At 45.3% G+C, this 144,179-nt stretch overlaps 1 protein-coding gene across 2 annotated transcripts; it reads right to left on the minus strand.

The window, feature by feature from the left end:
- Positions 1–7,905: 7,905 nt before the first annotated feature.
- On the minus strand, positions 7,906–73,857 carry GABRQ (gamma-aminobutyric acid type A receptor subunit theta). Of its 2 annotated transcripts, XM_020975084.2 has the most exons (11): positions 73,705–73,857; positions 73,147–73,225; positions 69,656–69,744; positions 44,544–44,611; positions 38,872–38,988; positions 25,156–25,376; positions 17,164–17,246; positions 15,620–15,757; positions 12,662–12,814; positions 11,298–11,551; positions 7,906–10,852 (listed from the first exon to the last, which is right to left on the minus strand). In XM_020975084.2, exons 2-11 carry the CDS (start codon positions 73,215–73,217, stop codon positions 10,502–10,504), a joined length of 1,545 nt encoding a protein of 514 aa, XP_020830743.1. In that variant the 5' UTR covers positions 73,218–73,225; positions 73,705–73,857; the 3' UTR covers positions 7,906–10,501. The 2 variants fall into 2 exon arrangements, with proteins under 2 accessions (XP_020830743.1, XP_020830744.1); XM_020975085.2 differs by lacking the exon at positions 38,872–38,988 and having other exon boundaries at positions 73,147–73,857.
- Between the last annotated feature and the right edge of the window lie 70,322 nt (positions 73,858–144,179).

The following is a 144,179-nucleotide window of genomic DNA, read 5'->3' on the forward strand; positions in this document are numbered from 1 at the left end:
ATGACATCTGAGGTCCCCTCTAGCTCTAAATCTGTGATCTCTAACTCCAGCAGGACTGGGCTCTTGAGGCCATGGGTGGATGGTAGAAGTGACAGCCTGGATGTAGCTGCTGGGTAGTGCAGTAGATAGAGGGCTGGACTTGGAGTGAGGAAGAGCCGAGTTCAAATTGTGGCTTAGGCACTTGTTAGCTCTGTGACTCTGGGGAAGTGACCTCTGTGCGTCAGGTTCCCTCATCTATATTATAGCACCGAGTTAACAGAATTGGGAGGATCAAACAAGATAATATATAGAAAGAGGCACAACTTCACAAGCCTTGCCTCTTTTTTCAATCTATCTCTTTCTTTTCCTGAGAGGTAGCCTCACATAATGGCTGGGGGGCTGGCTTTAGAATCTGAAACACCTGGGTTTAAGTCCCATCTCTGATCCCTGTGAGTTGTGAACCATTCAAGCCTCCAGGCAACTCTATAAAACTGTAAGTACCACTCCCACATCTCAGAGGGAGTTTTGGTAATGCCGTGAATCCAACAGAAATCCTCCAAAATTATTTATTGTATTTTGGAGTCCAGGGAAAACTGGCACTCACATCTTTCTCCTTGCCATTCATGTATATTGAGGTTAAGCATTCCTTTCTTCTCTGGTGGGAGTTCTTTGCATTTCAGTTGGCCTGTATGTATATTATAAGAGTGTTGACCATCAAAGCTGATATAATCAAGGGTTTTCACCTATGGGTGCAGTAGGGGGAGCTGTGAGCAGAGGGAGCCCCAAGTCACCTCTCTCATGAGTGTCAGAGACTCCTGTGACAGGAAGGGAAAGATAGAGGGTTTCCAGACAAGACAAAGGAGGAAGGAAAGAGATGGTCAGGGAGATAAGGTACCATGAAGACCACACTGTCAGAGATAATACGGAAACTGCCATCTTAGCTAGGATTCAAAAAATTGGACCTAGATGTTAGAATCACTTGTAACTAGGAATTAGAAGATGCTGTGATTTTTTTTGATAATTCTTGTCGAATCACTCTATAATTTTCCTCTAGTAAAGGGTTCTAAAAAATCACCAGCTTTGGGGGATAAAGGTGGGAGGTCGCAGTAAGGTGAAAGGGAAAAAAAGGGACAGTAGTGGAAAGTGCTCTTTGAACTCTGGTTGGAAAGTGAGGGAAAGTCACCCTCTACTGGCTCATTTAAAGTTGTGGCAGTGCTGACAGCAAGGCAGAAACCAGGAGAGGATGGTCACAGTCAGTGTAGGGTCTTGGGTCACAGGAAGTGGGCCCATTGGACTTGTGAAGACTACTCATGGGACACAAGAGCCTACTTTGCCTATACAGGGGAGTGTGTGTATGTGTGTGTGTGTGTGTGTGTGTGTGTGTGTAATTGGGGGCAGTGTCCTATTGATCCAGTTTTCTGCAACCTAACAAACTGGAATCAATCACACAGTTCTTCTTTCAAGGACATTGTTTTTAAAGGCTAATTTTCTAATTTGGGTAAGAAAAAAAATACCACCAAAAACACACCAAAAAAGACACCTGACCAATGAATAATTTGCAACATTCACATACATTTATAGCCATATAACATACAAGTTGCTTAAAACAACGATAACAACATGATTTTTTTTTGTATTTTTATACCCCCATTTTTTTTCCAAAAAAGAAATAAACATATAGGTTACATTGTTTTGGTATTTTTTTTAATAAAAAAACCTTTCTGTTTTACTTCATATGGTTTGTACAAAACTGTAAACTTTTTTAAGTTTAATTTTGCTAGTCCCTCCTTCCCTAACTCAGGGTGGCTTTGACCTTGGCCCACTCCCCCCCCCACGCAGGGCGGTCAATTGAAAGGCAGCAAGGCAAGCGTGAGCGTGACGAGGGCTGGCCGTAGCAGCTGTATCCTTCCATGTGGAGGATTCTAAAGGCCAAGAGTGGCCTGGGCCAAGCTGGGGCCCGCTGCAATTTGGAAGCCTATCTCCTTTTCCCACCCTAAGCACCCACCCACTGAATACCCGCCCCCCCACCCCAACAGGAGATGGCATGGCTAGCCTGCTCACAGGAGAGTAAACAAAATGGCTCCAAAGGCCACTTGTGGGCTTTCTGAAATTTTTTTTGTCTTTTTTTGTCTTTTTTTTTTTTTTTACAAAATGGTGTATATATAAATATATATATGTGTATATATATATATATATAATATATATATATATATATACATATTATATATATATATAGGATGACTTTGCTAGAAATGTTAAGTATCCTGTCTTATCTTTCACACTTGTTAAGCTTGTGAAAAAGATAAGCAAGGTCTTATTTCATGCAAAGATGCAAACTAAGGATTTCTTTTGATGTCTTAAAAAAAGAAAAGAAAAGAAGAGAAAAGAAGGCTGTGTTGGTTCCTTGTTTCTGTAGTTGTCTTTTGGTAACGCTGTACACAATACAAGCAGCCTCTCCTGTCACTTGGCTGGGGGTAGACCAAGTGACGCCTTTCTCTGGTCTCCACACTTTTCTTGCTCTCGCAGGCTGCTTTGCTCCTTTGGGCACCAGAGTGGTTGATCTGGATCTGGACGATGGTGTCCAGTGCTGGCATTTGCCCAGATGTGATGGCGTGTTCTGGCGTTGCAACTTTTACTCACTTGTTCCCTCTTGCCAGTCTCTACAGTGTGCTTAGGCAATATACAACATATGGTACGTCCCTTCCAGGGTCACCTGAGGCCCAAACTGCCCCAGGGCAGGCAGTTTGGGCAGATGTTTCCAGTCAAACAGTTTCTCCGAGGATGAGTCGACCATAGTGACCGTGCCCATCTGTGTTGTGCACGTGGCCTTCTCAGGTTTGAACCCATCAGTGTGACATATCCCACAATCACCCACTGTCCTTTGGTGTAGAGATCCCACTGGATGATCCTGCTCTCAGAGGCATCCCAGACAAAGGCTCATTTGATAGCAGCCTATAGGACATGTCACCCATTTCCAAAAGGCAACTGCCAGGTTACCAGTGCAGGTGGGTAGCTGAGAGACAGCTTGTCTTGGCTAGCCCAGCACATCAGTTCTTTTTATGTACAGAACAAGGAAATGTCAATGGAGAAGGCCATTCTCTCAGCAACACTCACTTTAGAACATGCAGAGGCAACATTGCTTTGCGATTAGCAAGAGGATTGAATAGATTTTACAGATACATTTGACAAGTTCAATTCAAACCCAAAAGATCAGCTGCTCTGGCAGCTGGGGGTGGGGAGGAATGGGTAGGTGGGTGTGGATGTGTGTAGGGAAGATGATTGGAGCCCCAGCTACACTAGAGAAGAGTGGCCCTGGGAGAGAAACACAGGAAAAGGCAAGAAACACAGGAAAGGCAAGAGGAGGAGGAGGAGGAGGAGGAGGAAGTAAAGGTATTCCTCTTTGACTGCTTCTCAATCGCATGTACTATGTTTTTGAATGCCAGTTAGTCCAAGAGTTGTTAAGACCAGTTTCTTTTGCCAGAGATAGCCCAGATTTGCCCTGAACTCTGGCTGTCTGGCTGTGGTTACTAAGGAGGAAGGTCTAGCCCAGCTTTTGGACTGTGGAGGTCCAGAAGGCAGCCCCATAATGGCACAGAGTGGACAAGGGGGGCTGCTAGCCGGCTCAGTGGTGTATAGAGTCCATTTAGGGAAACATCAGTGGGAAGGGGAGATTTGGTCGCTCTTGGATTCCTTTGATCTAGTTGACTTAGATCTCGGGACCCAATCATCTGGGCCCTCCCTCCCCCGGGGGGAGGAGGGGTCTGTCTGTACAGTCAATGCCAAATTTCCCTTTCCTTTGGGTAGTCTGTCTTCAGTGGGTCTGTATGATACATTTAGGGCATGAAGTTCCTCGATCACCACATCATATCATAGTCCAGAGCTATCTGTCATCTCTCCATTCATTCTAAATCCTACCATTCAAGTAATTTTCCTAAAACATTGCTGATTACATTTCCCTTCCCCCATAAAACTCAACTTTCGATAGCTCCCCACTGCCTAAGGATTAAATCCCACTTCCTCTGCCTGGCAGTTGGGGCCCTCCACAATCTGGCTCCAATTTACTTCTCCTGCCTACTCTGATCCCCCTTTACTGTCTCTCTGTGCTCCTAATAGAAATGTTCCCTAAGGACGCTTGTTCTTTTTTCCTCTCTCAGACCCTACACAGCTAGGCTTTCTTTGACCACTCCATTCTGGAGTGATTTCTGTCTCTTTTGAAGTTCCTCAAAGCCCTGGTATCCGCTGGAGTCATGGGGCACTGACCTTGGTGTGCCCTAGGTTTGGAATGCTTTTTGCATGTGTCTGCCTTAGCTCACCTACTAGAGTGGGAACTTCTCTGATGGAGGGGTCTGAATCTTCTTTAGCTGTATTTTCTCCCTGGCACAGCATGAGTGCTCAAGAAAAGACAGCTTTGGATTAGGAATTTTTCCTGTCTTGATGAATTTCTTGCCTTTGAGGTCAAAGAATGCTTCATCTTGTTCATGTCACTAGACCCTACTTAGGGCCAGCATACTTGTCAATATGGGCTCAAAAATAAAGCTCACCACAATTAAATGGGCACCAGGTACGAGACCTGAACACTGAATCTCTTTCTAAAACAACCTGAGGCTCCTTCTTTCTTCCAACTTGAGCCCTGTTCCCCAACCTCAGGAAGGTGGGGGTGAGGGACTCAGCAACCAGGGTGTGCCACTCAAACAGATTTTCCTTTCATGCTTCTTGGTTGTTTTATAGAGGTCTCTTTAGCTGCCTTAGAATAGCTTATAGCTAGGTCTTGGAATGAATGGGGCATCTACTGTGCTATGCATGTATACAAGCCAGTGAGTGACCAAGCAAGAGACAGGGTGTGTGTGTGTGAGCAGATTTTTGGAGGTGTGTGCGTGTGATAGACAAAGAGAGTGACGGAGACAGAGACAGAGCGCTTCATGAGCCAGCCAGTTTCCTGGTGCACTTGAACCGCTTCTCACCTCTGTTTCTGCCCTTGACCCGTTAGCCACATCTTTCTCAATGTCTCTGCAGGTGTCAAGGTGTACACACAGCACAACACATAGTACAACGGCTAAAAAAAGAGCAGACCAAAAGGCCACCAGGCCCCAGAAATGCTATTCTGTGCTCCCAGGTCCTAATCTCCTGTTGGGGTCATCTATCCTCTAGGGCCCATGAGTCAGGGGCCCCAGGGCCCCTTTTCCCTTAGTACAGCACTGAGCTTGGGGCTGTTCCACCAACCTCAACACACAACAGCAAGCTCATTTGGCCTACAACAAGAAAACAGAAATAGGATATTAATTTAAGGGGACTATATACACACCCCCTTCTCTAGGGCTCTGCCCACCTCCTCCCCATGCTCTTTACTAGGCCTTTTCAATAGACCTTCAAGGTTCTCTCCCCTTCCTACTCTCTTTCTCTAAGTGTCTTCTGACCACCCAGCCTAGTCATTCTCTATCCCTGGCTTCCATGCCTTTTAGTCCTCTGAGCTTGCCATCTAGGGCTCAGCAAGACCCAAGTGATCGTCCTCGTTTAGAGAGGCCCTGGTCCTGTGTCTCCGTCTTCTAGACTGGTGGCTACCATTTGGGATACAGAAGAGCAGATCTGTCTCAATCCATTGGTGGCAGGGAGATCTGGCCCACACACCTCAGTAGAGGGGTCATTTTCTGACCCCCAAACCTATCCCATCCACTGACCATAGACTTCCTGTCCAGCACTGTGACTTGAGCCTTAGAAACTTCAGACAACAACATGTCCCTACTCTCCATGTTTCTCCAGTTCTACCTTCCAGTGGCTTCATTGGGCTATCAACCATCTCCACTCCCATTTCTGACATATCACGGATTCTAGCCTCTCTTCCCCCTCATCATTTTGACTTCCTGCCTCTCTCAGAGAGCCCAAACTCAGGCCTGAGAACCCTGGTCAATGCCCAAGGTGCAGACTACCTCTCCAGGGAGAGAGGCCTTGTTTATTGGGAATGGCCCCACTGTCGGCCCCAGGGATCCCTTCCGCGGGAACGAGATGGGAGTCACTCTAGGATGAATGGGGGGTCAAGCAGTGACAAGAGGTCCTGCTTTCTTGAAAGACTGGAGCTGTTGGTGCTGTCGTTTCTGCTGTCCGTATACATGCACACATCTCAAGGAAACTACATACCACCTACGGTCAGGCTCGGCTCATTTTCAGCCCAAGTCGAAATCCCCTATGAGCGTGAGACAATCTGAAAACAGTGCCTGCTTATCCTGGGCAGTCTGCTCAGCCAGAACTGGTGGTAACCCACCTGTCAGGCTGTCCAGAATACCAATGGCAGCTACACCTGTTCCTGGTTGGATGCCAGGAGACCAGAAGCTCACGGGCTTGAGTAAGTCCATACTGCTTCAATCGAGTCTCTTCCTCGAGTGCTTTCTCAGTCCCATCCTTACAAAGACCAATCACTTTCTAGCCCTGGCCAGCTTGGGGTTTCTACACTGGCTCCTCAAGCCAGAGGAGGACAAGGAGCAAGTGACCTGGGCTTGAATCCTGAGCTAGGCCTCTAATTAGCACATTCAGTGTGAGGAACTTCAGACACACCCTCTTAAAGAGACAGCTAGTGCACCAGAAGAGACTTTTGCAAAAAAGATGACAGAGATTTCTGTCGATTTCCGGGAGGATGTGTGTGGTTCCTACTTCGAGAACCATTGATTCAGGACATATGATCTCAGGCATGCTAGTTCTCATAACTATTCTAGCAAACACCCAGACAGCAGACAAGCAGACAAGCACATGGACTCAGTGATGCGATCCCACATTTATCACATCATTCCGAAGTGTATGCACACACTCTTTTTCACATGCCAGACCCAGAGAGGCACTCCAGCACTCTCTCTTCCACACACAGACACACACATCTTCTTTCTCACTTAAAGATGCAGGCACATAACAGAGAGCGTGTTTGATGATCTGGTATATGTCTCTATCTTTGAGTGAGATACACACACACACACACACATACTCTCTCACACACACACTCTTTCACACACACACACACACACTCTCTCACACACACTCTTTCACACACACACATACACTCACACACACACTCAGATTCTCACACACACTCTCACATTCACACAGACTCTCACACATACACACTTTCACACACATACATAAAGGTGCATGGCAGATAGACACACAATTTTTTCTCTTTTTCTCTCTCACACACAGAAACTCACATGCATAAATAAAAGTGCATGGTAGATAGACACATTTTCTCTTTTTCTCTGTCTCATACATGCACACACACAAAGATAAAGGTGCATGGCAGATATAGACACACGCACTATCACACACAAAGGTAAATGTGCGTGGCAAATAGACAGTCTCTCACATACACAGACACTCAAAAATCCTGACTCAAGGACATAGGTGCATACTGCACAGACACGCAAGTACATACAAACCTCACTAGTGACATACGCACATGGCAGAGGAATGGGGGTGATAAGCTCAAGTAAATCTTTACATACACCTGTACATGTAAGAAACTGACCTAAACATGGAGGGGGGGAAGAGGAAGATAAAGCAGGGGTAGCGGGGGAGGAAAGTAGCCCAGAAGATTGTTGGTTAGATAGCACAGCATGGTAAGGGGAAGCCTAGTGAGTGGTAAGCATACAGGGAACTAATGGTTTCTGGGCCAGAAGCGTGGGGAGCCAGTCGAGTTGAGAAGGCTCCCAAGCGCCATTTTGAGTAATGCATCCATTTTGGCTCCCAAAACCGAGAGTATAATTTTAGATGTAGCTTGAGTAGAAAAATCTTAGCAAATGCTCTCAAGTGGAGCTTTGTTTGTAGATCCTGTTATTTTGCTAGAATTGTGGCAAATCCAGGTCGAGGTTCCCTGCCATCGTCATTAGTCTGAATGGCTAGATGTTACTTGAACATTTGGTTTTTTGAACCTAGCCTATCCTGCCCTCGGGTTCCTGCTGGCTTTGAGCTCACCTGGCACCCCCGAGAGCTCACCTCTAACTCTGATAACAACCCACTCTACTCAGGGATTCTTGGAGACCAGCTCCCAGGTGAACTTTGGGTTTGCTGCTGCTGCTGCTGCTGCTGCTCTGTGGGGGCAGCAGAGATGATGGAATCAGCCCTAGGCTGGGAGTCACAAGGTCTAACTGGCTTCTGCTCTTGGCTCTGCTTCTTACTTCCTGTGTGACTTCAGGTGAGTCACTTTTCCACTCTGGCCTCAAAATTTTGTAATCTTTAAAATGTGGATTATAATCACAAGGTCGATTAAATACAATCAAGCATGTAAAAAAACACTTTGACAAATAGAAAGCACGATACACAGGGGGAAGGGATTATTCTCTCCTCTTAGGGGTTTGGTCCCTGCCTCAGGGGTAGAGGCCCACGCAGGGTTTATCACCTCTGCTTAAAAATAGAAATAAGGGGGCCACAGAGAAGAGCTAAAAGATGATCCACCCCCAAAGAGTGCTAGAATACAAAAAGAAACCCCTATATATAATGCACTCAAGTTGAGAATGGGGGTGGAAGGAGCACCTTGTTATAATGCCTTATGCCGAGATGCCCAAATGGCCGGGGGGGAGGGGAGGCCGTGGGTCTAATCTCAGCTCCTATAGGGCAGCAGAATCTCTGACAGCCCTTAGGATGCCCCTTAGCAAAAGCCCCGGTCTTTTATGCGGGGAAGGAGCTGGCATTTTTAAAATGTCTCTTCTTGTGTGGTGGAGGGACCATAGGGAGTCAAAAATTGATAGGAGAAGAGGAGAGAGAAAGAGGGAAAAGCAAAATGCAGAGGCCATCTCGAATTACGAGCAGTCACCACCTGGCTTCTGGCCTTTGCCAGGCAGGGTTTAGAACATAAGACAATGGTTACTCTCAAAAAGGTACTTGCTTAAGGAATTCTGTTCTCAGATATACTTCGGGAAAGTTCTCTTATGAGGAAGTTGACTAGAATTTGACAGGTGAAAGCCACATTAAGTAGTATGTATTAAACAGAGTTGCCCACCTCTGAATTATTTTTTTTCTAATTGCATTTGGGATGCTACTTAAGACACCTTTTTAGTTTTACCAGGGCACTGGGTTGAAACAGAATGTGCAGTAATGTTGAAAAATGGAAAGGGACAAAGATATAACTGATAAAATCCTGAGAAACCCTGAGAAATGGAGAAGGGATAGAGAGAAATAAGGAAAAGACAAGAAAGGAGATGGAAAGAGAGAAAAGTAGAAGGGAGAGTTTTTAGAATCTTTCACTTTTTTCTTTTTGCAAGTCAATATTCATGAAGTCTGTTTTGGGGTATGGGAGGTGGACTCTCTGATGCTGGGGAAAAGAAAACTGTCCCATTAAATGAGAGAGTCCAAACTTCCACAGCCGGCAGGAGGAGAACACAAAGCTAGCCTTATCCCAAGAAATAGATGAGCTTTTGTCTGCTTTTAACCCCCTTGGTCCTCTCATTTTGGTTTCTGCGAGGCTGAGTGAGGGTCAGCATAGATGGCTGTACTAGCTCCCCTCTTAACTCAAACCTCCTGTCAAGCTTGCTGCCTGCAGAGGAGGCCCATGCCACTCTGGGAGCTGACTGGGGCAGGCTAGGGGCCCCTGTCTACTCTCATTGTGACTTGGGTTGTGGGGCAGTAGGAGGAGGGGACAACATCTTTGGTCACTCCAGTAAATTCTTTTTTCTTAAATTAAAAAAAATTTTTTTCACTCCAGTGAATTCTAACATCTTTGTTACCCTCCCAAAGCACCAGACAAATCAGCCTTAGCACTACGGCTCCCTTCTCTGAACGTTTTCTTTCTCCCTACAAACCTTTAGGTCAAATCTTCAGCGAATTCTTATACTCTGTTCTTTACCAATGAGTGTTGTCCCCATCTCCTGACTGTTTAGGAGACAGATGCTCACCAAACTTCCCTGCCGAAAAATCAGGGAGTCCAGCGGGGCAACTAGATAGGTGTCCCACTTAGGAACTAGATGAAGAAGAGGTGGGAGAAGTGGAAAACGAACTCATTTTCAGGGCCAATGAATTTTTCTTAATCTGAATGTGCTGGAAAAGCCAGAGCTTCCCTCCCCCTGGTCCTCAGAGTTGATCTTTGAAACATTTCTTCATTTAACGAGTGCCTACTATATGTGAGTGAGGGTCAGCATAGATGGCTGTCATAGCTCCCCTCTTAACTCGAACCTCCAACCATAACAAGGATCAGCTCAGTGAAGGCCAGGAGAAGGCAAATCCTGACTAAAACAGCGGCCAACAAGAGGTGGCAGCATCCAGTTATTTTGTGCTTGTTGGCTCGGTTCTGACATTTTTTTAAAAGGTGAAAGACTTTCAGCACAAAGCAAAATAGAGGTGCTAGTCTCTTCCAACTGCAAACACTCTTTTTTCCTCCTCTCCTTCTTCCTCTCCCTCTCCTGACACACTCAATATTTGCAGTGTGCTGAAAAGAGTAGAAAAGTCTAGAACCAAACTAAGGAACCAAATAATGAAAGAAGGAACCAAAGTGAAAAGGACCACAGCGCCCGGGTCATAATGGCCTGATTATCTTTCCCGAGGTCATGGGGACTTAATTGACATAGTATAGCCAGTAAAAGAGGTTGAAGAAGGCAAAGGTGACAGGAAAGACAAGCCGAGACCACTTATCAACCACGCTGACATCATTCAGGGTGGGCATTCTGAGCTTCATCTTGGGGGTACGGCGGCGGAGGCGGCCACCACGCTGGCGGCACCCAGAGCTGCGGCGGCGGCGGCGACTCCCAAGAGGGCTGATGACTGGCTCCATTGGCTGGTTAAGGGCAGCCCGAGAAGCTGCCCCCCTGCGCAGCTGAAGCCCAGAGATGTTGACAGATGCTTCAGATTCCTCCATCTCATTGGTTATTTCCAGAACACTCAAGGCAATGTTTCCATGGGCATCCACCTGCGAGGGGGAGAAAAGCAGCAACAGAGTTGTTAGCCTCAGAGAGGCAACTTGAGCAGGCCGCTTGGGTGACTTCTTGGCAGGTGATCAATGAGTGACCATGTAGAAGATCAGACCAGGAGTTCTGCCCACAAGGTCTGGGAAAAGACCTGGAGCAGTGGCTCCTTCCACTTGCTGGCCTTTCGGGAGGACCCAGAGGTCCAGATCTCCTTTGTCTGTCTTAGAGCTTCCCTGGACCCAATTCAGAGGTGCCATCATCCCCAGATGATTTCTGGAGCTTGGGTAGACCCTGTAACCCTAATCCCAAAGGAAATCGTGGAGAGTTACTTCTCACCCCTAGGCTAGGACACCCTTTCAGGCTCAATCTGGGGAAGCTCTAGAACTGTGAAGACCCTGAGAGAAGGGTTCTGGACCTCATTAGTTAGTGCGGAAGAGGATGACCAACCTGAGGTCCTCTGCGGCCTTTGCCTCGCTTTCCCTGGGACTGGGAGCGTTTGCCAGCCTGGGCCTTCCTGCTCTGCTCACTGGGACCACGTCCAAAGAAGATGTAGTTAACAAAGGCATATTCCAGGAGAGCCAGGAACACAAAGACAAAGCAGCCCATGAGATAGATGTCGATTGCCTTGACGTATGGGATCTTGGGAAGGGTCTCCCGCAGGTGAGTGTTGATGGTGGTCATGGTAAGCACTGTAGTTACACCTGCAAACAATATAGTACCAAACCTGTCAGAGGGCTTGGAGCTGGAGAGGACTCAGGTGTTGGGGCCCCTCTACATCTGCAGCAAGGAGGCACTGAAGGAGAAGCAGGGGAGGCTTAGCAGTATATTGGGTTGGTGCCTTTGCTCAACTGTTTTTCTTAGTTAAAGGGAGAGGTCAATTTCAAGGTGAGGGAAATGTTGTCAGAAATGACCTTGACACGGGGGCAGCTAGGTGGCACAGTGACAGAGCCTTTGCCTCGGAGTCAGGAGGACCTGAGTTCAAATCTGACTGTAGACATTTACTAGCTGTGTGACCTAGGGCAAGTCACTTAACCCCGACTGCCTCTCCCGCAAATGACTTTGATGTCAAAATAAATGGCATTCATAAATCTTACTTCTACCTACATCCAATTTTTCAAAGTGCCTGGGCAGTAGGATACTGGAGTGAGGGTGGGGGGCTGTGTTCATGCATGTGGGTCTGGGAGGGCTAAGGACTCCGTCAGCTCACAGTTCTATTGCAAAGGAGACCAATTTTGTCTTCAGCATCCCTCCATGTCCGTTAAGCCTCTTCGTGTAGCATTACCTCCAGGCCTACCTTGGTCCAGGTTTCGGGCCTTTCAGAAGGGTTCAGGAATGATTCTTTCCAGGAGGTAGTTTTATTCTAACGAGAGCCTTTGGATGACAGCATCATAGGTTTAGAGCTGGAAGGGACCTTGGAAGGCATGTAGTCTAACCCCCTCATTTTATAAAAGAGGCAACTGAGGCCCAGAAGAGAGGGAAAGACTTGTCTAAAATAAGGAGCAGAGCTGGGATTTGACCCAAGATTCTTGACTCTCCACCCCTACTGAATAGCATGGGATGGATGGAGCCCGGGGTCTTTGTGAGCTCTGTTCACATTGCCCCCATTGGCCTGGGGATCCCAGTCCTGCCTTCATGTTCAGAATAGCTCCTCACAGGCTGTGCCAGGGCAAGTGTATAGAGATCTTTTCCTTGGAGGGGGTGTGTGTGGAGGGTGGCAAGAAGTGTAATCATCTCAAAAGCCATCTCTCCTTTTCTGTATCCTTGAAAAATGGCTGCAATCCAGGGTGATTACTCCAGAGGCAGAGACTTACCTAGTGCCACCCTGGCAGCAGAAGCATCGTAATTGATCCAGAAGGAGACCCAGGACAGGATGGTGATGAGGACAGAGGGCATGTAAGTCTGCAGGATGAAGTAGCCGATGTTTCTCTTGATCCGGAAACTCAGTGACAAACGCAGGTATGAACCTAAGGAGGAGACACCCCAGCCGGCCGTTCCTGTTATCTGGTGGTTGATGCCAGTTCTACTAAGATAACGGGAATGGGGAGCACTCCAGTCATGACCTACTACATCTAGGCTCAAATACAAATGCCTCTCTTTGGCATTTAAAGCTGATCACAATTGTGTTTCCAATTTATCTTCCCAGTCTTGTTAACTATATTACTCCCCTTCACACTCTGTGTTCCCAATGGGATTCCTTCTCCTGCCCTTGGGCTCTTTCATATGCTATCCTCTGTGGCATCCTGCCTTTACCTCTTGGAACCCCTCCCCCAGATTGCCTCAAGGGACAGCTTAAATGACCCTTATGTGAGACCTGCCCTGATCTCCCCAGTTGTGGCCTGCCAAATTCTGTGGTAATTGACTTATTTGTGTATATGCCACTCCTCGCGCCCCCCCCCCCCCCCAGTGGAATGTAAGCTCCTTGATGGCTGGAGCTGTTTCACTTTTGAATTTGTATACCTAGGGCCTAGCATAGTGCCTGGCACACAGTACACCCTTTAATAAATGCTTGTTAAATTGAATTGAATCTTTGTGGAGGAGTATAAAGAGGCAGGCATATAAGGGAATGACTCTGAGTGCTAATGCCTTAGAAGGATATTCTCTAGCCACCTGCCCATTTATCAGCAAACCAGGCCTTGCTTGGGGCATTGACAATGCCAGGCCACTACCACCTGGCCAATCTGCACTCAGTTTATTATAATCTGATGGCTGCTACTAGGACTATGCATTGGGGTCACCAAGCCAGGTCCCCAGCAGGCGGGAGCCCAACTGTCTCTGTCATATTGGTTAATAATAAACTGAACTGTTGCTACAGTGGTCTGTCCAATAGCCTGTTAGGCTCCTTCAAACAGAGGGGAGGGAAGGCCACCATGGGAGGCACATGACTGGCCTGTGGAACAGGAGATGTACCCATGGTAATAAAGGGCCCTTTTCAACAATAACCCATGTTTTTGGAGAATGTTAAAGTTTACAAAGTGATTTCTTCATGACAATTCTGGGAGGTAGGGTTATTTCCCCCTCCTTTACAGGAGGAGAAACTGAAGTTCTGGGGGGAATGAGTTGTCCAGGACCAAATAGCTAGGAAGTAACTGAGCTGGAATTTGAGGCCTGCTATCTTCTGTTGCTTTCTGTGCTGTAAAGGCTCTCTGAGTTTACCTCTAGGCCTCTCTACCCTGTTTGAGTTTCCCTAAATATTCCTAGAGATCAGAGTATGGACAGGAAAGAGATCATTTCACCAAGCTTGGTGAAGAGCTTGGTCATTTTCAAAGTCCTCTAAGTGAGAAATCATTCCTTAGCTTGGATTTGGTTCTGGCATGCAGCTGAACTTTGGGAAACTTTTGTCTTATTCCTTGGCTCATCAGCTTGAAGGCGAGAATGGGCCAGGACCCCCTGAAACTCAAATGGTAGCCAAATGGTAGCCACTAGCCCCTCTAAGTAGCTAGATTGCTTCTTAGGAGCAAATACAAACCAAGTTATAAAATGCTGTGATGAAAGGAAAAACTAGTAGCATATTTCTAGAAAAGTAGAGGAAAGCCCAGTGGAAGCCTAGGCTGTTGGACACAGAGGCAGCTGCTTCCAGGGCTGGGAGCTGGTGGGGAGGGAGATTCCATGTGACTAAAAATGAGATTCATAGGCAGGCACCAACTGAGGGAGCCCTGCATCCTGGGCCAACTAGAGGATTCTGGGCTGGAAGGGTCCCAGGGCCATCCCTCTTTATTTTATACGTGAGGAAACTGAGGCCTAGCATGGGGAGGTGACCTACCCAAGGATATCCAGGTATACTTCTTGGTGCTCTGAATTGGGCAGAATGAAGCTTTTCCGTGGTCTGTATGTCAACCTAGCTAGGGGCTGTGACCCAAGAAGAGAGGGGCTAAGGTAGAGCCAGTCTGGACTTGGAATCTGTCTCCCTGGGTGTGGAGCTGTCACTTCAGCACTAAGTTCCCTAACTCAGAAGGCTGTCTGGTTTGTCTTGTTTTTCTTGCTCGACTTCTGAGGACCATCTAAAGGCGGAGATCCTTCAGTCAGGACAGCAGTTCAGTTGCCCCATGAGCCCCTGTTATAGAACAGAGGATGCCAGGCAGATGGGTGAGGTGTGGTTCCTTGAGGAGCAGCTGACCTCTCTGGGCTGAGCTCCCTCTGAGGCCCTGGCACATATTGATTCTGTGAGGTAGGGGTGAGGGTGCAAAGAGAGGAGGGAGAAAAGGCTTCTCCCTGGGACCACCCTCCCAGGAGCACTTAGGCTGGGGCAGGAGGAAGAGAAAATCAAGAGACGCACAGACAAGGGAGACAGAGGAGAGGGGGCAGGAGAGAAATGGAGCCTGTACTGACTGAATGAAAATGCGTTTATTAAGCGCCCATGATGTATCAAGCGCTGTGCTAAGCACTAGGGATACAGAGGAAAAAAGCAAAGGCGGTCCAGAGCAGGCAAGGGCATGGGGAGAGGGGAATAGAGAGAGAGGAAGAAGGGGTGATAAAGAAGTAGAAAGAGAGCGGGATAGGGAGAGGTTGAGTTAGAGTCAGACACACACAGACAGAGAGGGACAGAGAGACAGAGAAAGAGAAAGAGAGAGAAAAGGAGATAGAGAGGATGAGAGAGAAAGAGATAGAAATAGTAGCACAGAGACAGATGTAGAGGCAGAGGGCAAGGCAGAAAGAGACAGGGAAAGAGATAGACATAGAGAGAGAGAGGCAGAGACAGAAACAGAGGCAGAGATAAGAAAGGGTCGGGGGAGGGTTGCTAGTGGTTTGGCATGTGGGTTTCCGGGGCCCACCTGTGGTAAACACCACTTCTCGGGTAACCAGTCTTTGCTCCATGATGGTAAACTGAGGCAGCTCCAGCGTATCCATCCCAGTCACAGCTGAGTCATTCCCTTGCCAATAGAACACAATGTCATCAACGGTATAGCCATCTGGAAGGAGGAGGTGGAAGAAGAGAAGCAGGGAGATGGGTCAGTTTCAGAATATACCTGCAAGAGTCAAGCCCACTCCTTTCTTAGCAAGTATCCCTGGGGGCAGGAGCCTGAGAATGGGGTCAGCTCTCCTCTAGGTCCTCAGCTACCAGCAGGGACACCACAGCTTAGGACATACAAAGGTGCTCAGCAGCCCTTTCAGAGGGCCACCAGGGAGTGCTCCCTATGGGCCATGTGGACAAAGGGCCAACTTGAGAGTTTCTGAGCTGGGAAAGAGCCAATGGGCACCCCATCCTGTCACACATATTTGTGGGTGCTTTGGGTTTAATTTCTCAACGGCTTCTCAGCTGACCATACAAGTCTTCCTTTTAACAGAGTTGGCAATGCAACCCTTGTCCCTAATTCGTCCCTTCAACCTAGGCCTTGCCGCTTTTCTAGTGAGGCAACCCCCCCGTTATGAACACACACACACACACACAAAGAGAGAAGCATTGCTGTACAGGCTAATATGTGGTCAGCTGTCTGCGCCAGAGTCTTTGGCTAATATTTGTACTCAGGATGAATGGAAATGCATGGAAAAGGATGAAGCCTGTGTTCTAAGGCTCCCAAAGGTCACTGGCCTCCCCTCCCTCAGGTGACTGCTGTCAACAGGGACCCTTTCAGGGTCAAAGAAGCCAGCCCAAAAGCCCAGAGTTAATTTCAAATTCTCGAAGTGGCAAAAGACAAAAATGTTAAGGATATAAATTTCGCTTCCCACATTCTGAGTAAGGCTTGCAAGTAATGGAGAACAAAAAGAAAAACTGGCATTAGCGGTAGGAAATTTCCCAAGAGTGTCTCATTATAAACAAAATCACAGTGTAGGGAATTGTGTATAATTCCCATTCCACTGTTTTCTTGGTCATAAACTATTCTCAAAATACCAAGAGGTACCAAGTATGACATCAGTCATTAGTGCCTTCAGGATCTCATTTACACTCCATTACCAATCATACTGAGCACGACAATTCACTGTTCACCCTAACCTTTCAAGAAAATAACTAGTACTTTGTCAGATGCATATATACAAATAGAGCATCAAGATTTTGGACAATGCCTGTGTTAGAATTCAATTGTTCTATGTTCATTTGAATGGAAGGCAAAAGGGTAATATATTTGGAGAATGGTTGGAATTTAAAAAAGGGTTCTGATTGCATTCCATCAGTCACCAAGAAGGAAGGATCGAGGATCTCTCTGGCAGCCGAAGACTCAAAATCACATGCCCTGGCATGCATCTAGAGGCAGGGGCTTTGGAAAAAAAGCAAAGAGGAACCACAGGTTGCCTCCAAGCCCCTCCATTGTTCCTTCCTTCTTCTGACCCACAGAAGCTGGAGCAGAGGGAAGAGAAGAGACCAAGGAGGAATACGTACAACTTTCAATTTCGAGGGTGCAATTCTGCTGGTCCAGGGGGTATCTTCGCAGATCCATCATGCAGGCAGCAGTAGTGGTGATTCTGGGCAGGGGAAAGAACATGAAAGAAGACATAAGAGCTAGGTGGCAGGAGGGGCTGCTGTTTCCATGGCAACTCGGGAGATTTGGGGAGGGGGCTGGCAGGAGGGGAAGGGAGGGCAATGCATCCTCCATGGCATGTGGTTCCAATACCATGAGGCATTTCAATCTGGCTGAGCCTATTCAAGGGGTTGTTGATTTCCCAGGATAGCAGAGGTGGAAGAAACCTTTTGGGATCATCTGGTCTACTCCTTTCATTTTAGAGAGGGGGAAACTGAGGCTGGCCTGGGAAGATGTCAAATGAAACACTCAAGGTTACACAGCTAGTAAATGGTAGACCAGAGAACCAGAACCCTTGTCCTTTTCCTTCAAGCCTGCCACTGCTTCCACTGCACCAGAGTTTTTCAAGGTAGAAGGGATCTTAGACATATTCTAGTCTCCATTTATTGTATTTTTTTGCTTAATGTGATTTTTTAAATGTTTTGTATGAATTCGTTGAGATAGTATATATAGTGATTTGGTTAAGAGTTTAGAGGATCATAGGCTTCAGAGCTGAAGAGACCAAGTGGTCCACTCCACTCACTTTAGATGGAGAAACTGAGGCTCATGGAGTGGAAATGATATGTCTAAGGTTTCAAATCTAGTGACAGCCAGGACTTGAACCCAAGTCTTCTGACTCTAAGTCCAGTGATCTTGCCACTAGGCTTCTGTCTCTCTCTCTCTTTGTGTATTTCCCTTTGTCTCTCATCTATCTCTCTCTGTCTCTCTTTCAATCGCCCTACCTATCTGGTAAGAAGATTAATGAGCTGAAGAGAGGAAGGAAAGAGTATTGTGTGGGCGACAAAGGAACCTAGAAATCTGCTGAGATTGAAAACAGGGAAACCAAGCCCCCGGCAAGGGCTGAGAGACATTTGTCTTTGGGAAGGTGGGCCCAAAGTCATCAAAACCAAGATACCTGCTACAAACTCCTACGCTCCTCGGCAGAGCTAATGGGAACCTGGGAGGTCATCTAGTCCAATGCCCTGATTTTACACACGGGGGAACTGAGGTGCAGAGAAGTTAGAGGACTCCCCCCAAAGTTACACAGCTCCCTGAAGCTCCCTCTTACACCATGCAGCTGGCAGTGTCTGAGGTCATAAGAATGGAGGTGACATGTGGTGTCCTGGTGTGTTTATGTATGTGTGTAGATAAGCCTATATTATTACATACAACTACCTGATAGGCTAGGGAACACCCCTGGAGCTATTGGCATGCATGTGCAGTGGAGAGAGAGGGTGAAGTGTTGTGCATAGGCGGACACGAAGGGCAGCCGGGCCAGGGTGGGTCATTGTAAATTTTAGGCTATGTCCTAAGTGTGGGTGTGTATGTGGCTGAGGTGGAGATCCTGGGAGGAAAAGAGAGAACATTGGGGGAGAGAGAAGGAGTGGGATAAAAAAAAAACCCATTCATGTCTTATGTAATCATTCCCATAAGCCCCCTGTGTCAGTCTGCACCGTCCTCTTCATCCCCATCCCCTTCAAAGCTCCATTTTCTCTTTCTAGCCTCACTGAATTCAATTTCCATATAGCATAGTGTATGCATGTGTGTGTGTCTGTTCACTTCCCCCCTTTAATTAGCCATCCCCAAAGCATTCATCAACTGGCGCGCTTGTTTGTGGAGCAAGGAAAAGCAGCAAACTGTTCACTGGGAGCTGAGCTGACCCCTGTGGTCTGAGGGGGCAGGGGAACAAACGGGCAAAGGGCCAATGCTTGAGAGAACCCCCAGAGAAAGGGTGGCCCAAGGTGGGGGGGGGGAAGAGAAAGCTGCAGTGGCTGCCTCACTATCTCTTTAAAAAATCCTGTGTGCTAAATTTATCTCTTGGCTGTCTGGGAACACTGTTTGTGGGGGATGAAGCCTTGAGAAGACTCTTTGCCATCGCCTGCTATGCTATAGATAGATCTGGACAGACTAAGGGAGTATATGGGGGCACACACATGCCTCACACACACACGTGCACATACATATTCCCTATATACATACACACACGCACACACACGAACACACACCTCCATCCTCCTTGCCTTTGGCTCCAACACACAAACCACTCTTTAAGGGGGAGGGGAAGGAGAAGGGCTTCCACTGGAGCATGGCTGATGAGAGGAGGCGCAGAGAGGGGAACCAAGTCACCCATGATAAAATTGGGATTAACGGAGCCCATGTAGCTTGTTTCCCAGGCAGGGCCAGGGAGAGAGAAGATCAGGCACTGTCTTGGTAATAATGCCAGACGGGGAGGATGGGGGACACATTCCACCATGGGATCCACTTTCTCTTCCACATTAGCCAGGGCAGAGGGTCCTCATGGCCTCCACCTGTCTAGTCATGTACCCCACCTGTGAGAAAGAGCATCTCTAGAAGGGGGTTCATTGCCTTTCTCTCAACATGTGAATTGAACAAAGGAAGGGAACAAACATTGTTCTAGGTAACTTGCTGGACCTTGTGGGCCGAAAGTGGCCACCAGCATTCTTCTCAGGGGAATGGTCTTGTTTTCCAGCTTCCCAGAATGTTTCAAGATCTTGTCTTCTTGTGTGTCTTATCTTCTTGTCTTGCTGGTACAGTGGTGCTATCATTCCAGGTGGTTACAGGAACTTGGAGGACATTAATGTTGACATTTGTCTATAACGTAGTAGTAGTTCAGTCATCTCAGTCATGTCTGACTCTTTGTGACCCCATTTGGGGTTTTCTTGGCAGAGATACTGGAGTGGTTTGCCATTTCCTTCTCCAGCTCAATTTATAGATGAGGAAACTGAGGCAAACAGGATGAAATGATTTGCCCAGGGTCCCACAGCTAGTACGTGTCTGAGGCTAAATCTGAACTTAGGAAAGCGAGTCTTCCTGATTCCAGGTCCAACACTTTATCCACTGTGCCACCTAGCTGCCCTGGCTATAATGTACTCAGCTCTTTACTTGAGGTCTCAGAGGTCTGGAAGAAGTGTGGCTGGTTGGGGCTCAAACCAGGTATGCTGGAAGTGAGCTGATGACAGAAAAAAGGACTTTGACTAATTAGTAAGGAATGCATTTCCACTCCTTGGTGGGGGCTGGGGCCCACAGGAAGAATTCGGACCACTGAATACAAGAGAGGGGTACCATTGCTCCTGTCTGCCCTCTCCTCCCCCAAGGCATTTGGTAGCCAAATGTCTTTACAGGGATCCCTGAATGGCATGGTGCTAGATGAGAAGGGCACAGATGGTGGAGAGGATGATGGTGGCAATCCATCTCTTCCAGATATGGGACAGTAGTACCCTGTCATCTTCAGGAGAATGAAGAGGAGCCACATGGCAGGAGGGGAGTTCCAGCACCTCCCAGGCCAAGGATCCTAGACTGGCTCTGGCATCACTCGAGAGGTGTGAACTTCATTGGTGTTCTCACCCAGATCTCAAAGGGTCCATTGCTCTCCAAACTTCATGACTATCACTGCAAGAAGGACTTTTTTTTTTTTTCCACAAAAGCCTCTTCTTTGTGGTAAAAGCTACCACTTGTTGACGAGAGATGTCGTTCCAGCAGCGCTTGGAAGGAAGGTTTCTCCTTGCTCTTCAGTCTTGGTGAACAGCAAGACAAAATGGCAGCCTGAATATTTACAGCACCTCTTTTCATTGTGGCAAATGACTGGAAACTGAGAGGTTGTCCAGCAGCTGAGGCATGGTTGAACAAGCTATGGTACACGAAGGTGGCGGAATACTATTATGCTATGAGAAATGATACAGGAGATGGTTTCAGAACAACCAGAGAATGCTCATATGAACTGATGCAAAGTGAAGTGAGCAGAACCAGGAGAACAATTTATATGATGGCAATGGCAGTGAGAAGAAAAACAACTTTGAGAGACATAGGAACTCTGATCAACACAATGACTAAGTCCAAAGGACTCCTGAAGAAACATGCTGCCCACCTCCAGATAGCGAGTGGATGGACTCCATGCAGACTGAAGCCTATTTTCATTTCTTTTTCTTTTGTTTGGTTGGGGGATGTGACTAATGTGCGAATTTGTTTTGCTTTCACGCTACATATTTGTAACAAGTTTTGTTTTTCTTGCCTTCTCGATGGGTGGGGGAGGAGGAAGTGTGAGGGAGACAATTCAGAACTGAAAACAAAATAGAACTGAATAAACCCCCCCCCCAAAATAGCAGCCTGAGGTTCCCATCCTTCCCTATTACCGCTGTGTACCCAGCTAGCTGGCTCAGGATACTACCTGAAGAGACACATCAGGCCAACCTGCTGGTTTGGCACCACAACACAGCAGCTTCCATCTTGGGATGTAGGGCCAGGCCAATCCATCTCAGTGAGGATTTCCTCACCACCTACAATACAGCTTCCATAACCCTTTTAAACAACATTTCTCATGGCAGCTCCAAGGGAGATGATCTCCATTTTCCTAATAGGAATTTGCCAAAGAGTTCAAGTTGCAAGACACCCAAAGGCTCTGGTGATCAGAGAAGGCTGCCAGATATCACCAGTGAAGAATTGCTCAGGAGAAGTTGCATCAAGGATCTCATCAGAGAGGTGTATGCCCAGAAAAGGAGGTGGGCAGGTCATACAGTATAAGCTGGGGATGCCAGATGAACAGCTTACTGTGGCTCCATTGGTATCCATGACATATTAAGAGGTCTAGAGGACCTCTGCTTGACTCCTAGAGGAAGGCCCCTATGGAGGATATGGATGAGAATCACACAGGATGAGAAGGGATGGACAGGTTGTGATTTGTAAGTATTTAGTAAGAGCCTAATGTCCCCAAAGGGAAGCTCACACTGAGTCCTCGCTCAGATAGCAAGGCTTTACCATGTACCATTTTGACTTTGAAAGCTTAATTAATGCCTTAGATGCAGCTCTGGTGGTAATGTTCCTTTTCCAGGATGTGGTTTGTTCTTTGCTGTCTCTGATGGTGACTGCGGTTGATGAAGGCTCAGAAGGAAGCTGGAGGCCAGAGCCTGGATCCTGGCCCCAATTCACCTTCTTGTGTCCCTAATGGCTGCTGCTGGTCTACAAGAGATTGAAGCCCCGCTGAAGGCCAGGCCTTGACTAAAAAGATGGAAACCAAAATCTCCTGGGAGTTCTCAAGGGTCTTTTACTAGAGGGCGCTTGGATCCTCATACCCATGGCAAGGAAGACATCTTGTTTCTAGTGGAGAGAGAGACTGACAGCCAGCCAGAGCCTGCAACAAGGCAGGGCAGTGGGGAAGCAGGGTGGGGGCGAAGGAAAGTCTGGCCAGTCCTTAGACACCTAGCTTTACAATGTCTGGAAAGGTGGGGAGGATTTCATCCCAGGTTGCAGATGGCCACAGCGAGGCTCACAGCAGCCTATATCCTGGTCCTCTGTGACAGGGGCTCCTCCTTCTTCCTCTTGGAAAAAGAGAAGGGGTTTGGCTGGCCTCGAGACTCTACTCTGTTCCAGCAGTCCCAATGCAGTAGATCCCAAAGCTTGCCTGTGATCTTGGGAAACCTCTGGGCTCATGGCTTGGTTGCTTTGTTACAGGGAAGAGTCTGCCTGGTAGATATCTCAAGGACTTCTACCTTTTTCCTTCAGGGCCATGTCTGGGTTCTTGGGAAGACACTAACCCTAGGCCAGCTGAATACACTGATCCTAGGTGACTGGCTTGGGCACCAAGCTCTTCTTTTCCTATGGCTTCTGGGGGTAACAAGCCCTTTGGCAGAAGAGCCAAATGACCTTAGGTCCTCCTTCCTTTAGGCCCTTCTGTACTCATTGGGATGGTTGAGGCTAAGGGCCAAATTGGGCTATAGGGGTAAGGAGGCTTGGAACTCAGGGTACGGCAAGAGGAAGTCAAGTTGCCTTTTCAGAGGCCCCCCTGCTACAGAACAAGGTTGTCTAGAAACAGAAGTAGCCTGAAGAATCACCTAGAGTCTGTGACTTGAGGGACATCAGGAAAGATTCACTTGTACAACTGATCTGAAGTTGGGAAGAGGCTCACATTGGCAAGGTCTGTTAGCTTGGAAAGGACCTTAGAGGTCAACTTCCCATCATAATACAGATGAAGAAAGTTGGGGCCTAGAGAGATTAAGCAACTTGTCCAAGGCCATAAACAGCAGAGGTGTGGGATTTGAACTCGGGTCCTCGGACTCCAAATCCACCATTCTTTCCACTGTACCACATGGCTACTAACCACATGGTGGCTTACAGTTTGCCAAGTGCTTTATGTCCATTTTCTCATTTGAGACTCACAGCTGTTTGGTGAGGTGGGTACTATTGTCTCTGTTTTACCCTTGGGGAAACTGAGGCTTGTAGAGGAAATAACTTGTCCATGGTCACACAGTTAGTAAGTGCCAGAGACAGGATTTGGGTGGCTTTTTTTTTTTGGCTTTTTGGTGAGGGAATCGGGGTTAAGTGACTTGCCCAGGGTCACACAGCTAGTAAGTGTCAATTATCTGAGGCCGGATTTAAATTCAGGTCCTCCTGACTCCTGAGCCAGAGCTCTCTCCACTGTGCCACCTACCTGCCCCTCAGGACAGGATGTGAACCTAGATTTTCTTGACCCCAAGTATAGCACGCTAGACTCAGCCTTTCTTCATTAGTTGGCCAGATTAGTTGGTTGTCCCCAGAAGAGAGCAGGGTTTAAAACAAAGGCCAGGCCAGGCAATTCTGCCTGGGAAGGGCTAAGGTCACAGTATGAGAGTGCTGCTGCTGGTGGGGGGGGGGGCAGGATCAGGGGAGCATGCAAGAAGCATTTCAAAGGTTCTGGGCCCCTGAAGTGGGAGCTGGCCACTGAGAGGGGCAGACGCCAAACTGCCCTTTGCAGACATCCTCCAGTGTGGCAGGAAGGACTCTGGGAGCAGGGGCAGGGAGGATCTGGAGCCCACAGAAGGGTCAAGGACTCCAGGCTCAGACAGGCAGAAGCCAAATCCCCCCCTGCTTCCTCAGCTCCCCTCTAAAGAATGCTTCTCCTTCCCTGAATGAAGCCTGGCTTTCTCACCTGCCAATTTCACAGCAAAGCCCTAATCCCAAGCTTGTGACAGTGTTGTGGGCATGGGAGAGATGTCACCAGGGAAGCAACTAGACAGGCTGGTCATATAGCAGGGGAGGGGGGAGCCCTGGAGGCAGAGGAGAGCTAGCTTTCCCCACCTCAGCCTGGAGAATTTGTGAGAAGGTTTAGACAGGAACTGCGGTGGAAACCTGATTTTTTAAAATGGAACGATTATATCCTGAGGATTTGGGCTGACTGAATGTTGTACTTTGGGGTCGGGGGAGGATCTGAGGAGCAGGAGCCAGAGGAAGGACCAGGCAACAGTGGAGGTCTATGGATTCCAAGAATCTTCCCTGTGTGGGTATGTGAATGTGTGTGTGTGTGCCCATAGATGCATGCATGCAGGCTGCAGGTCACCAATCCTTTGGGGGACAGAATTAGGAGCATAAGTAGTTGTAGCTGTGACTATGCTATGGACACAGCACTCGTTCCTAGAGGAAAGCAGCAGGGGTGACCTGCATCCCTGGTTCAGCAAAGAACTGCAAGTCTGATTGTGCTGACTGAGCCCACTGCCATCGCTGGGCACCAAGAGAGAATACACCTGCCCTCACCAGTCTCTCTCTGTCTCTGGATCTGTCTCTGTGTCTTTGTCTCTCTGTCTCTCTCTTTGTCTCTGTGTGTCTCTGTCTCTCTCACTTGCTCACTTGTGTTCTTCAGACATTTTATGGTTTTTTTTCTCTGACTAGATGAGAAGCTTCTTGAGGACAGCAACTCTACCTTATGTTTCTTTGACTTGCTCCTCTCCACCTGTCCCACCTAGATAATGGGACCTTGAAGAGTATACACCCAGTGTGTGTTGCTGAAGGCCAACACAAGTTCTTCTTGTAATGCCCAGTGAGTGGGATGTGGGTTTCCAGGCTCTCTGCCTAATTGATTGTGAGTTCTAGACTCCTAGGGGGCATACCTGAGGCCATACAGGACCGTTCCATCGGGATGGAGACGGATCATGCGGTTCTTCACAGTCACTCCGTGCAGGAAGGATTTTTTGTCGTTCAGAAAGTAGGTGTCAGGGAGCCACAGCTGATCAGCCACACGGTTGTCCAAAGTCAGGTTGAAATCAAAATCACTGTATGCCAGGCGCTTGTCCCTCCAGCTCTGCTGGAAATACATGGTGATGGTGTAGTCCTGTGGAGACATAAAGGAAAGCCAATATATTGAAGGAAATGCGCGCGCGCGCTACAAAGAATGGGAGCTAGGACTCTGTCTAGGGAGTGGTGGCTGAAGGCGTCCCTGTGGCATGGAGATGTAGAAGATGCTGTTGCTCCCCACCCTTCTGGGTGGTCCATCAAGTCCCCCTCCACTAGCAAGGCCAGAGAAGAGGAAGGAGATGGCCCAGGCTGGGGACTGAGGGATGACCCACTGCTCTAGTCCTCTAGGGAGGTAGGAGAGGGGGCATGCCCAATTTAACAGTGCTGCGGGGACAGCAAGGACCAATGTCAAACTCTTTTCTCCACCCAAGCCATTTGCCTTCCTCTGGCAGTGCTCAGAAAGACAAGTTCCTGCGAAGTGGAAGCAGGCCAGGTAGGAATTTCCCCAGTGCGATCCAATATTACAGCCCCCTGGGTGCCACATCTTAAAGCCAATACTCCGTTTGGAGAGGAGAGGCTGGGGAACACAGCATGGATGACAGGCAAGAGAGGGAGACTCAAAACCTTTCTTGGTTGTATTGAACTAGCTTGGTTCACTGGAAAGAATATGGGTCTGGGCAGCAAGAGGCCTGGGTTCTACTCCTGGCTTGGACAGGGATAGGGCCTGGGCCTGTGATTTGATTAGCATAGGGAATTCCCAGGTGTGGAAGCTGCCTCTGCCAATACAGGTAAGAACCATCTCTGCAACTCACAGTCTTAGACAGTTGCCTAGAGAACTGCAGAGTTAAGTGAATTGCCCAGCTGTAAACAGCTTTACAGTTACAGTGTCCAAAGTAGATTTTGAATTCAGGGTTTCCTAGTTGGGTACCAGCTGCATAACTTTCGGCAAGCCACTTTTAGCTCTCTGTGGGCTTCTCATCTGTAAAATGGGCATAATAATCCTTGTCTGGCCTCTCTTCTAGGCCTGCTGAGATGAAACTAATGTGCTGATGCTTCCACACCTACGTGCAGTATTGGGACCATGCCTGGTGTGCAGCATTTCAGGACAAGCTTCACACTTGGGTTCCATCCTAGGCTCTGTCTGAGGGGGAAATTCCCATAGGATGTGCACATTTCCCTGGTGGCTAAGCTAAATCAGCCTCTGCATAAGTGGCTCCCTTCTTTTCCCTCCCCAGCCCAAGTACAGGACACTCACTGGACGGGGGAATGAGTAAGATACAAGAATGGGGTCAGTCCACTTATGGTCTCTGTAGTACAAAGAGAGATCCCACCTGCAACTTCCATTCCCCTGTGGGTACAGCAATGAGGAAGGCACCGTCCTTTTTCACAAACTACTTCCATTGAGCTGCAACGGGTGTTTTTCACAGTTACACATCAGAAGTCACAATCCTCCTTGCCCATTTCAGCATTATCAGCAAGTGAGTTAGGAAAGGGACCCATCATTAGTGTAGCTCATGCCCTGAGCTTCGTAGTTGAGCTCTCCAAGGTCCTCACACCATGAGCTGCGTTTCCTTCCTTCTTTTCCAAAATGATAGAGTGTGAACCAGTAGCCTGGTGATTGCTGGACACTGAAGCCCTTCCCAACAGCCCAACTGACCCCCCTAGCCCCCAAACATGCATACACACAGTGCCGTGGCTCAGCCATCCAGCTATTTTTCAGCTTTGGGTCATGCAGAGTTAGGGGAGCAATGCAAGAGCATGGCTGAGCAGGCTGTGTTAGTCGCTTTGAAGCCAGGTAGCTGAGCAAGGACAAAGAGAGCTAGTTCTTAATAAAGAAGCTCAGATTACAGGGAAGTATGAAGCATAAGAGGCAAAGAATTATCTCCATACTGATCTCTGGAATATAGCAGGCAAGAGGAGTCAATGGCTGTAGTTGCTCCAATAGCTGCTCAAGGGCTTTTGCTGCCAAAGTTTTAGGTTGGGATTGATCTAGGGTCCCTGCTTACTGCCACCCTCCCCCACTATCTGGCCAGTTCTTAAGCCCTTTGAGCAGTCCGATTCCCCTCCAGTCTCCTTTGTCCATCCTATACTACAAGAAGATATTAACGTGAAGAGCATCATAGTCTCAGAGTTGGAAGGGACCTCATTAACCATCTAGTTCAACTCATCCATGAACAAGGATCCCCTCTATAATGTACTATGAAGTATTCGTCCAGTCTGTACTTGAAGACCTTCGATGAGTAGGACTGAGCACTTAGCAGGATCTGTTTCTCCTCAAGAGGACACAGGCTGCTGTGCCAGGGCACTGATCCTGGGCCTGGAGGTGCTGGAAAGAACCCTGCACATGCACCTAGGACACCTGGGTTTCTACTATGAGTCCTGTGGGCAAGTCACTCCATCTATCTGAGCCTTAGCTTCCTGACCCATGAAATGGGGACACTGCATGGTTGTTGGGAGGAAAGCACTTTATAATCCTTGAGGTGTTACAGATATTCAAGCTACTGTAATTATTCCCTGGCTTGGCCTGTGTTTGTGTCTATATGTGCCCATGGCTGCTTGGAACTCTCCAGAAGAAAAGGGCTATGCAGAGTGGTGACATCACAGTTAACTGCAGGATTAAAAAAAAAAATGAAGATTTTTTTTTTCCACTGAGGAGGAAACACAGGAGCCTAGACTGCTGCCCTCACTGCTGGCTACCAGCTGGCTAGAGAAAGTAACCTCCTCCCTCTCTCTGGTTCAGGAGAGATCTTAGGGAGTCCCCCTCCTACCTATCCACCCAGACAACTAGATGAGGTGGACGGTATGCCTACAAAGCCTGTGGGCCCATGCAGGTCCACTGAAGGCTCCTGCTGCTCTCCTCTCATCAGCACCCACAACCTTCTACCTTCCATTACTGGCCTAGGAAAAGACCCTCCAACTGTCTGCTTGCTAGCCACTGGGGTATTCTACCCACCTCTTGAACCCAACACATCCACAATGGAACTCTCAAGTCACAAGGGGTCTGAAGCCAAAGTCATTTTTGACTCTTCCCTCTCCTTCACTTGCCATCTCCCCCCTCCATCCAATTAGTTCCCAAGTCTTATTGATTCTACCTCTACTCTATCTCAGATCCTGGTCTTGTAACCACTCTGGATCATTATCTTGGGTTTAGACTATTGTAGTATCTACCTAAATGGTTTGCCAGCTTCCCCTCTCCAATCTGTATTTCCTATCACTGCTAGCATGCTCTTCTTAAATTAGAACTCTGATCACATCACTCCTATACTCAAAAGCCTGCAGTGGCTCCCTAGTATTTAGTTACTAACTCCTTATTTTGATGTTCAGGACCTTTCTGTCTGGCTCCAACCCACATTCCTAGCCTGACTTTACATACTCTCCCTTCACACATTTTATAAAGAAATCCATGAAGCCTCCCTTGATGTCACCAGCTAGACATGCCTTTGCTTTCCTCAATTTTCTCATGCTTCTCTCTTTGATCTCTCCTATGCAATGATTATATTCTAAATGGCACGGTACAGAATATTCCCCCTAATGTCATTCACTGGTTCTGTGGAGATACAACTCTAGGTGAAGCATACTTATGGGGGCCAGTTAGTTCTATAGCAACAGAGTTCTAAATGGAAGAGCTGTTCCTGGACAGCCTAAATCGAGACCAAAAACAAAGCTTCCAAAGTGTCTTTAGAGAGACCTGCAATTAAAGCAGGGCTAAGCTGGGCAGGGCTGCTGGGATATGCCAGAAGGCCCAAGGTGTGCAGATAAAATGCACTAAATCTTTGCATGGATCCTTGAGGGATGGGTAGGAAGGGGAGGGGGAGATGACTGGCTTAAGGATAAGCAGCCAAAAAGCCAGATATTAATCTAAGTGGAGGATGGGAATTCCCAGATCTGTAGTTTAAGATCTCATTAAAAATGACAATTCTCAGATGAGTCTGGGCATTGTTGCTTTAAAAACAATCCTTTGCTCACAGCTTGGCAGGGACAATATATCACCCTCAGATGCACAAGGCATTTGTAAAAGCATACTGAGCTTCAGCATAAACTGCAGAAAGCTGGGCTTGGGATGGGGGGAGGTGTCACTGATTTAATTTGGAAACTAAGACCTGAGGGGCTAAATCCTCCTGACCTGAGCCCAGCCTCTTCAAGTAACTAGAGGGAGCCCAGTTACCAGTGGGGCAGTGACTCTGACCTTGCAGGGACTGGGCTAAAGGTCTGAAAAAGCTCAGGTTTTATTTATCTTTTCCTGTCCTCTTTCCCTTTGTCTTCCAGAAGTAACTAGGTGGAACTATTAACTCAATGCCTCTTTGTCATGAATGGGGCTGCTACTCACTGCTAAGGATAAACTATATTTAGTGTTTAACACACTATTCAGTATCACACATTTCTATTTCTTTCAGATGCACAAAACACTTTCCTCCCAACAACCCTACTAGAAAGAAGGAGAGCAAGTGAATATATTAAGTGAGGAATAAGGAACTAGGGAGTCAACTTTCAAGTGGGGATTGGATACAGCGGATTATCAATCTAATTGTGAAATGACATTAAATGGGGAACTCTTTAAGTGATGTGTATATGTGTGTGTGGGGGTCACATCCACACTCTAAGTTCTTTGAGGGAGGGACTATGTCTAGCTTCATAGATTCACAGCATCTCAAGAGTTGGAAGGGTCTTAAGGGGATAGCTAGTCAATACCATGACAGATATCCCCTCAATAACCTATGTGCCAAATAATTGGTTATCCAGCCTTTGCTTGAAGACCTTAGAGATGGGGAACTTACTACCTCCCAAGGGAGTTCATTCCACTTTGGGTCAGCTCTAATTGTTACTAAGTTTTTCTTTCCATTGAGTCTAAATTGGTCTCTATATCATCTTTCTATGCCTGGTGCCCAGGATAAGGCCTTGCACACATCGTTAATATGTTAATAACATGGATGTGTCAAGAACATTATTAGTGAGGGGGACTCTTTCCACTCATATGGATAGCAACCTATTTAGATCATTCTCTTAGAGCAGCTGCCAGAAGCTCAGAGAAGTTAAGCAATGTGCTCAAGGTCTCATGGGTAGTAAGGGCAGAACCAGGATTTGACCTGAGGTTCCCCTGACTCCACACCTAGCTCTCTTTCCACTGCCCCATGCTGCCTAGAGGGCTTGGGGCTTGAGAGGATAGAGTCTAGATCTTGATTTTAGAGCCTATCAGCATGAAGTGGGCAGTTTCTTCAAAGCTGTCCATTGGCCACTCTACTTCTAATGGTGGGGGGCTGATTACATTGTGGTCAAACATCCAAAAACAGGTTTTTAAAAAATCACTTACCATTTTGGTAATCTACAACTCTTTAACTAAATTTCAATTAGGTTAGATTCCTGGTCCCAGGGAAGGTGATTGACATATTCAGTCCATCTCATTTGACTTGACTATGAATGGGGTGGAGAGAACAAAGGTCCTAGGGAAAGATCTTTCTGAGAACCATAGAATCCTAGAGCTGGACAGATCTCTGTGACCATCTGGTTGAAGTCCTTCATTTTCACACATGGGGAAACTGGGTTATCTCTCAATCCTCTCATCTGCTATTACTGTTATTGGCCAAACGAGGGATAATATGATATAGGCAAAATAATATAACATTTCACTCAGTTCTGAAATTTTGTGATTAGGAGAATACAACCTTTTTAATTATGTCTCCCTTCTCCTGTGTGTCCTTCCCCTCTCCCTTTGCAGTGAGTGAAGCCAATACCTTTGCCTTGTCAGGGAAGGAAGCTTTTGGAATGGAAACTGGTGAGAAAATGCCTCTGCTAATTTTGTCCAGCCAAACTCCATGTAGGAGGAAAAGCCTACCATGAGAAGCCAGGGGATGGCATCCCTGGACTTCCTGGTTTAGCTGCTGAGATTAGCAGGAGGAAGGCTACCTGTTTTCTCTGTTTCCTTCCTCTTATCCTATGACTAACAGATGCTTTTGTAAAAAAGACTGGGGCTTTTTAAGAGCCACTGAATGAAAGAACCAGGCCCTGTGGGACTGCTACAGAATGTAAGCCAGTCACTAGAGACTGATGAGCCTGGACCAGGGAGACGCCCACCAGAAGCCCTAAGCATAGTCGAGTGAGTGGAGGCTGGCATCTTTAGGACTCCCATTTCCAGGGAGAATGCCAGTAAGAACTCTGGGTGTGGGTGGTTGTGTCCTCCAGGTTAGAAAGTGTGAAGGGGAACTCCCCTCAATGTCTCCTGATAAGATATAGTTCAAGCCAAAATGGCAAGAGTGCCTACGTTGTTGATAAAGGCTAGGATGAGTATTTTTTCTCTCTAGGCACCAACATTTTCAGGCTGATGGAGAAGAGGGGGAGGCACGGGGTAGTTAATATTCTGAGTCAGTGACAAGTTGCTAGGCAACAGAGAAGGATAAATGTTTAAGGCAAATGATTAGGAAGAAGAAAGAAGTGATACTGGGATGTTGGAGGTCAGCCACATCCTTTGGATGGTTGGGAAGAGGTTCTGCAAAACCCAGTTGAGGGCTAAATGTTCACCCAGAACACATAGAGAGGCACTAGGCTGAAGAAGAACCCTGAACTTTAGGCTACTGCTATTTCATCAATAGTGAGATGGAAGAAGAAAGCACTTTGAAGTATTTAGACCCGATCTCAAGGTTGACTGTTTCCTCTCCAATTCAGGACCTGGTTTCTTGGGTAGATCTAGAACCCTGAACTAATCCAGAGCTTCTCAGGCTGTGGAGATACAGGTTCACACAACCAAAACCCACATGAGACTGATGTAGAATTTTAAGAGACAGTCTGCCCATTTGCAATGAGCTAGACAATAGTGACATTAAAGGATGAATGAGTGGACACAAGGAATAGTCACTAATGACTCAGTGTCAGTTTGGAAGGAGTTTGCCATTGGGTTGCCCAAGGGATTTGGGTTTGGCCTTGTGTTGTTTAATATTTTTTATCGATAACTTACATAAAGGCATAGATGATGTATTTATCGTATTTGTGGATGACACAAGGCTAGTAGGGTTAGCTTATGTTTTATATGATTGATTCAGGCTCCTAAAAGATCTGAGCAGGTTAGAATATTGGACTGAATTGAATAAAGTGATATTCAATGGGGAGAAATGAAACTTTATGGTCTTCTCCTTGGGTACAAGGAAACAACTTCACAAGTATAAAATGGGAGAGGTTTGACTAAATAGTCAGCCATTCATCTGAAAACTCTTTGGGGGTTTTAATCAATTGTAAGCTCAGTGTGAGTCAACAGTGTGATATGGCTGACAAAAACAAAACAAAACAAAAAAAACCAACTAATGAGAACTTAAGCTGCATAAAGATAGGTACAGTATGGGGGCAGCTAGGTGGTGCAGTGGATAGAGCACCGGTCCTGGAGTCAGGAGGACCTGAGTTCAAATCCGGTCTCAGACACATACCACTTACTAGCTGTGTGACCCTGGGGATGTCACTTAACCCCATTGCCTAGCCAAAAAACCAGATAGGTACAGTATCCAGGACTTGGGAGATGAGAGTCCCACTGTACTCACCCTAGTCAGATAGGATCTAGAGTGCTGAGTTCAGTTCTGGGACCGACCATTTAGGAAAGACAGTGGTAATCAAGAGGAAATCCAGAGGAGGGGGACCAGGTTGGTGAAGGGGAGTTTCTCAAGACAGTGAAATCACAGGGTGAGTCCTTTTACTGGGTGGGTAGATGAAGTCCAATTGCACCCAACAGTCATGCCTGATTACATCCATTGTAGCATACATCGTGCTTGGTGGGCTCGAGTCCCAGTTATCCTAAGTCAATGTGTTTCTCTCCAGTGCTATAGAGATCACATTTAGGGAGAATGACCACACTAGTCAATCTTCATCTTTATCTGTGGAGGTCACTCCCGCATTTCCTAACTCTTCTCCAGTGGGTTACCCTGGAGAGCCCTAAATCACTTTCTATACCCAGTTAGGCATAAAGTACTATTTCAGGCGCTTGCTGGCTGAAACAGGGTAACATCCAATTGAAAGCGGACATGTAAGATCCAAGGAGTTATCCTGGGTGTCTCATCATCATGACTGTCACATATATCAATAAATGACGAGTCAGAATTCACTCAAAGAGTCACTGACTCTGCCTCTTGCTGCCTGTGTGACTTTGGACAAGTCACATAACCACTCTGAGTCTTGGTTTTCTCATCTTTAAAATGGGGTTAATTACTATATTAACTCTCATTTAATCCTCATAATTGCCCTGGGAGGTAATGTTTATAAAGTTGTTGGCAAATATTAAAACACCATAGACACGATCATTCCTTTTCTTCTTTTTTAAACTATTATTAAATGCAGATGTTGGGTCAGATATGGAGCTGCCCTGAAGGCTTAAGGAGTTCTTAACCCGGTGTTCCTAGACTCCACCAATGGGAGTATGAACTTGGATGGAAAACTGCATATTTACTTTCATTCTCCTCTAACTGAAATTGAACATTGCCTTCAATCATTTAAAATATTATTTTTATAAGGGGTCTGTAAGCTTCATCAGACTACCCAAGGATACCCTAAAAAGGTTAAAAACTCATGGTCCAATGGGAGAACCAAGAGAGGTATATCTGTAGTCATCACAAACATATACATGTTAGTACATGTTAGTATCTACATGAAGAACCTAGCTATTTCTAGTTGGGGCTCTCTAATTGCTAAGAGGCCACTCACCTGGCTGAGAAACATTAAGAACCATTTTCAACCCGCTGGGATGTGGACAAATTTGGAAAAAATTCAATTGGGATGCAGAAGTGGAGTTGTCTTTCCTTGGGATAAGCATAGCAAACAAACAAACAAAAAAAAGTGAAATCTGCTAGAAGATATTTGTGAGCTACTCAGGCATTGATGAATTAGAAAGATTGAGAAAGCCAGCAGAACCAGATCTCATTTTGAAAGAATGTCCTTCATCCTTTATCTGTACTGTGCATGGTTGGCTGCCTAACAAATGTTTCTTGGAAGAATGAATGAAAGTCAAAGGTAAAAGTCCTACATGATTAGAATGGCCCAAGGCCAATTGGCTGCCTATCTGCATTTGGGCCAGTTTTCAGGTATGACTCATAACATCTATAAAGGATGAAACAGACATCAATGGAGGCATCATTGCTCGATGAGGGCGGTGGGGGTGGAAGGGAGAGGAAGGAAATTTATGAATTTGGCATGGCTGGTGAGGGTTTTCTGGGAGGATGTGAGATTTAAGTGGCATTCAGAAGGAAGGGAAAGATATGATACAAGGGATTTTTGATGGGAGGAGCAAGGTTGCATCTTTACAGATGGCCCTGAGTCCCTACACACAGCAAAGATGGAGAGACGTGGGCTAAACAATAATAAAATTAGGTGGATTTGCAATTGACTGAAAGGCAGGATCGGAAGAGTAGTTCTTAATGGTTCAATTTCAACTTGGAAGGAGGATTTCATTGGAGTTTTCCTGTGGTGCATGCTTGGCCTTGTGCTATTTAGCATTTTTATTAATGACTTGGATAAAGGCATAGATGACATGCTCATCGAATTTGCCGACGACGTGGAGATAGGAGGGTTGGCTAACATGATGTATGACAGAGTCAGGATTAAAAAAAAACTAGACAAGTGATGACATTGGCTGAGTCTAATAAAATGAAACTTAATGGAGACTTATAAATGTAAAGTCTTATACTTCGGGGTCAAAAAATCAAGTGCGAGATGAGGGGGAGTTGTGGCTAGACAGCAATTTATCTGAAAAATGATCAGGGGGTTCTCAGTCACTAGATGCTCAATACGAGTCATCCATGAAAGCTAAAGCAAATGTAGGCTTCATCAAGAGAAGTGGACTGTGTATGATCACATCTGGGATGTTCTATTTGGTCCTGGGTACCCCACTTTAGGAAGGACATTAACAAACTAGAGTGCATCCAGACAAGGGCAATGAGGTAGTGGTGAGGGGCCTGGAAATGATGTCCTACAAGAATCAATGGAAGGAGCTGAGTTATTTAGCCTGGAGAAGAGGAGACTCGGGGCAGAATATGAGCTATCTCTTCACATTTTTGAAGGGCTGTCTTGGCTCTAGGGGGAAGAACTAGAAGAAGTGGGTGGAAGATACACAGATTTCTGCTCAATATTGGAACAACTTCTTAACCACCAGAGCCGTCTAAAGATGGAATGAGCTTTCTTTCTTCCTTTCCTTCTTTTTGGAGTCAATCAGGGTTAAGTGACTTGCCCAGGGTCAAATAGCTAGTAAGTGTCTGAGGCCAGATTTGAACTCCGGTCTCCATGACCCCAGGCCCAGTGTGTCACTTAGTTGCCCTGGAACCATGAGCTGTTTTGGGAGAAAGTGAACTCCCTCTCACTGGAGGGCTTCAGACTGGATGACCACTTGTCAAGAACTTTGTACTGGTGATTCCTGTTTGGGAATGAGTTGCACTAGATGGCCTCTGAGGTCCCATCCATCTCTCAGATTACATAATGGGTTTTTAAAAATAAGAGTTGTCTCTTCCCTTTAGAGCCACACTTAGGCAGGAATGTATTGGGACTAGTTAGCTCCCGATTTTCCCGGCTCCCACCATCCAGCTAACAGGGCAGTACAAATGGCAGTTGCTGTGGGGCTGCAGCTCTGCCTCACCTTCTCAAGGAGACAAGACTGTTTCCACAGTAATCAGATTGGAAAAAACAAAACCAGTTATGATTATGGTCAGTAGCCAGCAGTCATGAAGGATGCAACCATAGGATGTTTAAGATGGAAAGGATCTTGGATGGAAAGGATGGAAAGAGTCATTTAGACTACCAACCTCCCCCACCCCCACCCTATTTTACAGAATGGGGAAGAGAATCCCTGAGGTCACATAGCCAGCAAATGGCAGGGCAAGACGAGAATCCAGGTCCCCTGACTCCCAGAGCTCACGGCTTGCTCTTTCTTTTTCAAACTTTTAGAAATAGTTTTAAATGAGTAGTGAAGGAGCTATATGACTATATTTGTGTATGTTGTGCAGGATGGGGCAGTTTGGAGGGGTCTTCCACGGGGAGCTGTCAGTGGGTTAAGGGGCATGTAGCCCGCTGGGAGGTGTAGTTGTCCATGACTTTTTTTGGGGGAAGGGGATATTTAGGGTGGGAGGTGGCTCTTTCTACTACATCACATTGCCTTGAGAAAATTGGCTTGAAATTGATGCCAGCTAAAACCAACAGAGAAGAGCAGGAATCATCACATTCTTCCTCTACCTCTGTTCCCTGGAGCAAGAGGCTGAGGTCTTCTTGGGGAGTGGCCTTCAAGGAATCAAGCCTTTCTCCTTACACAATGCCAAGCCCCCATAACCCCTCAGACTAGGGCTGTACTTCTGTGGAATTCGTGACTGGCCACATGGACAGGGTTCCTGGCAGTTTTTCTCTCCTACAAATAGTAGCAACCTCTCCTTCTCTAGTGGCAGGCAGCTGGCCTTTCTGCTTATTTCTGGACTGCTGGATGGAGTAAATCAACATCTACCCTTCGAAGTGAGATGCCAAAGGGCTGGGGCCAATCATAGGAGCTTTCTGTGACATGGAGTGTGCTAGAAGTCACTTGGGGACATCCACCCAAGGGAACTGTTATTTGGGAACACAGTTCTGCTGTGGCACGGCCCCCACCATTCCAACACCACAGAAAACCAAAGGTGGCCTAGGCCTTCAGGGAGCCCTCTCATTTTACAGGAAGAAACCAGAGCCTCCAGTTGGACTTGCTAGTTATTTTGTACTATAGCTATTTTGTATTTATTTATCTCTGCATGTAGTCCCCCTCATTAGAATGTAAGTTCCTTGAGGGCAAGGATGACTTCATTGTGGTTTTTTGTAACCCCAGTTCCAAGCATATCTGAAATACTTAGTACAATGCTTGTTGAATGAGTAAATGAGTGAAACTCCTTAATGAAAGCCTCACATGGAATTAGTGACAGAGCAGGCCCAGAGCTGAGGCTCCCCTGACTTTGGAATCATAGTTTTTTTTTGCCCTAGAACCTGGCTGCCTCTCTCTGACCTCCAGCACAGAGATTCACTTGCCTTCCTTACCATCAATCCATTACTCAGAACCAGAGAGTACTTACTTCTGGTCCTATATAGCCATTCTTTCTGAAGGCTGGGGCTGAGCTAGTGTCCTGGAGGTCAAAGGTGAAGAGCAGCTGGTCTCTTCTAGTCTCTAGCTAATCCTGTCTCTGGCCATCTCCTCCTGCGGGGGAGCAGACCAGCCAATCTCCCACCACTCCTGGCATCTACAGGGAGGAAATTGCAGCTCTGGACTTAAGAGAAAGTCTGAGAGCCATGCAGCATGGAGGATTATGGTTGTCTATCTCAGCTCATGCAGAATGAGGTTTGGTATTTTAAAACCATATAAAATGTGGGCAGTTTTGAGTCTGAATTCTCTCCAGCCATTGGCTCTGACATTTGAGCCCAGGGTCTTTCATTACTTGAGCACCCTATGTATTTGCCAGTATGCCATATGCTATGCTGGAGGGTTTACTTGTTACCAAAAAGTTGGGTTCCTTCATGTTTGTGGTATTCTTTGCAGAACTGTATTTCCAGTTGTCAAGGATTGCCTTATTATCTACCAAAATAAGCTATTAAAGTGCTCAGCTTTATTTTCTGAAAGCCCATCTAATTGGAGAAACCTGGGGCCACAGAGGTGTGGCCAGGAAAGCTGCCTGCCCATTCACCTGCAGTTACTGTCTTGGGTCACTGTCCCCACCATTCACCAAGGGAGGCGAGGCGAGGATAGAACAGGACAGGATAGGGGAGGAGAGGCCTCCACTTGTCACTAGAGTGCTGCCACTCCCTGCCCGCTTCTTACATAAGGCCTAGCCTAGTTCCCCCAGTCCCTAATGCCTCCCTTGCAAAATGAATGAGTATTTACTTGGTATATGCTTTATAATTACGTAGATGTGTAGGGTGGAAGCTTCTCGAGGTCAGGGATTGGTTCATTTTTGTCTTGGTAGCCCCTGCACCCAGCACAGGGCCTAGAACACTGTTCAATCAGTCATTCAACAAACATTTGTTAAGCATATACTGTCTAGATCAGAGATTCTTAACCTGGGATCTGTGAACCTGTTTTTAAAAAATATTGTGATAACTGTATTTCACTATAGCTGGTTTTCTTCATAATACTACGTGTTTCATTTTATGCACTTTAAAAAAACCCAATTACTCTTAGAAGGGATCCATAGGCATTTATGACTCCTTGCTCTAGAGGTTTCCCATGCCTCCAATGGCTCCCCAAGGTTCCTACCATTCTCCCTTTCTCCTTGGATCCCTATGTCCTATGGGAAATTGTACGGTGGGCTTGGAATCAGGAGACCTGGCTTCGAACCCTAACTCAGATACTTATTGATTGTTTAATCATAGGGTTAGTCCCCTCACCTCTTTGAGTCTCAGTTTCCTTAGCTGTAAGATGGGGACAGTCATGCTTCCATTTGTTTCACGGAGTTATTATGAGGGAAGCATTCTGCAAACCTTATAGTGCTATAGATATCTGAGTTAATATTGTTATTACTCTCTTCTTGCCCTCCAAGTCGAGAGAGAAGGTTGTCTTAGCTATGTGACCAAAGGACTTTGCTTTTCTGTGAGACAGACTACAACATCAGAACAGCCATTGCCCCTCCTACCTCTTGGAGGGGAAGGCCAATGGACATGAGCTTCATTGCCATGCAGGAACACAGGCTTTCTCTACTGGGGATAGACACCAAAGAGCTGGGCTTCCATTGGAACGAGCAGGACAGAAGCTAGGCAAAAGGAAGAAAGAGCTGAAATGGGCCACCAAAGAATGCATCGATGAAGCATTACAGTATCTCAGGGCTGGGCAAGACCTCCGAGACTCTCTCATTCAACCTATACTTGAACAGAAATCCCTTCTGTAACATCTTCAACAAGCCTTCACTTGAAGACTTTAGGAGAGAGAAAAACCGCTACCTTCCAAGGCAGCCCATTCCATTTTGGGAAAGCTTGAAGGGCCAGGAAGGTTTTCCAGACACTATTTGCTTCTCTGTAACTTTCACTGGTCTTCACTCTTTTCCTTGGGACATTCATTTATTCAATCAACAAAACTCTTCCAAGCACCTCTCCCTGAGGTAGACTGGGCTACAGGGGCCCAAGAGAATGAAGAAGGCAGAGTCTCTGTTCTGTCTTGGAAATCTTTGTCTCTTTGGAAGACATAACTATAACCCAAGACAGAATGTGAGAGGGCTTAATAAGTGAGGGCTAACGTGTTGTTCATCGCAGATTTCTGTGCAGTTGGCCTGGAGTCAGGGGGGTGGACTAGATCCCTAGTTCCTTCCAATCTATTGCTTTTGTGACTGAGAATGGTTGCCATCAACATCAGTAGGAGCTTACTTAACACCGGGATATGGAACAGCACACTTTCTAGCTCTCCCTTCTTGTTGGTGAGGACTTTGTTGCTTACTCAGGGAGGTGCTGGAGGCCATAAGTATCGGTCTTGATGCACTTCCTTCAAGACGGGGCTCCTTTTTGATGACACCCCACTTATCTTTCTAAGCATCTGGTTTTGCAGTTTTATCTGAGCATGTTTTCCCTTCCTCCTTCAATTCCAGCTCAGTGCCCTCTTGATCAGGTTAGTGGGTCTTCAGCCAAATACATTCATCCCACTTCCCATCAGTTGTGCTCTGTCCCTTGCTCATTATTCTGGTGCCTTGAGTCATGGTCCAGAAAATTAAATTCCATTCTTAGATAGCATCTACTTGGCTAGCTGTTCACTCTCTACATCCTCCCTTCTCTTTCAAAGTAATACATACCTTTCAAGTGGAGAAAAGTGATGAAAATCCCACGTGTGTGTGTATCCCCCTCACCTCCCCCAAGCCCTTCAGTTTCCTATTGTGAACTTTCCTAGAGATCCATCCCAGATTTCTTCTGGTGGCATCATTCTTACCCATGTGAATCAGCAGAAGTGGGCTGGAGACTTGGCAGCTTCTCTGTCTTGTCTTGGCCCGGCACCCCAGGAAGGCAGCACGCTTCCCACGTGGGCCACATGAGGTCCACATATGGCCTCCTTTTTGCCCTCAGCAGGGAGGATCTAGCCATCACTCCCCATATCTTCTTCCTGAGTCTGGGAACAGCATTCCTTGCACCTATGAATTCTCTTTATTGTTCTGTGAAGCACAGGGAGATCCTGCTTCCCCAGACAATTCACCTGTCCTCTGGTGGAAGAGCCACTATCTGTTGTCTAGTCCCTTCTTCTCTTTCTCCTCTCGGTCATGTTCTTCCACTTAGCAACCTCTTACCATCTCTTTGAAGATAACTCCTGAACCTATGTCCAGACCCAATCTGTCACTCAAGCTTGACATCCACATTGTCAATAGCCTACTGGGCAGCTCATGGGATTATAACAGGTCTAGAGCTGGAAGAAAACATCTCATTCTATAAATGTGGAAAGTGAGGCCAGGGAGGTTAGGTGACTTGCCCAGGGTCACAAAGGCAGCAGGTAATAAGTCTCCAAATTTTTGACTCCAAATTCAATGCTATACTACTTAGCATTCCTCATGTGCATGTCTGGCCTATTATAATAGGCTCCTAATTGATTTTCCTGCCTCAAGTCTCTCCTTCTTTATTTTATGCCAAACTGCTATTTCTGAAGCAAAGGTCTGATCATGTCTCTTGCCTGCTCAAGAACCTTCAGGGGCTCCCTTTTCTCTCTGTTTGGCATTTAAAGCCCTTCCAACCCTATTTTTCCTGACTGATCTATATTGGGGCTTTCTTGCTATTCCCTGCACACAAAATTCTCTCTCCTGCCTCCCCTGTCCTCTCCATCCTTTGCACAGGCAGGCCCCTATGCTTGGAATGCCCTCCTTGTTCACCTCTGTTCTGTGGAATCCATAACTTTATTCAAATCACAGCGTAGGTGCCCCTTGCTATGGAAGGCCTTTCCTAATCTCCCTGTACAAATTGCTTGGTATTTCCTCAGTAAGTATTTGGTGTCTATTTGATCCTTAAGTTTTCCTCGCCAGCCTCAGCTCATCCTGACACTATCCTTGCTCTTGGAGTCATCCTCTGTTATCTAGCCTTGCTGCCATCTTCTACATGGCTTTAAAACCAGAAGTTGTTTGGTGAGTTCCCTGGGCATCCAGTCTTTTCATATGATTCCTGTTCTTCCTTCCTTTTTAGGTCTGTGTCCCTTTGTGTCTTCAGAATTCTAAACTTAAGAGTTTCCCATTCTTTTTGTGCTTAGCTCTCCTGAAAAATTTTAGTTCATAGGATCCGCCTTATCCTTCCTCTGAACACCTTGGAATTTCCTCTCTGAAAATCTAGGGTGCATATCAGAATATACCTAGATTTCCTTTCCTTCTCCATTCAACCTCGGCAACCAGTTCTACCCTGTTAAGGACAATTTCAACCTTCAAGGTTGGAGGAATCAACAAAGGCGAATTCCATTTGGGATCTAATTCTCTCTAAGGTAAGTCAAGAAGTTATTAGCTGCTCTGCATTTCACAGATAACTGAAATGCTTCCATCACTACTCTATCATGCTTCTGTACTAGACTTGTGATCTGTTTCTTGAACTCATCTATTTCTTCTCTCTGTCCAGGTGGTCTACTGACTACTCTGATGACAAACTGCTTCTGCTTCTCCCTCTACTAATCTTCTCCTCCTTTCAAGCCATCACTTACCCTACTGCCAGACTAATTTTTAAAAAGTGTTTCTCTACTCACAAGTACTTGTAAATAGCTCCCCATCACCTTCAGTACTAGGTCTACACTTACCTTGACATTCAAGGTCCTCCACAATCCAATCCTGACATGCCTTATCTTTCACTGCTCATTCCTATGAACAAGAAATTCCTTCTGGACTGATCTCTTCACTGTTGTTCCAGTCACCCCAAAACGTTACACAATACTCATTTCTATCTCCATGCTTTAGTTTGCACTCTACTCTGGCTGCTTGAAATACTGACTCTCCTTCCTTTTTCCCTACTCCAATCCTCCCATCCTTCAAGATCCAACTTAGGTACTTCATCTGCTCCAGGATGCTTTCTCTGACAAGGACAGCCCCAAATGACCTGTAGTTCCTGGAATTCTCTGCACAAATTTATGCAATTTGCATCTTGTTACATCTACTGTCTTTTCTCTCTAATTGTATCTACTGCCCAATTTAGCACCAAAAATCCACCAGAGCCTAAAACAACAGATCTACCTCCATTATCCCCTACTTATGCAACACTTTTACCGTCTGCAAAGCATTTTGCAGACATCATCTAATTTGATCTTATAGCCACTCTGTGAGGGAGAGATTGTAGGTTATTATTATTCCCATTCTAGAGATCATGAAGTTGAGGCTCAGTACAGTGAAGTGTCCAAAGTGGGGTTTGAGCTTAGGTTTCTCTCGACTCCAAATTATGTGCCGTATCCATTACACTAACTCCTTCGTTTTATAGGTGAAACTGAGGCTCCTGAGAGAACTGGGAGGGAAGCAAAGGAGTGATAATATTTTATTAAGGCTATGTCACCCTATTGGGTGGCTCTGGACAACTCTAACCATCCCCACGATTTGTAGACCAGGCCAGCCTGGTTCAGCTGTGATCTGACAGGAGACGGTAAGGTTTTGCTGGGCACCAAGACATGCTAAACCATTTCCGGGGAAACCCAGCTCTGCTTAGGCACTTCTCATTTCTTTATTCTCTGGCTTCTTCCTATTCCACCCTCCTCCCCACCCCATTGAGAGTACCTTACTGTCCCTTGAGCTTGGATTGAGGGCAAGACTCAAGCTACCAGTGGCAATAATCACCATTGTTAGTATCATTGTCAATCACTAGTAGCATGCACTAATACTTCTACCTTGACAAACCTTTCTTCAAGGAGCACATGGAGGGCCGGTGTTTGCTTTCCATTCTCCTGGCATAGAGTTGCAGGCAAGGTCCAAAGGAAGCACCTACCTTTGTTTTTCCATCTTGCCTAGTTTTCTTTAATTGGTGCTCACAAAGATGGCACCAAGCAGACCTTTTCAATATTCCTCACCCCACGTAATAACATTAGATACATCCCCCCTACTCACCCCAAACTCCAAGCCTAGCCTGTTCCTCCTGTTGAGCGTCTCCCAGTGGAGACAGCCCTCTCTCTCCCTCCACCCCATCTGGCCATAGTGTGGCCATCAACCCACGGGCCAGACTGGTGAGTCTGGTGGGTGCCTGGCCAATTCACTTTGTTCTAGGAACGTCCAACCCCAAAAGGTAGCTGTGTAAAGAAATGGCTTCTCCCTGGTGGGGTTTTATAGGTTCACAGATTTAGAGCTGGAGAAGACATTAGAGGTCATTGAGTGTAGCCCCTTATTTTTTACAGATGAGGAGATTGAGGCTGAGAGGCAAAGTCACTTGCCCGGGGTCCCACATCTAGTAAATGTTGGAGGTAGGATTTATCCCAGATCTTCCTGACTCCAAGCCCAGTGTTCTATCCACTGTGCCATATTGCCTCTCACCATGTTTTCCTCCTGTTCTCTTGGTCCTCTCCCTCACCCCCAAAGGCTCACCTGAGGGTCTGCCTTTGACACAGCTTAAGGAGAAGAGGAGGCTTTTAAAAGAAGATCTTAAGTCCAACGTGGTCTTGGAGGTGACTCACTCTAGCCTCTCTTCTCCTCTTCCCTTCTCACTTTGGGAGGGGCCAGGGGCAGATTCAGAGAGGTTCGGTTGGGGTAGGGAATCAGACAGAGTCAGAGAGGTTTCTACTTGATCAAGTGAACTTTCACTTTGCTTTCCATTGGTGTTTCTTTCCCCTGGTCATTTCTTAGTAAAGCTGTGAACCCTGTTCCTCAGGTGGCTTATGGTGAGAGGACCTTGGGGTTCTTTGCCATGGCCAGGGACCCCAGAGGTCAGGAAGGAGCCAGTAGCTATGAAGATAAAGGTGATGCCACCACGGTTGATTCAGAGAAAAAGAAATGCATTACAGAGAGAGGTCTGGGGCTCAACAGTGAATGCTGTCCCTCTCCCCACCAGAGGAGTTTCTTGACACAGCCCCCTTTCCTCCACGGTGTTCTTGAACATGAAGGTGAATCTGCATTCTTTTTACAGGGATGAGATCTCCCAATGCATGGTGGGAGTTAGGAATCAGGCTTGCCCACTATTTCTCAGCCACCACCCTGACCCCCACACTCTCAAGATGGTCCCGGGCTTGTGGAAGCCCCAACCTCAGGAAAGCACCCAGCCAACAGCTTCACATGGCCGGATTTTGCTGGTCAGGAGCAGAGAGAAGTTCTGCTCTCCTGGTGAATTGGTTTTCAAACATAATCAGATTCCCATCCCCCCAGACAAATGGCCAAAGTGTCTTTTGTTATGGACTCACCATGTTGACTTCTGAAATCTGGTCAATGCTGGAGATGTGGATGCTCATTCCAACGGTGACAGGGTTTCCTGTGACATAGACAGATGGGTTAGAACGGCAAACACAGGTGGCTGGTGAGTCCCCGATATAGAGAGGAGGGCTTCCTGGCTAACACGGTGAGGTGGAAGAGGCATAGGCCAGGGGCAGAGGAGAGCTCTGTTCTAGTCTCACATGTGCTTGTAAATAAGGCACACAATCTATCTGGGTTCTGCTCTAGAAAATGGGTCGGGGGGGAAGGTGGCTAGACATGGATGGGTCCAAGTTCCAGCTGCGTCACTCACTCCTCTGAATGCACCATTCTGCTTCCCACCTCCGCGCGCCTTTGCCTGGAACGCTTTGTCTCCCACCTCTTGGAATCTGGAGCTCTCTTCAAGGTTCAACTCAAGCGCTACCATGTACGCAAGGCCTTTTGTCATCTCCCTAGCTCTTAGTGCTTACCCACCCCCTGAAATACATTCTGTGTCTACTTCCCTTCATACATGTTATAGAGGGAAAGAGAATCAGAGGACCTGGGTTCAAATCATGACTCTGTCACTACTATCTGTGTGATCCTGGACATAACGTTGAAGGTCTCTGGCCTCAGTTTCCTTATCTACAAAATGAGGGGATTTGGACTAGATGGCTTTCTAAGTCTTCTAGCTCTAAATCTGTGGTCACATGATCCTATGTTGTCCCTCCTTCCTGCAGAACAGCCATGGTCAATTTTCATTTTAGTCTCTGTATCTTTAGAAGTTAGCACATAGTAGGTGCTTCATAAATGTTTAAGGAATTGACCTCAAATCATTTCCCCTCTCAGGGTCTCTATTCCTTATCTCTAAAATGAAAGGATTGGTCTAGATGATCTCTAAAGTCCTTCCAGCTCTGACATTTTATGAATTTACTTTCCAACAGGATATTGTGATCAGGGAAGATAATGTATGAAAGTACCCTGACAACTGGGAAATTAAAAAGCCTGAGAGTTGGAAGGGAGGGCTAGATGCCAGACCTGAATTAAAAGATCAGAGAAAAAGATGTGTTGGCAGTGGCTTCATTTGGAGTATCATTCTCATCCCATCATAGGGGCTACTACCTCTTTCTATGGAGTCTTTCATTTACACTTGAGCCCAGCCACAGGAACGGGCCTCTATTGCCAGCAATGTATTAAATCCTAGAATTCCATAATGTGAGTTTAAAAGGTGCTTGAGAGACCAGCTATTCTAACTTCTCAATTTACAGGCCCAGAGAGGGGAAAGGACTTAGCAGTGGTCACACAGATAGCAAATGCGAGCCAAGATTTGAATCTAGGTCTCTTCTCTATAAAGAGTCTCTTGTTAATGGCCTTTCAGGCCTTTATGAAGAAGCTATCACTGCTAAAATGGCTAACAGGAAGATATAGTTCCCTCTTTCATAGTATGGAGCTGCTGGAGGTTGTTGCCTGTGGGCTTAGGGCCTCAAAAACCCCCAAATCTATCCTCATAGCTTCCTTCTCTGTTCTCAAATGTGCTCACACTCATTATTTCCCTGCTGGGACCTTCATATGTGGACATTTCACTTGTGGCCTGTAACCCTGAATGGGAGATTGCTCTGTCAACGGGGCCAGGGTCATGGGTTCAATCCTTCTCTTCTTCTCTTGGCAGCTGGCCATGCTCTATGCCTAGTCTCCCCCTAACCCTGTCTAGAAATCTCACAAAGGGGAGCACGACTTGTCACGGGAAGCAGAATGTGGGGCTTAGTGCCAACTCAGCTCTCCTGTGGAGACCCAACAGTATGCTGCAGCCTGTCCCTGGGCACCCAGCTCACGCCTTGATACTTCCTTAATGCAGCAAACAGAGCAATCATAATTGGAAGGTAATTAATACAATCAATAAATAAGGGAAGCACTTTAGCTCCTGTCTCCTTAGCTGTGCACAGCCTAGAACTGGGAAACTCTAGTCTTCTGGAAGCTACCTGGGGAAGTTGGGCTGGGGATGATTTTCAGGACCCTGGAGAGAACCTGGTTCTTCTCAGTGGCCTTTGTGTCGGGAAGTGAAAGGAACAAATAAAGATTCAAAGACCACCCCCCCTTCTCCTTTCCTCCCCACTCCCCCAGACATCCCCCTCCTTAAACCATTACCCTGCCCCACCCAGCAGAGCTAGCCAGTGCTCCAACTCACTCAGAGCCCCCAGGAGGACTGAGCAAAATGGGGTCCAAGCGGAGGGGAAATAAAAGCAAGCCAGAACCTGAAAATGAAATGGTGCCTTAATTATGCGTTAATGTGAGCAGGGAAGTGGTGTCATAAGTGCTTCTTGGGGATTGGGTGTGCTATGTTGTCACTGAGACAGACCCTTTGCCAGCCTGCCAGTCTGCCAGTCAGCCAACATTCCCCTTCAGTACCACAGGACTAACACTTAATATAGCTTCGCCAGGAGTGACCTTTGTACATCTTCTTAAAGAGACAGTGCCCTGCCTTAGAGACCTTTGGGACGTTTTGTTTCAGGGAGGGGGGCTCATCCTGAACACTGTACTCCCTTCCTGAAGCCTGGGAGATGAGCAAGGAGCTAGAGCCACTCCAGCCAGTTTCGAGGGCACTAAGGTGAGGCTAGGGAGACTCCAAAACCCTAACCACCCCCAAAGTGCTGCTGGGGTCCATTGGCCCATTGAGATCTCCCAGGGCTTGCAGGTGGTTGGGAATACTGCTCTGCCCCTAGCCGCTCCCCCCCCCCCATGGAGGTCTGATGCATTTGGACAAGGTTACATTAAGAAATAGTTCCTGTTGTGCCCTATCATGTATTGTATATCTGAGCTGGCTGTCTACCTTGCTTGTCCCGAATTCTGGTACTGTTTCCAAAATTATATAGATTAAGAGTGTAAATGAATAAATATAGAATGAACTGGGTCCAGGCAAGAAGCTGGAGTGCCTATTTAGAATATCTCCATCATTGGACATGGAGGCCCATTAGAGAGCTGGCTCAGTTTTCCAGTAACCTGATAAATAACAATAATACGAGCTTACATTTCTATAGAAACACTTGCCTCGTAACAACTCTTTGGAGGACACAGTGGAAACATCATCATTTCCATTGTTGTAGATGAGGAAACCTAGGCTCCAATTTGAAGGCAAACTCCAAAGCTTCCTAACTGTGTGACTTTGGGAAAGTCACTTAACTTCAAAATCTTGCTTCTCCATTTGGAAAAGGGAGATAACAACCCCTGGAGCAGATACCTCATATTGCTATTGTGAGGATGTAAAAAAATGCTTCGTGCACTCTGACAGGCTAGAGCAACCTCAGATCTTACAAGTGGGGTTATTTGTATGTGCTAGTCTTCTCCCCCCTCCTTCCACCAAGCTGGGCCTCTCCTCCGTTCTCTCAAGTTCAGCGCTTCTCCTCCCCCACTCCCTTGCATGACTGTGCGTGAGCCCAAGTCCCATGTGCTCTCAGGTTCTGTCACTGTTCTCATGCCTTTTCCTATACATTCCACACTTGATAGAATTTCTTCCCCATCCCGCTTGTCTTGTCACACACTAGGTAAGGTGAAAGAGAAAAATGGAAATTACAAGTGCCCAATGTTGTTCCAGATACTTGCAGTATTGATCTCAGAGCTCGTAGGAAGTGAGTGACTCATTTCCAAGGAGCATCTCTTGGGGATGGGTTGAGTTTTGGTTGGGGCCAAGGGAGGAATCATAATGGAAGCAACATGGGAGCAACAGTAGGGGAGTGGAAAGTGCCATGGGATGGCAGCAGGGGCTATTCCTATCCCTGTTAATAACTTGCTGTGTGATCTGGGCTCCAGTTGTCCTATGTGTGCTGGGTGGTGGTGGTGAAGCCAATGGTACCTGAAGGTCCTTCCAGCTCTGATGTTCTAGACTCTCCCTAGTTTTCCCGAACTCTGCATGGTAGCACAGCAAAGTGAAAGCAGACTGGACTTGGCAGTCGAAGGGCTCTGATTCTCATCTTAGCTCTGCAACTGACTAGCCTGTGAGGCCTAGAGTAAGTCTCATCATCCTTGGTTTCCTCATCAATAAAACAGAAATAACAAGAATACTTGTCCCAGACCTGGGTTTGATTCCTGAATAATCAATCAAGCATTTATTAAGAGCCTACTGTATGTACTATGCTAGACACTGGCAATACAAATACAAAGAATGAAACTATTCCAGTTTGCAAGGACCTCACATTCTAATGCTGGAAACAAAAACGACATATAGAAGTATATGTGCAGAGTAAATATAAAAAGAACAGATACAAATATTTACAAAATAGTCATTACTCTGGGCCTCTATTTCTTCTGCTGTAAAATGAAGGAATCGGTGAGTCAATTAACAAGCATTAGCTAAGCACTTACTATGTGTCCCTACCCTCAAGGAGCTTAAATTCTAAAGAGGCAGACAACTGGTAGATAACTAGGTATGTACAAGATCCACACAGCATGGATGGAATATTGCATTAGAATGAACTCAGGGGTTCCTTTCGGCTCTAAAATCATATTCCTTGGTTGTTGGGAAGAAAGTGCTTTATGAGCTGGGAGGTTTGGATAGCCTTTCCATCCCTTTAGGGACTTGGCTGCTTCCTCCTTTTACAATTCGGTCGGTGATTATAATCCATGTACTGGTCCAAAGCAAATAGCATTGGGTACCAGGAGACTTTGCTCCAGAGGGCCATGGAGAGAAATATGGTGGGTGGAAGCTGAGTAGTTCTGGTGAAGTGATGGAAAACACACCTGGTGAGACCATGTTCCGCCTCCTTTCCCCTCTTCCCACTCACTCCCCCTCTTCTAGTTATTTATACTTACCCTTAGGTGCTGCCAGGGCTGTCTGTCAGCCCTGAGCATCTTATCAAAGGAAACTATCCCAATATGATGGATAGACTGTGAGAAACAGGGAATTGAGGGGAAGTTGACATTGAGCTGACTGCCAATAGGCCAAGCCCTTTCTCACCACTACCACCATCTTTCTGGATGACCTTTGGCAGGCCACTTCAGCTTCTTGGTACCCAGTGCCACAATTGGTCACTACATTGATCAGAGTTCTTAAGTCTTTTCAGTATTTTCCTTTATGTTTTGGGGGTCATCATGTTATTCTGCTTATTTTATTCTGTATCAGTTCATACTAGTCTTCCTAAGTTTCTCCAAATTCTTCACAGTATCTCCTGATGACACAATCCCGCTTCTTCAATTATATGAGAAATTTAGGCAAAAGCAGGTTTGGGTGTCTGAATTATTTGGATAATTGTGTCTGGGTAGATCTTGCCTCAATAGCCCCATTTCTGAAATGAAGTAGCAAAGTCTGTCTTTTTCTAAAGCATTTTGAGAGCCAGTGATGAGAGGCATTCTGTCAATCGGAGCCTCATTATTTCATTACCAAACAATACAAGTATTTTCAGTCCAGGAAATCTGTGGCCGTTCCAAACTCATCAGCCACACAATGGAGAGATAGGTTTCATGCTCCCCCTCCCCAATTCAGAAAGAATAAATCACACTTCCCTACTCATCATTTCCCTAATAAACAAAAATGTTCAAGTGCTAATTTCTAAATGTGGTCTTGACACAAATCCAGCAAAAACTGAGCCCGAGAACAATGGTGCATGTGGAGACTCATGAAAGGGCCTCTTTTCCTCCAAATATGTAAACAGAGTCTGCCAATAATGCTCTTGTCTCAATGGGTCCCCATCCTGCATCTGTCCCGCTGTGTGCATGCCTGCCTGCATGTGTATCTAACACACCCATGCTTCCTTCGGCCTGTATCCATGTTCTTCTCCTGCTATGGAGATGCTCTGATAGTCACTCCAGCTTCCTGCCTGGACCCAATTCAGTCTAGATTTATTCATGTATACTTTCAATCTCTCCTGTTTTGGCAGCAGTACCAGAACTAGGGGCAGGCAAGGTAGGCAGCCACCTCGGGCAAGCAATACACTGTGGGGGTACAACACACACTGTTTCTTAACATAATTTTGTATAAATGCATATATTTGACAATGCCTCTCTGGCCAAAAGCGACTGATTTGATGATAAGTTGGGTGGGATGTGTGTCAGAGAAGGCTTAAAGCCTTTGATGGACACACAGGGGTACAGTTTTTAAAACCTGCCTGAGGCACAGGATTTGTTTACAAGGATTTGTTGTGCTATTCCTCTGTTTCCTCCAATAGGTAATGATTTTCTCAGTGGGCTTCAACAGGGGCTTGGGAGGAACCTTTGCCATTGCATATGGGATGTGACAGAAGGTTTGACTTTCTGAAGTCTTATAGCTATTTTATCTGGCTCTGTATCACTGTGACCCAGGGCTGAGCCCAGTGTACCTAGTGAGAAGAACTCTGCTCAGTCTGGCTAGCTCTAGAGAAATGTGCCCATCTTCACCCCACTGTCTCCTCAGGAAGGGAACCACAACATGGCAGTCAACCTATGATCCATCCAGTCTTTCCTTGGCACGATATCCTTTCTCTATTCCCCAGTATGAGAGCGAGAGAGTCACACAGAGCAGCCAACAGCACAGATTTGGAGCTAGTGGAGACCTCAGTGGCCATTGAGTCCACCACCTTAATTTTTACATATGGGGAAATTGAGGCTGAGAACTGAAGTGACTTACCCAGAGTCATATAGCTAGTAAGTATCTGAGGCAGGGTTGGAACCCAGGTCTTCCTGACTCCAGGTGCTGATAGAGCCCAAAAGGAATATTTTTATGATAATAGCATACATTTCTATAGTGCTTTAATGGTTACCCAGGAGGGAAGGAGTATAAGTGTTATTAGCATCTCCATTTTATGGCTGAGGAAGCAGACTTAGAAAGGTGAAATGATTTTTGGCTCCCAAATTCTGTGACTCCATGCTTCCTTCCTGTTCTAAGATTCTATGAGCTGGGGGTGCCTGAGGAGGGGTACCAGTGGGAGATATGGGCAAAGCTGACATCAACACCACAGCCCTAATTACAGCCTAGTAATTTTGGTAAAAACCTGTATTTGACACACCAAAATCTACCCCTCTGCCTCTATGCACATAGACATCTGGCATCATCTGTCTATCAGTACAGCCAGTGTCATGACTAATAGTGACAGCTGCCTGAAAGACAGGAGAGCATTGCATAATTCCCAATTCAATGAATCACCCCACAGGCCAAGAAAGGACTACTTCCTCTTCTCCACTGCTGCATCTCTAGGGAGGTTATCAGGAAGATTTGAGGTTCTTGGAAATGCCAGACCTTGACTCTTCTCTGCTCTCCTGACTGTTGTCAATTCCGTGGAAATGGTCTATGGGCCACAGACTCCAGCAGCAAAAACTCAGGTGTGTGACTCTGGGAGGGCCTCTTCACCAGCTAAATGTTGATTATATCCATTTCTGGAGTCGAGTCTTAATTCTCGGCTTATTTCATCACACAGCTGCTATGGAGATGTATATGATGCCATAAATTCAGGAGGCTTCCCTTCTACATCCAGTGTGAGGAACCAGACAGCATGGAGATGTGTTGTTTCAACACACATACCTTAGCTAGCAAAGCACAATTGAAAAGAAGTGCCCGGGAAGGAGAGGAAAAATATTTGGGTTTGTAGAATATATTAGTTGCAAGCGATTGTGAAGGTTCCTCTTCAAAGTGCTATATGGTACCAACGGACACCATAAAATGGCTCTTTTCTGCTGCCCCTCCAGACATCCTCTGTGCCTTCAGCTGAGAAAGGGACTCCAGGTTTGGTTCAAGGTATACAGGCAGGGAGCTGGAGGCAGAACAAGGACAGACGATTCTATGCCAGGGAAGGTGGAAGGACTGGGCATGTTGGCACAGGAATCAGCTGAGCATCTCAGCACTTGGTAGAATCTGGGGTCATCCAGGTAGCAGTAGCAGGGCAGGGTTAAGGTTAGGCAGGCTGGCATCATCATGGGTAGCAAGTGAGTTAGACTGACTCATGGTAATGGAGAAGCCAAGTGAGTTCAGGGTCAGGGAGATGGAGATCCAGCACTGGTAGACTGGGAGAGCATCAGTAGAATGGTGGTGAGGGACTTTCATCTTGGTCAGTTTGGCACTACTTGGCCAGTCTCAAATGCCAGGTCCATCCAGGCCCAGATAAAAGATCTTCTAGCCAGGAGCTCTCAGTTCCCATTGGGGAAGGACCTTCTCTGGCCAGATTTGGAGTTCTGTTGAGATGCCCATGATCTCCAGGGCTTATCTTGGGTCAGGAAGCAGAAAGGGAAGCCCTCCCCACTACGGCAAAGGTCCTGATACCAGAACCACTGGAAGACACTGATGCCCTGAGCCATTTTATTGCAAAAAGTATGTGAATGAATGAAAAGGCATTTATTAAGCATATGTGCCAAGCACTGCACATACAAATACAAAAGCAAAGAGTTTCTGCCCACAAAGGGCTTACATTCTAATAGAGGAAACAACCCATATAAGGGAGTGGGGGCCAGGGAGGGACACTTTGGACTGGAAAGTTTCAAGATGATGAGAGGGGCCATAGGGTAGTAATTTGACAAATCCAGCAACGATGGGAGAGTTGATAAAGTCCTGGTTCATGGTTCATGTTTCCAGAGCTGGAGGAGGCTGAAGAGGAGGGAGTGAAGTGGTAGTGTGGGAGAGGCAATCACCAATAAAAAAAGCACGGTCCCAGGGTAGAACTTATTCCAGAGCATGGCCTATTATTGCTACAGAAGATCACATTTCCTGGAGGTGGCCTCACAATAAATCTTTAGAAGCATAACCAATGGTTAGAACAGTGCCATCAATGTTCCCCACTGATCCCTGAATGTAGTTTTCACTTCGGGCTCCTTGGGGTTGAGTCTTTACAATCAGCAGTTCAGAAAGCCTTGTCTTGACTGATAAACTAATCAAGCTTATCCCATGAATCACTCAAGGTGATACTGTCACCTCAATCCAGGAGACAGGGCAATTGAGCCATGGGAGCAAGAAGGCGGAAGCTGCTGCCAAGAGCCTTATGGAGGGCCCCGACTTCTCTTCTGCTCTGAGCCTGACTGTAAGCAACCCATCAAAGCTGTCCTGGAGCTCTCACTCTGGGACCATAGCGCTGCCCACGTGGACAGGTGGGAGAGCCAGGTGAGACTTCTGTGCAGCACAAGAATGCAGGTATGGCTACCTGTGTGGTTATGCCTGTCTACGTTCTCTTGTGTTGTGTGCCTTCAGAAAGCTTTGTGTTGGGATGTGCTGCAAGCTGCTTGAGGTCTTAGGCGCAGAGAACATCAAAAGGAGTGATGACTCAGTTTCAAAAGATGAATGACAGCTGCACTCAATATCCTCTGAGTTTCTTCCATTGTCTTGGCTGGGCCTTGGTTAGAGGTCACAGGACCCTAGCAGTCAGTGATCATGGGACTATGACAGATACATGGATGGCAGCAAGCTGCCATTATGATCAAGGCAGCTTTCTAACCATACCACGGATCTGGTCACCTCCAGCCTGAATTCATGACCTCTGGAGAACAAATTTCAACCAGCTCCAAGTATAGAAGGTGAGAAATCAGCCATTTTCTAACAGTGAGTTCTCACATCTGGCCATAGCCAATGGAAAGAAGCATGGGCCAAAGTAAGGGAAGCAGTCTTGGCTGCAAAGAGAAACAGCCATGACAACTGCATTCAGAGGCCCTCAGGCTCCCTGTCCATGAAAACCCCACCAGGAAGCAACAGGACAGCCTTGGAGATTGCAAACAGGAAGTAACCTCTTTCCCCACAGAGCTCTAACCTTGAAACCAGGCTAATGGGGCCATGGGCCTGGCTGTGGCTGTGGGGGCTTGTCCCACCTGGATTTCAGAAGATGCACTTTGTGGGGCAGGGGTACTGGTTTCTAATTTCTATGGCAAATGGAACTGCCAGGTTTCCATTTTGGTTAAAAAGGTGACTGATTTGTCTTCTAATATCAATGAAGTCTGTGAATTCTAGAAAGTATCTTCCTATTTTCCGGGTAAGTTCAAAGTCAAGAAGGAAGTCACCCCCCTCCTCCACTGCAAGGTTAATTATTGCCTTTTGTACTTTTGAGCCAAAGACCTCAGAGTGTACACGAGTTAGACAAGCCCTACAACACTGATAGCAGGACACAATGAAGGTCCAGAAAGGTTATTTGTAGTATTTCTGTAGTTTCAGTTCTTTCCATCGCATCCCTGAGTAGATCAAAGTAAACACCACTCTACCCATTTTACAGACTGAAAAAGGGAAGTGAGCGGCAGTGGTTAAAGCTAGGATCAGAATTCTGATCGCTCACCTCCCAAGATTACTGTTCATTGTATTTTATGTTTTTTTAAAAGCTTTATTGATGCCATTTGTTTTTACAGCCTAGTAATTTACAGATACATTCCTGCTTCTATTGTCCAGTGAGTCTTCCCTTATAATAAAGAAAAAGTTAAACAAAACCACCACAGTGACTGTGTGTGCACACAATATTCTATACCTATATTTCCTTTGCTCCCTCCTCCCCCACCCCCAACCCCCAGGAAACCAGAAACCACCACCTGTACAATGAAAGAAGGGCAGGATGTTCTCTTAGGAGCTCGTTACTCATCAGGCCAGCTCCTGTATCTACCTGACTTGATGGTTTGCAAAGTGAAATTTGGTGCATTCTCTCATCTGAGCTTCACAACAACACTGGGAGGTAGGTAGGCGATATTGTCATGTGTATTTTACAGATGAGAAAATTGAGGCTGAGAGAGGTGAACTGACTTGCCTAGGGTCACACGGTCATACAACATACTTAGTGTTTGGGGCAGGATTTCAATCTAAGGCTTTTTGGTGAGGCAACTGGGGTTAAGTGACTTGCCCAGGGTCACACAGCTAGTAAGTGTTATGTGTCTGAGGCCAGATTTGAACTCAGGTCCTTCTGACTCCAGGTCCAGTGCTCTATTCACTGTGCCACCTAGCTGCCCCTCTCTCTTTTATTCTTAACCTGGGGTTTGTAAACTTAGTTTTTCAATATTTTGATAATTATATTTCATAATTAGTTTCCTTTTCCTAATTTTCTAATTAGTTTCCTGTGTAATTCTATATATTTTATGCATTTAAAGACATTGTTTTGATAAGGGGTTCATAGACTTCACTGAATTGACTGCCCATGGGGTCCATGACTTAAGAAAGATTAAGACTCCCTGCCCTATGCCATGCTGCTTCTGGAAAGGTAGTGAGCTCCCCATTACTGGTGGTATCCAATTGGATAGCACTACAAAAGGAAGGAATGGGATAAAAGGCATTCTACTGAACAGTATGAGCAAAGGTTGGGGGGGGGAGTGGAAATTGGTGGGGAGCATCTGGGAATGGTGAGTAATATGGGTCTTTTTTTGGGGGGCAATTGGGGTTAAGTGACTTGCCCAGGGTCACACAGCTAGTAAGTGTCAAGTGTTTAGTCTGAGGCCAGACTTGAACTCAGGTCCTCCTGACTCCAGGGCTGGTGCTCTATCTGCTGTGCCACCTAGCTGCCCCTACACAGGTCTTTTTAGAAGGTCCAACACAGTATTAACTCATAGAAACCTGTCAAGGCCTTAAGTTTCTGATTACATATGAAGAAATCAATCCTTTTATTTCTGCCTCTGTCTCTCCAGAGCCTAGCACATGGCCTGGCACATAGTAAGTGCCAAAAAAATGCTGATTCAGTTGAATTGACCTGAAAAGCCTCTTGACCTGTCTCCATGAACATGGACCCTCCGCCTAGCTTGAGCTGAGCCCCAGCCTGGGAAATGCTCCAAGTCTTCGGGAGAATCCAGGGGACAGAAGGCAGCTATAGAGTGGCTGCCCCTTTCTTGGTATAGACTTGTAGTCTTGGTACAAGTATAGACTTGGTAAGGACGTACAGTCCGTACTATACAGAGGGAATGGGGGACCCTGTGGTTGGAAGGAAAAGGATGGGAGGCTTCCCCTGGCATGTGGCTACTCTACTAGTACTAAGGCTCCTTCTTGGGAGCAAACAAATCCTAAATCCTATTTTCCCTTCTTCATCTTTTTTTTTTAAAGGAAAAACAGAGCAATGAGTTTGGATTCTGGGAGCCCAGTTGGAAGGTTTGGGGGGGGGGCGGCGATCTGAGGCAGCAGCCTGTGTGGCTTGCCCATGAAGGGCTGGGGTAGCCCTTGCATCCTGAAACCCATTCCAGCCTCCTACACCAGGCCCTTTGAGTGAGGATATCTCCTTTCCGAAGAGCAACTAACCCTGTATTCTAGGTGATCCCTTAAGGAGGGCAGACATGGAGCTTAGGGCCTTGCTTTCATGGGCTGGGAGAGCATAGAGCTTGGGGCCTTGCTGTCACGGGTGGTGGTGGGCATGGAGCTTAGGGCCTTGTTTTCATGGGTGGTGGTGGGGCATGGAGCTTGGGGCCTTGCTTTCATGGGTGGGGGGCAGTGGAATGGCTTGATCTCAGCATGGCTGAATCACTGATGGTTACTTTTGAATGATTTTAAGTGTGGTTTATGCAACAGTGAAGGGAAAAATGGAACATCTACCAATTGGCAGGGATCTGGGGGGCATTAATTGTTTTCCTGCCAAACCTGAAGGTTCCTTAATCCTCTGTGTATTTTACCCTGTCTTACCCTCTTATTTCTTGCCTTTTTGCTTTGCACCTTATTCTTCATCCTGTTTCCTCTTTCACCCTTTTCTTCTCTTTTCCACTTTCTTTCCTCTGCACTCTCCCTCCTTCCTCTTTCCCTCTTCCCTCCTTCCCTATTGCTAGCCTCCATCCTCACTTTTCCCTCTCCCTGCTTCCAATCCCTGCATTAAATGTTCTGAGGTCTAGATGATCTCCCAGGTACGTCTCTTGACAACAGCCAGCGGGGCTGCAGAGCAGCACAACGCTTGGCCTCCTCTGGCTTAACAAGCCCTCCCTTGATACTCTGACTCCCTCTAGCTATTACCCTAGGACAATAGGTGGTGCTGCAGTGGATAGAGTGCTGGGATTGGAGTTAGGAAGACTTGAGTTCAAATTTGGTCTCAGACACTTACTAGCTCTGTGACCCTGGGCAAGTCACTTCACCCTGTTTGCCTCAGTTTCCTTATCTGTAAAATGAGCTGGAGAAGGAAATGGCAAATCACTCTAGGATCTTTGCCAAGAAAACCCCAACAAGGGTCACATAGAGTCAGACATGACTGAAAAACCACTGAAGAACAACAAAAGTTATTACCTTCCTTCCCTCTCTCTCCTTTTTATCATCAGTGTCTTCCAAAGGAGCCATCTACCCCAAGTGCCTGAATTATCTTCCACTCCCAATTAATTCCTTCATTCCTTGCAAAGCAGCTTCTAAGACCAGCACTTTACAAGATTGCTCTTTTGAGGTGATCAGGATCGCCTTTTCTCAGCCCTCATCTTTCCAAATCTCTAGGCAGAAGTTGCCCCTCTCCTGAACTGTCTTCCTTTGGCTTCTGCTATGCTCTCTGGTTCTGCTTCTTCAGTCGCTTCCCCTTCACTGGCTCTACTTACTCTTCCCATCCTCTGCTCCCTGTTCTTCTTTCTCTCCCATTTCTCCTTTGGAGACCTACCCCATTTCCATAGCATTGGCTCTCCCTAGATCTCCAGCTTCGACTCTGGCTTCTTTCCTAAGCACAAGACCACAGATCTAGAATTGGAAGGGACATCAGAGTCCACCCCCAGATTTTACAGATGAGAAAAGTGAGGCTCAGCAGGCTAAGTGTCTGTATGCTGGATTTACAGTCTATTAGACTTTGGGCTTTGTGAGGCAGGGGGCTGTGTGTTAGCTAAACTTTGTATCTCTCTCAGTTACCAAAATACTGCTTTGCACATAACAGGCACTTACAGATATTTCAGTGGAGTTAAATGGAATTGAGGTGACAGTGAGCCATCCACTGGAGCTTTCAAATCTGTTCTCCAGCCTAAGCACCTCCATGACATGGCCTCCAGTTCCCTCACCATCCTCTGGACCCTCTCTAACTTGTCAGTGTCCTAAAATGTGGTGCCCAGACCTAAGTACAGTAATCCAGCTTTGATCTGGATGGGGCAGACAGAGGACAGCAGAATGCCCTAGTCCTGGATACTCTCAGAGAGCATTCTTTCTCTGGCCATTGCCTGTCAGCCATGCTCTGAGCCTAGTGCTTTCCAATCCACTATGGAGGGGGTGAGGACAGGGCAGACCCAGAGCCTGGGAAGGAGAGTGGTCCTTTAGTGTTGGCTAAAGCAAAGGAAAAAGGTTCCAGGAAAGGCTCTTTAGACTAGCTCCTCTATCTCCTCTCGCTCACCCAAATCTGAAACTCTTTGGATGTTGTGAGCATTACTGCAAAACCACAGCTGACTATTCTCTTCTTGCTGTTTCTAGCACTTGGGAACCTGGCAGCATCCCAGAGGTAGAAAGGGGCCTTTGAGATCATTTTGACTCCCCTTCTTCCCCATATAAGAATTTCCTTTACAGCACCTCTGACAGGAAGCTATTTGCGTCTGCTGGGACTGGGAGCTCATACCTTACAAGGAAGCCTATTACACTGTTGAGTTCATGACTGTTTGGAAGTTTGTCCTTTCCTTTCACTGAAATGGATCCCAGGTCACATCATTTGGGAAAGTCCCTCCTGATGACACAGATTGCAACTCATCTGTACCTGTCCACCCCATGTGATTCTTGTGTTTGCCCTCCCATAAATTCTCCTCTGGGAGTCCTCCCAACGAACTGGAAGCTTTCCACGTTTCCCCCTGTGTGCCTGTCATCCCTTACTCTTTTTTTTAAACTGTTTTTTTTAGGCAATCGGGGTTAAGTGACTTGCCCAGGGTCACACAGCTAGTAAGTGTCACCACCTAGGTGCCCCCATCCCTTCTATTTCAGCTTGGGCCTCTGTGGATCTCTTCCATCACAGTGGTGAACACCTTTGGAGAGCATACATCTGTTTTGTGCCTTGGCTGAATCTCAGGTAAACCAAATCTTGGTTGACAAAGGTGTTTTGTGGCCCTTTTGGTGATTGGCTTGTGCTGTAAATGTCTGAATAAAATGATAATGCGTATCAGTGTCATTTCTGCTGGCTGGTACCCATTTTTCTTTATCAGTTACTCATTTGAATGTCATGTCTTTTTCTAATTATCATTCTTTCTTCTAGCTTTTTACTAAATCAAATTTTTGATCTGGTAAGTCAGTGATCTGACAGCTGATTCAGGGATGACTCCCACATCAATATTCTGCCTTATATTGATCCCAAACATACCTCCTTGTAACATTTCTCCCTCAGTCCTAATTGGGACCAACATAGAACACAGAACAATCCCAGTCCCTGCTTTGGACGACAGAGTATCTGTTATGTGAAGCCAGCCATCATGTCCCTCTAGGCCTTCTCTGGCTAACATTCTCATTTTCTTCAATAAAGGATTATATGGCATGAACTCAAGGTCCTTTTCCGTCAGGATGGAAAAGGTCCTTTTCCATCCTGACGGCTCTCTCCTAATCTACCTCCAGCTTGTTAATGTCTTTCCTAAAACGTCACTCCTTCCCTGAAAACAATACTTCTGGGCAGAGCCCAGCAGGACTGTCATCTCCTTCATTCTAGACACACCTTTTTTTTTTTTTTGCAGTGGCCTCTTCTGCCTGAGTGCTAAAAAGGGATGCCCTGGCGAAGCCCCTTCTGAGGGTTTTCTGAGCTTCCTCTTCCCTTCTCATCTCAGACTCTCCCACTGAAACCCAGCTGCCCTGGACCTCCCTCTTCGGGTCTTCTCCCAATCTCCCAGCCTCTCCTCAGCCTGATGCAATGGCCAAATCTCAGGGGCTGGGAGAGCCAGGGCTTCCCTATTTTCACCTCCACCAATCTGATCTCCATTAGGCTTCATCAATGTCAAAAATAACACAGTCTATCTGTGTGACATTTCATCCTCTCCAAAGCATTTTCATATATTGCTAGCTCATTAGAGCATCTCAATAGGACAGTGATGTATAGGCAAGCTAGTATCAATCTCCCCATTTCACAGAGGAGGAAACTATGGCCCAGAGAAGGGAAATGCTTTGCCTGGGGTCACGTAGCCAATTAAATATGGAGACAGAATTAGAAACCAGATTTCCTAGCATCCACTGGAGTGCATAGTCCACTCCACCCACTAGATTTTGAGGCTGACTTGTAGTTCTATCCTGGCTCCATATGGTTCTACTCTACCATCAATCCTCTGGCTTCTTCAGTTAAAACTGTCCTCTTCCTAAGTAAAAACCCCAATCAGAACAGTAGGGTCTGACTAAACACTTGACACTTACTAGCTGTGTGACCCTAGGCAAGTCACTTAACCCCAATTGCCTAAAAAAAAAAAAACAGTAGGGTTTGTTTTCAAGATGCACATGAAGGTCAGGACAGGGCCAAGATGGGGCAATGGTGAGGGGCTTTGCTATTCAGTAACTGTGTGACCTTGGCCAAGTCACTAAACATCTTGGCTTCAGTTTCCTCATGTGTATAATGAGGGGGTTGGACTAGGTATAACCTTCCAGCCTAAGTTTGTGGGCAATATCTAAGCCTCTAGCCCTAAGCCCCACTCTTCTCCCCTTTGAGCAGAATGCCATCTCTGTCAGAGGCTTTGCAAAAAAAGAGTTATATATTTTTCTAATTATCAAGCATTTTCCCCTTCCTACCTCCCTCTCCCCTACTGAAAAGAAAGAGCAAATTCTCGTAATTAAGGCTTTGCATAGTCAAGCAAAACAAATCCCTGCACTGGCCACATCTTAAGATATGAGGCGTGCTCATTGTCTTTTGTACTGGACTAGGGGAGTCAGGAGACCTGGGTTCCGATCCTGCCCTGGCCCATGACTCGCTATGAAGGCTTGGGTTTAATCTCTTCCCCTGCCAGCAGCCCAGCTGCCCCATCTGTGAAACAAAGGATTTGGACTGTGTGGTCCCCAGGGCCCCTCTCTGGCTCTAACTTTCCCTCGTGCCCAAGTTAAAAAGCTGTTGGACATGGGGTGTCAGTCTACTGAGAATCTCCTGTTCTAGTCCTCATGCCTCAAGGGGCAGGCAGACCCCAGAGAGCAGGCAAGAAAGCAAGAAGTCTTGGTTACTTGGAAGGCTGGGCCAGGTGAGAGTGGTGGGGCTACTTGGGAAATTCCATTGACTGGTACCTGACGTGGGGGAGGAGTAAAGCCTGGGCCCCTGGAGGGAGGGAGGGAATGGGTTCTACCCAGGCCTGCTACTGCTCAGCTCAGTGTGAAGCTAAGGAGGCCTTTTAAATTTTAAAACTGAACTACAATCCCCAGTGGGCATGTCCTCCTTCTGGCATCAGATGGAGGTTTTGCTCCACTTCTGAGAGGGTCATACCAAGGGGATAGGGGTTGAAAGGGCCCAGCAAAGCTGAGGAATCCCCAAGGCCAGGTGGAAGGGGGACAATGTCCCCCCGCCCCCCGGGCAGGAGGGGTGGGCATCGGGGCCAAAGATCTGCAGCACCAGGTTGCCTAGCCTCCAAGAGTGGCATGCTGCCTAGGGGCCTGGCTGCCTGTTTGGTTTTGTTTGGGTATTGATCCTGGGGCTAAACTGTCCCAGGGCCCTTCCTTCCTCTACCCTCAGTTCCTCCAGATTATGAAAGGGGATCAGCTGAGAAGAGAGAACAAAGCTAATGGAAGTGGAGGCACTTCGTAAGAATGGGCACCTGAGCAGCAGCTGGGCAAAGTGGCCTTGCCAGGACTGGGTGGAGGAGAAGCTGGCCCCTTCCTGACCATCTAAGGGAGGTGAAATGGAACTGCTGGAATATGGAGTCAGGAAGACCTGGGCTTGAATTCCAACCTCAGACTTCTGAGGGGTGGCCTCAGGTAAACTGCTAAGTCTCAGTTTCTTCCTGTATAAAATGGATCAATACCATCTACCTCATAGACTTGAAAATCAAATAAAATGAGGTAAAGTGCTTTGTAAAGCTTAAAGTACCATAGTAATGCCAGCTAGCATCATCATCTGGAAAAATAACCCCTCTCTAGAGATAGAGAAAGGAAAAATCTCTAAGATTTAAAAAATGTGCAGTCATTTCTCCCTGGTAGACTTGACTGAGAGCTCAAAATCCCCATTTCTTTTTCATCTATATCTTTCTTTCTGTTTTGCACATACCATGGAGAGGTAAGGAGAGAATAAAAAGGAGGGGCAAGGAAAGGCAGACTAGGGTGGGGAGGGAGGGGTTAGAGAGACCAAGGATCAGGAGAGAGCTTGCCACATGCTGGGACCCATGGGTGAAAGAAGGTGGCATTACCTTAGACACTCAGAGGAGGAGGATGTTTTGTTAGCTGGGGCGTAGAAAGCCAGAATGGAGAAAAGCCCAAGTGGCCTTTTGGAGGGGGATGGCAGGCCCAGGGCCTGGGGGGCTGCCAGCCAGCTGCCAAAAGAGCAGTGGGGCCCCTATGCCTCCACCATGCAGATCCATGGAGTTAGGGGAAATTGGAAGATCAACTGAACTTTCAACAGAATCCACTCAAGTGCACATCAAGCATCTGGGAAGGCCAAGTCTTGTCTTATGAGAAGAACCCCACTCCAGGATGGTATGGAAGCCCAGGATCTTTTCTGAGCCAGGGCCCCCCCTCCCTCTAGTTTTGAGGGGAGGGGGTGGGGCTCATTTGGGAAGAGGGATTAGAGGCACACTGAAGCCCATTCTCCATTCTACTTGGATCTTAAGGGGCTGGCATCAGCCATCTATGTCTCCTTTGGGAGACATTCATTTGTGCTACCTCCCTATGGATGGGGTGAGCATCGTTCCAGAGGTGCCCTTCCCACTCCTCAGCTGTCCAGCCTAAAGGAGCACATGGGTGAAATAGGTGTGGCCAGAGGGAAGGGAGTGGGGGCAAAAGGAAGCTGCTCCCTGTCTGGTCCTGTCCCCCGCACCTCTGCCAGCCTTCCAAGCCCCCAGTACCTCCAGAGCCCCCTTCCTTTTCCTCTATCCTAGACAGCTGTGGCTGACCATGGCTTATGCAACACCTTGCAGCTGTAGTATTATTTTTAATAACGACTCACACATGACTGCTACAAGTCTTGTGTACTAGCACTGGTTCCTGGTTCTCCTTCCCCTCTCCAAAAAACCCCTCCCCCCCAACCCTTCCTTGTAATCAGAAAAAATCAGGCTACTATGAACCTGGACGGGGTGGGTGAGAAGAGATACTTCTACCCCAGAACCTTGTCTTGATCCCGCCAGCGGCTAGGCCCGTGCCCCTCAAAACTCCTTCTATTTATTTTCTTTTTTCTTTTTTTTAAGGCAATGGGGTTAAGTGACTTGCCCAGGGTCACACAGCTAGTATGTGTTATGTGTCTGAGACCAGATTTGAACTCAGGTCCTCCTGACTCCAAAGCCAGAGCTCTATCCACTGCGCCACCTAGCTGCCCCCTCCTTCTATTTATTTTCTACATAATTTGTATGTGACTCTACAGAGCCATGTTATCTCCCCTAAATTGAATGGAAGCTCCATGATGGGGGGAGTGAGAGGTTTTTCACTTTCATATCCCAGCACAGTGCCTGGCACAAAGTAAGGGCTTCACAAATACTTGTTGATTGACTGATTGAAAGGACTTCAGAGGCCATTTAAACCAGGGCTGCCAAATTCTAACAGAAACGGAGGCCACTAATTTACATATATATTGATTAAGTTTTAAAATGAAATGTTACATATATTTTATTGCATTTTTATTCATTTTGTTAAATATTTCTCAATTACATTTTATTCAATCTGGTTCTGGCTGATTGGGGGCAGGTGGGCTGTATATTTGACAACACTGATCTGGACTAACCCCCCTCATTTTACAGATAAGGAAACTGAGGCCCAGAGAGGGAACAGTCTTACTTAAAGTCACAGTCACATAGCTGAGCCAGTATTTATTTGTAAGATCATAGAAGAAGAGACTCAGAGGGGGAAAGGATCTTAGAGATCTCTGAGCCCGGCCCCTTTAAAGATGAGGAAACTGAGGCTGAGAGGTGCAGTCACTTGCCTAGTGTCACTCAGTTGCTAAGTAAGGTCAAATTTGAACTCAAGTCTTCCCGACTCTGAGTCTTGTGCTTTTAACCACTACCCTCTGGCTACAAATCTATTTTTCAACTGCACTATGATGTCACCAAAGAGTTAAAGTGACCATCAAGGGAAAATGGACTGGTGCATGCCTATTCTTTGACCTTCATGATGGGGCCAGGGAGGGGATGATAGGAGGGTTAGGATTGTGGTTAATGAGTATGTGTATAGGACATATTAAGCTTGGATCTCTCTGTCTCTCTCTGTCTCCCCTCTTTCTATCTTTCTCCCTATCTCTTTCTCCATCTCTCTCACTCCCCCTCTTTCTCCCTATCTCTCTTCCTCTCCTTCCTGCTCTCCTTTCTCCCTATCTCTCTCTCTCCTTTCTCCCTATCTCTCTTTTTCCCTCTCTCTCTCTCTCTCTCCCTCTCCCCCCTTCTTTCTCCCTGTCTCTCTTTCTCCCTCTCCCCCTCTCTCCTTTCTCCCCATCTCTCTTTCTCCCTCTCCCCCCTCTCTCCTTTCTCCCTATCTTTCTCCCTTTCTCTCTCCCTTTTTCTTCTCTCTTTCTTTCTTTCTCTCTCTCTCCCCCCCCCCCCGCCGCCTTTTGTATTTCTCTCTGTCTCTCTTTTTTTACTGGCTTAGTTGTCTGTCTCCCTTGCAGGACCTTTCTTACTCAGATACCAGGTGGCTGGCTTGTGTGGCAGCCAGGGGCCCTTCTAAGCATGGGATCTTGGGCAGTCATTCCAAACTCTGTCCCAGAGACAGCTCTGCTTGGAATGCCCCCTTTTATTTAACTCCAAAATTTCTCTCTCTGCTACCCCGATGCCTAAATGCCCACATCTGACTGAGCTCTTGCTCTAGGGAATGGGATCTTCAGTGGCCTCTGTTTATCATGCAAATATATTAATCTACTCATTCAGTCCAAAACTATCAAAGCTCAAAGGATGTTTGGGAGTAATTTGGTCTCTCTCATCTCTTTTTACAGATGGGGAAACAGGACCAGAGTTGGGGAGCAACCTTGCCCAAGGACACATATAGAGCTAGTGACAGAGAGTGAACTCAAATGCCAGGGTATCTGCCTTTTATTCCAGGGGTCTTCCCACTAACCCACTACTTTTGGTCTTAGCATTATCCATTTGTCTAGGCAGAAAGAGCTGAACCCTGAGGAGCTGGGCCAAAGACAGGCAGACTTTGACTGGGGAGAAGTTGGGAGGGACTCTGGAGCTAGGGGCCTGGCCCAAGGAGGTGGAGCACTCTCTCTACTGAGAGTCAGCATGAAGGCTTTGCTAGGGGCCAGTGAAAGAGTGGCAGGTGGTAGGTGGGGAGAAGCTGTCTTCCCCCTCTCGAGGTTTGGAGGCTCCCCTGCAGTGCCTAGGGCTGGGCTCTGCACACAGGGGGCACACACTCACTGCCTTTCATTCTGCCACTGTTCTCCTGTTCCAATCTCCTGGGGCCTCTGGTGACATTGGAGTCAGCCTCCTCTCCAGTCCCTCATGCATTCCTAATGGGCATCAGGTCCATCCCATAAGATAGTTGGGTTTCTGACCCTAGCAGAGAAAATGAAAGCGGGACAGAAGGAGAGGGGCCTTTGGGGAAGGTGATGGAGAGGGGCAGCTTTCAGTGGGCTGTGAAGCTGCATCATCCCTGCTAGCATGACCAAGGCTACCTCATCTGGCCCCTCAGATGTGGGCATCTGAAAGGGAGAAGTGTGTGTGTATGTGTGTGTGTGGGGGGTGCAGAGCAGACAGTGGGTCCTCCTGAGAGGTTAGGAGGATCATTCTGGGTGCTTGTGTTCCCAGTCCCTAGAACCCTAGGTCAGGCACACCAGGTGTTTAATAAGTAATGGACTGAATGATTACATGATCATAGGAGTCTAGATCTAGAGACAGAAGGGACCTCAGAGGCCATCTCATCCAATCCCTTCCTTTTACAGGAGAGGAAACTGAGGCCCAGGTGGCTGGGTCTAGAACTCAAAGGAATCTCAGAGGCCATCTCCTCCAATCTCTCCCTTTAACAGAAGAGGAAACTGAGGCCCAAGGATTTTAGGTGGCTGGGTCTAGAAAGGCCATCTAGCAAAATCCATCTTTTTACAGGTGGGGAAACTGAGGCCCAGGGATTTTAGGTGGCTGGGTCTAGAACTCAAATGGACTTCAGAGATCATCTGGTCAAACTCCATCTTTTTACAGGTGGGGAAATTGAGGCCCAGGGATCTTAAGTGGCTGGGTCTAGAACTCGAAGGGACCTCAGAGCCATCTTGTTTAGTCTCCTCCTTTAACAGAAGAGGAAACTGAGGCCCAGGGATTTTAGGTGGCTGGGTCTAGAGCTCAAAGAGACTTCAGTGGCCATCTACTCCAATCTCTCCCTTTAACAGAGGAGGAAACTGAGGCCCAGGTGGCTGGGTCTAGAACTCAAAGGGACCTCAGAGGCCATCTAGTCAAACTCTATATTTTTGCAGAAGAGGAAACTGAGGCCCAAGGATTTTAGGTGGATAGGTCTAGAAAGGCCTGCTAGCAAACTCCATCTTTTTTACAGGAGGGGAAATTGAGTCCCAGGATTTTAAGTGGCTAGTTCTAGAGCTCAAAGGGACCTCAGAGGACATCTACTCCAATCTCTCCCTTTAACAGAAGAGGAAACTGAGGCCCAGGGATTTTAGGTGGCTGGGTCTAGAGCTCAAAGAGACCTCAGTGGCCATCTAGCAAATTCCATCTTTTTACAGGTGGGAACCTGAGGCCCAGGGATCTTAAGTGGCTAGGTCTAGAACTCAAAGGGACCTCAGAGGCCATCTACTCCAATCTCTCCCTTTAACAGAAGAGGAAACTGAGGCCCATGGATTTTAAGTGGCTCGCTTAGAGGCACACTTAGGATCCTAGATCTGGAGCTAGAAGGGACCTCAGAGGCCATATTTTACAACCTCCTGCCTTTAGAGAAGAGGCCATGTGGTTCATGCCCTCATCTTTCAGTTAAGGAAGCAGAGGTCCAGATTTTGTTCTGCTGCCCCTGTGTTGTTCCTCTCTGCCCTTCCTGAGTGGAGCTCAGTCTATCTTTCCCACCAGCTAAGGTTCTCTTCTTTTTGCTTTTCTTCCCTCTGGTTCCTGCCCTATTAATCCAGCTCTTTTCATCTGTTCATTGCCTGTAGTCTCATTTTTGGCCCTCATCTCACTTCCTTGACTTTTTGCTTCACCACTCTCAGCATCTGCCTTCAAAGAATCATTTCAATGTCTTTTGACTAAATCTGTCATTTCCTTTTGGTATCTTAAGTCTTCCCCTCCCATACCCCCCACTACTGGCCTGTGACACGTGGTAGGAACAAAAGCCTACTGGATTGAGAGGTAGAGGATTGGGGTTCAAATCCCAGGTCTGTCACTCCTTCACTTACCTGTGTGACCTTTACCAAGATACTTTACCTCTGTTTGCCTCTTTCCTCACTGGCAAATTATGGTCTACCTCTCAGGCTTGTGGTGAACAAATGTAAAGGGCTTTGCAAACCATCAAGTGTTACAGGCAGGCAGCTCTTATTTGAGCAGGTGCACAGGTACTGGAGATGAGTATGCAATTGTGTAACTCTGCATGCCTCGCTTTTATTTTTCTTACCTTTGCTCTTCGGTGTCCAGGAGGCCTTCAATTCCAGTTGAGGCCAGTCACGATGACAGTCCCTAGGTACGTCTGTTTACATGTGCCATCTGTTTACATGTGCCGATCTCCCCCTCCCCTCCCTACTCCCCCCACCAGACTGGTTTCAATGTTGTGAGTGCCAGAAGTCTTTGCACACAATAGATGCATAATCCGAGCTTGCTATGCTTTGCATGCCTCCCTCCTCCTCAGTGCTGGGCTACATAAATGAGAGGTGTGTGAAAGGCCTTGGCAGAATTGGAGCCAAGCTCTGTAGGCTTGTGGTCCCTTATGGATGTTGCACATGTCCCCAGGCTCATGTAGGCTTTCTATACAAGACAATGGCAAAACCCACTTTGCACAAATCCAGGAAATATCCTTCCACGTTCACATCTGAAGGGGAATCAATGAAGTGGGGATAGTATTCTGTAAATGCAACAATGCTACTGCATATGCTAAGAAGGGGAAGTGACTTCCCCGCATACTTCCAAGTGGGACTTGAACCCATTTCTGGAAGAAATGTCTGCTGACTCTACCTTAGGAGAGACTGGGAACCTTTCCCTGTAAGGTGATACATCCCTTTGACACATGAGTACCCATCTACACGACAGTCCAGCTCCCCCTGGACTCTTGGGATGAGGGATTTGCTCAATTCCTGAGTGCCCAGGAGAGGATTTGGACTGAGGGGCTTTGGAGAACTTGTTCCCACCTCCCTCCATCAGCATATATTCAATTATTTGTGTACATGTGATATACAGAGCATAGTAACCACATAATAAATTCTCATTCATTCATTCATTCATTCATTCATTCATTCATTCATTCATGTGTTCCCCCCACCCCAGGAAAATGCAAACAACTAAGTCTTTGTCCCTGTATCTCCAGTGCCTATTTGCATGCCTTATGTATAGTAGGCATTTTGTTAGTGCAGGTTGGATTGCTAGATTGGATTGGGATAGCTTCAGGCTTCCTCACTGCTATAACATCAGGCACAGAGAGGGAAGAAGAGGAGCATGTTAACTAAGGTGGGTCTTGGACATTCATGTCATATGTCATATGTTATATGTTGGAGGGCAATCATGGCTGAAGCTGGAGCCAGGCAGACAGCCTAAGTTTGGGCCCTGTGTGTATACAGAAGCTCTAGGTGCCCTGACCATCTGCAGCTGTCTGGGCAGAGTTCTGGGCCCTGGCCATATTCATTCTGTCCACACCCATTCCTCTGCAGTGGAGGGGACTGGTCTGGCTAGGAGCGCTGCTGGGGGCAAAGAGCCACCCACGCAAAAGGAAGGGATGGGAGAGAGGAAGGCAAGGTGGGGGGGCAGTGTGATGAGACATGTAATGCGCTTTGCGAATCTTAGAGCGGCATTTCAATGAAAGCGCTTATGATTATGATTGTTATGGGAGGCAGAGCCAAGGGGGACAGGGAAAGGAGATGAGGGAAGGCGAGGGGAGGGGGACAATTGGGCAGAGCTAATAAGCCAAGGGTCTGGGTGAAGAGAGTGGCATGGGAGGCAAATGTAAAAAGAATCTGAAGCAATGGAAAATAGGGGGAGTCCACTGCCTGGGAAACTGGCAAGAGCCAGTCGCTGACTGGCTTACATCTCCTTTCTGTTCCCTTGACCACAAAGCGCCCTGGTGTTCGGCAAAAGGGAGTACAACATGGCTTACCTCCAAAATCAGGTCTGAGACGGACATCGTATCCCTTCAGCAGGCGGTCCACGATCTCTTTGACCTGAGTCATGTTGGCAGAAGTTTCGCTGAAAAAAAGAAGTTAATGTTAGGGGCCAAAACCCGAGGGAGGCTTCTTGTGTCTAAAAGGGCACTGCACCATACCTGCGTGTCCACAGAGGGAGGACTATTCCCACCTCCGCCCCGCCCCCTCGCACGGCCCCGCCTTCCCGCCCTTGTAGAGGCAAACGTATGCAGTCTCCTCCTTCACCCCTCTTCTCTCCTGCCTTCTTCACTTCTCATGTCATCCCCTCCCCTCCCCTTGCCTCATCATTCCTGATTAGCCCGACACAGCCTCTTGAAAAAAGGAGGGGGTCACTTGTGAAGCTCCCCACTAGGGGACCAGAAAAGACCCTGGGCCATTTCCCAAAGTTACGCCCTAGCCCAGGGTTTCCGTGTAATCTGCCCCTTACATCTTTCCCAAGCTCCCCGTCTTCATGTGTGTTTTCTCCCTCCGCCCTCCCCCCTCATCCCAATTTTTATTAGGCTCCGGAGATAAACAACCCGCTTTATGTGTGTGAGGGCATGTGTACACATCTGCACATGTGTGGGTAACTCTTCGAGCAGTTTCTGTGGCAGGTGCACCAGGTGGTGCACCTTGGTTCTCCCGCTCCGTGGTCACATTTCTCTTCTCTCCAGGCAGGCTTCTGGATACCATTCATGTGGCTAGTTCTCCTAATTTCCTCCCACCTGTTTTTGCATTTCTCTGTATATCCCAATTCAACTTCTCCCTTCCTCTCCTCCCCTCCCCTCTTTCTCGTGCTCAGGTCTATACAGAAGATTTATTTCCCTTTATGCTTTGTTTTCCTCAGGGAGTTCTAGAGAGAACTGTTTCCACTAGCGTCTCTAGCATCTTGTCACCCCCCCCCCCCCCCCCCCCCCGCATCAGCTTTGGCTGACAATAATTAGCCATTCTCTCCTATTAGCAGAGCCATCCCAGCTAGTAGTCTGTAGTCAAAAGCTGGGATGGAATGTGCCCCTGTCTCTGCGCTAGTGTGCGTGCTTATGTGTGAACTTCCCACTGCCTTGGATTTCTGAGTCCTTAAGATTTGGGGGGGGGCTAGGGGGCAGTTAATTAAACACAGGGAGACAAAACAGGAGGTGGTGTATCGGATACAGCAGAAGGGACAGCAACCCCCCCCTCCCGGAGTGATTATTGCATCCTTTTGTGTTTTGCTTTTTTCCCCAGGACCCTGGGGGCCTCACACCCTGGATACTATTTCCCTCTCCCCCCCCCCCAAGCTGGAAAACAGCCTTCCAACCCTAGAGCCACATCTTTCAAAATATACCCCTTCTTTCCCCGGTCAGTCTGGTCCTCTAAACCTGAAATGCCATGTTCCTATTGCCATCTTTGGCATCAAAATAGGCTTGAGGATTTTGCTGGTAGATCCATATGTCCTGGTGCCATTGTGCACACGTATGTTGTATGAACCTATGACAGAACTGTGTGTTTATGAATGTCTAAAGGTATATGACAAGTATGCAGCTGAGAGGCTCCTGTCCTGGAGAATGTATTTATCCAATCATATCACATCCTGCTCTGTCTCAAGATCTTGGGGTACATTGCTTTCTCTTTGGGAGGGGAGTAGAAGCATTTGTGTTTGCAGATTAAAGCCACTGTGTCGAGGTGCAGCAACTGGGGATCTTGACACTGGCTCTGTTTGCATGTTTGGATCTAGGGGTGTGTGTGTGTGTGTGTGTGTGTGTGTGTGTGTGTGTGTGTGTGTGTGTGTCTGGGCGTTTTGCATACTCATGGAGTTCCTTAGGGTTAGGGTTAGGGTTAGGGTTAGGGTTAGGGTTAGGGTTTCTTGCAAAATAATGCTCAGCTTCAAGCTCAGGATGTCTCTTCTTTTGTGTGAATGACAACTAAATCTTTCCTGGGCATCTTTTCATCATCTGTTGATCAGGAGAATTAATTTGATTTTAATGCCCTGTCTGTATTCTGGGTGCGTGCAGTTGCAGACAGCGCCTCTGTCTGTTCCCATCTTTGTGCCCTGTTATTTATTTAATTTTATTTATTTATTCATTTTCATTACCTTCAGGTATATACTTACGGCTGGATTTGATCAATTATTCAACGTTGTCAAGCAGAAAAATGAACTTTGGAGCACTCCCACAATCGACATTTATACATTAATTGTTCATAAATGGATAGGGGAACCCTGGGGCTATTTCCAAGATTGCTCATTTCCACAGTGTATATGTATTTGATCAGCCCGTGTTTATTGGTCCTGGGATGTATATACATATATATGTATATATGTATATATCACCTTTATACTTGAATGTTCTTCCTATCTATGTAAGCAGAATTCTTCATTTAAGGATCTAAAGGCTTACTATAGACAGCTCCATTTGTACCTTGGAAGCCTGCAGCCTCGAATAAGGAAAGTCTGCATTGAAGAGGCTGTGCTAATGATTTTGATGCGGTGGTGGATAGGAGGGGCAAGTCTACAAGGAGCGAGGATGCGCCCAGAACCCCGCCCCTAGAGAAACGCCAAGACTATTCGTCAGAACCCAGGTTGTCAAGGTGCCCAGGAGTCAGTGGTGTGAAAGCGCTGACTACTCCCCCCCCCCCCCAACACACCAGGGTCTGTGCTGCGGCTTAATTTTGGATAGGGAAGCGGTTCTATTTCGTGTTTATTAAGCCGCAGTTTGCCCAAGAATCCTCCTCTACGCACATACACGTGCAATCTGCCCCTGTCTGGTAGCCATCTCCTGTTCATTAGTGCAGGGGCTAGAGACCCTTTTCAGTCACAGCTTGGGCTTTTGGACAGTAATAATTGGCCATTATCGATTTCTGGAGATGAGGGGTGTCTTTAGACACACACCTGTGTATGCAGCTATATGGTCTAGTGTATGCGCACTTGCCCGTGTGGGTGGGTCAAAGGCTTGTCTGAGTGCGCGCATGGTGTGTGCGTTTGCGCATATGATCAGGCACTGCAGTAACAGGTTCAAATGGTTGATTTTACACTCCCCCCTCCCCTATCCCCCCCTCCTCCTCCTCCCTCGGGCTAGTGGGCACACCCCAGTCCCCCCTCCCTTTCTGCGTCTGTGGGCGCCACCCGTGTGTGTGTGTGTGTGTGTGTGTGTGTGTGTGTATGTATGTGGGGGGGGTGTCTCTGCGCTTTTGCGCAGGGGCTGCAGAGAGGCTGCAAGTGCGCGGGGGGGGCCCCGTATATGCTTTTCTGAGAGGAACTCACTCGTTTATGGCTATAACGATAAGACTAGGGACCCCGTTTTTTTCTGGAGCTGGATTGCGCAGCTATTCCGCTCTCTGGCTCCTTCTCCCCTCTCCCCTCTCCCCGCCCTCCTAGAACTCACAACGAGGTCTGGGGGCTACCTGGCTGGCGGGACCTTATTTCCCCGGTCCGAGCCCCCTCCCCTCCCCTCCCCAGGGTCCCACTCCCGGCCCCCGTGGGCCACCTTACCTTTGCGCGTGGCCGGCGAGACAAAGCAGCACCAGCGCAGCCAGGATCCCGCTCCACCTGTGCGCCAACATCGTGCCTCCTGTACAGGACAGACACGAGGAACTGGGATACAGGGTCAGACTGGAACAGCAGCGGCGGCGTAGGAGAGCGCTTCGGGGCTCTCTTGGGCGGGAGATCCCTAGCCTGCCACTAACTGGGCGAGGAGAGGGGGAAGGGCCCGGGCAGGGGAGAACCCTCACCCAGAGGGGGGAGGACCCGAAAGGGATGTAGCCTTCGGTCTTTATCTCTGTCTCCCTCTGTCTCTGTCGGGGAATGAGAGCTAGGTTTAGCGTCGCTTTGGGTTGGAGGCGAAGGGAGAAATTCCCGGGGAGAAGAGGAGGAGGAGGAGAAGGAGAAGGAGGAGGAAGAGGAAGAGGAGGAGGAGGAGGAGGAAGAGGAGAAGAGCTGCCTCTCCCGAGGGGCTCAGCACGGGCTCGGGAAAAGGGTTTCGGATATACCGAGGGACAGGGAAAAGGGTTGGAAGCCCTGCCCTGTCCCCCTGCCTTCCGTTACCCCTACCTCCCAGTCTGGTTCCTAGCCTTCTGGTCTCTGCTCCTGTTCGCCTGCCCGCACCCTCCGCTCTAAGAGCTCTCTGCCTCTTGCCTGCAATTTTGCTACCCGGGTTCTGCAGACGCAGTGTGGCTGGGGCTGCCCACCTTCTGAGACGACGAAGCTGCGATCGAGGGGAGGGGACTAAAAAGGAGGGAGGGAGGCGGGCGGAGATGGGAGGGGGAGCAGGAGGAGGAGCAGGGTGAGTTATCTGGCAACACAGTTTGCTTCCAGATTTTCAGCCCCCCCTTCCCCTCCTCTTTGTCTCGCCTCTCCCCCCTCCCTTCGGAGTCTGGCTTTGCGCGTCGGGGTGCTAGGATGGCGCCTCTGCTGTTACTGCGGCTCTTGCAGCTGCGCCAGTGGCTGGGGGAAAGGGTGCTCAGCAAAGGGGGGGCCCTAGTATCTCAAACCAACGACCACCGATCCCCTTCTCCCTCCCTCCGCCGCAAAGGGCAAAACCAGGGCTGCAGGAAGAATGGCTACCAAAAGCAAAATTGCCTTTTTCTTGTTGCTGCAGATGTTTTGGAGTTTTTCTGCTCATTGCAAAGTCATGGTTGTTGGGGGGGGGAGTGGGGGAGATGGAGAGAGGAGTTTGCAGATTAAAAAAAAATCTGGGCAAATTGGGATCCTCACGTCATAGCTGACACCATTAACCCCTGCTAGCTTGGAAGGGGTTTGGGTAGGAGGGAGGTTTGATTGGGAGACTTTGGAGACTTTGGGGTTCTTGGGGTACCCTTTGGGAAGCCAGGGAAGGAAGTTGGAGCCGCAGCCAATACAGCCAGTCTAGTGCATTCCCAGCTTCTCGCTGTCCTTTTCAGCTCAGCCCGCAGAGCTCCAAGCCCCAGTCTGCCTCTAGAAGGTTCTAAGCGACCCCACCCCACACTCCAAAGGCTGTCCTGGCACGGGGAGGGGGGAGTGTGCTGGAGTCTTCCTCCTTCCAGAGCTGTTGGCCGAAGGCCAATTCCTCTGAGAGATGGCAGCCACAAGTGTTAAACTCAGGAACTTCTGCCTTTGACCAGCCAAATGCTAGGAAGCCTGGCCACCCACTTGGAGGGCAGTTTCACCAGCAGAGACCACATGGAAATCTCTTAGCAGAAGGCCAAGGCTCACCTGCTGTCCACCCAAGGACCCCTAGAAACTACAGGCAAAGACTAAGGCAGGGCTCAGCCCCAGCCTGTCGGACCCCTAGGACCAATGTGCCAGCCAGTGAAGCATAGCTGACATGGGGACAGATATTCATGCTTGGTCATCACTCATAGGAGCTTCACTGGTAAGGATTTAAGGGGCCTCCTGTCCCCCTCTCTTTCTCTTCTCCCCCTTTGTTAGCCTCAGACTCAGATACAGTGGTCTGGAAATTACCCAAAGTCCAAGCTGAAAGGAAAAAGTGATCAACAACACTTCCCCCCCCCCTTTTTTTACAGAGAAGGAAACTGAGGCGCGGTGTTGTGAGTGACTTGTCGGAGGTTACACAGTTCGTTAGTGGCAGAGCTGACACTAGTGGCCAGGTCTCTTGACCCCCACGCCAGTGTTTTCTATGAGTTAAGGTGAGGAAGCCTTTCACTCATTCCACCAGACAGACATTCCTGCCTAAGTAGCTTCTGTTCCTCCAGCCGCTTACTCAATTGGTCAGCAGGGGGCGCTGTACAAAGAGACTAGAATGCTACAGGCTGCAGATAACGTGTGTGTGTGTGTGTGTGTGTGTGTGTGTGTGTGTGTGTGTGTGTGTGGTGGTGGTGGTGGTGCTGAGCCGGGGCCACTCCAGCCCTCCCCAATTTTTGCCGCAGATTCTAAGTGAGCAGCCTCTAACTGCTAGCCTTGGAGAGAGGTGGGAGGGGAAGCAAAGTGAAGGATGCTCCTTGCATTTCTCCCCATAGGAAGGGGTAATCACCCTTTTCTCTTTTCTGTTTTTTGGGGGGCTATATAGTAAAACCTCCATTTGGCAGAATCCATCATTGGATTAAAAAAAAACATTTTCAAGCACCTCACTTTAGGAGAAAAGAACAAATGAAGCTAGATCCAGCTCACATTGGAGGTTTTAGTAGAAAAAGAGACCAATGACCAGTGAGTGAGTGAGTGAGTGAGTGTGTGTGTGTGTGTGTGTGTGTGTGTGTGTGTGTGTGTGTGTGTGTGTGTATTAGGCGAGGGGAGTCAAAGCACATTTGTCCCAACCTTCTGAACCTGTTCTGCTTCCATTGGGTGGCCTGGCCTCTGCGGATTATGTTTAGAATGATGATCATCCCCTCCCTCTCTCCAAGAGGAGAATAATAATAATAATAATAATAATAATAATAATAATAATAATAATAATGATAAAAGGTCAGCCATGCTCACTAGACTAGCCTGTGTTTACTGAGACCAGAACATGATTAATACATTTTAAAAGGGTGAAGGCAAAAGGGATTTCAGATTCACCTAGCTGGCCAGAAAATTCTATTAGCCAGAACTCCAGCCCCTCTCTACTCCCCCCCCCCCAATCCTGGGGTATTTTGGAGAAATGAGGTCTGATTGCATATTTTTGCCTGTTGTAGTAGTCAGATTGGGGCAGTCTGCAAGCCAAGTCATCCTGGAAATCTGAGCTTTTCTGTATAGTTGAAGATTTAAGGATTAAGATTCTTATATATTAACCACTCTGGATGGAGAACTAAAATATATAATATGCTCCCCTCCCTCCCCCCCCTCCCCTTGAATGCACGGGGACGTTTCTTTCATGACTTTGGGCAATATGAACAGTACTATAATGTGGGGGTGCCCTTACGGACTCATGGGGGTGTGTAGGGCATTATTCAATTCTTTTCTTTTTATTTCCACTACACTCCTTTGCTGATGTGATCCACTTCAGGACCCCAACTTCTCCTGCCTTCCCCTCCTCTCTTCTTTTACAGATTCATAGCATCTCCAAATTGAAAAAGCCCTTCACTGGGACAGTCACCTGCTCGGGTCAACATCGAGTATACTCTACAAATAACCAGTCCAACCTCTACCTAAACATGAATCCATTCTAAAGAGAAACCTGCCACCAAGGTACCCAAGGTAGCCCATTCTCCTTTGGGATAGCCCTCATTCTTAGGAAGTGTTTTTCTTAGGTGGAGCTGAAATTTGCAGCTCTCCTCTCTCTTAAAGAAAAGGCAGAACTACTCAACTTAATTTGGTTCTTTTTTTGGTTTGTTTGTTTTTACTAAGGAGAATAATCTGACTGGGGAAGGCTAGAATAACGTTGATTAACTGGGAATGGAAGCCCAATACAGGTGAGATGATAAGATCACCTAGCTACCCACAAGAAGTCTAAGTCAGCAGGCCCTCAAAAACTAAATCTGAGGAAATGGAAAGAACCACCGTGTCATTGCTGAGACACTGAGAGCAGTCTTTGAAAAATGGAGACTAAGGCAGGTGCTACAAGGGGAAAAAGAGGTAAATGGGCCCCAATAGGAAAGAGGATGTGGATGGCAACTTCCTCTGAAATTTGACAAATAAAGGAATTGAAGTGGAGAATCTGTCAGGACCACTCTCACTCAGACATCTTATGATCCCTGTTTTTAAGGTACCTTGGAATACCCCATCTAGGCTGCAGGAAGAGGATTTTGATGGAGGGAGCAGCCACATATCACATATGGGGGCATATTGTTCTTGTTCTTGGGAAGCTTCTCCAGGACTCTGAGTTCTGCCATTGTATGTGCTTCCTGCCTAGGATGAAGGGGAGTTGATGGCAGGTCATTCTCCCAACCCTGCCTCTCTCCTCCCAATTTTTTTTTGTGTGAAGAGGCCTCTGAATCACAAACTAAGTGGATGGAGAAGGAACAAGGGCCAAAATGGCCCTGGAATTTAGACTGGTTGAGCTTATTATTTGCTTGTTTACCAGAATGTCTGGATGGAACATACCTGCACTCAAAAAGCCCCAAGAAAATTGTGTGGCATACAAAGAGTCTTAAAATCAGAGTCACAAATATCTTGGTCCCTCCTCCTGTTGTTTCAGAGAATCGAGGCCCCCCTGCTTTCTTTTTTAATGATTGAAAATACATTTACTATGTGTCTCTCCCCCTGCCCCCCTGCTGACTTTCAATGCAGCTTAATATACATGAGGGAGGGAGGAGGGGGGAAAGGGGAAGGGGGAAAGAACTGTTACCTGCCCTTCGAGGTTGCCTGACATAGAAGAAAGAGGGCTGGACCTAGTGTCAGAACACCTGGGTTCTAGTATGTGCCAAGCATTGTGCTAAGCACTTGGGATACAAAATAAATCAAAATGGTCCCTGATTAAAACCCTATAGAAATGGAAGATGTTTTTCAATCTGTGACTGAGAGGATTGGACTTCACTGACAATTTCTGAAGGTCCTTGAAGGGAAGGGAGGGGAAAGGAGGGGGATGGTGTTTGGATTTTAGGGGAACATCTTCCCTGTTATTACTAATCAGAAGACTGCTGCTTGATAATCTGAGCCTTCTCTGTACTAGAACGAAATTAATTTTCCTCTAAGAGCTACACGTGGCATATACCACATCAGGGCTGAGATGGTGCTTGAGTCTGAAATGCTGTCTGCAACTGAGCTCTGAGGCAGGGGAAAATAAGCTTCTGTATTTTTCCTGATAGAAAGCCAGTTAAAGAGTTACCTTTGCTACTCCCCCCCGCCCCCAACCCCAAGCATTCCCTACTTAGACACTGGGAACAGAATACAGAAGGGGTCCTTGGAATACCCTGTTGTTACTATTTGGGGCTAAAACACATAGGGCAGCATCTTGGCTTCACTAGGAATAAAATGATTTCAATCTATTGATTGCAATGCAGATCATTGTAGCAAGCGCTTTCTCTCCTCTTGGCCTCGGTTTCCTCCTCTGTCCAGTGAGGGGTCTGGATTAGATGGTCTCCAAGGCCTTTTCCAGTTCTGATGGTTTGAGATTCTCTGGGGCCCACATTCCAGTGGATTTGGAGTTCAATTTCCAGTTTAATGCTATTCTCATTCTCTCCTCTGCCATTTTCTTGTTAGAGACTCTCAGTTCTCTGGTTTGAGGGAACTTCGTTATAGAAGGAAGGATGGCTGAAGGAAGGTGGGAGTTGGGGGGGTGGGGGTGGCATTGATAGAGAACTAAAGTGGGGTGATGGTCAGGAGGAACAAAAATGGGGGAGAACATGGAGGGCACGGGAAAAAGTAAAGCAGGACGGAGAGGAGAGACAGAGCACTCATGAGCTTGCTGAGATCTGGGGGAAACTTGGTGTTCTGGGCTGCCTGAAGCCAGAGTAGGCTGGTAAAGGAGGTGAAAAGAAGGGAAGTTCTGGGCTACATGAAGCCAGAGGTTGGGGTGATGCTTGATAATATTCTATGTGAAGGACAGTAGTCTATCCTAATTCCAGCCACCATCATGGCAGGCATGGACGGGCCTTTTTCTACAAAGTTTCTACAAAGGATTTCTACGGTTGAGTATTGACCATATAAGAAAGTGCTCACATTCCACAAGTGATGCAGCTCATTTTCTCTTGGGGTATACAAACTTCAGTTGGGGGGTGGAGAAGGGCAAACCTGTGGATCACTCAGTTCTGTGTCTCTGACCTGATTGACACTGAATGCCTTTTCCCCCAGTCGACACAGTCTTCAGAGTACCCTGACATCTGAATAGGAGGCCTGGGGGTAACCCTGTATTGATTTTAATTACCTCCTGACCCTGTGTACCATGTGCCACCTCCTTTCAGGCTCCTTCTAAATCATGTAGTTCTTTATTGTGTCCATCCCAATAGAATATAAGCTCTTCGAGGAGAGAGACTATTCTTGGCTTTGTAGCCCCAGCACCTGGCACAATTCCTAAAAATGTCCTTTCTCTTCTCAAATACTCCCAGAAAACTTAGTTGCGATCTCCCCTTTGCCCTCATCACTCCTTCCTTCTTTCTACTTTGAATTACATTTAGTTCACGTTATATCCCTCCCTCTAAAGAATGTAAGCTCTTTGGTGGGTGGGTACTATTTCCTTTGTTTTCTTTGTACATAATAGACACTTAATAAATGTTGCATTGAATTAAATCAAGGCAGAATCTAGATGTCTTCATTAGCCCAGGACAGAGGATGAGGAGGAACAAGAAGCCTAGTGATGTCAAAGTGGAGTAATATGTTACTTGGGGGAAGTGTATGGAGGGATGGGTGGGAGTGGTCACAGAGCTAACAGAGCCAAGGTGCAAGGCACAGATCCAGAGTCAGAAAGTGTCTCTGAGATTTTGTATAGATTTTTCTGTGTTTGTGTTTTCCACCAGTAACGTAAGCTTCTTGAGGGTAGGGACTATTGTATTCTTATCTTTGTGTATGCAGCAGTTTGTTGGACTGTTGAATTAGAATTAACCTTGCCTAAAATTCCAACCATCAGTGCCTTGTTGGGATGGGGTGGTGTTACATCTTAAGGGAAGGAGGCCTTCTATGAGGCATGCCTGCCTTGAGAAATGGAAGCCAGCAAATCACTAGATGGCAGAGCATCCAGTCATTCAGTGCTGACTTGGGCTTTGTCCCACATCTCTACGGGCAAAATTGGTTTGTCCACCTAGGTCTCTTTGCCACATAAAACCTTGTTGCCTGAATCCACATTTGATGAGTTCCTCTAAACCTCCCTATCACTCCTTGCATCATCTCCTATTTTCTCCTCCAGGACTTCCTCCATTAAAAAAAAAACACCACAACAAACCTATTTCTCAGTCAGATTCTTCCCATTTCTCCGTGTTATATAAACACAAATCTATGCAATAGTACAGCAGACAGGTACCTTGGAGAGCGACTCCAGTTCTCTCATTTTATGGATAGGGAAACTGTGACCCAGACCGTGAAAGCTACTTGCCTAGGGTTACAAAGTGACCTAGCAGCAGAAGGTAAGTCTCTTCTGCCTTCTAGCCCCATGCTCTTTTTATTACAGCCCCCTGACCCAAGGGGTGCTGGGATAAGAAGAATGTCTCACATGTGAGACTTAAAAAACAGTAATTGAGTCCCATTGTGACTGACAACAAGGGGAATAAAAATCTAGCAAGCCAGAAAGGAAATTCTCTGTTGTACTAAATGATGCTTACGTGGCTAGAATCCATTCAGCTAAGTAGTGGAGGGGATGGCTCATACTAGAAGGATCTGGCAGACAGTGGCATCCTATCACCATTCTGTCAGCACCATATATCGTTCAGACCCCTGCCCTATAAGGAAGAGCTGCAGTGGAGGTGGGGGAGCAGGTCTGGTCAGTATAAGGTAAGACTACCATGGGCCACCCAGGTTTCAAGAGGAAGGTGCATGGATGTAGTCCACAGTATGTGACAGAGCTGGCTGCTCATCTGGTTTAGGGGATGTCAAACAGAAAGGGGAACTGTTTTCTTTCTTTTTTTTATTGCAGCTTGACACTTTATTTAAATATCTTATCTTTCCAATTACATGTAAAAACAATTTTAACATTTGTTTTTAAAAATTTTGAGTTCCAAATTCTCCCCCTCCCTCCCCTTCCCCCTCATTGAGAAGGCAAGACATTTGATATAGGTTATACATGTGCAGTCATGAAAAATATATTTTCGTATCAGTCATATCAGTGACACAGCAGTGTTGAAAAGGTTGGTCTGGGGTTTGGCTATCTGTTGTCTTTCTACATGGACTTCTTTCATTACATTTTCGGAGATGAGAAGGTCTTATTTCTTAAATTATCTTTGAAAGAAAACACAGACCACAGACCACTCCAAGAAAATAAATAAAGTAAAAATAAAGGATGCTTTGATCTGCCTTCAGACTCTATCAGTTACTTCTTTGGAGTTAGAGACCATTTTCAGCATAAGTCCTTCAGACTTGCCTTGGATTGTTGTATTGCTAAGAATAGCTAAGTCATTCACCATTGATCATAGTACAATGTTGTTGTTACTATGTACACTGTTTTCCTTGTTCTGCTCATTTCACTTTGCATTGGTTCATATATGTTCCTCCAGGTTTCTCTGAAAGAATCCTGCTTGTTATTTCTTATAGTGTATTAGTATTATGCCACAACTTGTTCAGCCATTCCCCAACTGATGAGCATCCTTCTGATTTCTAGTTCTTTGCCACCACAAAGAGAGCTGCTATAAATATTTTTGCACATGTAGATCCTTTCTTTTTTTTGAACTCTTTGGGATACAGACCCAGTAGTGGTATTGCTGAGTCAAAGGGTATATATGGTTTTATAGTCCTTTGGACTGGCTTGCCCAGTGTGGCCTGGGCTGGACTATGCCCCATTCTCATCCCAGTGAGGCAGACCTTTCCTGCTGACTCTCTAAGTTGTCTTAGGCTGAAAAAAATATTTCACATTGTCCTTTTGTTGGTTCTGATGCTCCAGAATTCATTTTGAGGCATTATTTTAAAGTTGTTTGGAAGAGAATTTGGGACAGCTCAGGCAAGTCCCTGCTTTTACTCTGCCATCTTGGGACTGTTTTATTAAGCTCTATGTAAAGGCACCTTTCTTGGCTGTACCGCCCAGGTTCTGAGCCTTATCAACTTAAGCCAGCACCCCTGTTCTCAGGGATTGCAAGCATTTTTCAAAATGGAAGTGGTCTCTATTTTGGGCTTCAGCATGTGGGTCTACTCTAACTCCTGAATCTGATGAGGAAATAGGCAGCAGAAGTTGGAGTACAGATTATTGGGAAGAACGGAAGGTATTTGGGCAGCACCAATTCCCGTATAATAAAATAAACTGGAGAGGCAAGGTGGAATAGTGACTAGGGGGCTGGCCATGGAGTCAGGAAAACTGGAGTTTTACTCTTGCCTCTGACATATGCTGACTTTTCAACCCTGGGTAAGTCACTTAACATCTCAGTTCGCCACATATCTCTCCAAGATTATAAGTTGCAGAGGAGATTCTGAGCTGCATTGGTGGAAGGAGTCTCCACGTGATGATACTTTCAATCTGGAAAAGCCTATCACAAGGCCTCTGGACAGCTCCAAGATTCCTAATGAGTGGGATCATGTGGTTTAATGCTGGAAGAGAGCTTAGAGATCTATTGGCTAGGAGATTCTTACCTTGGGATCCATCGACCCTTACCCCAATAAAGGTGCATGGATAGATTTAACAGGGTCCTTAAACTTGGACAGGGAAAATTCTGTATTTATTTTTACTATCTTTTGGTTTCCTTTTTAATCCTGTATATTTTATTTTGTGCATTTAAAAAACACAATTTGGAGAAGGCATCCATAGGCTTTACCTGGCTTCTAGAAGGGCCCAGGACACAAAGGTGAAGAAACCCTGATCTAGTCCAACTTGCACATCTTATCAAGGGGAAAACTGAGGCTCAGAGAGGGGAAAAGATGTGGCAAAGCCTGGGTTTGAACCCAGGTAACTCTAAATCAAGCCTTGTTCATTCAAGTGGCCTGGTCATGTAGGTCTTTAACTCCACCCAATGCTCCTTATTTCAGAGGAGTTGTCATATATGGAACCCACTGATTAGAGGTACAACAACAAACTGGAGGAAAGCTCACCTTCATTCCTACTTCAGGTCCTGGGAAAGGGCATGAGACTGGGGGTGGGGGAGAAGAAAAATAGTACAGATTGTGAGAGCCCTAGTTGAATGTATAGTCATATCACAGGAGAGGTACTTAATTAATAATTGTTGATTGAATATATTTACAAATACAAATCAAACACAAATTGGAATCCATAGGAAGATTACTAGGGTGGTGCCATGGGAAAATTTAGCCCATAGAAGGGAAGACTTGGTGGGGGGAGCATTATAGTTGTTTTCAATTATTGAAAGACTGTCAGGTGGAAGAGGGATTAGCTTTGTTCAGCTTGGCCCCAGAAGGCATAACTATGAGCCCTGGGTGAAAGGTGCAGAAAGGAAGTTAGAGACTATGTTGGGAAAAATTCCCAACAATGGAGAGCTATCCCAATGTAGAAAGGGGTTCATTGGGAGGCAGTTGGTTCCCCATAACTGAAGGGGTTTAGGCAGAGACTGGAGGGCTTCTTGGTGGGGTGGGGTGGGGTTTGAAGGGCTATTCAATCCATCCCACCCTAGGCCACTGAGGTTCTTTCTGACACTGAGATTTCACAAGGCTGTGATTTTGTTTCTTAAACTAGCAGGTCCATGGCATCTTTGCTGTGACCCAGGAGGCACTGCTTAGCCACGAGCTTTCCAGATGAAGTCAAAGCGACCCTCTTTATATGTATGAAATAGAAAGAAGGCAAGAGAGTCTCTTTCCAATGAAATGCTTTGGTGTGACATTCTGTTCTTGTAGGGGTTTGCTTTGGCTCATTAAAATAAATGAAAGAAGGAGGAAATAGGACTGGGAGTTACAGTCTGGGGGGGGTATCTTCTTAGACCCCCATGTTACTCAAATCCGTTTCCTGATTGCAGAGAAAATAGAGCACTCATTTGACAGATGGCCTGACTTTGAATTTCAGCTCTGTCTTTGTGACTTTGTGCAAAGTAGTACCCCTCTCCTGGGTCTTAGCTTCCTTATTCATGAAATGAAGGAATTGGGCTCAATGGACCCCCAGGCTGTGTCCAGAAAGGCTATCTAGAACACCAAATTATGTACCTACTGATAAACCCACCTCATTAATTTATAAAGTCCCACCATAACCCCTAGATATGATTATGATCATTCACAAAGTAAAGAACAACTCTTCGTAGGTTGTTTATGGGATCCCGGAACCCAGCCTGTCCTGTCTAAAGATGTTTTTTCCAGAAACTTAATTAGCCAGTTTTGCAGTATCCTAAACCTCAGTAGTGGTTGTCTTACCTTAAAGTTTCAAATAACTTGACCGGGTCTGGTTTTTCACGTTGCACACGTTCTAAGGCTTCCAGCAGTTTCTGTTGATACTGTTGGTCCGAGTGGAACTAATATGTCCCCTCTCCTCTCCAGCCACTCTCTCAATGCAGTTTCTATAGCAGCCAGACTTTGGCCATTTACACCTTTCTATCAGCAGCCTGATCTCAGCTATCGCTGTGGATGCAGAACATGAGGTTTGAGATCACTGGTTCATGATGGGGCACAAGACAAAACATTGGCTTTCTTCATATGTCTCATTTGCCTGCCGTGAGCAGGAATGGCAATTCTGTATTGACTTACTCCTGACCTGCTTCCAAGGCTCAATGAGAAATGGACTACCTATAAAGAACTGTCATCTCCTTAGAAACCAAGGCTTCTAGAAATGAAGTCTAATCCATTCTTTCTCTATCTCTGTCATGTTTCCTGCAGCCAAGGCCCCTTCCCCTTAATAAAGAGGAAGCCAAAGGCCCTGTCTTTAAGCCCCTAGGTGGTACAGAACTTTCTGTGAGTTTTTAAGTCTGTCTCAAGGATATTGTAGCCTTGATCATTGATACAATGAGGGAGCCTGGCAAAATGGTAGCAAGGACCCTCTATGTCCAAGAGTCCTTACCAGACAGAGTAGAGGTGGGCAAATGGTCCTGAAATGTCCTAGCATAAAAAGTAGTTGAAGCCCTTGGGCAGCCGTTGGAATGACTATTGCTAAGGGCCTCCCCTGGATGCTATTTCTTTAAGTTTCTGGAAAGCCCTAAACTCTTCTATTCCCATTCCTGGGTCACAATTCCAAACTGCCCAGACAACAGAATCCAAGCCTCTGTGTTAAAAACTAGTGCAGGAACACAACTAGGGTCATAGATCAGCTTTCATCTGCCCTTGCGTTAGAGAAGGGAGGAAGTATTTTGTCTATGTTGCCAAATGGCAATGGTATACAAATGTCACATTTGTCAACCTCTAGTACTATTCACTGCATAGTATATGGGAGTGTGGAGTGGCCAACCAGGCAAGATTGAGAGGAATTGTATAGAGGGTCAATTGTGTTGATTTGTGGTTCCTTGACATTTTTTGCTGTGCCTTGTGTGTAGGGCATCTGGCTACTGACCCAATGGCTAGTGTCTCTATGAAAGTGCTAATCCAGGGGTGGGGAACCTGTGGCCTCAGGACCACATGTGGCCCTCTAGGTCCTCAAGTGCGGCTCTTTGACTTGAGTCCAAACTTCACAGAACAAATGCCCTTAATAAAAGGACTTGGGCTCAGTCAAAAGACCACACCCAAGGACCTAACCTCAAGGCCACAGGTCCCCCACCCCTGTTAATGTCTTCCTGTCTACCTCTCTACCTTGTATTTAACTTACTGGTACTTATTTGTATTTATTCTCTACATAGTTATATATTTGTATTGGCTAGTATTTCTATAATGCTTTAGCATCTGCTGACCACTGTCCGTAACATGCCACCTGATCCTGACATCCCCCTTGCAAAGCAGGTGCTATTATTATCTCCATTTTTTACATGAAGAAGCTGAGGCTGAGAGGGGTTGAGTGAACTTGCCCAGGTTTGCACAGCTAATAAACATTGGAGGTAGAGTTTGAACTCAGTTCTCTCTGACTCCAAGCCCGGCACACTAGCCACTATACCACCTGCCTGCCTAGATGTATTTGCTGCCTTTCCACTTAGACTGGCAGCTATTTGAAAGTATCCCCAGCACTTAACATAGTGTTTCACACAGTTGGTACTTAATAGATGCTTGTTGACTGGTTGACTTTCTGGCAGGAGTTATGTGACACTGCTGTGTTCTTTGAGTGTCTCTGTGTCCCTGGTTGAGTGCTATATTGTTCCACACCCTGGACACAGTACTTGGAAAGGCATATCTGAACAGTGATGGTGTTTGTCACAGATTCAGCCTAGCAATGAATAGCCAACCTGTCCTGGCCTGAGCTCCAATATTATTCCATTCTTAAAGAAGAGATACTGGGTGTTGGGCACCAGGTTGTGACATCTTGGCTGCTTAAGTGGCTTCATCATAACCTTGATTCACCTGGACCTCCTACATTCATGATCATTGATGCTTTCTTGTGTCTGACTCCTAAGGGACAGATATAAGGGACCCTGGGATAACCTGTGACAACCTGACCTCCGAGCTGATTGGCGGAGGCAAAACAACCTCTTCTCTCACTCTGGACTTCTAACTCCATAGATTTCCACCCTTGTTGAGCTCCTTTATTGAGACACTTTTTCTTATGAAACATTATAGTAACAGTTCTTCAATATCAGAGACACATGCCTGTATTGGAAATCATAGCAATCCTTGAAACTTAAAAATCAGGGCAGTGAACTGGGAAAGAAGACTGGATGGAGTTAGAGGAACTGGGCTCCAATCTTTGCTTTGCTACTTACCATGTGTGTGACCATGGGCAAGTCATGAAATCTCCCTGGGCCTCAGGTGCTTTTATGTTAAATGCAAGGGAATTGTTGGGGCAGCTGCAGTGGATAGTATGCCGGGCATGGAGTCAGGAAGACCTGAATTCAAATCCGGCCTCAGACACTTACTAGCTGTGTGACCCTGAGCAAGTCACTTAACCCCATTTGCCTCAGTTTCCTCATCTGTAAAGTGAAGTAGAGAAGGAAATGGCAAACCAATCCAGGATCTTTGCCAAGAAAACCCCCAAAAGGGGTCACAAAGAGTCAGATACGACTAAAAATCAGTGGTCACCACCAACAAAAACAACAAACAAGGGAGTTGTGCTAGATGGCCCCTGATGTCCCTTCCAGATCAAGAACTCTGTGGTTCTCTGATCACACCCTACCTTTTCAATGAGTTGCTTGCCTGAGTGGCTTAGTGGAGACAATGCCACTAGATGTGAAATTGGTTGACCTATGCTCTAGTCTTGAGGGCAAGTCACATCCCCTCTCTGCTCCTTTATTTCCCCATCTGTAAAATAGGGATAATACCAGCTTCACTTGCCCATGCTTCTCGAGAGGATCAAATGAGATACCACATGTGAAATTGATTTGGGACCTACCGTGCTATGTCCACTAACAACAATAATGGCAGCAGCGTGTGGTTTGTCTTTGATTCACAGTAAAGGAAGATGTAGAGCACAAAAAAGTTCTGAAAAGAAGGGGCTGAACCAAGGGAAAAGGACTTTGACTTTTCCTTGGAGAACTAGCCTTTTTTGGGGTCTTTTGTCATTAACAACCTCAGTCACTGTCACTATAACTCGGTGGACTAGGTCAGAGTCCTTTAGACAGCTAGTCTTGGAGATGTGTGATAAGGTATGTTATGTCCCTTATTCAAACAAAATTAGGTCAGGGTCTGTTTAAGATTCTATATTTGGTTTGCCACAGCACGGAGATCCATTCCCAGGAATCACCAAGCTCCTTAAAAGAGTCACGTCAAAAGAAATATGTAACCTCAGTGAGTTGGAGCAGGACTCCTGAGCTCTGAGCTCCCCTGTGCTCCGAGAACTGTCAGCAGGGCCCTGGGGTTACTGAGAGCACACTATTGCTTACAGTAGGAGATGGGGTGGAGACCTGTGCTTGTCACCAGAAAGGCTAGAAATTGTACAGTACGGTAAGTGGAAGGGGCCCTGCTTGGGAGACAGAAGCCCTGGGATTGGGTCCTGGCTCTTCTGCTAGCTTGCAGTGTGATCTTGAGCAAGCCCCTTCCTTGTCCTGGGCCTCAGTTGTACCCTACCTCCTACTACCATGAAGTGAGGTAGTTGAACTAAATTATCTCTAAGGAATCTTTTAGTTCAGATATTTTATGAACCTGTGGGGTAGATTAATATGATATGGAGAAGAGCTCTCACAAGATAGGCATACATGGATGGATTATGCTTTTGCATCACTACAGCGTAAGCTTCTTGAGGGCAGGGATCATTTTCACTTTTGTCCTAGTATCTTGAATGTCTACCACACTGCCTGGTACATAGTAGGTACTTAATAAAACTTATTGATTTGAATGCAATTAAATACTCTCAAAGTCACAGATCCATTAGAGTATGGTGCCATGAGAAGATGCCCTCCCAGTGTTTAATGTGAATGAAACGGGTTACCCTACTGGTCTCTGGACGAGTAGAGTAGAGAGCAGTCATTTAGAAGACCCTGTAGATGAACATGGAGTCTCAGAGATTGCCTCCTGTGTGAATAAGAGCTCTAGAGATGAGGGGGAGAAGATGCAAAGACCTCATTCCTGCTTACCTCTCATTGTGGTCAGATCAGATGCCCACTGTCCGAGCTCCCCTTGTTTTGGTTCTTCTTCATCTTTATCACTGAAATTTACATTTATGTAGAGCTTTCTGTGCATAAGATGCTTTCCACACCTCTTCTCATGTGATCTCTTGGTAATGTTATAGGGGAATGGCCATGCTGACTACTTAGTGGTGGTGGAAATGGGTAGAGATGGTGGAAGGGCAGCAGGCTATAAGAGGGTGGCAGGATAGACCTCCAGGGAGCAAGCTGAGCATTATGTACCTGGCAATGGAGTGAGGCATGTTAACCAAAAACAATATCACAAGTCCATGAGACATTGCGTTGCAATGAGATTTTTTGCAAGAGAAATGCACATGCATGTGGAACTCTAAGGAAGAGCAAAGAGTTCACAGTTCAAACAGAAGCTTGCATATTTATGAAATCACAAAAAAGAGAGGAGTACAGCACTTGTCATGTCCCAGAAAGGAAAAATCCTTCATCCTGTGGCCATGACAAAAGAGAATCTACATAGCAGGGCTCATTGTGGGACTTCAGGCTACTCTGGTTCCTCTGAGTGATAAGTGTTATATCTCCTTTTTAGAATGTAACCTCTTTGAGAGTAAGTGTTCTTACTTTTAGATTTGTATCCCTGACGTGTAGTACAATGCCTGGCACATAGTAAGTGCTTAATAAAAGTTTTTTTGATTGATTCATTTGATCATCTGGTGCATTGTGCCTATTGGGTTTTTTCTTCTTTGAATAAGACATCCTTCCCTACCATTGAGGCCGCTGGGCTTGCAGATGGGAAGGTGGTTCCAGCCAATTGAACTCTCCAGTAGAAAGGTTTTCCCGGGTTTCTAGATGGGCCAGCAGAGCCATGACACCAGCCAACACTAACTGAGACATCTCGGACATCAGCATCACAAATATCTTACAAACACTCCCAGGCCTTACAAATCGATCACTAGGGCCATTTGGAACTGTGGACACTCACTAAGGCAAGGAGTCATGGCTGTGCTGCTAAGCAGGCAACCTGCATTGCCCACTCCCAGCAGACTTCTGCCCTCCTTGGGTATTCCTGGGACGCTGTGTGAGATGGCTCACCCGTGCGATGGGCTTTCTCAGCTGGGAAAATGATCTCTCTTTTGGAGGCTTATCAAAGGGGCATACGCTTGGTTTTCCAGAATGGGTAATAGCAGGCAGAATGTTTCTCAGAAAATGCTCTCTTGCTCACTGTAAGGGGTTCTTGTCCCCAGATACGGTATTCTTGCTCTCACAGTATTAATAAACAGCCTGTGGTTTTACTCAATCTGCATAATGAATGCTTAGGAAGGTTGGCTGTTTTTTCTGAATCGTTTTGATTCAGATGGGGCACTCCAGGGAAGGTGGAGTGACTGGGACTGAATCCAGCTTATACTTCCCTTCTTTGAGTTTTGCTCATCCTATCCATCATTCCTTCCACCTGCCATTTTCCAAATGAAAGTCTATGGCCTGAGTGTCCCAGCCTATGTTGTTTCTTCATGGTTTCTAGGGGAGAACAGTACAAGATATCAGTAATTTGGCAACAGGCAACTGTCCTCAAGAAGGAGAAAGACTGAGAGAAATAAAGGGAGACAGTGGAACTTTCAAAGATTGGCCCAGTTGGAGAAGCCTCAAAACCTAACAAAATAATCTGGGACCGGAACATGTTTCTAACATTTAAGGAACTGTTTCTGAGCATTGTACATCTCCAGTGGCTCCCCATTGCCTACCATCTAAAGTCTGAGCAGCTCCGCTTGGCATTTGAGGATTTCCACAGTCTAGTATTAATCTTTTCCAGTCCTATCTCCCTCTACTCCTGAATCCGGACGTGATGTTCTAACAAACAGGACTACTCACTATTCCCAAAACATACCTTGTGCTTTCTTGCTCCCATGCCATTGCTCATGTGTATGCTTGGGGTGATATGCTCTGTATTGCCACCTGTTGAAATCCTCCTCATCTTTCCAGGAGGGTTCACCGCCTCTATTATGTCTTTTCAGATCACCCCTCCCAGGAGTGACTTCTCTTCCTATTTCCCCCATGATACTTTGTACCTCATATGGCCATGATCCTATTTGCCTTTATTGCAGCTGTTTGTAGCTGTATCCTATCTCACAGACCGTAAGCTCTGGGATGGAAGGGATCATATCTTTTCTACCTTTTTCTCTCCCACCTATAGCTCAGCAAAGAACCCTGCACACACAAAGTATTCAGGAAATGATTGACAAGTGAATGACTTTCTATCTATCTATCCTTGCCAGATAGGCTCCATTTTCCTCTAGGGAAAATTGGTGCCTCCGAAGTGGAACTTTTTTCTCCTACTTTACATGGAACAAAACCATGAGGCCTGGCTTTTCTTATGTTTCAGATACAACTAAAATGATGATAGAAGATTTTCTTTTCTTATGAATATTCTTCCATAAAGGGTAGTACTTATGTGGTATTGTGATAAAAACAATAAAGGAGATGGGTGTTAGAACAGTAGCCCCAGAGGGCCTAGGCAGGTAAGGTAGATGGAGAAAGAAGACCTCATGTGTTGGAGCTTAAAAGGTGCCCAGAAAGTGGAATGGACTGCTTCGGAAGCTGTTCAGTTACCCATCATTGGAGGCCTTTGAGCAGAGGCTTGGGTGCGTTACGTGGGGATTCCTTTTGGATATCCATCAGACCAGGTGGCTGCTAAGGTCCCTTCAGCACCCCAAATTCTGTAATTCATCAGAAGCCCTTAAACAGCTGTTGGAGCACCTATTGCCACAGCCCTCCTCCCCACCCTTTCTACACCAGAGAGCTCTGCTGATTTAACCCTTACACTTAAGGACTTGTCATTGCTTTGTAAACTGCCTGGAGACCACCTGGGATCAAGCCTTTTTGCCCTAGATCAGCTACTTGGCTTCTTAGTTACCAACCCAGCCTGTTCTTGCCTTGCTCATAGTGCTTATGCCTTGTGACTCAGTAGCTGTGTCTCTAGCTGGCTTAGGTACAACTTAAGTGGCTGCTGTGCCCCACAAAAATGGTAGAAGAGATTTTGGCCATTTAAGTGGGCACAGAGTAAAAAGGAAGTGGCCCACAGGCAATGGGGAAAACTCTTGTGGCCACCTGTTAGGATTGGGCAGTTCTGAGCCTTGATAGTATGGTTTTGGGGTGTGTTATGAGGCAAAGAGCCAAGACTGAGAACCAGAAATTACCCCAGAAAGGTAGCAACTGTAGGAGCAGCTTCTTTCAAACACAAAACAGAAATTCGGTATGAAACTAGTGTGAAGAGCAGTCAGATTTGTGTCTGCAGGAGGTAGCATTACATCATTGGCAGCCAATCAGAAAGCCTCTTTTACACATCTTGCTTCAGGGGCAATGTAGAATTTCCTCTCCAAATGCAAGTATCCAGCCCAACCTTGCGGGTGAGAGGCCACAACAATATAGGGAATTTTAGGAAGGGCATCAGTAAGCTGGAGAGCACCCAGAGGATGGCAACCAGGATGAAGCAGGGCATTAAGATCATATATGTGAGGTTCAGCTGAAGGAAATGGGGATGGGAGTCCTGGAGAATCAATTACTTTAGGGGAATAGGATGGTTTTTTTCCAAGTATGTGAAGAGCTGTCAGGTGGGAGAGATTGGACTGGCTTTACTTGGTCCCAGAAGGGGCAATGGATGGGTGCTGCCCAGAGAGGGATGGATTTCAGCTTGATGTTAACTCCCTAACAATTCAGCTTATATCGTAGTGGAATGGACTGCTTCTGGTGGTGGGGCATTCTTCCTTGCTAGAGGTCTTTAAGTAGATGCAGGATGAATACTTATTGGTGATTTTGGAGAGGGGCTTCTTTTTCAAGTGCAGGTGGTACTAGATGGTTGCTGAGGTCCCTTCCACCTCCAATATTTCTGTTTTCCATATCTATGATTCTGAATCTGACAGGTCCTAGGAGCTGGTATAGCAGGTTTGCATCTCTAAAAAAGACTTACCCCAACAGGCTGGCTTCCAAAGACCTATGTGGATACCACTGGGGATAGGGGGGAAGGTATGATATAAATTCCTCCAGTGGAAAGCCTTTTTTTTTTTTTTTGGTAGAATTAGAAATGACAGGCATGGGCAAATCTCAGTCCTGCCTCAGCTTAAAGACACACCTACCATCTGTTGGCACCCATATTCCAGAGGAAGAAGGTAATTTCTGTCCTTGGCTCAGTGGTTGCATCCCAGTTTGCAGCTACTGATTGTGCTTACCTTCTTGTTTCTTCCTGGTCTTGTTCATTTCTCCATACCAGGGTCCCTTGACCTCTGACTGGTAGGTTCCTCAAACCTCTGATGCACACATACATAACCTGGAAGGTGAGGCCAAGGATGCAGATGCCAGTGGCACAGAGTCATTACTGCTAATCTCTTTGACTTTCTCTGAGTCTTAGACCTCAGACATTTCAGCAGCATACCCCAGCGCTAAGACTCTCCAAGGGAACATACAGAGCACAGGGGGAAAACACCAACATACACACTGGAACAGCTATAAGAGACCCCCCAATTTGTAGCCTTGCCTCACCAGGGTCTTACCTGTCACTTCCCTCTATTTTGCTAACTTTTTTTTTTTCTTTTGCCTTGGCAATGGGGTTAAGTGACTTGCCCAGGGCCACACAGCTAGTAAGTATTATGTGTCTGAGGCAGGATTTGAACTCAGGTCCTCCTGAATCCAGGGCCGATGCTCTATCCATTGCGCCACTTAGGTGCCCCCTTTCACTAACATTTTAGAGCTCAAACACTAGCAGTGAAAACCTTGTTTCTCTGAATTTTCATGTTGTACTGCAGTCAGATTGAAGTTCCAAATTCAAATTTAACAAATATTGACTGAGTGCATCCTGCATGTAGAGCAATAATCTAGATACCAGGGGAGGCACTCAATACTTAGCTATTGATCTGTGACCTATGATATCATCAGTGTGGATGTTCCCTCTAGCAATGCAGGTTGCAAGCCATCCATGTCTGTCCATTCTATGCAGCCCTCACCGTGTGCTCCTGCAAGTTCACCACAGCCAACAGACTGGAGGCCCTCTTACTTCTTCTCAATATCACAAGGATATGGTGGAGCAGTCCTTCTGTGCACCTTTGGTCCTGTGACCCCAACATATGACCATCTTCTCTTCCCTTTATTTTCTTTTCTGATGGAAACCTTTATTCCTGTGTTTCAAAGTTCCTCATTGGCTATATCTTGCTGCCTGCAATATGCTACTTATCTCCATACTGCCCTCTGTGTGATGTGCCTTTTCAATTCTTTGGGGACCACTGTGTTCCATGTCTCAGTCATACATCAACAGTAGGAGCATATTGATATTAAAAAAGGGGTTTTTCAATTTGGAACTATGCCCAAGGGGCAATCAAACTGTGTGTACCCTTTGATCCAGCAATGCCACTTCTAGTTCTGTATCTGAAAGAGATCATAGAAATGGGAAAAGGACCCACATGTACAAAAATATTCATAGCAGCTCTTTTTGTGGTAGCAAAGAATTGGAAATTGAGGGGATGCCCATCCATTGGGTGATGGCTGAACAAGTTGTGGTATATGAATGTAATGGAAAACTATTGTTTCATAAGAAATGATGAGCAGGTGGACTTCAGACAAACCTGGAAAGACTTGTATGAACTGATGCTGAGTGAAATGAGCAGAGCCAGGAGATCATTGTACACAGTAACAGCCACATTGTGTGATGACTAAGTTTGATAGACTTAGCTCTTCTCAGCAATATAAGGATCTAAGACAATTCCAAAAGACTCATGATGGAAAATACTATCCACATCCAGAGAAAGAACTATGGAGTCTGATGCAGATTGAAGCATACTATTTCTCTCTCTCTCTCTCTCTCTCTCTCTCTCTCTCTCTCTCTCTGTGTCTTTCTTTCTCTCTTTTTGTTTCTTCTTTCTCATGGTTTTCCACTTTGGTCCTAATTCTTCTTTACAACATAACTAATGTGGAAATAGGTTTAATATGATTGTACATGTATAGCCTATATCGGAGTGCACACCGTATTGAAGAGGGGGGAGCAGAAGGAGGGGGAGAAAATTTAGAACTCAAAATCTCATAGAAGTGGATGTTGAAAGCTAAAAACAAACAAAGAAATAAAATTTTTAAAAGAGGGGCTTTTATCTATTGTAGAAACTTAAAAGTATTCAAGGATCTTTGCAATTTCCTGAAGGCAACTGTGACTCCTCCTCCTCTTCGCTTCTGGTCCCAGCTTGTTATCTCTTTGGAATGTATGCCCCAGATATACACACTGATGGACAAGCTCTCTGTGTTGTGCCCACAAATGCCATCCACCAACTGGAGCATCTGGGGCACCTTGTCATTCCCAGGGAATCTCTCTTCCACATAGACTCTGTGCTGGAGAGCCGCTGTCACAATGGTGAATGTGTTTGATGAACATACATCTCCTTTTTATGCCTTGCCTGATGTTTATGATCAGAAGATTTGTCAACAAGGTTATTTCTGTCATGATATCTTTCAGGGAATCTTGTATGATTTTGATATGTGTATGGGAGACACATTGCTGTTCTACCAAGCCAAGTGCTTTTCCATAATCAACCAACTACAAACACAATGAACTCTTGTATTCCATACATCTTTTAGTCAATTGTGAGATGGTAAAGATGTGGCCCATTGTATCATGTTGTTTACAAAAATCTGCCTATTTCATACTAATGCCCTCATCCAGGATACCATTAATGAATGTGTGCATACATCTTAAAGAAGTTTTAAAGATGGGAAAATAGGTATATGGGTTGTTGGTGGTTCAGAGAGACTTCCACATCAGCAACAAGAATTTCCTTGTCTGTTAGAATAGAATCAGTTTCATTTTTGTGGTGGTTTTTGTTGCTTGCCATATCCAGTGCCTATAAATTCTTTTTGCAAGGAAAGTATGCCTGATGTAGAGGCATGATATTTCTGAGTACTCTAGCAGCCTTTGGCCTCTTGAATTCCTTCTTCTTGACCCATGCTGTCTGAGATATTTCTCCCCATCCTCACCTCTTCTCACCTTTTACACTTGATGACTTCAATGATGCAAAGTATATTTTGATTTACTTTGGAGGGTCCTATCAAGTCCTTTATAGAATTTCTCTACCTACTCATTTTCTATAATGGATGTTGGTGCATAAGTCGCAATGACTTTCATGATTGTCTTTTTTTGTTGTCATTGTTGCAAATACTTAGCATAAGCACTGTAATACTGGATGGCCAATCATCTATGACATGATGTTTCCAGTTGCCATTGGCCAAATAATAAAACCAACTTCATTAACTCCCCCTCTTTGCTTTAAATAATGAAAAATTTAAATAAGATGTCCCTGTACTCATAGAGGTTACAGTAGACATAAACACAAGTAGGTATAATGCAAAATAGTTCATCATGAGAGGTTCAAGAGAAGTTCTTTTTTTTTTTTTTAAATATAAATTTATTTATTTTTAGTTTTCAACATTTACTTCCACAAGATTTTGAATTCCAAATTTTCACCCCATCTTGCCCCTCCCCCCACTCCAAGATGGCATGCATTCTGAATACCCTTTCCCCTAGTCTGCCCTCCCTTCTATCTCTCCCCCCCTTCTCTTATCCCCTTCCCCTTCTATTTTCCTGTAGGGCAGGATAGAGTTCTGTACCTCATTTCCTGCATTTCTTATTTCCCAGTTGCATGTGGAAACATTTTTTTTAAACATGTGTTTTTAAAACTTTGGGTTCCAAATTTTCTCCCTTCCTCCCACCCCACCCACCCTCATTGATCAAGAGAAGTTCTGTGTGAGGCCCAAAGGTAGAAAAATCAGTATTGACTAAGGTGGTATGGAAGGCTTCCTGGAGGAGAGAACATTTAAGTTGGGCATTAAAGGATGGAAAGGGTTGAGGGGAGGTTAGTGCAGTCCTTAGGGCTATTGACTTAAGCTTCTGCTTTGTTGTTCGCTGGCCAGCTGCCCTGACTTTCTTGCTGCGCTAACACTCAGACTCTGACCCTCTTGCTTAGGCACATCACCATCTACATGGTTTTATCTGTGCTGACCCAGCCAGCCTTCTTGAAACTTTGCTACCATCTGCTTCTCCCTTCAGAGTCTGGCCTCTGTTCACACACTTGGACTCATGTGTCTTTCCCTGTACCAGCTGATTTCTTGGCCAACAGCTCTTATTGATTAGACTGCCTTTGTTGGTCTGAATCCACTGGTGCAATCAGACTCGTGGTCCTGACCTTTCCTGGCTTGCCCTTCCCTGTCTTGCCTTGTGACAGGACCTTTTTCTTCTAAATTTTATTTTAAAATAAGAGATTTCCAGATGGGGAAGTGTCCATAGCCTATATATCACTTTGGGAATCCTGTGGTACTCACAGAGACAAAGCCCTGCCCATTGATAGCATCAAACTACTTGCTAAGTTGAGGACTTCATGAATGGATTTTTGGGCATGAGTGTGTGTGTGTGTGTGTGTGTGTGTGTGTATACTCCAACCGTAACATTTATATGCTTGAGTGGAGGCACTTTGAATCTGGAGCATGGACTACATTTGGGCACAAATAAACTCTGTCAAGGTCAAAGGCAGAATACTTGGGAATTCATTGATGTGGGCATTAGCTCCATGGGTGCAGAATATATATAACCCCTGCCTGTTTTCTCATCTTTCATAGTTCTTGTCCATGGCCTCCCATAAATTTTTCCTGGAGGTTTTACCCAACCAGATCATCTTCCAATAGAATGTAAGCTCCTTGAGGCTTTCCCCTGGTTTCTTTAGTATTTTAGGGATACCTGTGTGGCTCTGAAGCTGTCTGTCTATTATTTTTTACTCTCACTAAATGAGTAGCCCACCTTCTTTTCTGGTAACACATGCCCATCTCATGAGTCCAAATCATCATTGGTGATATGCTGTAGCTCACTTACATCCACCATAGGTTTTTTTCATTACTCTGAGTCATCGATCTTTTTGGTTTCTGCTCCCTCCAGGGCATCCTCTTCCACTTAACAGTCCTAATTATTAGGATATAATTATTTCCTAATTATTAGGATATTTCAAATCAACTCAAATTGGAATCTTCTTTACCTGTAACTGCCCCCTCCTGGCCCAAGTCTTTCTTCTCCAGACTAAACTTACCCACATCCTTTAACTAGTCCTCGTATGGAAAGATCTCCACTCATCTCAGCTTTCTAGTTGTCTGCCATATGACACACTCCAGATTGTCAAAGTCCTTCCTAAAATGTGGTGCTCAAACCTAAACATGTTATTTCAGATGTGCTCTGACAAGGACATTGTACAGTGGGACATCACCCCCCTGGTGGACACTATGTCCCTGTGGATATAATAACAATAGCTAATATTTTTATAGTGCCAGGCACTGTGCTAAGCACTTTATGATTATTATCTCATTTAATTTTCACAACAATCCTGGGAGGTAGATATTATGATTCTCTCTATTTTACAGATGGAGAAACTGAGATAGACAGAGGTTAAGTGATTTGCCCAGGGTCACACAGCTAGTAAGTGTCTGAGATTAGATTTGTACTCAGGTCTTCCTGGCTCCAGGCCCAGCACTCCATCCACTGAACCACCAAGCTGCCTAAATATATAAATATAGCCTGAAATTTCATTAAGATTCATTTCAATTCAGTTCAAATACTATTTAATAAACAGACATTTGTTAAGTACTCACTGTGTTATGGGTACTGTGCTAGGTGTTAAAAACAACATCTTCGTTCCTATAAGGACCTCCACTGGGGAGAGAGACAATATGTCAGTGGCTTCCATGTCACAGCGGGGACCCATTTTCAGCTTTCTGTCCAACAAACTTCCCAGGTCTTTTCACAAAACTATACAGTTGATTTTTGGAACCCAAGTGTAAGAATTTACATTTATCATTAAATTTATTAAATTTTATTGAATTATTCTATTCAAGCAATTTTATCTCATTCAATTTGGCCCATGATTCTATCACATTAAGATGTTTTTGGATCCTCTCACTGTAGGTAAATATGTTAGCTATCCTTTCCAACTCTGTGTCATCTGAACATTTTTTTGTAATGCAATGCATACGAATGGTACAAAACCTAGTGTCACAAGCAAACTATGATTTCTGATTCAAGTCACAGAGGTGAATTTTGAAAAGCAAAGGGCCACCAATAGACCCCTGGGGCATTTCACTAGAGATATCACTCCATTTGGACATCAATCAGTCAGTTAATAAATCTGTTAAGTGTGTCAGGTACACTGTCCAAAGTGCTAATGGCTACAAAGAAAAGCAAAAAGACAATTCCTGCCCTCAAGGAGCTCACACTCTAATAGAGGAGACAAAATGCAAACAACTACGTACAAACAAGATATGGACAAGATAAATGGGAGAGAATTAATAGAAGGAAGGTGCATTAAGGGGAATGGGGAAAGCTTTCTTGAGGAAGATAGAATTTTAGCTGGGATTTGAAAGAAGGCAGAGAAGTTAGGAGGTGGAGGTGAGGTGAGAGAGCATTCCAGACACGGGGGACAGCCAGTGCAAATACCCAGAGGTGGAGTATGTCATTGGAGGAAAAGCAAGGATTCCCAGTGTCACTTAATTGTAGAATGCAAGGAGGGGCTAGAAAGGGGCCAGGTTATGGAGGGCTTTAAAAGCCAAATAGAGGATTTTCTATTTGATCCTGGAATCAATAGGGAGCCACTGGAACTGATTACATGAGAGGTGACGTGGTCAAACTTGCATTTTAAGAAGATCAAATTGACAGGTGAGTAAAGCTGTGGTGTCAAACTCAGACAGAAATGGGGGCCGCTAAACCCTGAGAACCATATATTGATTTAGAAAACCACATGCTAACATTACCTATATTCTATTATATTTTTATCTATTTTATCAAATATTTACCAATTATGTCTTGATCTAATTGGGCTGCACTCAGGAGTGTTGTAGGCTGTGATGTAGCTTCTGGCCTTGTGTTTGACACTTCTGGAATAGAGGATGGGCTAGAGTGGGGAGGGACCTCAAGTAGGGATGGCAACTAGTGGGCCATTGAAACAGTCCAAGTGAAAGATGATGAAGGTCTGTGCCTGGATGGTGGCAGTGTCAGAGTAGAGACAGGAGCACACTAGAGATGTTGTGAAGGTAGAAACAACAGGACTTGGCAGCTGATTGGAAAAGGGGGGATGAGAGAGGAGAAGGCAAGGATGATACTATTTCACTGCTTTGGACAGTCTTGTCATTCAACCAATTCCAAGTCCAAGATGGACTTGGAAAGTCCATCATTTAGTACATTTAGCTTACCTCTTTTCATTCACAAGAGTAGCGTGAGAGACTTGGTCCCAAGGTTTTTTCCTCCCAAATTTGGGCATCATAGATCTATGGAATTCTCCTGATGTACATATCCAGTACCATTAGATTGGGAGCTCCTTGAGGACAGGTACTGTCTTTTGCCTCTTTTTGTATCCTCAGCACTTAGCACAGTGCCTGGTACACAGTAGGTGCTTAATAAATGTCGATTGATTTATTGATAGTACCTTAAGGATCTGTACTGTCATTGGTGTGGGCTTTCTTCTACTGATACAAATCACAAGCCCTCTGTAACATGGGAGTTGGGTGGTAGGGTAGATAGAATGTTTAATCAAGAGTTAGAAAGACCTAAGTTTGAACCTCACATCAAATACTTATTGTGTGACCCTAAGTAAGTCATTGACCTTCTCTTGGGCTATTTACCCATAGAAGATCCTATGATTGTAGATTTAGACCTAAAATGAACCTTAAAGGCTGTAGAGTTCAACCCCTTCATTTCAGATAAGGAAATTAAGGTACAGAGGAGTTAGGTATGTAAAATAGACACCTGGAATTCGTATCTCACACGGATGTTGTAAGAAATAAAAAAGATAAGGTATACAAAGTGTGCCTTGCAAACCTTAAAGTACCTTGTAAACATTAGATATTATTTAAACTCAATTGTCTTCAGAAGTTTCTGTGGCTAAAAAGTCCATCACTCTACGTCTAATTTTCATGATGAGCTTCTTTGAACTTGCTGGCTTGGTCCTCTGACAGCAGATAAGCAATTCTATCAGAAAAGGAAATGGGTTTAGTATGGCAAAACCTATCCATGATGAACAGATGAAGACATGCTGGCCTTCATGACCACTATTTCCCTTTCTAAATGCTTACAAACCACACCCATATTATGTTTTAGAGTTTTTAAAATCAAGATCAAAGTCAAGCTCACTAGTTTCAGACTCCTCTGTCTCTGTTTCTCTCTCTCACTGAAAATTAGGCCGTTTGTTTCTCTCTAGTCTTGTGACCTTTCTCCCATCTGCCATGGCTTTTCAAAGGTCACTGCCAATGGCTCAAGAACCACATCTACCAGTTGGTTCGGTAACCTGGGATGTACTTGGTCCTGGTCTGGTGACTCAACTTTGAAGGCAGTTATCATCTCTCAACTTGGCTCGTCTTTCAATTCTATGATCATTTCCAATGTATCCTTCCAAGACCAATAATTCTCTTTGTAGAGGAATCAGAAGCCAAATAGGACTTGAGTAGCCCTGAATTTTCTTTGTCATCTATTAGACTTGTCTTATCCACCCTGAACAGCAGTTCTTTGATCTTTCTCTAGTCCCCAAAATAGCCATAGAAGTCTTTTCTGTTGTCCTTAATCTTAACGAACAGCTTCACTTGAATCAGATGCATCACTTCTGAGGCTAATCGTATAAGCCATGCAAGTCTTTATATTATTTATATTCTATTACCTACTATTGCTTCCATAGTCTATATATGTTTTTAAACAATTTACTTTGGACAATGAGTTCTCTATATGCTCACATTCGTCTCTTTAGGCAGCTCCCACTTTTTTCCTTCATCTGATTTGTTTGTGTCTAGAATTTCACTCCTGAGAACTTCTCATCTCTGTGCACACATTCCTTGTAGGATTTTAGAACATAGGATCCTATTTATGCCCCCCCCCCCAATTCTTTGAAATTCAAGTTCTTCAATTCTGGGGTGAATGTAAGACTATGCTTGGTTTTCCTCTCCTGTATCATGAATTCTAAAATGGATTTGTCACTTCCTTTCCAGGTTCTATCTAATCCATTTCATCTATTAGCTCCTTCTTATTGGTCAGCATTAGGTCCAGAATAAAAGTTCCCCTCATCGGTTTCTCTAGCTTTTATACTATGAGGTTATTATTAAGGCAGGCCAATAATTTATCAGCTCCTCTATTTCTTGCCTAATGAGGGCTCTAGCAGGTGTTTGGGATGCTGAAGTCCCATATCGCTACTCTACCTTACCTTTGTGCCATGTTTGTGATCTATTTCATGAACTCATTTATTTCATCTTTTTAGTCTAGGTGGTTTGTAGTACATTGTCACCACAATATCCTTTGTGTTATTCCCTCCTTTGATCCTTACTCATGTTCTTCATCATGTTTCTTCTCTACTCCTTCACTGATTCCTGGGTTTCCTTACATAAGTAGATCTTTTCAATATACATTCTTACTCCACTGCCCTTTAAAAATCTCTTCTTTTCCTTTCAAATAAGGTATAACTTTCTCTCTCTCTCTTTTTTTAGGCAATTGGGGTTAAGTGACTTGCCTAGGGTTGCACAGCTAGTAAGTATCTGAAGCTGGATTTGAACTCAAGTCCTCCTGACTCCAGGACTTGTGCTCTATCCACTGCAGTGCCACTTAGCTTCCTTTGGCATTCATTCTTCAACGAGACCCTGGAGCCAATAAAAGAATGCCATATTCCAGGAAAAAGCAATAGGTTAGAGGGGGAATGATGAGGACACATTGGAAGCTTACTTGAGGAATAATCCAAGGGCCCTCAACTAGTTTCAGTGTGATCTGCCTGGCAGTGATATTTTACTCACATCCTAGGTCCATTCATTTTGAGTGGGCTAGGTAAAGTTTGGGCAGAATCACATTGGAAATAAGACACTGAGTAAGTTGGTGAATAGACTTATGAGTGTATAGAAGCATAGAATAGGGGTATATATACATCTTTTTTCTTATGTCTAGTGCACTTAATTGTTCATTAGATCATAGATGTAGAACTGAAAGGGGCCTCAGAAGTCCAACCCCTTCATCTTACAGAGGAGGAAACTGAGACCCAGGGAGGTTAAGTGGCTTGTCCAAGGTCACCTAGGTAATTGAATTGGTTAACTATAGGATTGAGACTGTAAAGGGAGGAAAGTGAGACTACAGCAGGTTTAACAGACTGAGAAAAGAGATAGGAGTGAAGGGATTGGAGGTTGGACAGTTTTATGGAAAAGAAATTGGAGGCAACACGGTACAGGATAAAGTGATGGATTCTGAATCAGGAAGACCAGGGTTTGAAACCTGCCTCAGACAACCACTAGTTGTATGGTCTTGAGTAAGTCACTTGACCTTTGGGGCCTCAGTTTCCTCACTGGTAACCTGAGGGGTTTGGACTTGACCTTAAAGGTACCTTCCAGCTCTACATTTTTGGCATATGACTCTACAATGGCAATGGATAATACAAATTAAAAAAAAAAAACTCCAAACAAACAAAAGAAACTAAAATCCCAAGGTCATATACTGATAAATGACACAGCAAGAAATAAAATCCAAGAATTTCTGACTCCCTACCTAGTGATCATTTGATTGGAAATTCTCCCCCACCCCACCCCAGTTGTAGTTCAAAACATAGCAAAGTGTTTTCCTCCCAATAGCCCTGGGAGATAGGGAGGGAAATTATGCTTATTCTCATTTTACAGGTGGGGGAACTGAGGCCCACCAAGTGAGGTGAAGTGCCTTTCCCCAGACCACACAACTGCCAAGAGGCTTGAGTCCAAGTCATCTAGGGCCACACCTAGTATTCTTTCCACTACCCAATCTTTTCCCTCAAAGAGACCCTGGCTCTTTTTCCCTCTTGGTTCTGCGGAATTCTAGAGGTGGAGGCTGATTCACGGTCTCTCTGAAGGCGAAGCAGACAAAAAAATTGGTAATCTCCATGTGATGCTGTGTTGCCTAGCAACAGGCTGGGAGGCATTGCAGTACTGCTCCTTTCCAAGGCTCTCAGCAGAGGGAACATTTAAAGATGTGATGATCAGTGTGTGTATGTGTGTGTGTGTGTATATGTGTGGCAGAGAGACAGAGGAGAGAGAGAGGAGAGGAGGGGGAGAGAGAGGGGACAGAGAGAGAGAGAGAAGAGAGAAGAGAGAGAGGGAGAGGAGGGGGAGAGAGAGACAGAGAGAGACAGAGAGACAGAGAGAGACACAGAGAGACACAGAAAGAGAGAGAGAGAGAGAGAGAGAGAGAGAGAGAGAGAGAGAGAGAGAGAGGGAGAGGGAGGGGGAGAGAAAGACAAAGAGAGACAGAGAGACACAGAGAGACACAGAGAGACACAGAGAGAGAGAGAGAGAGAGAGAGAGAGAGAGAGAGAGAGAGAGGGAGAGGGAGGGGGAGAGAGAGACAGAGAGAGACAGAGAGACAGAGAGAGACACAGAGAGACACAGAAAGAGAGAGAGAGAGAAGAGAGAGAGAGAGAGAGAGAGAGGAGAGAGAGAAGAGGGAGAGGGGGGGGAGAGAAAGAAAGAGAGACAGAGAGACACAGAGAGACACAGAGAGACACACAGAGAGAGAGAGAGAGAGAGAGAGAGAGAGAGAGAGAGAGAGAGAGGGAGGAGGGAGGAGGGAGGGAGAGAGGGAGGGAGGGAGAGAGAGGGAGAGAATAGAGTGCCCAGAGCAGGCAGCAGAGAGAAAGAAGAGCCCACAGGGGAACAAAGGCAGCCAGTAAGAAGGAGGGCAAATTAAGGAGAAAGAGCTTAAGGCAGCAGACAGTGAGACAAAGACCCGTGGAGAAAGAAGGGAACAGAGGGGCACACGAGCAGAGAGTTTACTAAAGGGAGCAGGGCCAGGGGAGCAAAGGGACTCTGGGGACTGAGCCAGCCCCAAGAAGCCCATCAGGAGGAGCTGCTGCCTGGGCCCGCAGCATTAGGGCTGCCAAGTTCTACTTGTTTTCCTTTGCTTTTTCACATATATATATATATATACATATATATATATATATATATAATTATATATATATATATATACATATATATATATATATATATATATATATATATATAATATATATATATATATATATATTCTGTTAGGGTCTTAATATTGGGCACCAAGAATAGGGCCCTTGTAAACAGTGGTGCTAAAGAAATATTTGCTGAGTACCCTAGTATCATAGCAGTCTTGAGCAAGCGTGTTTATTATAATCGTGGTATCCCAAGGGTGAAAGGGACTTCTGAGATCAGCTAGTCCAACCTACTCCCCCACCCCACCCCCACCCCATCCTCCTCTGCACCAATCCCACATAAAGCCTTTGAGAGGTGGTCCTCAGGCCTTAGCCCATGCCATGGTAGGACAGCTATGATTGTTGCCAAGTTCTGCCTCATGGTGAAACAGGAATTCTTCCTGCTTTGCCCTCTGCCCACTGCTTCTAGTTTTGCCCACTGGGCCAAGCAGAACAGGTCTGATTCCAGCTCCATACCATCTCATTCAGTAAACATTTACGAGCCTACTTTGTGCTAGGAGATGAAGAGATAAGGATGAAAACGAAAATAGCTCCTGCTTTCCAGAAGCTTGCATTCTATTGGGGAGAAACAATATGGATCCAGATAAGTAAACACAAAATTCAGACTAGGCACTTGATAATAATCATAGGAAATAAGAAATAATTTGGGGTAAGGGAGGAAACTAACAATTGGGGAAATCAGGAAGGGCTTCTTGGACCATAGGAGGTGACTTTTTAGCCAGGCTTCAGAGGAAGCTCAGGCTTCCAAGAGGCAGAGATGAAGAGCATTCCAGGTATGTGGGGGGGCTCAGATTATGCCACAACACAGGACCTGGAGATGAAATATTGTGTTTGGGAACTTTTAAATAAATCAATTTGGCTGGAACACAGGGTACATAAGGAGTAATGTATAATCAGATAGCTTGTAGCCAGACTGTGAGCAGCTTTAAAAGCTAAACAAAGAAGTTTGCATTTTATCTAAGAGGAAATTGGGAGCCACTCAACCTACTTGAGCAGGGAAGTGACATGGTCAGCTCTTGAAATGCTTGAAAACGGCTCTCCTATCTTTGGCTAGATCTTTTCTTTTCCAGACTAAAGACACTCAATTTTACTAAGCAGTCCTCATGACGTGGACTCATCCCCTTTCCCATCTTGATTATCCTCCTTTGGAAACTCCAGCTTATGATTGTCCTTCCTAAAAAGTGGTACCCAGAACAGAACCCCAGCACTCTGAGATGGGATCTGAGGAGGGCAAAGGATTGCAAGAATGGTTCTAGTGTTGTCTGAAGCTACCTAGGGCTTTCCCCCCATGATTAGTCAGTTTCCTGTGAGTATATTGAACACAGATGAGGTCTAGAGCATATTGTCACATCCACTCTGCTTCATGGTTCTAGATCTCACTGTCTTAGTTGTTTCATCTCTGAGACATCTTCCACTTACTCTAACTGTTGGAGTGCCCTTGGTCGAGTCACTTTCTCTCCTCAGTTTCTTCTCCTTTGTAAGATTATAGCATTAGATCAGATGTCAAAGCTTGATAGGTCTCTGATCTCGTGTCTCCTGACCTTGCACAGACTGTGGGCTACTCGCTTCCCCAAAATCTGAGGTTGAAAGATGGCTGTATTTATTTATATCTATGGCTTTTTTGTGGTGATGAGATCTGCTGCCTCCCCATCACCACATTGGGTGGGAGGAAGGGAGGCACTGAATAGAATGTCCCTTCCCCTTACCTGTCACAGGAGGAGGGAGGAAGGGGTGACAGCATCCCCCTTCTGCCTCCCCACGGAATTGACATGCAAAGAGCACAGGCAGGCTAGTCAGCTAGTCTGCGCCCACCAATGGGAGCCTCTGAGATTCACTAGCCAGGCATGACTCACTATTTGAGGATTCTTGAAATGGCCTGTGGAAAGGGCTTGCCCTCCACAACTGAACTGGATAGAACCTATTCATCCCATTCTAGCAAACTTCTGTAGGCAAGCCAAAATGTGAGACAACTCCCATCCTTAAAATCTATGTTCTATCCCCCTAATATGCTAACTGGTCCCCCTGTGCCACACAAGATCCCTCAAGGGCTGGGGATGGCTTCTAGATGCTGTTTCTTTGCCCCAAAGACCAGAGGGCCTCACTTTCCTCCCAGTGATTTCTGCCAGGATAGAGTGGGAGTGGGATAGAGATTTTTATATAGATTTAGAGCTGGAGGGGGACTTTGAGGTCACCTAATACACACTCAGCTTGCCTCCCCCCCCCATTTTACAGGTAAGGAAGTATATGCACAGAGAAGAGAAGTAACTTACCCAAGGTCACACAGATAGTGAAGTGGTAAAGCCAGGGCTTGAAATACTGCCTAGCAGTTGCCCTCAAAACAGTGCTGAACTTGGAGTCAAAAACATCTGGGTTCAAATCCTAACTTTGACTATTCCTAACTGTGGGACCCTGAATAATTCATTCATTTCTGTAAGTCTGATTTCCCCCATCTATTCAATGGGGATGATAATACCCAACCAGGTGCCATTGAAAGGTAAGTTATTACTATAGTTACTAGGGTCTCAACTAGCCTGTAAGGCACAATGGAAAGTCCATTGGACTGGGAATAAAGAGATTCGGGTTTTAAGAATTCCAGCTCTGCCACACCAAATGAGTGAAGAAATCTCTCTGTGCTTGAGTTGCTCCTCTCCTCCTCCCTCCCTTCTCATTCTTTCATCCCTTCCTTCCCACTCCCTGCAGGAAACTCAGTCTTCCTCTGCAGTAGGCTTGGGGCATTGCTTGTTCTGGGGTCTGGAGAAAGACATAAACTGAGTATGCTAGGAAGAAGATGGTTGAGAGTGAAGCAAATCTCACTGGGAAAAAGCCCGATGTAAAAATGTTCCAGAAATAGAAAAGAAGTTGCAATGGAGAGAAGCAAATGCAGATGGTATCTGTGGGAGGAAGGAGAAGGGAACTGTGTGTTTCCAGGTGTACTTTGGGGAGCAGGACTGAGAACTGGCTCGTGCTGAGGACAATTTGGATTTATAGATTGTCTTTTTTGTTTCTTCTGTGGCAATGTTTGTTGAGCACCCATTAAGCCTCTTGACAACCCCTTAGGGGAGATGAAAAGTACTGTCTCGCTAGTTGTTGGCTATTCCCATTCCATGGAGGGTAAGAAGGAAATAGAGAGCGAGGAGAGGTGTTGCAATGGTGCTGCAGCACATTGGATTGGGAGCCTAGGTTCCAGTCTCTATTCTGTGCCTCAGTTCCTCTATCTATAATGTGAAGGGGTTGAACTAGATGATCTCCAAGGTCCTCTTCAGTTTTGCCATTCTCTTGGTTTCCAGTGAGCGCTGCTGTGAAATGAGTGTGGCATTTGTAATGAGAGCGCCTGGATTCAAGTCCCAACTCCTTTATCTCCTAAGTCATCTCCTTCCCCTCTCTGGGCTCCATTTTCCTCCACTGTAAAATGAAGGGATTGGATTAGGTGACCTCTAAAGTCCTACGTCTATGAATTTCTGTAGGCCCTTCCTGAAATTTAGGGGCAGCAGCATGTGTGAAAAGAGCTTCAAACCAAGAACTAGGAGATCTGGCTTCCAAAACCTAGTGCTACACTTCAGTTGTCTGGAGGAGAGTCACGCTCACTGGGTCTCAGATTTTCATTTGTCAAATGAGGAGCTTGGATCTTTGAGGTCTCATCTGTTTATCTTAAAAATCTATTAAATATTTGTTGTGTACAAGGCTATGTAATGGAGTCTCTGGGGAGTGTTTAGCTTATAACTTTGGCAGAACCATGGGCTCATGGGTGTGAGTGTCCTTCCCCCTCCCCACTCCACCTTGTCAGTGGAAATGCTTTCTGTGCTTTTTATCCTGTGTGATGCTCATCTACTTTCCCCCATAAAACCTCAGTAGGGAAGCTGCCCGATGCACCAACGTGCTTCCTTTAGTGTCTCTTGGCTCTGAATGGACAAGTGGGGCTACAAAGTTTAGGAAGTCACAGTCTCTGCCCTCATGGAGCTCACAGTCTAAAATTCCATGGAGCAATAATTCTATGCTTTTTAGTTGAGTTCTTCACTCCCAGGGCCATTGTTGCTATCATTCAAATCCTTGTCATCTTTGAAATGGATCAAAGGTGTCTCCTACTCCTTTGTTTTTAACCCAATTGGATTGCAGAGCATGGAGGCTGGTATTTTGGACTCCTTTGATACTATGTTTACTAACAGCCTGTTTTTAACATTCACTTTTTAAGATTTGGAGATTCAAATTCTCTCCCTCCTTCCAGCCCCTCCTGACCCATTGAGAAAGCAAGCAATGTGATACCATTGGTACATGTGAAGTCATGCAAAACATTTCTATATTAGCCATGCTACTAACAGGGTCTTGCTGAGCACCTCTTCCTGACAACTTCTCAAACTTTGTGCTGCTTCTAGGAAGGAGTCAAAACATTGTCTCTGGGAAAGGGTGCAATGCGTCTTCTACATGGCCCTTGGAAGGGAAATCCAGGTCACCAAGTCCTCCTTCATTCCAGGAGCAGGACAACGCAGACAAAGGGTAAATGCCAGAGGTGGGACTTGTTGGCCGCCCCTGTCAGGGATTATTCTAGCAATCCTAAAGTTAGAGATGAAGAGGCACTGTTGTTCTGAGCCCCCTATTTTCAGGTGCTTATAACTTCAAGGAATATAAATGGGTACAAGTTTTAGAAACTTAGCAGTACAGAATCCCCAGAAAATGGAGTTTTGGTGAACTCATTACATGTCTGTGTCATGCTGTGCGTCTGTGAGTCGTTTGTCAACTACGTCGTGGTCTAGGCTTACTTTTGCCCTGTGACCTTCAGCTCCTTCGGGATTCCAAAGGAGCAGACCTTGCAACTTGTGAGGGCAATGGGAGTATGTGTAGATGACCAGGATTGGCCAAGAACATTTGCTGAAACGATCTGAAATGACCTATCAGGCATCACCTTACAGCTAGCAAGAAGACCCCCAACAGCTGCCACTCACTGGAAGTACTCTCTTCCTGTTTGTAATGCTGTTCTATAGGCCACAGTCTGGTCTGCCAGCTCCCTGGTGTCAGTGACTTAAATGACTGTAGCAATGACCCTCAGTATATTGAGAGGCAAAGGGGTGAAGTGAAGAGGGGGTGGAGGATGGTAGTCAGAGTCAACTTGGGGGAGTTTCTGTCTCAAGAACAGAAGGTGCATGGTTCTATACTGGTCAACATTTTTGTCAGTGCCTTAGATGAAGGCTTAGATTGTGTGCAAATAAAATTTGCAGACACAGTGGTAGGAGTTAGAGATAACACGTTGGATGGCAGAGCCAGGACCCCCAAAATATTTCAATGGTTTAGAATGATGGGCTAAATCTGAATAGAAGGAAGTAAGATGTAATCAGGGTAAATGTAAACTTTTATACACGGGCTCCAAAATTAAGCATTACAAGAACAAGATGGGGAGGAAGGGCATGTAGCTAGATAGCAGTTTTGTGGAAAAAAAAATTCTGAGAGTTTGAGTGGATTGCATTGAGAGACATAGTGTCTGGGAACAGGGGGGTGACAATCCTGCTGTCCTCTGCCCCGGTCAGACTGAATCTGCAGTATTGTGGTTAGTTCTGGGATCCACATTTTAGGAAGGATATTAATATGTTGGGGACCTTATTCCACAAGGGAAGAGCAGGATGTTGAAATGCTTGTGCCTTGCAGAGACCTGGACGCAATACAGCCACGGTTTAGTCCAAATTAAAATTCAATTGAATTTGTATTAATATATATTAAGATCTTGTATTTTCAGTGGCCATCACTGAGGGAAAGGGCCAGTAGATACAAGATAAATGGCAGGCCACCTTCAACATATGAGCAGTTGTTTTCCAACAGTTGGTTTGGAGTTCAAAATGCATTTTCTCATAGAAATAGTGTTCTTTATGATGAGGTCCCAGAGAAGCCCAGAAAGGTCTCTTTAACTAATAATAGTTCTTGGGCCACAAGCCCCCTTTCTTTTCTCATCTGACATCTTCCAATGTCTTTTGTGACTTTGGCATGTGTGTCATTGCTGGGTGGCATGCCTATTTATATCCACCATACATCTTCCTGTTACCCTTTAGATTACTTGAAATCTCGAACATTTTGAGACTGGGAAGTTCCATGATTAGAAGCTGTGAGGCATTGCCAGGAGTTGACAGTGGCAGAGATCATTGCATCATGGAGTAGCCAAGATGTAACTCAGCCCAGCCCAGGCAACCAGTGATGGTGATCCCTGCCATTTCTATGCTGCTTTGCATATCCAAGTGTTTGGTCCTCAGGGCCCTCCTCTGGAGTATGTAAAGGTTGGACTCTGTGATCTCCGTGGCCTCTCCCAGTTCTGACCTTGTGTGATCCCCAGCCTTTGCTGACACTGCTGGCCTATGACGACCTTTCTCTCCTCTGAGCTCCAATATCATGTAGAGGTTTGAGGAGACAGTCTAGAACTTTTTTCCTTTTTTTCTTTTATTTTTTTTGTTTCTTTTATTTATTTTGATTTATCAACAATCACTTCCATATGCTTTTGAGTTGAAAATTTTTCTCCCCCTTCCTCCCTCCCACCCTCCCCAAGACGGCGCACAATCTAATATAGGCTTTACATTTACATATCCATTAAACATATTTTCACATTAGTGAAGTTGTAAGTAAAAATTAAAACCAGTAGGAGGTTCTAGCCTTGTACTAAGCACTAGAGATACAACAAGATTAAAAATACAGTGTGTCTCCTCTGGGAGCTCACATTCTAATGGAAGAGTGAAGATGCAAATAACTACGTACATAAAAAGATATATACAGGGTAAACAAAAGGTAATCTGAGAGAACTGTGAGGGTATGGGATTTGAGTCGAATCTTGCAAAAGGTGGGATTTGAGTTGAATCTTGAAAAAAACCAGGAGGAAAGCAGACCACTCAGCTATTCCTAAAGTTACTGTGTCACTCCCTTACCCAAGAAGCTCCAATGATTCCCTTTTGCTTCTAAAATTAACTAAAATGCCTTTGACTTTTAAAGCCCTTGACAGTATGACCCCAGCCTCTCTGCTCCAGTTTACTGATGGTATCAGCCTTTATATCTAAGTCATGAACCCATTTTGACTTTATTTTGGTATATGGTGTGAGATTTGGGTCTATGCCTAGTTTCTGCCATACTCTTTTCCAGTTTTCCCAGCACTTTTTTTTCCAAGAGTGGGTTCTTATCCCAGAATCTGGTGTCTTTGGGTTTATCAAATAATAGATTACTATAGTCATTGACTACTTATGGTGTCTTGCATATTTAACCTATTCCACTGATCTACCTCCCTATTTCTTAGCCAGTACCAAGCAGTTTTGATGATTGCTGCTTTATAATACAATTTAAGTTCTGGAATTGCTAGGCCACCTTCCCCTGCATTTCTTTTCATTAGTTCCTTTGATATTCTGGACCTTTTGTTTTTCCAAATGAATCTTGTTATTATTTTTTCTAACTCTATAAAATAATTTTTGGTATTTGATGGCACTGAATAAGTAAATTAGCTTAGGTAGGATTGTCATTTTTATTATATTAGCCCGGCCTACCCATGAGCAACTGATGTTTTTCCAATTATTTAGATCTGATTTTATTTCTGTGAAAAGTGTTTTGTAATTGTGTTCATAGAGTTCCTGGGTTTGTTTCGGAGGTAGACTCCTAAATATTTTATAATGTCTACAGTAAGTTTAAATGGGATTTCTCTTTCTATCTCTTGCTGTTGGGCTTTGTTGGTAATATATAGAAATGCTGATGATTTATGTGGGTTTATTTTATAGCCTGCAACTTTGCTAAAGTTTTTATTATTTCAAGTAGTTTTTTACTTGATTCTCTAGGATTCTCTAGGTATATCATCATGTCATCTGCAAAGAGTGATAGCTTTGTTTCTTCTTTGCCTATTCTAATGCCTTCAATTTCTTTTTCTTCTCTTATTGCTAAAGCTAAGGTTTCCAGTACAATATTGAATAACAGTGGTGATAATGGACATCCTTGTTTCACCCCGATCTTATTGGAAATGCTTCTAGCCTGTCCCCATTACATATAATGCTTGCTGAAGGTTTTAGATATATGCTATTTATTATTTTAAGGAAGACTCCATTTATACCTATGCTTTCTAGTGTTTTTAATAGGAATGGGTTTGTATTTTATCAAAAACTTTTTCTGCATCTATTGAGATGATCATGTGGTTTCTGTTGGTTTTGTTGTTGATATGCTCAATGATGCTGATAGTTTTCCTAATATTGAACCAACCCTGCATTCCTGGTATAAATCCTACCTGGTCATAGTGTATTATTCTTGTGATAAGTTGCTGCAATCTACTTGCTAGTATTTTGTTTAAAATTTTTGCATCTATATTCATTAGAGAAATTGGTCTATAATTTTCTTTCTCTGTTTTGACTCTTCCTGGTTTAGGTATCAACACCATATTTGTATCATAAAAAGAATTTGGTAAGACTCCTTCTTCACCTATTTTCCCAAATAGTCTATATAGTATTGGAATTAATTGTTCTTTAAATGTTTGATAGGATTCGCATGTAAATCCATCTGGCCCTGGAAATTTTTTCCTAGGGAGTTCATGAATGGCTTGTTCAATTTCTTTTTCTGAGATGGGCTTATTTAAGTATTTTACCTCCTCTTCGGTTAATCTGGGCAATTTATATTTTTGTAAATATGTATCCATTTCACTAAGATTGTCAAATTTGTTGGCATATAGTTGGGCAAAATAATTCCTAATTATTGTTTTAATTTCCTCTTCCTTGGTGGTAGCTTCGCCCTTTTCATTCTTGATACTAGTAATTTGGTTTTCTATTTTATTGGTTTTTTCATAAAACCAGCTCTTAGTTTTATTTATTAGTTCAATAGTTTTCTTAATTTCAATTTTATTAATTTTTCCTTTGGTTTTCAATATTTCTAATTTGGTGTTTAGTTGAGGATTTTTAATTTGTTCTTTTTCTAGTTTTTTTAGTTGTATGCCCAATTCATTAATCTCCTCTTTTTCTATTTTATTTATGTAAGCATTTAGAGATATAAAACTTCCCCTAAGAACTGCTTTCTGCATCCCATAGGTTTTGGTATGTTGTCCATTATTGTCATTCTCTTGAATGAAATTATTGATTGTTTCTATGATTTTGTTTGACCCAATCATTTTTTAGGATTAGATTATTTAGTTTCCAATTATTTTTTAGTCTATCTTTCCATGGCCCTTTATTACATATAATTTTTATTGTGTCATGATCTGAAAAGGATGCATTTAATATTTCTGCCTTTCTGCACTGGATTGTGAGGTTTTTATGCCCTAGTACATGGTCAATTTTTGTGTATGTGCCATGTACTGCCGAGAAAAAAGTATATTCCTTTCTATCCCCGTTCAGTTTTCTCCAGAGGTCTATCATATCTAACTTTTCTAATGTTCTATTCACCTCCTTAACTTCTTTCTTGTTTATTTTGTGTTAGACTTATCTAGTGCCGAGAGGGGGAGGTTCAGGTCCCCACTAGTATAGTTTGCTGTCTATTTCTTCCTGTAACTCCCTGAACTTCTCCTGTAAGAATTTGGATGCTATACCATTTGGTGCATATATGTTTAGTAATGATATTACTTCATTGTCTATGGTGCCTTTTAGCAGGATGTAGTTTCCTTCCTTATCTCTTTTGATTAGATCTATTTTTGCTTTTGCTTTGTCTGAGATCAGGATTGCTACCCCTGCTTTTTTCACTTCAGCTGAAGAATAATATATTCTGCTCCAGCCTTTTACCTTTACCCTGTATGTGTCACTCTTTTTCAAATGTGTTTCCTGTAAACAACATATTGTAGGATTATGGTTTTTAATCCATTCTGCAATCCGTTTCCATTTTATGGGAGAGTTCATCCCATTCACATTCACAGTTATGATTACTATCTGTGTCTTTTTCTCCATCCTTTCCCCCCATTTATGCTTTTCTTTCTCCTTTTTCCTTTCTCCCCTTCACTAGTGTTTTGCTTTTCACCACCGCCCCTTCAGTCCCTTCCCCTTTTATTATCCCTTTCCCTTTTCTTCCCCTTTAGTCTTACTGCTTCTTCCCTCCCTTTTCCCCCCCTGACTTTTCTTTCCCCCCTTCCTTTTCTTTCCTCTTTTCCCTCCTACTGCCTATAGGGCAAGTTAGATTTCTATACCTAACTGATTATGTTATGCCCTTCTTGAGCCAAATCTGATGAGAGTAAGGTTCAAACAATGCTCCCCCCCCTTCTTTCCCTCTGCTGTAATAGGATTTTGTGTCTTTTCCTGTAATGTAATTTACCCTTGTCTGCCTCCTCCTTTCTCAGTACATTTTCTAAGATCAGTGTCATATTCCCTTGTAGGGGTTTAAACAGCCCCTCCCCCATTAACAACATATTGTATCCTTCTGTCCCATTTACCTTTTTAAGTCCTTCTTGAGTCCTGTACTTGAAGATCAAATTTTTTGTTGAGCTCTGGTCTTTTTATCAGGAAAGTTTGGAAGTCTCCTATTTCGTTGAATATCCCACCTCCTCCCTTGAAAAATGATGCTCATTTTTGCTGGGTAATTGATCCTTGGCTGCATTCCAAGCTCCTTTGCCTTACGGAATATCATGTTCCATGCCCTGCGGTCTTTTAATGTAGAAGCTGCAAGGTCCTGTGTAATCCTGACTGTGGTTCCATGATATTTAAATTCTTTCTTTCTGGCTGCTTGCAGCACCTTCTCTTTCATCTGGTAATTTTGGAATTTTGCTATTATATTTCTTGGCGTTGTCAATTTGGGATCTCTTTCAGGTGGTGATGGTGGATTCTTTCTATGGTTATTTTCCCTTCTGGTTCTAGGACTTCAGGGCAGTTTTCCTTTATGATTTCCTGAAAGATACTGTCCAGGCTCTTTTTTTCATCATGATTTTCAGGTAGTCCAATAATTTTTAAATTGTCTCTCCTGAGTCGATTTTCCAGGTCGGTTGTTTTACTGATGAGGTATTTTACATTTTCATCTATTTTTTCATTTTTTTGTTTCTGTTTGACTGATTCTTGCTCTCTCATAGAGACATTAGTTTCCATTTGTCCAATTCTAGTTTTTAACAGATTGTTTTCTTCTGTTAGTTTTTGTACTTCCTTCTTCAACTGGCCAATTGTGTTTTTTAGGGACTTGTTTCCTTCAGTATACTCTTCTGTTAGTTTTTGTACTTCCTTCTTCAACTGGCCAATTGTGTTTTTTAGGGACTTGTTTTCTTCAGTGTACTCTTCTGTTAGTTTTTGTCCTTCCTTCTTCAATTGGCCAATTGTGTTTTTTAGGGACTTGTTTTCTTCAGTGTATTTTTTTTCCAACTGGCCAATTGTATTTTTGAAGGACTCTTTTACCTCTCTCATTTGACTATTAAAATCCTTCTTGAGCTCTTCTAAGAAGGCTTTTTGGGCTTCAGACCAGTTCATATTCCCTTTTGTTGTTGCAGATGTGGGTTTGTTGACAATGTTGTCCTCTTCAGAATTTCTGTCTTGATCTTCACTCTTCTCATAATATGAGTCTATGGTATTTCTTTTTACTCATGGTGTTTCTTTATTCCCTGGCCTTTAAAGAGATTGAGCTCTCCTGCTGGGGAACAGAGGGTACTGACCCAAGCTTCTTGTGTTGGGAGCCTAGGTCTTGGTCACTGGCTTTGGTGCTGGGGCCTCTTATGCTGGGAATTGGAGGCTGTAGGTTTCTGGCAGCTTACCGTGTTGGGCTGGAATCAGCAAGGCTGGAACTTTCAGGCAATTCTAGGTTGCCTGCTTTTCCTTTCCTTTAGCTTTCTTCAGCTCCTTTTAGATGGTGCTGCAGGTGTTTATCTGCCTGGGGCCCCCTGCAGTGTTTTCTCCCTCGTTTGTGCTAATGCACTGGGAGATTCCTTTGTGGTAGAATGCCGAGGCTCCTGGTGGTTTTCTGAGCTGTTTTCCACCGGTTCCCCCCACCCTCACTGAGGCACTCGGAGGTCCAGGTGTTGGTGTGTGCCTGCTTTACCACCTGGGCTTCAGGATTTCTTCACAATTGGAGGCTTCAGGGCTCCTACAGCTCACCTGGTGTTAAGTTGGAATCAGCAAGGCCGGGGCTTTAGGAAGCCTTTAGGTTGTTTTCTTTACCTCCTTTCAGATGAATGCTGCAGGGTACTTGTCCGCCTGGGGCCCCTTGTAGTTCTGCCTCCTTATTTTTGCTGAGGCACTGGGAGACCGTTTGCTGGGCTGCTGCACTGCTGCTCCCCGTCTTTCTTCTAGTTCAGCTGTTCCAGGGTTTTTTTTTCTGGGGTGATATTTTCTGGGTTTTCAGAGGTTGATAGGGGAGAGTGAGAGCGACTACCTTTTCACTCTGCCATCTTGGCTCTGACATAACAGAATCTGAGCTCTTGAGCTGGAAGGGAGCTTGGAAGTCACCAGTCCAACCCCCTCATTTTACAGATGAGAGAAATAAAGGCCATCTAGGAGGGCTGAATTCTAGAATGGCAGAGTTGGGAGGGACCTTTGGGGCCAACTAGCCCAATCCATATCTGAATGAGAATCTCTGCTCATTCAGGCTTTGAAGGTCTTTAGTGAGATGGAACTCATTGTTTCTTGAGGTAACCTATCTGCTTCTGGGATAGCCCTACTTGTTATGAAGCTTTCACTTCTGTCAGTTTCTACTCAATTTGACTTGGACCCCTCTGAGACCAAGCAGAACAAGGTTGATCCTTCTTACCCATGACGGCCCCACAAATGCTTTAAGACAGCTCTCGTGTCCTGCCAACCTTCCTCTTCCAAGTCTTCTCTTCTTCAAGATAAACATTTGCAGCACATGGGCAGCTAGTGGATAGAGAGCTAGGCTAGAAGTCAGGAACACCTGAGTTCAAATGCAGCCTTAGACACTTACTAGCCGTGTGACCCTGGACAAGTCACTTAGCCTTTGCTTCAGTTTCCTAATCTGTAAAAAAAAAAAGTGGGGATAATAATGGCACCTACCTCCCAGGGTTTTGAATATCAAATAAGATAATAATTGTAAAGCACTTGGCATGGTGCCTGGCCTATAGTAAGCACTATAGAAATGTTGTTATTTTTATAGATTTAGAGTTGGAAGGTCCTTTAAAGGCCATTGGGTCAAACCTTCTCATTTACAGATAAGGAAGCAGACTGAGAAGTGAAGTGACTTGCCCAGGGTCACACAGCTCAGAAGTGTCCGAGGTGAGATTTGTCCCCAGCTCCTCCCAACTCCAAGTGGATAGCCTGCTGTCTATCTGCTCCAGCATGTTGCCCACTTTCCTCAGTTCCTTCAAATAAGTCTTAGCTGGCATGTCTTGAAGCTTTTCCTTATCCTTCACCACCTTCCTCATTGTGCAGAGAGAGAAAGTGAAGTCTAGAGAGATGGCAAGGACTCATTCAAGGTCATGCAGAGAATAACAAGCATTCTGGAAATACTTCTGTGGTTGCTCAGGAAAACCCCACTAACCCTACTGCTACCCAACGCTTGCATACCTGCCTCCCTTCTGTGAAGGGGAACTATCACATCTGATCCTTGCTTCCTCTCCTTCTCCAGGCTTGTGGATGGACTGGATGAAATTTGGTGTGCCATCTCTGTAAGGTTGCCAACCTCTGCCCTGGCCTTACCCCACTCACCAGTCTGGGGCAATTCCAAACACCACTAATGAGTGACAGATGGTGGCACTTCCTTAAAAGACCCATGACTGCCTTTTGCCCTTTGGAGCATGCTTTGCATTTCTCTGCACAACCCCACCAGTGTTGACAACCCTGTCATTCAGTGGGGCTGGGTGCTAGGACTCCCCAGCATCTTTCTGGGCTGCCACTCAAATGCCTTTTGCAAGTGAGGAATGCAGAGCCATTTTTCTGTGCATTATTCAGAGTTGTCCTCCAGGCCTTAGGGGATTTAGCTCACTCAGGACCAAAATGCAACAGGTCTCCTTGAAAGCAATCTCTATCATGTTTCCCAATTGCCCTGGATGCAAAGAGTTAGTCTCATGTTAAATTCAGATTTTTTTCCCAGCTCATTGCAGACTCAGTGACAAATCCAGATTCCATTTACTGCATCTCTTGCCAAGATGCACCCTAGCTGCAGGTACACATCTGCCATCAGACTTTGCAGCAAAGACCAAAGGAACTGCTTCCCAGCTTATTCTAGGCACATATTCAGAAGATTCCACTCTCCATTTAGTCCTTACTTGACCTGACCAGTTCCCCTAAAACCATGAAAAGGAACTTCTTAGGTTCTTAGATTATGAACTGGAAAGTCATCTAGTTATGCTTATTAAACTATGGGTCACATTTTAAGAAGGGGTGAAGGGGTCATGAGTAGAAGAAGTTTAAGAAGCCCTGATCTAGTACAACCCCTTTATTTTATAGATGAGGAAACTGAGGTTCATTCAAGAAAAGTGGTTTGCCCAAGATCACATGGGCAGTAAGCTCACATTTCTATAGCACTTTGCTTGCAACAACCCTGAGAGATAGTTATTAGGATAAGTATTATTAACCCTATTTTATGGATGAGAAAGATGAGCTACAGAGAAAGGAAGGGATTTGCTTTTGATTACCCAGCTAATAAGTATCCGAACTGGGGTTCAAACCCTAGTCTCCTGCCTCCAGGTTCCACGTTCTTAAAAAGGAAATTGAGGGGGCAGCTAGACGGTGCAGTGGATAGAGCACTGGCCCTGGAGTCAGGAGGACCTGAGTTCAAATCTGGCCTCAGACACTTGACACTTACTTAGCTGTGGGACTCTGGGCAAGTCACTTAACCCCATTGCCTAGCCAAAAAAATCCCCAAAAACAAAAACAAAAAAAGGAAATTGATGTACTAGTCAGACACAGAGACAGAGAGAGCACTTGTCCACTTTAATGAGTAAAAATGTCTGGGCCCAGAGAAATTAAAGACCAGAGTGATGAAAGGGCTCGCAGATGCAACTGCAGAACTACTTCGAGTAATCACTGAGGAATAAGAGAGAGTTGGAGAAATGCCAGACAGGCAAATGTCCCAATTCTCAAAGAGATGATAAAGGTGGATTCCACTAACTATGGACTGATGAATTTGACATCAATGCCAGGCAAAATTTTCCAACAGGTTATTAAACAGCAGCTTTGTGAGTACTTAAAAAAGAAAGCAGTGATCACTAAGAGCCAGCATGGATCTCTTTAAAAGAAGTCATGCCAAATTAGCTTCATTTTCTTGTCTCATTTATTTGTTTAGTGTTGCTAGGTTAGATCACAGAAATATTGCTGCTATAGAGGAGCTTGATTTTGGCAGAAAAACATTTGTCAAATGTAACGATGTCCTTGTCAACAAAGCAGAGAAATATGGGCTAGGTAAAATGACTATTACACGGATCCATTCTTAGCTGGTTGAGCAACTTCTCCAAAGAGTGTTGATTAATAGACAGATGGCAACACAGAAAGAAGTCTCTGGTAGTTCTGTTCAATATTGTTACCCATGACTTGACTAATGACACAGAAAATATACTTGTCAGCTTTATGGTGGCAGGGGGTGGGGAGTGGCTTGAGGATAGCTAATACCTTGGATGCCACAATCAGGATCCAGAAAGATCTTGACAGGTTGGAACAATGTAATAAAATTAATAATAATGATAATTTACATCTGTGTAGCAGTTTGAAGTTTAGGATATACATGCCTCATTATGACCCTCTATAGCAAGTTAGCATGCATACTGTTTCCCCTTTTTTTACATATGAGGAAACTGAACATCAGAAAAGTTAACTGACTTGCTTAAGGTCCCATAATATTGGCTTAAACACTAGAACAAAGATTCAAAACCAGGGAGTAATCACCACTCTGCAGTTTAAATTTAATAAGGTCCTGCATATAAGCCAACAGTGGCTATTGAAAAAAAGCTAATGAAAGCAAGCTGAAGCAATAGAAACCTGGTGATCTGAATAGGGATGCTATAATCCCAGTGTCTCGTTGGTGGGACTACATCTGGAATGTTTTGTCCAATTGTGGGCATCACATGTCAAAGAGTGACATAGTCAAACTGGAACCAGTGCTCAGAAGGGCAACCAGGATGGTGAGGGGACTGCATGGACATTTTTGCCTGGAGAAGAAAAGAGTGCAGGAGGTCATGATAACGATCTCCAAATATCCGAGAGGTGGTTTTGTAGAAGAGGGGTTGCATTCATTTTGCTTGGCCCTAGTTGGCAAAACTAGGATCAAGATAGATTTTGATTAAATCCCGGGAAGCCCTTTTTAACAGCCAGTGTTGCTCAACACTGGAAAGGGCTGCCTTCTGAAGTAGTGAGTTCTACCATTACTGGAGATATTCAAGCAAAGGCTAGCTCACTACCTGTCAAAGATGTGGCAGTGGGGCCTCTTGTCCTGGGTGGGAGGCTTGAAGAGGTGACCTCTAAGGTCTCATCCAACTCTAAGTTTCTGCAATTCTCTTTCCCACTCAGGGGCTTGGGCCTCCATGGGGCAGGGCCAGGGTCATTTAGGGCTCTCTTTCTTCATCTTAAATGGCCCTGCTGCCTGCATGCTACACTGGAGAAACCCCAGTGATAGGCTGCTTGGGAGCTATAGTGACATAAGAAAGGGCCCTTATTCATGGACAAAAGAAGATGAGGACAGCAGGAGCTAAATTAGCTGATGTGAGATTTCACTTAAAAAACTCCTGGTGCTACAGTTCTCCAGAAATTGCTGACATGCACTGACCCAGGAAAATTCAAACTGCCCTGAGCTTTTCTAGTGGAAATGCTCTCTCCAGACTGAGAAGGCAGTGGGGGGGGGGCAAGTCTTTAGTCTTCTAAAGAGGGGCTCTGAAACAAAGCTGCCCCTCTCACCTCTGGGAGTTGATGGGCCATTGGGACAGGCAGTGGCCATTGGGGTTTCTGCCACCACCCAGTGCAAACACTCTCCCAGACCCTTCATAGAGCTGTCCATGGTAGAGAGACCATCAATACACCAGAGGAATCCCTCAAAGGAGTCACTCAAGCTGAGACCTGGGGGAGGATAGGGGAAATAGACTTCCCAGTTAAAATTTTCAACTAAGATTATAGCATTGTAGATTTAGAGATAGAGAGCTCCTAGATGAGATGTAGAGCTAGAAGGGACCTTAGATGCCAGTTAGTCCAACCCCCTTATTTTACAAGTGAGGAAACTGAGGCCCAGAGAAATGAAATAACTTGTGCAAGGTCACGATAGAATCTTACATCTAGAGCAGGAAGGGATCTGAGAGATCGTTTGGTCTAACATCCTTATTTTCCAGGTAAGGGAACTGAGGTTCACAGAGGTTAAATGTCTTGCCAAGGTCACACAGATTGAAAGCGCCAGAGGTGGGGTTTGAATCCAGGTCACCTGACTCCAAATCCAGCATTCTTGCCACTGCACCATGATGCCACACTTGGGTTCATGGCCTGTTCAACACAAGGCCTAGAGTGGTTGATGATTTTTTTCTTTGGCATTTTCTAGCTAGATTCATAGGATCATAGAAAGGGCTGAATGTCAGTGCCAAATAGGACAGATGCAGCACACAGCTGACCCAGGCCCTTAGAGTCCATGTTGACACCACCAGCTTGGAACTTGTTCTCTCAGCAAGATGCATTCCCCGTCCGCTCCCTGCCCCTTGCAAGCTCACCCAACTCACCATCCCAGGTGACTCAGGGCTGGCTGGCTGCTCTCACAAACCTCCTTTGGTTCTGCTCAGTCTCCCACCTGGGCTAGACTGAGGTGAGATAGGCCCAGATGCCATGGTGCTCTCTGATTTCCTGAACTCCTTCATCTCGGCAGTTATCAAGGAGCACAACCTCATGGAGATTGCAGGCCCCTTGAGACAGGGTTGAGACACATGTAAGGCTCTGTTTTTGAACTGTCCATGTATGTGCAGAGCAGACAGAATTCTCTAGAATCTTTCAGGTTCTCACCACTGGGACAGCCCCCAACAACAGGGGGAAGATGGAAGAAATTTATCTGAAGGGAAAAGAACAATAAATCTGTTATTAACCTACTTCAATATATTCCGCCCCCCCCTCCCCCGGAAGCTATATCTTTTCCTCTGGCTAGACTGATCTGCCCATTTTCCCCATCTTCATTATTTGTCTATCAGGTAAACAATTTAGCAAGAGCATGAGATTTGGAGTGTGGAGACAGGTTCAAATCCCAACTGGGCAAATGACCTTGGGCAAGTAATTTCACCCCTGTTTGCCTCAGTTCCCCTATCTGCAAAATGAGGAGGTTGAATTAGATGGTCTCTAAGGTAACTTACCTTTTCAAATGTTCTGATTTTTCTCTCATTTGTTTTCTCTGTCTCTTCCATGTTTAGTGCATTCTCTCTCTCTCTCTCTCTCTCTCTCTCTCTCTCTCTCTCTCTCTCTCTCTCCCCCCCCACCTCTCTGTCTCTCTGTCTCTGTCTCTGTCTCTCTCATTGACTTTGCTTCTCATCTTAGGTCCTTTCTTTTTTCATGTCCACTGTACTATATGATGCCAGGAACACTGACATTGGAGTCAGAAGACCTGGGTTCAAATCTGGGCTCTGCTCCTTCTTGTTGAAGTGATTTTCCTAAAGTCTAATTCTGACCATGTCCTTCCCCTACTCAAGAAACCTCACCGACTCACTATTAGCGCTAGGATAAAATATAAACGGCTCTGTTTGACAGTTAAAACTCTTCACAACCTGGCTTCCTCTGCCCCTTTCCAGCTTCCTTCCATGTTACTTCCTTCCATGCACTCTATGGCCCAGATAAGCTCACCTTCCTGGTATTCTTCACACATGACACTCCAGCTCCTGCTTCTGTGTCATTCCTGGAATGTATTCTCTTCTGACTTCTGCCTCTTAGAATCCCTACTTTCCTTCAAGATTCACTTCAATGCTAGCTTCTGCAGGAGACTTATCCCCCAGCTGCTTAGTGTCTCGTTTCCTTTCCCCTCCTCACTCCACCCACCCCTACCCCTGACCAGGTTACTTGTATCTGGTGTGTGTGTGTGTGTGTGTGTGTGTGTGTGTGTGTATGTATATGTATGCATATAAACATACATACACATACATATATGTGCATATGCATGTATATGTGTATATATGTTCACACTGCCTCCCCTGTAAGACCACAAGCTTCTTGAGAGCAGGGACTTTGGCAAATAACTTCACATCTTTGGGGGTGCAATTTTCCCATCTGCAGAAGGAAGAAATTGTTGAAAACAGTAGCCAAGCATTTGATAAGCCCAAAACCATAAATTACTATGGGAAGAACTCTATATTTGACAATGACTGCTAGGAAAATTCGAAAGCAGTTTGGCAGAAATGAGGTTTAAACTGATTTCTTACACCATATATTGCAATAAACTCCAAATGGCCTTGTGACCTGAATGCAAAAAAGGTCATATCATAAAAAAGATGGAGGAGAATGAGACAGTTTGCCCAACTGTGGCTAGAGAGAGAATTCTTAACCAAAAGAGAGTTGACAGGAAAGACAAAATAGGCAATTTTGATTACATGCAATTAAAAAAGCTGTTTCGGCACAAAAGAATTCATGCCCTTGGAATAAGAACAAAAACTGTCCAGTAGGAACAATATTTACATTAAATATCGATGATAATGGTCTGCTATCTAAAACACTTAGGGAAATGACCCGAAGAGATACAAATGGAAATGACCAAGAGCCATCCGGGGATCAAGCGGTCAGAGGATAGAACAGCTTTCAGAAGAAGAATTGCAAGTGCTATGTGACCATATGAAGACATGCCCTAAATCACTAATAGCAAGATGGAAGCAAATTCAAACAGTTCTGACGGTTTACTTCACAATCTCTAAATTGGCAAAGGTGAGAAGAAAATGGGGCCTGTGATTTGGTCCACCTGTTCTAGAATCCATTTAAAATCATCGATCTAGAATTATGAAAAATATTGTTCATGTCCTTTGACCCCAGGGGTGCCTCCACTTGGAATACACGCCAAGGAGGTCAATGACAAAAACAATGCACACCAAAATATTCATAGCAGTGATCTTTGTGGTAGCAAAGAACCGGAAACAAAAGGAAAACTGAAAAAAACCTGGACTTCAAAACTCTGGATTTGGAGGCAGAAGATCTGAGTTCAAATCCTGACTCTGGTATCTGGGGAATCTGAGCCAAGTCACTTTCCTTATCTACAAAATGAGAAGGTTGTTTGGGCCATATGGCCTTTTAAGGGCCCTTCCAACAAACTTGAAATCTATGATGCCATGATTTATGTGCAATATAGAACTCCAACAATGTAAATAATAGATCACTAAAAGAAAACCAAACTCTGAATAAACTGAAAAAGCAATAATTATGTTCTTGAAGAACAGATGATGAAATATGCCTTCTTCTTAGCAGAGAGGCGAGGGTCTACTAGGGTAAAACGTTGTATACGTTGTTAGACGTGGTCACTGGAGTGAGCATTTTATGTACTATTTTACTTTGTTGCTACATAGGGTTTGATTGGGAGGACAGGTTGTTTGTGAAGGGAGGCAATTCCAGAAATTATTGATGTAAAAACATAAACTGTCAATTCAGTTTTTTTTTTGCCCCACAAGATGTGCTAACCAAAAAAAATGCAAGGGTTGGATTTTAAGTTCTCTTTCATGAGAAATCCTGTGATCAAGACCAAGAATCCCAGGAATTCCATTTTGTTGCCAAAAAATAGCTTGTCCCACTATCATTGTTATCATTAACATCAAACATTTTCTGAGAGCCTACTATGTGTGTGGCTGTACTGTGAGGGATACAAGAATGAATAAGATGTGATCACAGTGTTACAGAATTTCAGAGTTGGAAGGGTCCTCAATGACTATCCAGTATAACTCATATCTCAGAAGGAATCCCCATTACAATATGCCCCACAATGATCGTCCATCCTTTGCATGAAGACCTTCACTGATGATGAGAGGGAATCTAATGCCTTTTGAGGTGGCCTATCCCACTTTTTTAAAAGCCTGACTTATTAGGCAGTTTGTCCTTCTACCAAATAAAAATCTACCATTCTGTAACTTCTACTCTTTGCTCCTAGTTCTGCTTTCTGGACCCAAGCAAAACAATCTAATCTCTCTTCCATGTGACATTCTCTCAAATCTTCTATCTATCAGATAGCATATTCCACCAGAGATTTCTCTTCTCCATGCTAAATATCCCCAGTTCCTTCCACTGATCTCAGATGCCATGAACTTGGTGCCCGAGAATTCTCTATCTTGGTTGTCCTCTTTTAGACATTCTCCAGCTTATCAATAGTCCTCTTGAACCCAACACAGTCCTCTAGGTGTGATCTGGCCAGGACAGGATACAGCAAGACTGTCGCCTCCCTGGTCCTGAGTGCTCTGCCTCTCATAATGCAGTCTAAGATCACATTAGCTTGTTGGTCTGCTACATTGCACTGTTCCCTCATCAAGTTCACCATCTATTAAGCTACCCAGAGTTTTTTCAATCAATCAATCAAGAAATATTTTCAAATCTGTATCCAAACTTCTGTCTAGTCATATCTCCTGCCGTCTTGTATTTGTGAGTTGATTTTTTGATCTCAAGTGGGACTTTACATTTATCCCTCGTGGATTTCATCTGGTTATATTTGACTCAATATTGAGATGTCTGTTGAAATCTTTTGAATTCTGACTCTCATCCAATATGTTAGCTATCCCTCCTAACTTGTAACATCTCTACATTTTATATCCATGCCATCAATACCTTTCTCTAAGTCATTGATAAAAATGTTAACTAGCACAGAGCCAAGTACAAGTCTCTGAGACCCTCCATTAGAGACTGCCTTCCATGTTGATGTAGGCTTATAGTTTTAGAGCTGGACAGGATCTCAGAGGCCATCTGGTTCAACTCCCTCATTTTACAGGTCAGGAAACTGAGGCCCACAGAGTTTAAGTTATTTGCATAAGGACAAAAATGTAGTAATCAATCAATCAACAATCAATTAAGCACCTACTATGTACCAGTTCCTGGTTACCCAAAAAGCAATGGAGAGACATTTATAACCACTACTTAGTAAGGGGTAGAAGGTATATCACTGAGGAAATGTATGATCAGAAAAACAGGTGGGTCAGTCATGTCACATGAACAAAAGATAACAGATGGGATATCTTGAGTGTTCTATTGGTATTCTTGAAATATAAAATGACCAAGGGGAAGGCTTCCAGAATGTTGGCTGGATCCTCTCTGGATGAATCACACAAGGATCGCACAAGATGAGAAGGTGCAGATGGGTTCTAACTCGTAGTGATAGAGGGGATACTCTCATGGATGAAATAACAGGTCTATTTAATATTGAGGTTGGTTGATAAGTTCCTTGTGCCTAAGTCTCTTTAATTAACCACCCCCTTTCTTTCTCATTAGAAGTGTTTCTCTTTGTCTTCAGATTTCATTCCTTTTTTTTTTCTTCAGACTTTCATTCTGGAGAGCTTCTCATTCCTCCTGGGCTGATTTTTCCTGTGTAATTTTAGTCTGTGAGATCCTACTTATGCTTTCTCCAAACCATCCTGAAAAATCTTTGTCCTTACCCTCAAGGAGGGTACGAATATCTTATTAACTCAGGGATTTGTGGGGAATGGTTTTAAGGGGTAAATCTCAAAATTCTCCCTTTTAATGTACAACAACTAAACTTTGAGAAGAAAGGTTGTATGTTTAGGACCCAACTGGGCAGTCTACCTAAATTCAATGAAAAAAAAATCCTCAGGAAGAGGAATTTTAATGCAAACCAAGACTGACTCATGAGAGTCCAGAAGAAATTCTGAGATGTAAGCCTTGGTCAGGTCAGTCACTTCTAGGATTATTCCAACTTGGCAAAGGAGCATTATCTCAGGGGATATGGCTATGGTAAACCACAAAAGAATCCCATCTTCCCTCTTTCCAAATCCTTGTCCTGGTTTGAAGTGTGATTCTCTAACCTATGTCTCCTGTGATTCTCCTATCCCCATGGGAGGGTTTGGAAAGAAGGGTGGGGAAAATTTTTACCTATAGCTTACTTCCTCATAGCTTAAAAAATTACCTTTTTTCCCAATGCCCCACCCACAATTTTAAGGTAGAAGCTGCTCAGTCCCCCTCTATTTTATTTTAAAAAGCAACTTGTAATGATGCCCTTTAAAAATGCTACAATAACCCATGCTTGCCAATAGAAACCTTCCTTTTACTGAAGAAAACTAGCTAAGCAAAATAAATTGACTTCACAATCATATCTGGCAGCATATATAACCTTCTGTGCCTGAGGAGGAAAGTATGTTTCCTTAGCAATCAGTCAAGATTGGTCATTCCATTGGAGTTCAGCTATTCTTTAGGCTTACTTCATTTGCATTATTGAAGCTGTATTTATTGTTCCTTTTCTCTCTCCCTCTCTCTCTCTCTCTCTCTCTCTCTCCCCTCTCTCTCTCTCTCTCTCTCTCTCTCTCTCTCTCTCTCTCTCCTCTCTCTCTCTCTCTCTCTCTCTCTCTCCCCTTCTCTCTCTCTCTCTCTCTCTCTCTCTCTCTCTCTTCTCTCCCCTCTCTCTCTCTCTCTCTCTCTCCTCTCTCTCTCTCTCTCTCTCTCTCTCTCTCTCTCTCTCTCTCTCTCTCTCTCTCTCTCTCCCCTTCTCTCCCTCTCTCTCTCTCTCTCTCTCTCTCTCTCTCTCTCTCTCTCTCGGCTCTGTATAAGTTAATGTTTTTTCCGTGATTCTCTGAATTCCCAATATTTAGTGTTTTTGTGGCACATTCCATTTGTTATAGAAAGAGTCTTTGGATGTGTAAACAAGATGTGGCTATTTTGCTGACCCATTTCTCCAGGTAGAATAAGGTAATCAAAGGCAGTCCAAATAGTTCAAGCTACCTGGTTGATCCCACCTTTCCAAAGCTCTGCAGTGAAAAGCACCTTCTGTGTACAGAGCCCTGCTTTCAAGGAGCTCAGGCAAACCTTCACATCACTTATCTTCCTAAGTCTGCCCACTGTCATGATCAAAAGCAGATACTACCAGACTCTACTACTGCCAGTCCTGGGTAACTGTTTTCCACACTCACTGGGATGGGGTAGGGTGGGGTAGAATCAGAAAGATTTGCATGCAGGGAATAGAATGCAACTGAGAACCAGCAGGTAGGTGCAAGCAGCTGAGATTCCCAGAGCCAGTTGTCATTCTGGTGGACATTGGAGACAGCTCATTGAGTCCCACAAGGGGGTGGGTGAGTAGGAAATCAAGTTTAATTCCAGTTGGTATAAGTCAAAGGGGAGTGCAGTGAAATATTCCAGAGGGATGAGTTAAGGGTAGTTTACTGTGAGAGACATTGAGGAAGACAGTACTGAGCAGTACTGCCAAAATGCCTTTGTCCTATCTGTGTGGTCCTGGCCTCTCCTGAAAGCTGTACTTAGTGATAGGATTTCAAAGCATCAGGGGCCTCGTTGGACTCTGAGACCCAACTAAATGGTGTTAGATCTGTAGAGGCCCTTACACAGAGGATCCCTCAAGTTACCTTCAACCCTCTGTATCTTGGAGGGTTTCTTGGCAGAAATTTTAACTAGAAGGCACTAGAGAACAATATCAGAAAAGGGAAGCTACTTAATAATAACACTACATTGGACAGTGTTATTATTATTATCAGCAGTTATATTAATGCTATTATGACCGTTGGTAATATACAGGAAGGGCAGTGACTTCATTGATGACAGGGAAGACTAGCTTCACTCTGAGCTTTTTAGACTTGCAAAGTCTGAAAGCAAAGTGATTAGCATGGGTCACAATGAGCATGATGGAAAGTGAAAGGAATCTTCTCACTGACTCAAAAAGTGGACTGAATTTAAGGATCAGGCAACAGTGCAAAAGACACATTTAATGCCTAAAGGCTGCTCTGGTTGCTCGGGGTCTCAATCACAAAACAGCTGGGGCTATGAGCTATAAGAGCTGATATTTCCCAGCATCTCTCTCCTCCAATCCCCATGCCGCCCACCATGGGGAAGGTACATAGCAAATATAGTTTAATAGGTGACCAGCAGGAGGCAGCATAGGACTCACAGAGAATAGTGCAGTGGAAATGATAGCGCTCTGGAGAGCCAGGAGGTGGAAGGAGCAGGAAGAATAGCCTAGCAGTGATATCAACAGAGTAGCAGTTGACGTCTCTGACTTTGTGGAAACAAAGAGTGGCATCTAGATGGTGCTGTGGATAGAGTATTAGACCTGGAGTCCCAAAGTTGTGGGTTTGAATCACTTAATATTATGTGATCCTTGGCCTCTGTCTGCCTCAGTTTTTTCTATGGTTAAATGGGGATAATAATAGTGCCTACCTCCCAGGGTTATGAGAATAAAATGAATTAATATTTGTAAAGTGCTTTGCAGATGCTGGTTATTTATTAAATGAGGATTCAGCTGGGATGCAGCCCTCAGAGCACGTGCTGCCCTGGCTACAAACCTTCCTCCTCCCATCTCTTCTGGCGTGCATTCTTTGCCACTCCGTCTCCCACCTATGATATGGGAATCTATGGAATAACATACCCTGTGTAAATGAGAGGAGTGTTTCTCTGCGATTTATTGTACTGTGATATTAATTGAATGTCTTTTGCTTTGAATGATTATATCCTCTAATTAGTTGGGTAGAAGAAATATTGCTGTGGTTTCTGAGTGGATGATGATCCAGAAGCGTGCCTAAAATGGGGTGACTTTCAGGGAGTCCATAGACAGTTGGGGAGGAGGAGAGGCTCTGGCTTCAAACATTAGCTCAGCATTTCTAGAAAGTCTTTTCCCTCCACAACAACCCTGTGAGGTAGGTAATGCAAGGATTAGCACCCCCATTTTACAGAAGAGAAAACTGAGGCTCAGAACATTAAGTGAGAAGCCTAAGAAAAACAAGCTCAGCCAGTAAGCAGTAGTACCACGATTCAGATCCATGTGTCTTGACTCAAAGCCCAGCACTCTCTGTAATCAGACCTCAGGCACCTTCAATCACTGCAGTTAAAAACAGCACAGTGATGCATTGGTGTGACGAATCCCTTCATGTAATCAACTGGAACACGTTACCTACTCATCCCCTTGGAATCTCACTAGGATTTTGTTGCTTTCATCTTTGCCGTTCATTTGAAAGATCACGTTGTATCTATGTGGATCAAATGAGTTAAAATATGTAAAATGCTTTGCATGCCTTGAAGCACCTATATAAATGTTAGCCATGAGGATGATTGATAGCTATTATTATTTTCTGTCTTTCTCTGTAAGACTTTGGCCCAAACAAATAGGTTTATGCCCTGAATTGAAGGGAAAATTTGCTGATATTTAGAACTGTCCAATATGGGATTGGGGCCACTCATGAGGTAGTGTTACTTGTTACTAAAAGAATTCAAGCAATCAGACATGCTGAAAGTAGGCTACACAGATGGGAAAGGGGTTAGACTAGGTGGCCTCTAGTCCCTTCTAGCTCCAACATTCTGTACCAGCCTCCTACGTGCTCTGACTTTGCAGCTCTACTTTTCCACCATCTCTCTGATCTGAGTCTCTGTAGCTACCACTTCGACAGACTCGTAGAATGGTAAAGTTGGAATAGACCCTACAGATCTACTGCATCCCTACTCCCTCATTTCACCTTTGAGGAGGAAACTGAGGCCCATAGGGGCAAAGTGACCTGCCCAAGGTCACTCAACGAGTTAGCTAGCACAAATGAGACAGAGCAGATATGGGGGAGCTGATGAGCAACTGGACACAAAGGCCAAGTGGGGAGGCAGATTAGTGGCAGACTGGAAGTCAGATCCCCTGACTCTCAGTGTAGGGTCCTTCGTACTATGGACCCCACATACTTAGTAATCTCTCACATTGCCTACTATTTGGCTCCATGCTAGGAGCTTCTTGGGAGTCAATGACTCAGCTGGTCTTAGAGTCCAGCTTATATGGCCTCTCTGGTCCACTATACCACACTATCGTGTTGTTTCACCTGGTGTAAGGCTGTTTCTTGCCACCTCAGGTTGGGCTTCCAGCCAGCCACCAGTCATTGGGACCATTCTCTTCACTGAGCCACCAGTCATTGGGACCATTCTCTTCACTGTCTACTCTTCTTTAGTTGGACACGGTGAGTTGGCTGCCCATACTGCAAATTCCGAAGCGACAGACCCCCATTGCATCTTCTCAGCCCAGTTTCCTGGTGCTTCCAACCCAGAACAGAGAGACCTAGGGCAGATACCCAACCAGAACAAATAAGATGCAGAAACATACAGGGAACTGTCAAGCAATTGGACACAAAGGCCAGGTGGGGAGTCGATAAGGAAGAATGAAATAAGCAACACATAATTATATGTACAGATTAGAGTAGATGAGATGGCCAAAGCAGTTGAGAAGGATTACTTTGGGGTCAACAAATAGAATTAAAGGCCAGGTTGTTGATTCATTGCAATTCAACAAGTGCTTAGTGTACACCTACCGATCTACTGCGAACAAAGGCTGGGTTGTTGGTTCCAGTGGTGGCCTGGTCCCTTTTCTGAATAGGTCCTTAGGTGTCCTATATAGAAAATTATCCTGAATTAACCATGAAAGTCCATTGTAATTATCCCTTGTGTTTGTACAGTACCTTTTCTACCTCCATTTATTTATTTGGAATCTTATGATGCACTCATGTAGTAAGCATGGCAGGGATTGCCACTCCTTATTCTGTGGAGGTGGAAACTGAGGCCTCAAATCACAGTGAAGAGTGAGAGCCAGTAAAAGAACCCAGATTTCGGGCCTTTCAGTGACTTCTACTTCCCAACCCTTTCCTCCAAAGTGACAGTCAGAAAATTGGGTCTAGTGGAACCTATGGAATCCTTTGAGCATCTCAGGGTCCTGAAAATTGCCCATCCTCACCATAGTGAGTGTGAGCTTAGGGGGAGAAATCCTGGAAAGGGTATCCCATAGGGCCAACTCTGGTGAAGCTGGAAGGGTCTGGCCCATACTGGTCCTATGAGTGCCCACACATATACACAGATACACCCCCAGCTTCCAAAGGTCAATGTTTTACTATTAAAACAATGAAAATATCATGGTGGGGGCAGAGAAAGAGAGAGAGAGAGAGAGAGAGAGAGAGAGAGAGAGAGAGAGAGAGAGAGAGAGAGAGAGAGAGAGAGAGAGAGAAAATCAAGAAGAGAACTAGGAGAAAGGAGAAGCCAAAATTGGAGAGATGGAAAGAAAACTTCACATATAACCACAAAAATAGATAGTAAGACATCTGGTTCAGGGAGAATAATAGTGGAGCAAGCCCATAATTCCCTGGAGGCAATGTCCAGAAAAGGGGCAGTAAATAATAATACTCAAGGTCTCAGATGTCTGTACATGAATGTACAGAGTCTGAGTACTAAAGTTGAATGTCAGGCATTTGAAGGGCTGTCATTGTGTTTGAGAGATTAGAATTGTTCTGCTTGACCTCAGAGGGCAGAGCAAGGAACAATGGGTGGAAGCTGTGACAGGCAGATTTCCGATTGATAGAAGGGGAAAAACTTCATTAGAGATACACAAAATGTAGCTTGCTAGAAGAAGCTAGGTGGCTGCTGGTCACAGCTGTCATAGTGGGGATTTTCAGTCAGGTGGACCTTGGACTGGGCCAGCTTTAACTTGAAAAGCTTTGGTCCCAGGCGGGTCTAGGTCAGGTGAATGTGAGGGAGGGGGGATATACCAGCTATTGTGGATCAAGGTGGAGAAGCCAAGTCTAGGGCTCATGGAAGGTTCGTAATTTGGGGAAGCCATCTAAAGCAGGGGTGGATGGGGTAGGGACATGAGTACTAGGACTTGGGCTAGGGAAGCCTAAAGTGGAAGACATCAGTGAGGACCAAGCAGATCTACAAGAGGGTGCCAGTGATCAGGGCCCAGACCTGATGCTCTATGCCTTGTTTTTGTGCTTTTTTGTGTCTAAGGATTAACAGGGTCTTTGGGCTTGCAGTCAAGAAGATCTGAGTTTAAATGTGGCCTCAGACACTTCCTAACTGTGTGACCCTGGACAAGTCACAAACTCTGTTTGCCTCAGTTTCCTCATTTGTAAATGGGCATAACAGAAGCACCTACCTCCCAGACTTATTGTAAGGATCAAACAAGATAATATTTGTAAAGTGCTGCACAGTGCCTGGTACATAGTAGGCACTTAATAAATGCTTGCTTCCTTTCTTCCTTGGGCCCAGGAGAGGTAGAGCCTGGTGCATAGCAGGAACAGAGGGTTAAGCCTCTTACCCTAGAGGTAAGAGTTGTCTTGCTAAAATATAAATGTGAAGGTTTCAATATGGCTTAAAGAATAGCTGAGGCCTAAGGGAGGCCCAAGAGAGGCCCAAGGGAGTTGTCTTTGGGATGCAAATGTATATTGTAAAGCCCTGGAGAGGAGATCCACCTTCAGGCACTTGGGCAGCGCTGGCTACCAGAGAGGGAGGGATTTGGAGGCCTAGCACAGACACTGGCAGGACCAAATGAACACCAGCATTTACAAGGAGAATTAGGTGGAAAAGCAGAGAAAAGACCATCCCAGGAAGAAGGGAAGAGAGGAGGAAGAGGACAGAAGCAGAAAGGAGCCCAGATGGAGAGAATAGGGAGCCAAAAAAAAAGAAGGAAGAGAGTGATCCAGGATGATTTCAGGGAGAGAGCAGGGCCTGGGTCACAGGCCCTAAAGGGGAGCTAGGAGTAGAACCAGGGCCATACTGACTGCTTGGGTGGGAGAGTAGCACTGGCATAAGAAGCCGGAGGGTTGAACCTGGGACCCCAACAGGAAAAAGCCCTCTACCTGCAAACAGAAGCAGGAATCAAAAACAAGTTGGCATGGCCTAGGATTGCAAAATGGAAGGAGGACCATGCCAAAGAGTGGCATATGGGCCATGCTGCTTTGTCCTTCGAGACCCCAATAAATAGTACAGTGATTGAGGGATGCCAAATCAGCACGAAGCTCGCCAGATGGACAACAGTGCCTAGTAGTCTGCCCCCAGGAAAGGGTTTGAATCTGGAGCCCAGTTCTGCCCCCTCCGCAGCTGCCCAGGAGTGCAGAACAGAATAGGGAAAGGGCTCCAGTGAGAAGCCACAGGATCCACTTGGGGCCTGTAAGAGGGCATCGGTGGTCAGGAAAGGCCTTCCCAACATGGAAGCAGACTGGCTGCTCAGGATGCTGGGTAAGAATGAAAGAGCAGAGGAAAATGGTCTTGGAGAGAAACCCTGGGGCAAGTGAGAACTCCAAGAATGGGCTCTGAGTTCTGTCTTATAGATGTTAAGAAACAGAGGGACAAACAACTCCCACAGCATTTATTTGGAACCTATTGTTTACAGCGCCCTCTGCTAGATGCTAGGGGAGGAGTGAGACGGTAGACAACCATATGTCATTGAGGTCAGAATGTGCTCAAACTGAGAGGGGGTGAAAAATTAAGGGAGGAAAGGCTCACCAGCTAGGTGGGTCAGGGAAGGCCTCAAGGAGAAAGTGGGCCTTGAAGGAAGGGAAGCCTTTCAACTGGCAGCAATGGAGAGGGAGTCTCATTCAGGCATGTACAAATGCATGGAGGTGGGAAGCTGTGCATAGAATTCATGAAGGGGAATAGAGTGAGATCAAGCTCAAAAGGTCAGTTGGAGCTAGACTGTGGAGGGCCTCAAGTGTCAGAATATGTTCTGCAGGAAATGGGCACCACTAAAGATTTTTAAGTAAGAGAGTAACATGGTCACACCTCTGCATTTGGGTTATTACCTTGGCAGCAGTGGAAAGAATAGATTGAACCTTCAGGTGGGACTAGGAAAATATCAGTGGAAAGGGAAAGAAGGGGACTGATATGGGAGAGATTTCAGAGAAACAATCAAAAGGACTTGGCAATTAATTGGATGTGGGGGAGGGAGAAGGAGAAGAGAGAGCCAAAGATGTCTCTGAGGGGTTGAGTCTGGGTGACTGGGCCAGTGATGATGCTCCCAACAGAGATAGGAAGTTGAAGGGGGAAGGGCAGGTTTGAACATGTTGAGTATTAGAAGGACACTCCGGTGGAGATTATCCTGAAGGCAGTTGGAAATTCTTGACTGAAACACAGGGGAGAAAAATTGGGGGATGGAGATGGAGATTTGAGATTCGTCTGCATAGAGGTGATAACTGAAGCCGTGGGAGGGGATGAGATCACCAAGGGAGAGAGTGAAGAGAAGGAAGGAAAGGGGGCTGACAATAGAGCCTTGGGGAATACTGCTACTTAGAGAATGGAAAGAGGAAGAGGAACAAGGGAGAGAGATGAAGAAGTGTTCAGAGAAAGAGAGCTGTGATAGTGTACATCAGAGGAGGTAATATCACCAAAGAAGGGTGTTCAACATTCTGAAATACCACAGAAAGGTCAGAGAAGATGAAGACTGAGAAAAGGTCATGAGATTTGTCAATAAAGAAGTCAGTTGAGTAATAGGGACATAAGCCAGACTGCTGAGGGTTGAAAAGTAAATGGAGGCAGTGAGTATAGACATTATTTTCTAGATGTTTGTTGGTGAAGAGGAAGAAAGAGGTAGGGCAGGGACCTTTTTTAAGGATATAAGGAAGATCTAAGCATGTAGGCAAAGTGGACAGAGGGGGACAAGGAACAGTGGGGGGAATTCTGAAGTCACTAAAACCATTACCCTGCATTGTGGTAGGGGAAAATAGGAGCAAAGAGAAGTGACCGAACAAGGGTCTTTGCTACCAAGGAGGTGCAAGCATGGTGCAGTGGATTTAAAATCCTGGGTCCAAATCTCATGTCTGTTACTAGCTGTATGACCTTGGGCAAGTTACTTCATTCCCTGAGCCTCCTCTGACTTCCTCCAACTATGAAATGAGGCAGTTAGAGAGATCGAAGCTGAAGTTAGGGAGGTCTCCAAGGTACCTTTCAGCTCTAAAATATACGATCCTTATGTGGTGTCAGAGTGGGAAGGGGAGGGAGAAAAGAAAAGGGAGCACCAATTGGTACCTATTAATTATTTTGACATGAGCAACTCTATCTGGTTCTGAGGAGTAGAGACCAGAAACTACTCTTTGAGGAGGTCCCAGACTACCAGGAGATTGTGAGAATTAGCCCAAGTCCAGAATTAATTGGCAACTTGGAGACTCCTAACTTTAGCAGTCCCACCTCAACATCTCATAGAGTTTGATGTACAGTGACTCACGGAGCCAGCTGGAACCCTTCTGAGGGTGATGGAAGTTTCAAGAGACTTTGGGTCCCAAAGCCACGGGTCTGGCTCATAAGATCTCCTTACTCTTATATGCTGAGCCCCCAGTTAGGTATCTAGATTGTCTAAATCCCAGTTCTCACTGCTACCACCAGAGGCAGCCACTAAAAGTGCCTCCTCACTCTTTGGTTTTACATGTCCAGTCATTCATGTTATCTACTCATCCTTCCTTCTCACAGCCAGAGCCACACAAACAACCATAGAGTCGTTCTCCAAGCTAACTTCCCTACAGCTGGAGATAGTTAAGGGGGTGGGGGGATACTTCAGGTGAAGGGAACAGCATGAGCAAAGGTGTGGACACAGGAATGCCTAGGACATGTTCAAAATTAGAATGGATTGCCTGATGAGGTAATGAACTCCCTGTTGCTAGAAGTGCTTAGGCAAAGTCTGGATTCCCACTTTCAAGGGATGTTGGAGAAGAGATTAATGCATTGCACAGGGGGATGGATCATGTGAACTTGACTGAGTTTAGGAGGAGAAAGATGAGGCAAAGGTGACAATGAAATGAAGTGTGGGGGGGGCAAGAACATGAGTTTGATTTTGGGCATGATGACTTTGGAATGCCAGTGGTACATTAATGTGGAAGTGTCCAACAGGCAGCTGGAAATGTGGGACTGATGTTCAGAGGAGAGATCAGAGCTAGAGATCGAGTCATCTACATAAAAAGTGAGAGCAGTGTAGGTGGATGAGATCTCCAAGGGGGAGAGTATAAAGAGTGAAAGGCAGCAAGTGAAAGCTGGGCTAGGAAATGAGCTTGGGGACACAAAGAAAATAAGAAGGAGGAATAGTCATTTGAGGCAGAAAAGGGTCAGAGAAGTCAGCAGGAAAGGGAGAACACAGAATGTCACTGGGATCAAAGGAGGAAGGGTGGTCATTGGCAAATGCCCCAGAGAGGTCTAGGATCATGCAAGGAATATTTGAAAAGGCAAGGGGCTTTGCCAGAGGCTTCAGAAGCACAAGGTTAGTGGAATGGTAGTATTAGAAGCCATATTGCAGAGAGTTAATACAATGAGTGTCTTGTGCCTCTTTGTGACCATGTGTAAATTATTGTATGCCTCCTACCTCCAGAGCTCTGTTGTCTGGTACTCCTTGCCTCTCCAGCACACTAATACACCACCAATTCCTCCCTGAGCTTCTGAAAGCTTTGACCTTTTTAGCGATGAAAAAAACAACCAGAAAGCTAACAAAATTCACAGCTTGGGCTTTTTGGAAAGTCTGACCCTTTCTATGGATCATTCTGATTAGACCTGTGATCCCATATTTATTCTCATAGCCCCTTCCCCTCAATGTTCCCCCCCCAGCACATTTTAAGAAGAAAAATCAGTAGAAAGGCTTTTGGTTCAATCTTTTTCCCATTACTTGGTTCCCCCCCCCCCCCCCCCGGCTTTGAGACAATAACTTCTTTTCCAGCAAGGGGTTCCTTAAGTGAGCCATATTGTGTCTTGCTGGGGCATATATTGCAAAAATTCAAAAAACATGTTTTGTTTTGTTTTTTTCAGTGTGACTACTTCCTTCACTGACAGGGATTGTATCTCCTCCGTGCCCCAGTGGACAGTTTTATGAGTTACTGTGGTTCACAAGAAAACAAAACATCATCTGATGACCAACCCTATGGTGATTAGCCTCTTGAAACTTAGCTAGGCTTGTCCTAGAATGACAGATACAAGGTACATTACCAGATTCTGTACTCAAAGTCTTTCCCAGTTGATAGGATCTGCCAGAGCTTGGACTCCACTGACATAGTCTTTAAGAATCAAAGGTCACCCCTGCATTGCAATGAGCCATCAAAGGAGGATGTCAGTGGAGGCATAAATAGGGTTAAATTAAAACTGCGCTATGTACTTGTTATTACTGTTCAGAGTACGGAGAGGAGAGGGCTATAGGTCAGCACTTATTTATTCCTCTATCTCTAACTGGCTTCCTCTCAGACAGTAAACAAGTGCTGTCCGTGGTACTGAACCATCCAGGCAATGTGAACTGCTGTCCAAGGTCTCAAAGTACGTGAGTTATCTGCTAAATAAATAGTGCTGCATACCAGCTCCAGGCGGTACAGACAAGTCGGTAGTCTCTGCTGCCCACAGCGACACTGTGCAGCCATAATTAAAAGGCAAAGGAGTCGCAAGCCTGGTTGGTCACCTCTCATCCCCACTGGAAAATTCCCTCAAACTAGTGACTATGGTCGCTGATGCTGTGATCTGGCTTTTTAAATTTTTTTAAAATGTGATCTGGCTCTTTAACAGAACCACACTTGCAAATCATCCCTCTCTCATCCTCAGTCTATCTCTCATGACAAAATTAATTTTTTGGTGGTCTTTACCTCCACATACCTTTCATTGGCTCTGGTCTTTTTTTATTTTTTATTTTTTAACATAGTAGTAACTATCTATCCCTAAGAAGTGCCTGCAGGGAAGCAAGCTGGCTGACGATAAAAGGGTTAACCTATCATTTGGAATTTAGAGGAGGACCACACCCAGATATTTAAGGATTAGATGGCACAGCCCTGAAAGTTCAAAAATCAAGTGCAAAAATTGAAGGTGGAGGAGACATAGCTAGAAAGTAGATCCATCTGAAAAAAAAAACACCTGTGGGTTTTAGTGAACTGCAGGCTCGAGATGAGTCAGCAATGATACCTGGCAGCCAAAAAAGTTTTTCTAACCTTAGGGTTCATCAAGAAAGGCACAGTGTCCAGCAGGAGGGAGATAATAGTCCTGTTGTACTCTGTCCTGGTGAGACCACCTCAATCGATTAATCAATCAATAAATATCATTTATTAAATGTTTATTATGTGCCGGGTACTGGGATGATGGCTAGAGATACAAAGAAAACTCGAAGATTTTTTTTTTTTGCCTACTCCCTAGGGAGGACAAGGACAAACTGGAGGAGGGCAACCAGGATACTGAGGGTACTGGCCACCATGAATATCATTTGAAAGAATGTGTAACTTGGGGCAGAAAAGATTTGGGAGTGGGCAGGTGTCTTCAATATTTGAAGGGCAGTCAGGGTGGAAGCCTTGTGCTTGGCCCCAGAGGGCATAAATAAGAGCAATGGGTATTACAGGGAGTTGAGAGGCAGATTTCTGTTCAACATAAGCAAAAGCTTCCAGAGCTAACCCAAAATGGAATTTGCTACCTTAGTGGGTAGTGAGTTCTCTGTCACTAGGAGTCTTCAAATGGGACCTAGATGATTGCTTGTTGAAGATGTGGCTAAGGACTGGACTAGATCTTTTGAGTATTTTTTGCAAATATAATATTTTATTTTTTCCAATTACATGTAAAGATAGTTTTCAACATTCATTTCTATAATATTTTAAGTTCTAAATTTTTCTCTCTCCCTCCCTCCCCCCCCACCCAGATGGCAAACAATCTGATATAGGTTATACATGTGCAATCATGTTAAATGTATTTCCATATTAATCATGTTGTGAATGAAGAAAAAGAACAAAAGGGGAAACCATAGTATTCTTCAATCTGCAATCAGACTCCATAGTTCTTTCTCTGAATGTGGATGGCATTTTCCATCATGAGTCTTTTGGAATTGTCTTGGGTCATTGTATTGCTGAGAAGAGCGAAGTCTATGGTTGTTTATCATTTCACAATGTTGCTGTTACTGTGTACAATGTTCTCCTGGTTGTGCTCACTTCACTTAGCATTTTGAGTATTCTTTTGACTCAGAGTCTGTGAGAGGCCCCGAAGGAAGCCTCCTCCCTGATGGCGATCTTTCTTTACCCTGGTCCCTTTGACTGGTGTTCCTGATCTTGGCTCTGTAACGTGATCCAGCTCCTGAAGGCACTTCTTATTTTCTGTATTTGCTTTGCAACATCTTGACCTCTATGATCTTGATCATAACTCTAACCTTCCACAGTGGCTCAGTAAGCCTCTTCTGAGAAGAAAAGGGAAGGAATTCAGGAGAAGCTGCTCAAAATCAGGATTTCTTTGTCTTTTTTTAATCTGGAGCCATTTTGGCAGTTCTGGTGAAGACCTTTTCTCAGAATCATGTTTTTCAATACCAGAAAATATGGGAGGATGGTATTTGTGCTGCCAAACTCAGAGGGCCACTGTGATGACTGAATGAGGATAGAAAGTACTTTGTAAGCCTTACTGAACTATGTCATCTCTGGAATCATCATTGTGGAAGATGACCAACATGGCATCCGAAGAAAAAATTCTATCAAAATGCAGTTATGAAAATATTGAGGAAAAAGCCAAGTTCACAAATTTCAGGTTAAGAACTCCTACTCCAAATAGTAAGCAAGTAATTCTGAGTGTCTGTAGGGTTTCATAGCAATGGATTAAGTACTTCAGAAGGCAGCATTAAAACCAGACATGGTCATCCCCTCATAGTCTTCATAGGCTCATAAATCTAGATGGGTCATCTAGTTCAAACCCTTCCTTTTCCATATGAAGGAATGGAATTCCAAAGAGCCCTAGTGCCTTGCTCAAGGTCATGGCCAAAGCAGGCATTGATGGCAAGCTTTAAAGCCAGGGCCTCTGACTCTAGAACCAGTGGTCTTTCCACTAAACCATGCTGCCTCCTTCAAGGAGCTTACAGTCTCATGGGAGGCCATTCTAGGGATCCCAAATCCCTCCTCCCATATTTTCAACACTCTCTTGGTCATTATGACTTTGTGGCTTGAGCCATCAACTGGTTGGCACCATGGATAGAGCACAGGACTTGGAGTCAGGAAGACTTGAGTTCAAATCCAACTTTAGACACTTAATAACGTTAACCTCTCTGTGACTCAGTTTCCTGAATTGTAAAATGGGGGTAATCATAGCACTTCCCTCACAGGGTTTTTGTGAGGAGCAAATGAGTTAACACACTTTGTAAACTTTCAAGCTCTACAGAAATGCTTATTATTGTTGTTGTTATTAGCCTCCTAGGAATCCCTACACTTTACTTTGTGATATATGGAGTGATCTGACTCTGATGAAAGGAGAGGAAGGGAGCAGGTGGAATGTTCATTCCAAAGGGGGACTCAGCCTGCCAATCTTGCTCCTCAGTTTCTCCAGCAGCAGAGTAAGAGCTTGCCTCAAGCAGGGTTGCTCCATGCTGATGCTGCAAGAAGGCAGGAGAGCCACTAAGCCACAACTAGCACCAGCCAAGCTCCTTAGAGGAACTGGCCCACTCTTGTAGGGACACAGGCAAGAAGACCCGAACAAAGGTGGTGGGATTGGAGGGGGACCCCACCCCAAACTTATTCTCCACTGACTTCTTCCAACTGCCTAGAATTCAGGAGCCATTCTTTGGGTTTCAGCTTGGTCCTTAGTTAAAATGCACATGCTCTTGTGGGGGGGGGTTGGTGGCTGGGGGATTGTAAGTCATTATCAGTGATTCACACATTATTGTCTAATGGCTAGTCAAACAGGCTTTCCCTGGGGGAGGGTGGAGAGAGCAAGAGAATGATCCAGCCCAACTAGGCCTGGAGTGAGGGGCTCTGAGGGGTGTGTGTGTGTGTGTGTGTGTGTGTGTGTGTGTATGTGTGTGGCTGGAGCAAGCCAGACACCAGACTGCCTACAGCTACAGGTGGGGCTCTCAAAGCACCCTAAGGGCCAGGTTGTGGAGTCTCAGTCCAAGAGTCAGTCCTTAGCAGAAAACCACACCCACCCCTCATGAGGGAAACTGGCAAACATGGCTGCAGAGCTGCAAATAGATGTCAGGGCAAGGATATGCAGCATCTTCTTCTCCCAGTCAGCATATGGGGCCCAAACCACCTAGATGCTCCTAGATTGAGGAAACTGCTCATGAAAATCAGCTGAGGCCTCTCCCACCACACCCTTCCAGAGTCATGGAGGCTTCCCTAGGTCAGCCCCTTGTTCAAAAACCCGTCTGATTCTCCTAATGGTGGCCAGGTTGTGGCTATCTTGATCCTGCAGCCCCTGGCAATGCCTTTCCTATTCCTTAAGTGCCCCAGGTATCCCTGCCTTCATGTGTGACTGGGACAGAAGGACAATTGTTCATCAAGCATTTCATCTGGTTCCTGCTTCTTGGCCAGACTTGGTTAATTGTATTGCTGATGCATGCTTCCCCATTTTATCCATGGATACAAATACTTGTGGGCACTGGGCATGAACACACATGTGCACGCACACAAACATGTGTATGCACACACACCCCTGTATATTCAACCTCAAAGCCTGCCACGGTCCCAGCGTTTTAGAGATGGTGAGCCAAGCCAATGTGCATCACATTTATGCCTAGCACTGTTGTTACTATCTCTTCCTCTAACTGGTCTCCATTAAACATTCCATTTGATGTTATAATTCTCTTCAAATATCACTCTGTCAAGCTGCAATCAGAGTGAGCTCCCAGAACTTTCACTGGCAAGACTGCAGAATCCATCTGAGTGTTCCAGCAAATGTGGTTCAATCCATCCAGTTCCCTGGGTTTACATAAGGATAATTGGGTGGTGTGTGTATGAAAGCTGCTGTTTACTTGTAGAAACCTCCTTTGGGGTCGCTGTGTTGAAGCCTCCATGAATACTTTCCTCCTGAACCTGCTCCCATTAAATTGGGATGGCCTAGCTAATCTACCATCTGCATATCCAGACTCTTTCCTGAGTCTCCGATCACCAGCTACTTATTGAACATTTCAAATAGAATGTTCTGGAGACATCTCAACCGCAGCATGTCCAAAACAGAACTCGTTTCCCTTCTCCCCAAACCCTCCCCTCTTCCCGGAGGTTGAGTAATTTGTCCAACATCACAAAAGTAGTAAGAGGCAGAGCTTGCAGTCGAGCCCAGGTCCTTTGGCCCTCTCAGCTGTGCCCACAAGGCCTTGCTGTGCTTCCCAGTGAAAAGATCATTATCTTTGGTAGAGAAAACTGAAACCAAACAAGCAGAACGACCACTTCTTCTGACTCCTTCCTGTCCTCTACCATTCTCGTTCCATCCATCCCAAGCCACAGTCCTGACTCCCCTCTGATCTTCTGCATGCTCCCATGGCAGTTGAAAAAGTCCCTTTTCTTGTCTCAAGCCTTCATGCCAAACCTGAACTTGTTTTAGATTTTTAGCATCCCTACCCTTTCCTTTCAGAACTGTGCCTGCCTCTTTTATATTCATCATCAGTAACCTACGCCCTCTTTCACCCACCGGGCAGGGTTTGAGGCCTGAGCTGTCTTTCCACATCTATATTGGTCTCTTCAGACACTTTCCCCTTGCTCTTCCTCATTGATTCATTTGTATTGGCATCCTGATAGCTTCCCATTCATCCTCTCAAGACAATTTCCCCTGCAAAATTTTAGGTGAAAGGATCCTATCTAATCTTTCTCTGAACCATTTGAAATTGTTCTCCCCAATCTAGAGTGAGTGTTGTTATGCATAGCTCTTAATTTCATTAACTGTTATGAATTATAAGATGGCATTGTCACTTCCTCCCAAGGTTCCCATTATTTCTACTTTGGCAAACGGTTCCTCCTTATTGGTCTGAATCTGGTCCAGAATAGCACTTTTACTCATTGCTTCCTCCCCCTTTTGAAGAATGAAATTATTATCAAAGCCATCAAAAAAATCTATCAGTCGCCCTACTTTTGGGA

This window comes from Phascolarctos cinereus, unplaced genomic scaffold, assembly GCF_003287225.1.
Source record: "Phascolarctos cinereus isolate Bilbo 61053 unplaced genomic scaffold, phaCin_HiC Scaffold_8;HRSCAF=390, whole genome shotgun sequence".
Classification (NCBI taxonomy): Eukaryota; Metazoa; Chordata; class Mammalia; order Diprotodontia; family Phascolarctidae; genus Phascolarctos; species Phascolarctos cinereus.

What these genes read in the sequence shown, in the direction of transcription:
- GABRQ (XM_020975084.2), bottom strand. Translation starts at nt 73,217, where the DNA reads ATGTTGGCGCACAGGTGGAGCGGGATCCTGGCTGCGCTGGTGCTGCTT. An exon ending in TTGGCCTTCCCCTCCAAGAG is followed by an intron (nt 25,377 to 38,871) that starts GTAGGAGGGGCA and finishes ATGTCTCCACAG; the next exon opens with GACTACACCATCACCATGTA. An exon ending in TGCTGCCAGGGTGGCACTAG is followed by an intron (nt 11,552 to 12,661) that starts GTAAGTCTCTGC and finishes TATTGTTTGCAG; the next exon opens with GTGTAACTACAGTGCTTACC.